Source organism: Chenopodium album, chromosome 27 (assembly GCF_948465745.1).
Source record: "Chenopodium album chromosome 27, dcCheAlbu1.1, whole genome shotgun sequence".
In the NCBI taxonomy this organism is placed as follows: domain Eukaryota; kingdom Viridiplantae; phylum Streptophyta; class Magnoliopsida; order Caryophyllales; family Amaranthaceae; genus Chenopodium; species Chenopodium album.
The window spans coordinates 34,051,883-34,193,576 of NC_137860.1; the positions used below are offsets into that span (position 1 = coordinate 34,051,883).

The 141,694-nt window shown below is 35.3% G+C and overlaps 14 protein-coding genes, 1 non-coding gene and 2 pseudogenes across 26 annotated transcripts in view; 12 read left to right on the plus strand and 5 right to left on the minus strand.

Annotated features, from left to right (window-relative positions):
• Nucleotides 1-3,031: 3,031 nt before the first annotated feature.
• On the minus strand, nucleotides 3,032-7,704 carry LOC145619149 (auxin transporter-like protein 2). The gene is made up of 8 exons (XM_081673764.1): nucleotides 7,384-7,704; nucleotides 7,113-7,298; nucleotides 6,896-7,008; nucleotides 6,532-6,715; nucleotides 5,360-5,457; nucleotides 4,216-4,423; nucleotides 3,858-4,115; nucleotides 3,032-3,626 (listed from the first exon to the last, which is right to left on the minus strand). The coding sequence occupies exons 1-8, from the start codon at nucleotides 7,552-7,554 to the stop codon at nucleotides 3,369-3,371; spliced, it is 1,476 nt and encodes a 491-aa protein (XP_081529890.1). The 5' UTR covers nucleotides 7,555-7,704; the 3' UTR covers nucleotides 3,032-3,368.
• Nucleotides 7,705-14,284: 6,580 nt separating this feature from the next.
• Nucleotides 14,285-14,356, plus strand: TRNAP-UGG (transfer RNA proline (anticodon UGG)). The gene has a single exon. It is a non-coding gene; the product is annotated as a tRNA-Pro (tRNA).
• A 1,457-nt stretch (nucleotides 14,357-15,813) lies between these two features.
• Nucleotides 15,814-20,218, plus strand: LOC145619449 (thaumatin-like protein 1b). 4 transcript variants are annotated; one of them, XM_081674140.1, is made up of 3 exons: nucleotides 15,814-16,841; nucleotides 19,656-19,732; nucleotides 19,834-20,218. In XM_081674140.1, the coding sequence occupies exons 1-3, from the start codon at nucleotides 16,066-16,068 to the stop codon at nucleotides 19,839-19,841; spliced, it is 861 nt and encodes a 286-aa protein (XP_081530266.1). In that variant the 5' UTR covers nucleotides 15,814-16,065; the 3' UTR covers nucleotides 19,842-20,218. The 4 variants fall into 4 exon arrangements, with proteins under 4 accessions (XP_081530266.1, XP_081530264.1, XP_081530263.1 ...); XM_081674139.1 differs by having other exon boundaries at nucleotides 15,817-16,841; nucleotides 19,632-19,732; XM_081674138.1 differs by having other exon boundaries at nucleotides 19,656-20,218.
• Nucleotides 20,219-30,924: 10,706 nt separating this feature from the next.
• LOC145618909 (thaumatin-like protein 1) lies at nucleotides 30,925-33,885 on the plus strand. The gene is made up of 3 exons (XM_081673516.1): nucleotides 30,925-31,209; nucleotides 31,491-32,160; nucleotides 33,126-33,885. The coding sequence occupies exons 1-3, from the start codon at nucleotides 31,140-31,142 to the stop codon at nucleotides 33,493-33,495; spliced, it is 1,110 nt and encodes a 369-aa protein (XP_081529642.1). The 5' UTR covers nucleotides 30,925-31,139; the 3' UTR covers nucleotides 33,496-33,885.
• A 5,597-nt stretch (nucleotides 33,886-39,482) lies between these two features.
• Nucleotides 39,483-40,361, plus strand: LOC145619100 (photosystem I reaction center subunit III, chloroplastic-like). Its single transcript, XM_081673701.1, has one exon. The coding sequence runs from the start codon at nucleotides 39,550-39,552 to the stop codon at nucleotides 40,249-40,251; it is 702 nt and encodes a 233-aa protein (XP_081529827.1). The 5' UTR covers nucleotides 39,483-39,549; the 3' UTR covers nucleotides 40,252-40,361.
• Nucleotides 40,362-40,433: 72 nt separating this feature from the next.
• LOC145620129 (endo-1,4-beta-xylanase 5-like) lies at nucleotides 40,434-43,311 on the minus strand. Its single transcript, XM_081674772.1, has 8 exons — nucleotides 43,263-43,311; nucleotides 43,089-43,123; nucleotides 42,769-42,913; nucleotides 42,342-42,514; nucleotides 42,128-42,226; nucleotides 41,828-41,974; nucleotides 41,097-41,735; nucleotides 40,434-40,992 (listed from the first exon to the last, which is right to left on the minus strand). The coding sequence occupies exons 1-8, from the start codon at nucleotides 43,309-43,311 to the stop codon at nucleotides 40,657-40,659; spliced, it is 1,623 nt and encodes a 540-aa protein (XP_081530898.1). The 3' UTR covers nucleotides 40,434-40,656.
• A 1,399-nt stretch (nucleotides 43,312-44,710) lies between these two features.
• Nucleotides 44,711-47,203, minus strand: LOC145620237 (endo-1,4-beta-xylanase 5-like). The gene is made up of 6 exons (XM_081674874.1): nucleotides 47,082-47,203; nucleotides 46,586-46,758; nucleotides 46,391-46,489; nucleotides 46,134-46,280; nucleotides 45,330-45,968; nucleotides 44,711-45,235 (listed from the first exon to the last, which is right to left on the minus strand). Exons 1-6 carry the CDS (start codon nucleotides 47,197-47,199, stop codon nucleotides 44,897-44,899), a joined length of 1,515 nt encoding a protein of 504 aa, XP_081531000.1. The 5' UTR covers nucleotides 47,200-47,203; the 3' UTR covers nucleotides 44,711-44,896.
• A 4,893-nt stretch (nucleotides 47,204-52,096) lies between these two features.
• LOC145620236 (protein NUCLEAR FUSION DEFECTIVE 4-like) lies at nucleotides 52,097-56,529 on the minus strand. 2 transcript variants are annotated; one of them, XR_014108187.1, is made up of 4 exons: nucleotides 56,069-56,529; nucleotides 54,645-55,480; nucleotides 52,739-53,560; nucleotides 52,097-52,599 (listed from the first exon to the last, which is right to left on the minus strand). XR_014108187.1 is itself a non-coding variant. In XM_081674873.1 (3 exons), exons 1-3 carry the CDS (start codon nucleotides 56,402-56,404, stop codon nucleotides 53,092-53,094), a joined length of 1,641 nt encoding a protein of 546 aa, XP_081530999.1. In that variant the 5' UTR covers nucleotides 56,405-56,529; the 3' UTR covers nucleotides 52,644-53,091. The 2 variants fall into 2 exon arrangements, 1 of the variants encoding a protein (XP_081530999.1); XM_081674873.1 differs by lacking the exon at nucleotides 52,097-52,599 and having other exon boundaries at nucleotides 52,644-53,560.
• Nucleotides 56,530-62,777: 6,248 nt separating this feature from the next.
• On the plus strand, nucleotides 62,778-72,973 carry LOC145619485 (peptidyl-prolyl cis-trans isomerase CYP21-1-like). 2 transcript variants are annotated; one of them, XM_081674184.1, is made up of 7 exons: nucleotides 62,778-63,081; nucleotides 63,934-64,006; nucleotides 70,814-70,861; nucleotides 71,164-71,187; nucleotides 71,299-71,481; nucleotides 71,607-71,682; nucleotides 72,399-72,972. In XM_081674184.1, exons 1-7 carry the CDS (start codon nucleotides 62,980-62,982, stop codon nucleotides 72,568-72,570), a joined length of 678 nt encoding a protein of 225 aa, XP_081530310.1. In that variant the 5' UTR covers nucleotides 62,778-62,979; the 3' UTR covers nucleotides 72,571-72,972. The 2 variants fall into 2 exon arrangements, with proteins under 2 accessions (XP_081530310.1, XP_081530311.1); XM_081674185.1 differs by lacking the exon at nucleotides 70,814-70,861 and having other exon boundaries at nucleotides 72,399-72,973.
• Nucleotides 72,974-73,185: 212 nt separating this feature from the next.
• On the minus strand, nucleotides 73,186-74,578 carry LOC145621494 (protein HIGH ARSENIC CONTENT 1, mitochondrial-like). The gene is made up of 6 exons (XM_081676225.1): nucleotides 74,525-74,578; nucleotides 74,340-74,420; nucleotides 74,177-74,250; nucleotides 73,831-73,901; nucleotides 73,504-73,557; nucleotides 73,186-73,401 (listed from the first exon to the last, which is right to left on the minus strand). Exons 1-6 carry the CDS (start codon nucleotides 74,539-74,541, stop codon nucleotides 73,297-73,299), a joined length of 402 nt encoding a protein of 133 aa, XP_081532351.1. The 5' UTR covers nucleotides 74,542-74,578; the 3' UTR covers nucleotides 73,186-73,296.
• Nucleotides 74,579-84,182: 9,604 nt separating this feature from the next.
• Nucleotides 84,183-91,626, plus strand: LOC145621191 (protein FLOWERING LOCUS T-like). Of its 2 annotated transcripts, none has more exons than XM_081675929.1 (4): nucleotides 84,183-84,637; nucleotides 87,712-87,773; nucleotides 89,904-89,944; nucleotides 91,096-91,626. In XM_081675929.1, the coding sequence occupies exons 1-4, from the start codon at nucleotides 84,500-84,502 to the stop codon at nucleotides 91,317-91,319; spliced, it is 465 nt and encodes a 154-aa protein (XP_081532055.1). In that variant the 5' UTR covers nucleotides 84,183-84,499; the 3' UTR covers nucleotides 91,320-91,626. The 2 variants fall into 2 exon arrangements, with proteins under 2 accessions (XP_081532055.1, XP_081532054.1); XM_081675928.1 differs by lacking the exon at nucleotides 84,183-84,637 and adding an exon at nucleotides 85,564-86,338.
• A 1,803-nt stretch (nucleotides 91,627-93,429) lies between these two features.
• Nucleotides 93,430-98,031, plus strand: LOC145620221 (protein VERNALIZATION 3-like). 5 transcript variants are annotated; one of them, XM_081674855.1, is made up of 7 exons: nucleotides 93,430-93,557; nucleotides 93,641-93,733; nucleotides 94,235-94,599; nucleotides 95,963-96,120; nucleotides 96,258-96,319; nucleotides 96,864-96,904; nucleotides 97,606-98,031. In XM_081674855.1, the coding sequence occupies exons 3-7, from the start codon at nucleotides 94,455-94,457 to the stop codon at nucleotides 97,824-97,826; spliced, it is 627 nt and encodes a 208-aa protein (XP_081530981.1). In that variant the 5' UTR covers nucleotides 93,430-93,557; nucleotides 93,641-93,733; nucleotides 94,235-94,454; the 3' UTR covers nucleotides 97,827-98,031. The 5 variants fall into 5 exon arrangements, with proteins under 5 accessions (XP_081530981.1, XP_081530982.1, XP_081530984.1 ...); XM_081674856.1 differs by having other exon boundaries at nucleotides 94,271-94,599; XM_081674857.1 differs by lacking the exon at nucleotides 93,430-93,557 and adding an exon at nucleotides 95,539-95,661 and having other exon boundaries at nucleotides 93,576-93,733.
• Nucleotides 98,032-98,158: 127 nt separating this feature from the next.
• On the plus strand, nucleotides 98,159-105,277 carry LOC145620220 (uncharacterized). Its single transcript, XM_081674853.1, has 3 exons — nucleotides 98,159-99,835; nucleotides 104,077-104,422; nucleotides 104,818-105,277. Exons 1-3 carry the CDS (start codon nucleotides 98,763-98,765, stop codon nucleotides 105,064-105,066), a joined length of 1,668 nt encoding a protein of 555 aa, XP_081530979.1. The 5' UTR covers nucleotides 98,159-98,762; the 3' UTR covers nucleotides 105,067-105,277.
• Nucleotides 105,278-112,861: 7,584 nt separating this feature from the next.
• On the plus strand, nucleotides 112,862-114,644 carry LOC145620222 (actin-depolymerizing factor 5-like). The gene is made up of 3 exons (XM_081674859.1): nucleotides 112,862-113,012; nucleotides 113,112-113,371; nucleotides 114,167-114,644. Exons 1-3 carry the CDS (start codon nucleotides 112,992-112,994, stop codon nucleotides 114,315-114,317), a joined length of 432 nt encoding a protein of 143 aa, XP_081530985.1. The 5' UTR covers nucleotides 112,862-112,991; the 3' UTR covers nucleotides 114,318-114,644.
• A 2,095-nt stretch (nucleotides 114,645-116,739) lies between these two features.
• LOC145620506 (acylamino-acid-releasing enzyme-like) lies at nucleotides 116,740-127,536 on the plus strand (annotated as a pseudogene). Its single transcript, XR_014108248.1, has 18 exons — nucleotides 116,740-116,871; nucleotides 118,914-119,089; nucleotides 119,214-119,523; nucleotides 119,646-119,867; nucleotides 119,965-120,183; nucleotides 120,318-120,386; nucleotides 120,633-120,771; nucleotides 122,633-122,784; nucleotides 122,869-122,950; nucleotides 123,047-123,168; nucleotides 123,261-123,339; nucleotides 124,072-124,249; nucleotides 125,110-125,170; nucleotides 125,254-125,376; nucleotides 125,691-125,888; nucleotides 126,170-126,238; nucleotides 126,642-126,718; nucleotides 126,970-127,536. The product of XR_014108248.1 is annotated as an acylamino-acid-releasing enzyme-like (transcript).
• Nucleotides 127,537-137,495: 9,959 nt separating this feature from the next.
• Nucleotides 137,496-140,183, plus strand: LOC145619292 (subtilisin-like protease SBT1.6 pseudogene; annotated as a pseudogene).
• Nucleotides 140,184-141,584: 1,401 nt separating this feature from the next.
• The window catches only part of LOC145619293 (protein EARLY-RESPONSIVE TO DEHYDRATION 7, chloroplastic-like), a 4,387-nt gene continuing 4,277 nt past the window's right edge, over nucleotides 141,585-141,694 (plus strand). The window contains exon 1 of the mRNA XM_081673960.1: nucleotides 141,585-141,694. This exon is cut by the window's right edge and continues 616 nt beyond it. Within this exon, the coding sequence (XP_081530086.1) occupies nucleotides 141,616-141,694 (79 nt within the window). The 5' untranslated portion in view covers nucleotides 141,585-141,615.

Here is a 141,694-nt window from a genome sequence, read left to right on the forward strand (position 1 = left end):
TGTATCATTATCCCCTAATAAAGCATGCTTGCATTTGTTGCAACTTGCAAGCATAAGTCATTGATGAAATTTTCACATCACCTATATAAAGAAATATGTTAAGTTTAACAAAATGTATAAAATGAGTATACATGTATTAAAGCTATTGCTACTAATCAATGATGGTTGACGTTAATTACATAGGGTTTGTTTGATGAAGACAAAAAATGATTATATTGGATAATTGGTTGTGAAACATGTCATGACTAATGAGATGATTGGTCATCAAGAAGAGCTCATGACAATTGACAAGTGTCACATCTCAAGTAACATTCAAGTTTTAATTTTATTTACAGTATTTTTTTATTTTATTTTTTGTTTATTTTATTTAGTTTATGGATAAGGGAAAGGAATTAGCTAGGTCACTACTCCTATAAAAGGCCAAGGTATCATTAAAGATGAATACTCCCGAACAACTTAGCTAGGATGCCCACTCATTTTGTAGTTTGTAATGTAGTGTTCGAATCGTTTTGCCCATAGTTTTGTATGTAGCACTGGGCCGCTGACCAACTATGGGATGCCCACTTAATTTCTAGCAGGTCCTAATTGGTTCCAACATTTCATTTTTGAATTTTGATACTTCCTCCACTCTTTTATTACTAAGTATCTTTTGATTTTTTATTTGATTTTTAATGTACATATATAACTATTACTCCGTAATAATTGATAGAAATCATAAGATGTTAGTATTAAAGAAAATACATCATAACAAATTTAATAAAACATTGATTAAAAAATATATGAAGTAATATACACAGTAAACAAAGTTTTGATTAAATCATCCTTACCCCTTATTAAAGTGACTGGACAATGTAACATTCTAATTCTAACATCAAACAATACCCAATTCATAAACTTTGTGTGACCAATTATTGTTTCGTAACAATGCTTTATAGATATAGTTTTTTATTTTTTTATTTTTTTTTTATTTTTTTTTTCAAAAAATGAAAAAACAAATTCAGAAAAATGATGCTGATTCTTCCTACAATAATAATAATTGATGCTAATAAAAAAGGAAAAAAAAAAAGTATTAAGTGAATATAATGGTTGTGGGATCAAAATGAAAGTATAGATGGGTCTAGTCCATTAATAGTGGCACGCATCAAATACAGATAAGATGCTCTTCTTACTGAGTGATTGAGCACCCTGTTCTGGAATGAAATTTGATTTCCAATTAATAGCTGATTTGTCACATCTTCTCTGTCGTCTATTCAAGAGTTCCAAGGTGTTACTACCTGATATAACTCCCCTTTTAAGTAAAAATAAATGACCTAGGTTTTCTAACCTCTTTTGTCATGTCTTCTAGGGTAATTTTACTTTTACTGGATAATTTAGTTCGGATTTAAGTTGAATTGGATTTCAATAAATAAAGTACTGTAGAATATTCTACTCTGTATTTTACAAAGTCTTGATCCAAAGTTCCAAACATTATTTGTTGTTACGGAGTATATGTCTATGATAAGTATTGTAACACTGAAAGGGGTTTATAATACTGATGCAAGGGCTAGCTTAATGTTTTACATACGTAGTAATTATAATGATCATATTAAAATTGATTATTACTAATACGAGTATAAAATATTTTTACTTTATCAAAATTGTTTGAACTTAACTATCATAGCCATTCACTTAAGGCTAAACCACTCTTGTAAATCTCCAACAAAAGCTAGAATACTGAATAGTGAATACTTCATATGGTGACCAATGTGATATTTGCCTAACCTCAAGCGGAATAGCTCTAACCCTCAAGGTGATTGTGCAGGATCATGTAATGTAACACAAGAACGTCTGTGACTTTTAGAGGGATCAGAGTTGAACAGTTCATAAAGGGTTTTACACTTGTACTATCATAGCCATTCACTTAAGGTTAAACAACTCTTGTAAATCTCCTACAAAAGCTAGAATACCCTAATGTGATATTTGCCTAACCTTAAGGGGAATAGCTCTAACCCTCAAGGTGACTGTGCAGGATCATGTAATGTAACACATGAACGTCTGTGACTCTTAGAGGGATCAGAGTTGAACAAATTAGAAAGGGTTTTACACTTTTACTAACTACTACGGAGTAATTGATTATAAGCATACAAATAACAATTTTTATTACTCATAACTTACTACTACGTCCTTTTTTTTTTTGTAAGGAGAAGGATTTTCTTAGGAGAATTAGGAAAATCCTTTATACATTGAATTTGGAATGCATTGACCCTAACCTCATGCCTAGAAATTTAATGACTAACAAACTATTCTAGACTCCTATCTAACGAGTACTTGTATACCTAGGGCCTGTTCTGATTGACTGAACTGACCTGAATTGAACTAAACTGAACTTATTGGAGCTTAACTGAACTGAATATTTTACGAGAGAAGGAAATTAAGATAAGAACTGAACTGACCTGAACTAAACTGAACTGAACTTATTAGAGCTGAACTGAACTGAAGTGAAGAGAATAGGCCCTTATACTGAATTTTGATGTTGAGTGAGAATTAATCAAGCCCCTTGGTCGTTCTACTCAAAGCCCTTTTTTTTATTTTATTTATTTTAATTTTTTACTTTGTTGACTTAAAGCCTATTAGTAAAGACCAACGCAATTAATGAAACTTTATGGGCCGGCCAGTTCGACCCAGTTATAATAACAGCATGGCTAGAACAGGAGTTAACACTTTTCGTTTTCACAATATGGGTTATGACTGTTTGACATAGCCCAATTATGGTCCAAACTAGAAGGTCATGGTCTTTACTTTATTAAGCCACAATTTTATGATGTATGATGTTGCCCTCACGAGAATTCAAACCGTGTTTACCGGCATGAATTTGCAAAATAATAAAGTACTCTAGCTCATCAATCATCTAAACATGATTTATTTTTTATTTTTTTTTGAAAAAATCTAAACATGATTTAATAAGAGTAAAAGTGGCTAGATAGATCAGAGTAATTTATTTGAGCAATTAAGATTGTAGCTAGAGCAAAGATCAGATAGCATATCCATTTATGGAGAAGCTAGTACAATATTCATTGCAAAATTACATACTCATATTTAATTTCATACAAGCGATTATCAAAATCATAACAAACATTTCTAAACTACAAATTTCCTCTTTTCTAACTCATTTCTCAAACATCTCAAGCCATACACCGTTAAACCCTAAGAACTCAAGTAGCTCATTGTTGGGCACATTTTTGAGTATTAGGCGAAGACTCGAGCCTAATGGCAAACCAAAGACATCACATCATGTATATTGCCCCTAATCACTATACCACTTTGGGTGGCCTTGAACTAACCCGTAAAGCAGGCACGTAATTGACTTGATCATGTCGTAGCAAAATCGATCAAAGACGATGAGCAAGGTGGTGGGTGTGGTTAGCCGGTGAAGGGGGAAGAGCGGTGACATTGGCAACCTTTGGTGAAGGGCATTGGTAGCACTTAGTAAACAATCCGAAGGTGTCGATTTGGTGAACAAAATTGATCATACTCGCCCATCCACCAAACCCAAACCCTACAACAAGCACCCATCCTACCACAAAAATATTAAAGGCAAATGCTCCGGTCCATCTTCCTAAAAATTTTGGCGGTTGCTCCACTGCATTCTGTATAAATCGTTGTTGCCATTCCGTTAGTACAATAATATAAATACTTACATAGTTATATAGCTAACATAAAACATTATACACTCGTAACAGTTCATTTTAATTTATATAGATCCACCATGTCATTTTCAAACGACTACTATAAAATTTCCAGTCATTAATCCTTTATAATTTGTATTAATTAGTTATATATTTACTTCGATATAATTACTTAAATGTATAGAAATATACCTCTCGAGCAGCAGCAGAACGGAAAGTGAACATGTGAGCTAGGGCAGGAATGATGTAGACGGTGAAACTAACAAGGAGTGATCCAACGGCGGAATTGATTGGTCCGAAGAAGGGGAATATGATGGCCAAGAACCATATTGGGATGACCACGGGCAACCTCGCCGCTGCTCGTTTACACATGCTCTTACAATCATGCAATCCTATTGCCTTCTCCCATACGAAGTACAAGGGTGTGCATGCAAACCCAAAGGTTATAAACTGCATTACATAATTAATATAAGAATTGTGTCAATCATCAATAAAGGGTAGATTAAACTATTCAAAGCAGTAGTATTTTAAGGAAAATGTTGATTCATGCCTGATGGATGAGCATGAGAATGACAGCCATGTCGCGGAATGGAGACCGAGGGAGGAGAGAAAATGCATTAGAGTGATCAAGAAGCATGTCTCCAAATGCCCAATAAACCGCTGATGCCGAGGGCAGGGTCAATGTCATCACATATAGAGTTGCTAGTAAATATATGGCCTTGAACTTTTGTGGCTTCCACATTGCGTGCATTACCTCCCTACATAACACCAATCGAAATTTAATCAATCAAACTAGTTCTCCGATTCTTATATACGTAGTATTACTTATTAGAATTTCATGTTCATACTATTCAAAATATAATGTTACTGTACTCCGTATATCTCTTGAATTAAATAGAACCCCACATTTAATTATGAGTTTAATAATAAATAAAATCAAACAACACTAGCCATAAACATATCAAATTGGTTAGTTGTGTCTGAAAAAAAGCAGAGAATCCAATTATATGAAATCAGAAAGAAAATCTGAGTGTAATCAGGATTCAGCAATACCATATTCTATACTCCCTATCAAGACAGAAGGTAAAAATTAAAGTGAAGCAAAGGGTGAAAACAAGGGTGAAACGTAGTTGGATCCCATATTTTTTTTTTTATTTTTTTTTTTTGAGGGAACGACCCCATATTTTTATAAGTTACTGTACAGTAAATTAAAACTATGATAAAAGTAACAGCTAATAAACTCTAAACCTGAATGAAAAAGAGCCTTTACTTTCTATATTTAAGATTGAATCTGCAGAAATAAATAATTTTCCTCAACAAAAGGTTAAAAACTTAAAAAAAAGCACTACCTTTTTCCTTAGCACGCCATACTATATTCATGTTAATTTTTTCCCTTATAATTTACCCGTACTTTTACCCTATGTTTTGAAAAATAAAATTGGACATTTTATCAATTTATATTTTTTTTTATGAAGATAAGGATTGGTCATTAAATGAAAACATACTCAGAAAATGTCTATACAAAACGGTGAAAAGTCATTTTCATTAATTATTTTTTATGTGCATGGTAACGGGTAACCCATGAAATGACAGATTTGCCCTAGAGTCAAACAATAGAAATAGATGAACCAATTGGATTTTATTTAAATTTTCAGAAAGACAAGTAAATAGGGTAGAATGAGAGTTTGTCTTACACAGTAACAGCATGTCCTCCAAACGTGTAGAGAATGTTTGTGGCCCCTGTAAAATACAACACCAACTTGGTCGGCCCTGAGTGCTTCACACCTTCCACCTAATCATATATTTAATCACATATTAATCACCCATTACCTTATAATATACGATTAGAGTTATATTACCAAGATTAATTAGCATAGTTTAGTAGTAAATATACGTTCACTGCCTACATTGGGTTGGATTTTACGCAAGATTAGAGACTAATCGCGACATATATGTGGGGGTTAAAACTAATTAATCCAAAAACGATTGCAGGTTGCGGCACGTGATGTGATCACATGGGTTTTAGCCAGTGCATGGTATCCCATGCAAGTATGTAACCAATCAACATTATATATTGTTCATATGAACTCTAGAATTAATCCTACTATAGTTTGGTTGAACCTTCATTGATTATGGATTAGAATATTATAAGAAGTTTGATTTATCATTAGATTAGAAAAATACAAGTTATTAGGACATATGGAAAGTAAAAGGCATGCATAAGCTCCATTGTAAAAAAGAAACATCAAATTTTTTTATTGGAAAAGCATCATATATATATTAGAATGGTCTAAGACTATAAGTGGCAGAAATTACTAATTACAAATTAGGCTCCTAATTAATGGGATTGCTTTTAGACAAAGCACATGATTGGTCGGGTAACATGTTGATTAGTAATGGAAACATCACATGGAAACGTTGCCTTAAGCTTTTTCTAAGGCGGCCTAGGATAAGTGTTGCTTTTGTCAAAGAATAAGAAATGCATAGTAAATTAGTAATTAACTTTACTTGTAACATAGATTATGAGTTGCAATTAGCTAGATTCCATATTGTAGACAAGGATGGGAAAGCATAATGATATATAATTATTAATCAATAAGTGGAAATAGTTATTTTACTCTACACAAAAGCAGTGTTAACATATTTCATTCCTCCATCTAAAAAGTAATAGCCGTGTAACAATTATGTACTTCGTATTTTACAACATTTAGATAGATATTGTTTCATATTCTTAGACTACAATAGTTTATAATTGAATTCAAATTCGGTTTGATTCAACTATAAAAAAGGAGATTATTTTTTATTGATAAATATAAATCCATAACAAGTTGATAACGTGACAATTAAATTCAAACGGACAGACTACCTGGCCATGAAGAATAGACGCAATGGTAAGATACCAAGCAGTGTAGGTGGTCATGATTAATCCAAGGAAGGACCAAATTCTGTAGTTGTGAAAAGAAGGAATAAAGACGGTGGTAGCACAGCACGCCCCAAAAATGTAGGTCCAAGTTCTCTTGTCCAGATTATCATTTATATAGTATATGTTGCTGCAAATATTATTCAAATCACAAGAGATTAGTAATAACTAATTACAAACCCTACTTAATTATTGCCATAAATCATGGCTCAGACAAATTTATATTCATCAATTATATAATTAAGAGAGTACTATATTCGGTAGGTAGATACCAAAGGGAGGTAAAATACAAGTTTAAAGCTTAAGATACCTTGCACAGGCAATAAGTTGAATGACAGATCCAAACAAAAGAAATGTGCAATTAAATGCCAATCCAACGTTCCTCCAATGTTTCCCTAGTAACCCATCTAGCACCTCAAACCACTACATTAACAAAATTAATTTCATTAAGATTAAGCATAGAATTTTTATAATAATTAGCCATATATTTTGTAAAAATGAATATAAGATGAACATTAACTACATACCTGAATGACATGATTTCTAAAATCAACCTTTTCTCTTTCCTTCCTAGTTCTATACTCAACATAGAGGATGCTAATAAGATAAGCAGTCCAACTGCCTAAAATCCCATAAAAAACTTGAAATAATATTCCTGATAACATCCCTAGTTGTGAAAATGAGTATGGTAGTGTCAACAACACTTGTGCAACCTGCAACAACACATATACGAAATTTCATTATAGAGGTTCAGATGTACACAACCTTATCCATGCTGAGAAAACGGACTTTAATTACCTGATTAGAGGCACAACTAAACCAAGCATCATAAGTAGAGCCACCGTGCCAAAGGAGATTAGAAAGGGCGGTTTTGAAGCTTGAAGGCTTAGCTTCATCTTTCTCCATTTCAATGTAGTTGGCTATAATCACAGTCTCCACTTCTTTCTCCTTGTCTACACCATTAGCCATGTTGATATTAATAACAAAGTGTCCCTTCAAAATGTGTATTGTTCTCTCTTTTTACTCTAACTTATTGTAAATCCCCCTTTTTGTTCTTGTAACTTGTGGTGTTGTAGAAAAAAAGATATATGTTGGGTTTTGGTTAGGATTTAGGAAGGTGAAAATAGCATGGAGTTGAGGAATTTATGCTTAGGATACAAGGTATTTATACAAGACATCCGCCTTCTAAAAAGGTGTAAAGTTTTTGTCTTTGCTAAAACATTTTTGGGCATCTTCATTTAAAAAAAAAGATAAAAGAAATTCAATATATTATATTGCATTATATGATATGATATAATTATTGTATGTATTAAATCTGTAAAGGTTTTGTTGGTTTTGACTAATACTGCGGTCTTCGAGCTTAGTTCGAAGATTGTTTACTTAATGAATAAAAATAAAATAAAATGGGATTTTTAAGAATTAATTTTGTCTCATTGCATAAAATTTAAAAACATAATCATAGGGAGTAATACCAAATTACGGATGATAATTAAGTGAGCGTGAGTGGTTTGTCCGCACGAGCGGGTCTCCCTCTTCCCGAGCCCTATGATTATGTTTCTCATTTTATTTGCTTAAATTAAACATGCATATTACTGTTATTATTATACCCTCATCTCTTATTATGTTTGATTAAGCTAACATAAATAAAAAATATGCAATGTTGAAGAAGTGTATAAGAAAATACAGTAAAATACAGTGAAGTGCTAAACTATGATTTATAGAATTATACAACAGTACATGACTCATAAATTTATTTTATCTAAACAAAAATAAATTCAGTAATTGATAATCATGTCATTTAATTATATGACGTACCATTCAAGTTGTTGGGATATTCAACAAAAAATCACACTTTGTAGCTTGTGCCTTGTATATAAGGAAGAAAATTAACTTTAACTCTAAAAATCACCAACTTCTACCACTTTTGGCGTTTTGCTATCCCTAAATATGTTTATTTTGCTTCTTCAAGCAAAAGTATACATTCAAGAGGTTTAACGATCACATAGTTTTTTATGGATGAGGAAAGCTAATTAATTTGTTCAAAACCTTTAGTGGTAGAAATCCATTGCCCATAGTAAAGCCATGAGAATATCAATATTTAATTTTAAACATATTACATTATAATTATAAAATCGCCGTAAAAAGAAAAAAAAATATAATATCACAATAATAATAGTATGTTCGTTTGAACCGAAACTTACTTTATTGATGAATTTTTATATATTGTCCGAAATCAATCGAATTTTTTGATTTCTAAGATAAAGAGTTAAAAAGTCATTACTTTGATATTCTTTAAACAAATCCAACTATGGTGTCTTAAAATAATGTTGATTATATTAAAGTATTTCCAAATTGATTAAGTTGTCTTCCCAATGTCCACATAAGACAATATGATACGTAATAATGACATCATTAGCTAAACATAAAACACAAAAATGGAGTACATATATTACTAAAACTTAATTAGGATAATGATGAAGTCCATTAATAAAGATTACAATAAGGGAACAATAAAAAGGGGGTTAGAAGAACAAGGCAATTAAACTAGGGAAGACAAAATAAAGAAAGGGTAAAATGGGAAAACATAAGGTAAGTATTATAAGGAAGAGAGTGGTAGAAAAAATACTCTCAAGTAGACCAAATGATTGCAACAAAACGAGCGTGGTCGCTTTATAAGAATAACAAAGTTGCTTTTCTCACATGCCCCTTTCTATCGGCCTTCACCCCATCCTTTCTGGACTCGGTTTGTAAACCCCACTTTGGCCTTCCCCATTAAGGCCCAATATCCTATAACATAATCATCTTCATTTTCTACCTTCAAAAGGGTATTATCTTTTTTAAAGAGTATATGATATTATTATTATTAATTTTCAAGAATCAAGCATGCTTTTTTCATTTTTTGGATTGGTATGTATATATGATGTGGGGTTGGATATGCTCAATTTTGATAATCCTTTTATAGATTAATAAAGGATGGTGATGATTTAGTTTATAGTAATTGTAATGCATCCTGTAGGTAATTTTGCGGGGATTTGTTAATGTCATTTATGGTGTGGTTATATGTTGTCAAGAAACTCATTATCACAATGTGTATGCTCTCTATGCAATTTTGCATTGTCAATGTAAAGTTAGTATTAAATAGTGATGAATATTTATGTATACAAAATAACATGAGGTTTAATTTAGAGGTTGAGAAGCGTTATTTTGGACTAATGAGATGTGATTTCGCTATTGCATTTATAGTGTTATGCATATGAATAAAGAATTATTCTGTATTAGTTATTGTATCAATGTTTGAAATGTACGTTGATGTACACGTACTTATAGAATTCATAACGGGTAAATATAGTGCATAGAAGAATTTCTGATCTCATTTCTTTGACCAAGAAGATTCTCTAGTATTGGGTTGGAGATAAACTAGTTTATGCCAGCTGAAAATTTTGTAGGAAAATGAGGAAACAATTCCCTAACAAAAATACAAAAATAAGAAATGAAACAAAAAGCATTTTCAGAGTGGATGAAATCATGGTCCCAACTCTCGACTCAGAATTCCATTCTTTCAGAGTGGAGAGAGAGCCCAACTCTGAATGCTTTTCAGCGAAGTAAAACAACTTCATTTCACCATTTTTTTTTCAAAATATTAATATGAACAGTAAAAAAATGTAAAAAAAAAAAAATAAATACTAGAAAATATGATTTTAGAAAGGTGCATTGAGGAATAAATACAGTCAGCAAAATTACAAAAAGAAATTAACATTCACTATGTATTTTGTGTGTACTAGAAATGCCCAAAAAAGTAATGGAAGAAAAACAGTAGTGAATTTGAAGGAGAAAAATTGTCCAAAAAAGTGTATACATTACTCACATTTTATATTGTTCAAAGCTTTGTTTGGTTACTTCAACTTCAACTATGGATTTCATTTGATAAAGACTTTAAAAGCATATTTGCATATTACATTTGACCATGAACATAAATTCTCATATCCAAACAAATAGGAATCTTGACATTTCTTTGACCGCAATTTTGAACTAGCTAGGTTATGTCACATTGTCAATCACATATCACATATGCTTACACTGTTACACATGTCTAATGCCTTTGAAAACAATCTATCCTCAATGTTCTTAGAATAATTTTCAATTGATAATACAGTATGTGTGAAAGATAAGTACAACAAATATTATTATTATTAGCGTGATTGTTCAAAAGTATATATGCTCTGTGAAAATTAACTGAAGATAAAGAAGTGTCACACAAATGGTAAACAAATTGTGAAACATTTAGTTTGAATTCATTATTTATTGAGCAATATACGCATTTGGATTGATTAGATGTGTGATATGCGAGAGAGAATCGAGATATTACGATACTTTGCATTGATGTTCTAACTATGATATATCTGAAATTGGTCCATTATGAACATATTGCCACATTGGTTTAACCTTGGCATGCCCTTTCAAGTGCCTAGTGGCTTGCCTATTGAATGCCCTATGAACCTAAAAGTAACTGATTGCACTATGCAATGTAATCACTTACTGAACTCTTAACGAATTTCATCACTGCTATAATATGAATAACATCAATAATTATCAACTGGTTTCATTCACTTTTTTTAAAAAATAAAATAAAATAAAATATTATAAGAGATGAGCATCACTCATTGAGCTTTTGTTGTCACTTTCTACAGATTTGGCGTTCTAATGTTTCTTTACATTCTATATACTATATTGTTTGTTATATTCTTCAAACCTTTAGTGTTGGTTTTTGTGTTGTGGTTTTGTGGATACCATATTAGGCGTTTTTTACATGCTTTAGGCATTGCTTTATAATGATTAGAAAGATGGACTTAAATGTACGTATGGAGTTTCTATGTTTGTAGCTTCTACTTCATTCCAACACAACGAGTTATCAAAATTTAATCGTGAAATCGGAAGGTGTGTAGGCTTTTTAAAAAAAAATTAGGGTTCTTAGGGTTTAGTGTTGTTTAGGCTCCGATACCATGTCAAATTAGAGAGATTAGAGAGAATAGAGAGTTGTATTTCGTATTAGCGTATACACAAGTATATATACAACCTATGAGATTAGGGCGGAACATAACACCGGCCCATTAGCTATACATAGTATATGGTCCAACCTTGTTTTTTTTTTTTTTTTTTTCTTCCTTCACAATACAACATATATTATGTGACAAGACAACAACTAATGTAAATGAACATTGACAAATGATTAATTATAAGTAATTTTGCAACATAAACGCCTAATAGTAGAGTAGTATTACTGTAGTATAATTAAAAGGGTTCACTCATTGAATAATTTGCAGTGAAACCTAAAAAGTAATTCCACTGGATACACATTTTCAAGAAAATACCCTTGATTGAAATTCACCCACTATAAAAATTTAATCATTTTACCTGCCATTTCATGAAATATCGGGCTATATAACCCTAATGTTAATTAATTTGCATATCACAGATATATTGGATGCGCATGTATGACAGGTCTGTACATTTATAATGTTAAAACTGTTATAAATTAGTCACATACTGTATGATTTTAACACATTACTTTTAGCTTAACATTCTCTGATATTTCAGACTATAATGTCTTACTTAGCAGTGCCCACTGCATGCTCAGTCCTGCCCGCTACATACAGCAGCTGATTATATTCATCAGATTATATTATGGGCTTCCACTTCGAATTGTGTGATACCCTCAATTCTCAATCGAGTAGGGAGTATGTTACAAGTGATTCTAATTATTTTAACATGGTTTCCGAGGTAAAGATATTAAACAGTAGATCCTATCGAGACAATCGATCGAGTTACTCGATGGTTTAATTTTCTTATAATGTTCTCATATGAATTATGAAGTAAAAATGCACATACACATTTAAATTATACGGAGTATATAATTTTAATTTGAATTAACAATTATGGTTTTATATTATATATGTGCCAAATGACCAAGTCAATCAAAAAATTTATCTTATAGTGTATATGGATAGAGCATTAAAATTTTATGATTGATTTTAACTTTTTATACACTATTAGCATCACTTGATTGCCTAAGTTACTTTATTTGATACGTATTTGGAGTAAATTTATGATGAGGGTATTTAACTCTGACCCACTGAATTTCCTTGGATGCACAAAAGTTTACTTAGTACATATATATGATATGATGAAATAAATCGACAAGCAATGTTTATTATGTTTTGTTGCTCTGAAAAATAAGCATGCCATGGAGGCGCCCACACCATAGTTAAGTTGCTCGCAAATCTTTGAAAAAAGCATGTTGTTGTGTATCACGCTAAAGTTGTTCATGATGAGCAACCAACACATCTATCATACATGCAAAGACATATAAAGGGTAACAACTTATAAGAGTTATAAGCCTTTGATATATAATTTGATCAATGGGCTATGATGATGGATTGAAGGTGTGCTGACTAATAGCCCACTCGGATATTTACTTAATTGAGTATTGATAAGATGTTACAATAATGCCTCACAAACTATCCATAACTCGATTATCCACTTCAAAGCTAGACTATACTCTCTTCACCTTATAGAAGTGCCGTTTTAGGTTTGGTGTGGTTTAAATCTTTCTATTTTGACATCATATCATGATATACTGTTATACGAAATATATATATATATATATATATTTTTACAGAGAAATAAATACTAAAATATATATCCATATAATAGGCCAGGTCTGATCTAAGCTTTTAAAGACCTAGCAAAATATGTCATAATAATAAGTTTTTAAAGAAAACAAAGCCTAAGTTATTGTATACTATAATTATATGCATGCCTTACTCCATGATGAATGGTCATGTTATTGATCAATTGTTATAAGCGGGTGATTGACAATCACCCCAAATGTGAAATGAGTCTCGAACATAATGACTCATCACTTTAATATGACTTGAACTCAAATAAATCGATCTGTTTGCCACTGTATAGTGTATAGTTGTATACATACTTTGTTCAAACAACCTTTTTGCACAAAGTTTTTGCTCTAAATTTAGTGTGAAACATAATTGTTCAAAAAATGATTGAGATCAAAGATAAACTTTTGCTTTAGAGCAAACAACATGAAGAAACATTTGGACTTTGGAAACATTTGACTTAAGGATGATGATGAAGTTACTAAATATGTGGGTCGTCAATTTTCCAAATCTTTATTGTTGTAATCTATTCGTTAACACTTTTTGCTTGTTCTGATCACTCGTTACTTATGCATTGATTGGTGGTCAGCTCTAATAGCGTATCTGTTTACAATTGATGGTGGCAAAATTATTATTTATAATTATTGTGAATATGGATAATTAAAAAGTCAATCTTTAAGGCTATGAAGTATGAACATACCATCATGTTTACCCTTTTTCTATTGGCTTCCATGTTTCATGTTTGTGCTCTTAATTTTAATCAATTGCTTGTCCTCAGTCCTATAATTACATGTGAACTTAACAGTTTGCAGAATTTTTAGTACACGTTTTTTAAATTAGGAAAATAAATTGTTAGTCAAGTTTATAAACAAATTTGTTAGTCAAGTTTATATTTTTAAAGACTATGAAAATTCAACTGTGATATACTTAGATATCAAAATAGGCAGAACCCAAGAAATGATAAATTCTACTCCATGATTTGAATTATTGTTAAGTACTTTGTTTCCCATTAAATATTCATCAATGGGCGTTTGGTCTAGTGGTATGATTCTTGCTTTGGGTGCAAGAGGTCCCGAGTTCGATTCTCGGAACGCCCCCTTTTTTGTTCTTTAATATTTTGGCTCCTCCCATTTAGACTTTGGAGGTGGATCTGTTATACTGATAATCTGATATGGGCCTGACTTGTTTTGTACATTCATTCAGACATCAGACCCTCTGTCACCCAGTTCTAAGACCCAAGTTATGGCCCATTTATTTTCAACCAAACAGATGCAATTGCATACTTATAGGCTTCTAGCCCAACAGCTTGTGATCAAAGTTGGTGGCAAATTTGCCTATTCTTTTGTACTTGTTGTTGTACTGCTTACAATTTGCAATTTTGCATACTTCTAGGCTTCTAGTTAACAGCTTGTATAATCAACAGTACTTAGGGCCTGTTCCCATATGTTGAAATTTAGTTCAATTCAGCTCCTAATTTCCTTCTCTTATAAAATATTTATTTCAATTCAGCTCAGTTCAGTTCAGTCAATGAGAATAGGCCCTTAAAATTGATTACATAAATTCTTTTGTTCTATAAGGAGGAGGAGGGCTAAGATTCTGAGGAACATTAGCTTTATACTCTAGAATGATGAGTCTCACTAAAATAACACCAATCATGTATAGAGAGGGGTACAAATACGAAAATGAAAAATGAATTCATCATAACTTGATTTCTCTTGCTATGAAACATGGTTTAATTAAAGATCACTATCATCTGCCCATAACTATTATAGGGAAATGATTTTGGCACATCCTTTATGAGAGAATAGTTTTGAGTTTTCTATACTCTTCTCATAAAAAAGTGCGGAATATGTGGTCAAGTCTATTACTCTTGTATATCTCTAATTCTTTATAGTTCTTGTATTGTTGTATAACTTTCCTATCCAATTGTTTTGGATTTCATTGGAATGTTGAATGAAATAACTACATTTGACTCGTGGTTGCCTCATTAACCCTCTCAATGTTATCACCATGCAACCTTCAATTTAAAATCTTGGTTGGATTTATTGTGCAATTGTTTGAGTAATTTTCGTAATATTAACATTTTACACTTATTATTGTTGAATATGTAAATTGATCATCACTTTACTCACTCTATTTTTTAAGTACTCAATTACTCACATGTCAATATATTTTCAAGTATAAATTTACAATCTCCCTCAAATCCTTGATACAACCTTTCCAATTTTTTTTAAAAAAATTGAAGAATAGCCAAAAGGAGAATAAGTTAATCAAGTTAGACAAACTTAATTTTGCTAAATTATAATGGACCACGACTTTTCAACTATAATAATCAATCATATGATTTTAAAATAATATAGTGTGAATCTTGCTTTGGGAAGAGCTTGGACTTTTGTTGACTAGTGTAGTGAGTGTGGCTACCAAATTCTACAAAATTAAAGAATTAAGTGAAAGCTACAACATTCATTAAAAAAAATTCATCTTAATGCAATTATTACTTCATTCTTGACCGTCTGATACAAGAATTTACGTGTGCTAAAGCGACTTCTAAATCAGGATCAAACTAATAAGCCCTTACATAAACCTGGTAAAGAAAAGATGATAAAAAAAAAAAAAAAAAAGGAAATTAAAGCTAAAGAAAGAAGAAACAGGTAAAAGATTCAAGAACCCAAAAGCAATTAATCAAAAGAACAAACCAGAAATAAACATTAGTCAAGTGGAAAACTAAGCTTTAATTCCTCATCATTCTTTTTTACAAAATCCCTCTTTTTGTTTTCCCGGCAAACTAACCCATTCCCCTCTTTCGATGGCTAACATCTTCGTCTTCATCTTCATCTTCTTCCTTTCTCTCTCCTCCCAAACAATTCTCGCTGCAAAATTCCGACTAGTTAACAAGTGCAGACACACAGTATGGCCGGGCTTACTTTCCGGCGCAAACTCCCCTCCTCTTCCGACCACCGGATTCTCTCTCTCCGCCGGAAAATCCCGCACTTTCCATTTCCCAAGATCCTGGTCGGGCCGACTTTGGGCCCGAACCCTCTGCTCCGGCGACCCCTCCGCCGGAAAAATGGTCTGTCTCACCGGAGACTGCGCCTCCGGTAAACTCGAATGTTCCGGCGCCGGCGCAATTCCTCCGGCAACCCTAGCTGAGTTCACTCTTAACGGCGCCGGTGGTCTTGACTTCTATGACGTCAGCCTCGTCGACGGTTACAACCTCCCTATTCTAGTTGTGCCACGTGGCGGCCGCGGAGGCGATTGTAGCCCTACCGGATGTCTCATCGATATTAACCGTGCGTGTCCTAGAGAGCTTAGTGTTGCGGCGGCGCGTGGGGATGGGAGTGTCAAAGTGAGGTCGAAGACTGCCGTCGCGTGTAAGAGCGCGTGTGAGGCGTTTGGGGACCCACGGTATTGTTGTAGTGAAGGGTATAATACGCCTGACACGTGTCCACCGTCGGTGTACTCGGTATTTTTTAAGGAGGCTTGCCCACGCGCGTATAGCTACGCGTATGATGATAAGACGAGTACTTTCACTTGCGGAAATGCTGATTATATTATCGTCTTTTGCCCGCCTCCTTACACAAGGTAATTAGGTTTTCTTTTCTTGCTTTTGCTTTTGGAATTCTTGTTGTTCCTGTGTTATTGGTTAACTTAGGTGTTAAGTTTTTTACTTTATTTGATGTTAAGTCGTCTTCAAAACTTTAACCAACTAAATAAGTTACTCCGTATTTGACTAGTTGACACTTGTGATTGGTTCGTCTAGTTGGTTTGATGTGTATTTTTAAAAAAAATTAGGGGTAATGAATTATTAAGTTGATGTGAGCTGCTTGTAATTGATTTAAAATGATGACAATAATGATTTAGGAAGGAAAAGATATTAGTGATTGAAAATGTGCTAATAATTCATTTGGTTGCTTGTGGGGTTAGTTTAGGATAGTAAGGAGTTGTGGCAGTCCACTTGGGTTTGCTTAACCGGATGTGTGAGTTGGCATATCAGTGTGGACGTTGGTACCAAGTATGAAGTGGCTTATATGTGTAGTGTATAGCGCCTTCCTACAGGGCCCTATAATGCAACCTGCCTGAAGCACATAACCTTCTCCATGAGAATCGAACCCTGTCGCTTGGACAGCAAAATAGACTTCTCGTGGGTGACAATTTAGGGCTGGTCCCAACTCCCAAGTCAAGAGGAGAGAATGTTCAAAAATGAATGTTACATATTATGATGGATGAGCTTTTTGATTCATAAACAAGATATATACTTCGTGTATAAGAATATTGATTTGGTAAACTTAAGGAGGAAATGTAATAGAGATAGACAGATAGTTGCTGAAAGGCAAAAGATTGTTATTGAATACTGTAGTTGAAAGTGAGTGGGTGCTTGCTTACACTACCAGTGTTAGTTTTTTAAGACAGAGAGCTGCATGACTTCCACTGTCAAATGAAGCCTGTACTAAACTACTAATTAAAGAACCTTGCTCAAATATTATTCTGATCATCACTTTTTGGCACTAAGCCCTTCCATTGAGGATCTCATCTCTATTAGTTTATCTCGTCTCAGATAACATATGCAAGTATTTGTCACTGCCTTCTTAAAGGCCGAACTTTTATTGAAGCTGAATTCTTAGTGCTCTGTAATTGTTCCTATTGGTTTAACCTGAGATAATTTCACCATTTTTTACTGTCTTCATAAAATTCCTACCTTAAGTGATAGTAACACTCTTATGCTTTGCATGTTATTCAAAATCTCTAGAAATATGGTGTTATTCTTTTTTATCAGGTGAGAGGGATGCAATAGACTGATAGAGTACTACTATTGCTCCTAAAAAGCTTGAAAGTAGTCCCTCCAAGATATTTTAGGGCCTAGGTATAATCTGGATGCTAAAACTAACAGCTTCTGAAAGGGATGCAGATAAACATATTTGATATCGCAGCAGAAAGAACAGAATCGAGATCACACCTAGGAGGCCTATACCAAAAATAAATAAAATCCATGCATTGTTTGCTTTTACTGAAAGTCTGAAACTATGATAAAACATTCAAACCCCTTTCTACACTTACGAATTGTAAAGATAAATGTTTTCCGACCCCTGCTATATGCATCTCCTGTTGTAACACACGAGGAGAAAGTTTAGTTGAAATTACTATTATAACAAATCAACAATCCTTCATGCATTAGAGCAAAGGAAGCTGATTTCAATTTCAAATGTATGAAAGTATTCATTGATGCTTATCTTCTAGAATTCTATGACCCCTAGAAACTGTATAACATTCATCTGAGTGATGGCAATATCTCTCCTGAGTCATAAGCCATGAAAGTACTGCTTAATATTATCTACAAAATTAATCTAATTTTTAGTAGCTGGTATGAGCAGAAACAGGATGGTAAGTAATTGGTCATTTCTTTAAGTAGGTGGAGGGCTCCTCATACTTGAAGATACCTCTGCTACAATACAATCCAGTTCTTAGGCCACCAGCTTTTCTTAGGATCTGTATACAGATTGCATGCTAATAGTCAAATAAGTGGAAATTTCCTGTCTTGGTCACAAAATTTTAATGTGTCACATTGACAGCTTGATCACTTAACCATGGAGATTTAACATGTGACAATCTTTCTGTATCTCCATTCTAATTCCGACTGTGAAAAATATCATGGGACAAAGGGAGTAATATTGAAAGATATGATAGGCTGATGTCTGTAAATTTTGTGCTCGAATTATGGCTTGTGAAAAGGCTTTAGCCTGTAGTATGTGTAGATATGGGGCTTGTCCTTTTTCTAGTGAAACCTTAAACTGTAGTACTTTTTTTTCTAATACTTGCTCCCATCTTGCATTCACTTCAAATTGTTTCCGGTCTGCATACAGTACTTGTCATCTAATTTGGATATTAGACTGCATCAATTAAATTCTAGATTTGATTTGGCGTTATACAGCTCACAGGATGAGGACGTTTACTGTGTGAAGTGCTTGATTAGCCTTTTAAATAAATGATCCACCTTTGAGACCTTAGGAACTTCACTTGCTGTTTATACAACTTAATGAATCTGGTGAAGTCTAAAGTACTTGTTGCATATCACCACTATTGTCATCCTTAAATTACCTTTGTTTGTTTGGGGAACAGATCATCTTAGCCAACTCTGGTATGATGCACATACCAATTGATCTAGATTGTTACACTGCAGTTAGGGTAGTTCATTAGTTGGCATAGCTGTGGAAATTTTTTAACTAATACAAGTATATTTTGTGATTGCATGCTAACTGTACTTCCACACCCCTCCCCCCCCCCCCCCCCCCCCCCCCAAATGAAGTATATCTGTGAAGCTCTGATGCATTTGGTAATGGCTGCTTCTCACAATAAAACTGTGACAAATTTTTGTAGCTTAAAATTGCTGGGTAAACGAAGAGTAATGGCAGGTGAACTACCATTGGTGAACAAAACAATGATGTACTTGCATTCAAGAGGCAGCAAAATATCCTCAGGTCCGACAATTCCTCTACTTATTGCTGGTACCTTGATAGTAGTTTTACGTTATGTTTTCTGAAATCTCATTTGTTTGCTAACATTGATGGGATTTTTCCAGGCCGGTAGTGAAGAGAAGTGGGTGTCGTCTTTCGACCCCATTGTTTTACCCATTTCCTTTCACCTTTTACCATCCCTCTTCAATGCCCTCCTCTCCAAATTCCTGGCTCAAACATGCTGGGAAAAGATGAACAATTAAATGTCATGTACAATCTGAAATATTGCTCAAATGAAACTGTATATATCATTTTTTCCCCCTTGCCATAAGTGGCTCATTTAAGGAGCATATTTTAGTTTTGGACAGAATGTAATTCCATGTTGTACTCAACAATGTCAGCAAAGCAAAGATATCCATTCCTCGAAGGACTTTAACTGTTGGGGTTCTTCCCTGGTTAAATGCTGTCAAAGCTTGTGTTTGTACTTAAAGTCGAATATTTGAACTGTGATTTGTGGCTAGTTATATACTTATATGTAGTATGCTTAGAACATGTCTCATTTTGTTGATTTGCTATGAGCCTGTGACTATGGCTGCCATTTATATGGACAACTAAGTACATTCCTGATATGCAACTGAAACAACCCCATGAAAATTTAATCTGTTTTTCTCGGTTTATAACCGGACTGGCCCAAATTGAGTGGGCGTGAAGCCAATGGCCCAAATGCAACCTGTAAGAGTTGTAAGTTGTAACCAAAGCTATTAGGGGTAGTTAATGGGAAATCATCAAATAATACTAGTAGATGAAGGACACAACTACATAAGGCCCCAATGTGGAAAAGAAGCAAGAATAAACTGGCCCCAAATGTAGAAAAGAAAGATAATGAGACCCTACCTTAGAGGAAAAGATGCCCTTAAAATAACATGATTTAATGCGCAAAAGGCTGGTCTTTAAGATGTAGCAAAAGCAATGCTGCAAATTCAACAAAGTCTAGCGCTTCCTCCAAGACAATTTTTTTTATTTTTAAATTTGGTTTTTATTTTTATGGTTAACATAGTATTTGAAATTGAAAACAAAAAATGGAGGAAAATGAAATTGAGATCCCTAATTTTAAATCTATTACCAATGGAGCACTTTGTATAACTACTTTGTCTGTCTTAATTTATTTGTTCTAAATTCAAATAATTTAAAGCAAGTGAGAAAAAGGTTAACTATATAAGGTATGAAGTGGAAATTTTACATTATCAATTTATGATGCTCTAATATTGTAGAAAGAAATTCATAAATAGGGGCATGATACTAACAAAAATTTAATTCATACCTTTAACTTTTATTGATACAACAAGTTGATGTATACAAATGCAACATAGACATTGCAAGAAAGTTAGATCAACTAAAATCTATACTTCGTTCATGACATCAAAATGAAAGTTATTCCTTAACTATTGCATTTCATTATTGGTTCTAGTGGTGTGTTCTGTAACCATAATGCGTGAACAAACTTAATCCAACATGTATGCATGTTCACGTGGGGAAGGAATAAGGATCTTCTAAAGTTAATTTATCTTTCCTCCTTTTTTTTTTTATGAGAGTTTAATCCATGAAAATAAAGTTAAGCCACCGTAACAATATAATGTGAATGGGTCCAATACGTTACAGGTTTTGTGTGCTTGAGTCCATCGTCAAGCATTCTGCATTCCACACATTTGGAATCCTGCATGGGACACCCTACCTTCACCATTATTATTGCTCAATCTATGCCTTTAAATTTACCATCATGCATGTTACACTATTACACAGCACTAGTTACTAATTATTAGCTTTACTTTATACAACCTTCACATAAAGGTAAAATTAAGTATGATATATAATAGAGTATATATATATGCTGAATTTTGCGGTTGTTTTAATAATCCCTTTAAACATTTGTATATATATACTTAATAAATGAATGTGATAGTAACATGTTATTTTGAATTTGTACGGGCTGAAATTACGTTTATTTGAACAATCTAGAGTCAATCGATTAAGAAAAATCTTACGTTGGTTGTATGAAATTTATGAAGGAAAGCATATACAGATATACTACTATTTTCTAGCTCAAATTAGCGAATGTGTTAGTTGTAATATAATTTAATATACTTTTCCTAAATTGGTGTTTGACATTCATCTTGCATTGCAAAAATTAGCATTGCTTTAATGTGGGAGGGAATCTGTCGATCAATGTGTTGTACACTTGTACTAACATCTTTATCTCTTTCCTTTATCTCTGGAAAAGCTGAACTTCTTTGTTGAACAAAGGTTTGGTATTAAATTTTGTTTGGTCCTCCTCCTCCTTCTTAAGTGTTGTAGAAAGATACTTAGCTACATATATACTTTACTAATTAAATCTATGATATGATTAAAATATTCTAATCTAATGAGTTTATCAAAATATTCTTGAAATTATAGTTGATTATTAATGATCTTTTAATTTCTCTTCTTCTAGATATAGATTTTGAGGAATTCTATCACATGCGAAAGCTTTTTTTACAATATATGATCATGTCATTTCCCATGCATATGTAGTTAATTAATCATATAGTATATGTTTCAGCTTTTTTTTGTAACACATTATACTCCGTAGTCAGCTTTTCTTCCGCCTTCAATTGTTTCAGTAGGAGCTGTAGACGAGAGATATGAACTAGTTCAAATAGATCACTTCAAATTTGGGAAATGAGGGGTATACAGCAGACAGAGAATCCAATGCCTGATAAAACTTATCATGGTATCACATCACATACATGGGTATTAATTAAGGGTATTTACATCACAAAGCATTATGTGCTAATGTGCTATTGCTTTCGAACAAATATACAAGTATGTATACTTCCTAATTTACTACGAGTAATTGTTTATACTTGTAGTTATGCATTAATTTTGTATGAAGTACTCGTATACATCTTGTTGAATTCCGTTTTTCTAGAATAGTAACAATTGACACTTGACAGAGTTGACACTATATTGATGAGTTGATATAATAAGCCCCAAAAATGTGAAAAAAGTCAGACAACGGTCAAATATTCACAACATTATTAGCAAAGGGCGCATACCAACGGTCTGATCCAATCTTCGGGATCTTGTCATCTACCTAGTTACTCTTCTTCACTTTTTTAAGCACTGATCAGAGTATTACAATTTCTTAAAGCATAATAATTTTATATCTCAGGTCGGCAGGTCGCACCTACTAATTAATGAATGAACTAATAATTGATAGTCAAATAATAATATACTTAATTGTTTTAATTACATATAACAATAATGTGAGTCGTTATAAGTGTCATGCTTAATATAAGATTTAAGACATAAAATAAACACGATTATACAAAAGATTGGAATTTAGAAGACTTGTTGTACTGTATTATTTGAGATCAAATTAACATGATGGCTTTAGTATTTCAAACGATCTAGAACTCAGTGCACATTTGCTAGGTTGAATTGGATATTGCTACATCTGCGTGCCCATAAATTAGCTTACGTAGATAGCTCATTATTAAAAAAAAATATAGACATGTAAAGGTGGGCACGGGCCGTGCCGGCACGCGGGCGGCACGGGCCCGGCACGACTCCGGCACGGCCCGGCACGGGCACGGCCACCGGCACGGCACGGCACGGTGGCACGCCTGTGGGCCGTGGGCCGTGCCGTGAACAAAAGTTCCAGCTCTGGCACGGGCACGGCCCGTGGCACGGCGGGCGGCACGGTGGCCGGCACGACGGCCGGCACGCTGGCACGACCCGTCGGCACGGCACGTGGCACGGCCAGGCACGGCCCGGCACGGCACGGCCCGTGCCTTTTACTAGCCGTTGGAAATATGGCCGTTTATGGCCGTTTTCCAACAGCTATAAACGGCCATATTTTCCTCCAATTTCCACCTAATTTCCCACCCAAATCCCCTATAAATACCTCATATTTTCCTCCAAAATTTTCACAATTCATCAACTCATCTCTTCTCTCTTATTCTCTAATTTTCTTACTCCCAAATTCTCAATTCTCAAATTCCTACAAATCATACAATCTTCCTCTCTTTTGTGAAAAAGAAAAAAAAAATTCCTACTCTCTTATAAATTTTACATTTTTAATATTATTAGTCTACTACCAAAAAAAAAAAAAAAAAAAAATTGTTATATTTACATTCGGGAAATTATAAATTCGAGAAATTATAAATTTGGGAAAGCATTGAAGCGTCATTGTAAGATCTAACTCAACTTTTTTTAATTTGTTATTGTTATTGTTATTGTTATTATTATTGTTATTATTATTATTATTATTATTATTATTATTATTATTATTATTATTATTATTATTATTATTATTATTATTAATTTATTATTATTATTATTATTATTATTGTATACTTGGAACTACTTAATTATATAAAAACTACTTTCTATTTTAATTGTGGGTTATTTGGATTGTTGAAATCTGTCTAAGGCGGGATTTGGGCTCTGGACAACGTCGCTCCTAACCTCTCCTACCTGGGATCTCATTGATTTAGATAATCTACTATTATTATAATTATTTTTGAAAATTTATTTTATATAAAAACTACTTACTTATTAATTCTCATTGATCTCATTGTTGTTAATTGTTACTTTGTTATTGTTAGTTGTGTTATTATCATTAATTAATCATGGCATCAAACCCGAACGTTTCCTCCTCCTCTAGAAAAGCCAAGTCAACACGTAGGGAACCACCAAACCCAAACACTTCAATGTCTATGCCCCCCCCCCTAACATGCCCTTTCCTTCTTCTAACATGCCCTTTCCAAACACTTCCACCCCTTTCTTTCATCCCCAAAACATGGGAGGGCAAGAACAAATGGATGATATGGCTCCTTGGACCCAATTTCAACAAACCCAATATCAACAATATGAATTTCCTTTTCCTCCTCCTCCTCCTCCTTCCCAAGGTAGCCAAACACAAGCTTCCGGGTCGAGTGAACCATCCACTCACATGCCCAACACCCAAAATCCTAACATATTAGAGTGGTGTACCGAAGAGGATTTTGCTCAAACCAAAAGAAAGAGTGAAGTTTGGGCACATTATCAATTAAGTAAAGATGGAAAAAAATGCAAGTGTCGGACTTGTGGTAAAATTTTCTCGGCCGATACCAAGGGAGGGACGGGACACCTTAGTAGACATACAAAAAAATGTGGTGGACCATCTAGTGATCCAACCCAGCCTAAAATTTCTCAATTCCATCCACAAGGTTTCATTTACAATTACGAGAGAGATATGGATGAACTTGGGAGAATGATTGTACATGCAGAACAACCTTTTCTTTTCGCCGAAAATGATGCCTTCAACAACTATATTAACCGAGCACTACAACCAAAACACAAAAAAATCTCCCGAAAAACCGTTCGATCTACTGCCATGAAGACTTATCTAGAGTACAAATTGAGATTAGTAAATGAATTAGCTAATCTTCCTAGTAGAGTTTCTTTAACCGCCGATGCATGGGATAGTGGGTACGGACTTCATTATTTATGTGTTACTTGTCATTGGTTAGATAATGAGTGGATGTTACAAAAACGCATCATTCATTTCAAAATGCTTGAATACCCTCATACCGGTCTTAACATTTCACATCATTTAATGGAAGCCATTGATGCATATAGTCTTAGGGATAAAATCATGTCTATGACTTTCGATAATGCAACTTCTATGACATATAGTGCGAATTTGGTCAAATCCCAATTGAACGATGTTATATTAGATGGAGATGCACTTCATGTTAGATGCATTTGTCATGTTCTTAACTTGTGTGTGAAGGATGGAACACAAGCAATTGGTCCATTTTATCACAAAATACGGAGTGCTATTTGCACTATTAATAGCTCTAACATGAGATATCAAGAATGGAAAGGTTTTTGCAGGCAACAACGGATTAAAACCATAAAAATAGCACCGGATTGTCCAACTAGGTGGAACTCCACCTATGAAATGTTGAGTCGGGCAATCGAGTACAAGGTTCATTTAACACTTTTTTATAATATGAAATATCCACAAAATGCTTTACTTGAAGATGATTGGGCTAATTGTGAAAAATATATGCAGTTTTTACAATTACTATATGGTATGACACATTGTTTTTCTTCTGTATATAATCCTTGTGCTCATTCTTTTCTTAGCAATGCATGTTTACTTGCACAACTTTTTGCGGAACACCGATCACAACATGTTTATCGTGGATATCTTCCATCCATGGAGGATAAATGGCGTAAATATTACACCGATATTCCTATGATTTATATTTTTGCTTCCATTTTAGATCCTAGACAAAAATATGATGGCACCTTTTTATTAATTGATATTTATTATAGTAACATGAATTTTGAAGATGATGTTGAAACTTTTAAGAATAAGGTGACAGATGAGTTTTTTAATTTATATAATGTTTATGAAAGTAAATATGGAACCGTGTCTCGATTTGCCCCTTCTCAAACATCCAAAAATGTAAGTAAACGGACCAAAGGTTTATTTGCACAAGCTGCTAACTTGATGTCTAAGTATTCAGGTACAGAATCATCATCATCTAGGAGAACTCAAAGCGATGTTTCGGAGTTGCAAATGTACTTAAGTTACGACTTCATGAAAGGCATGGACGATGAAGAGAAGTTTGGCCTCGACATCCTCGATTGGTGGAAATCACAAGCCGTGAAACATCCAATTTTGTCGGCAATGGCTCGTGATATTTTTGCTATCCAAGTCTCCTCCGTTGCTTCCGAAAGAGCTTTTAGTGCGTCGGGAAGAGTTCTAGACGATAGAAGAACAAGACTAAAACCCGAAACACTTGAAATGTGTGTTTGCTTCAAGGATTGGTTGGATGCCGAAACTCGTTCTCAAGATCGTACTTATGCACAAAACGACGACGATGAAGGAACGTCGACTGCTTTTAGTTCTCAATCCACTCAATTGGCGGATGAACTTGAACCTCTAGGAGACGAAGACGAAGATGAAGACGAAGGCGAAGACGAAGACGACCAATAATAATTACATGATTACATATTTACATTATACACTATTGTATTCTTTTTGTATTATCGAACTTCGTATTCCGTATAATAAATGAAGTTATTCAATATTCATACACTATTGTACGATTTTTAATTATCATTACTTATTTTGTAATTTTGTATTATTGAATTATCGTATATTCGTACCGGCTAGTCGGCTACCGTCATATAATAAAATAAGTTATTCTTCAATTTTTTGTGTTTTCGGATTATCGCACTAGTATTTTTTTTTTTATTATATGCATTTTTGTTTTTAATTCGTTTTTTTTTAACATTTATTTTTTTTTTTTAAAAAAAAAAAATAAAAAAAAAAAATTAAGGTAGGCACGGTTTGGCCCGCGGCCCGGCACGGCACGGCCCGCTAGGCACGTGGGCCGTGCCGTGCCGTGGGCTGGGGTGTGCCAATTCCAGGCACGGCACGGCACGGCACGCCGCGGAGCCGGCACGGCACGGCACGGCACGGGCACCACCCCGGCACGGCCAGGCACGGCCCGCGGCGGCACGGGCACGGCCCGTGCCCATGTTTATAGACATGGTTATGGATTTGGTATGGATTTCACTATCACTAACCTCAATTGAATGGATGGTTTCAAAAAAAAAAAAAACCTCAATTGAATGGATGTAGTTATTTACTTGGTGGATAAGTCAAAATTTTCTCTAATTTTTGATGTAGCTTGTCAGCTATATATCTTTTCTTAGTTTTCCTAACTTACCAAGAAAAGAAATATGGCTAAGTATAGTATTAGTAACTTTGGACGTAGAAGAAGTGATGGTGTTGCCCTAATTCCAAATAAAAATTGTTCTAGCTGTGCTTGTTCGTTCACGTGAAATGAAGTGAGATGACAAACAATAATACTTAAGAATTTGACAGTATTATACATGCGAAGTTGAGGTCACATGCATCAATGCATGTATATCTTGGCACCACTTAATTAAACTAGATTTTATTAATTTAATCTCATATGATATAATGATAATTATTAATGCATATATAATTGCATGAAACCCAATGACTTCCCAATATCATGAAGGGTGGAAATTTCATAATTATCAAACTTTATACACTAAAGACCAATTTGTAGTACATTATATTACGAGTAGTAGATAAAACCTATTATGGTGACCTACTCTCGAGTAATCCATAAGTTAAGAGGATTATTAGCTCATTAGCTCACTAGCTAGAGCTAGAAGGTTGAGTTATTATATGACAAATCCAAACCTACATGTCATAGACATTGATTAGCACATTATTGTTTCCTTAAATACTACTGAGTATGATTAATTACTTTGAGATTTAGAATAATGGTGCACTTAATCGGTTCGGGTTGAAATCAAAGTTATTGACAAATTAGAGAGAAGAGAGAATAGAATGTGCTTGTATTGCTTGTTTATTATTCATCAATTGGTAGAGTATTTATACAAAACCTAAGAACATAAGATAGAAAACAATCTTCCTAAAAGATATACTTAAATAATATCTTAACATATAATAAACCTAAATATATTATTCTCCTAATAAGATCAATACGGAAAATATATCACACATATTTTCCGATATTATCTCTAACACCCTCCCGCAATCGTAACGGCAGTAACACGAACGTTGCGATTGGAAATTCTTCAAATTGTTGAAGCCGAGATGCACACTCTTGTGATGTCGCCTTCAATTTTTTTTCTTCAATGATGAGAACGTTCATCTTTTCGAACTCATCTGTCATCAATCAAACAGGAACGTCATTCTTTTCGAACCTGCAAATATAATAATTTTTGGTTTTTCCAGAGCAAAACCGAGCTCCAATCAAATATTGGTTTTTCAGAGTAAACCACACTCAAATTTCTTATTGGTCTTTCAGAGTAAACTACACTCAAATCTCTTATTGGTCTTTCAAAGTAAACCACACTCAAATCTCTTATTGATTTTTCAGAGTAAAACCAAACTCATATCCAAAGAAGCAAAATTATGCTCGAATCAACTCACAAACCTCGTCTCACGGCACAAGGAGAACCAAATATATCTTGTCTCACGACACAAGCGAGCCGTTTTTTTTTTTTCATCTTTGAGAGTCAAAGACACACCAACAACTTTATTTTGATCTCAATGCTTAGAAAAGCCACGCATGATGTAATGTATACATCAAGTCATCAACTCAAATTCTGCACCAACACTAACTTGCACAGCGGAATAAACTAAAAAAAATTTGGTAATTTTTGCTAAAGGATCATCCCACCGGTGGGTTTAATTTCTAACCCACCGGTAGGGGGAAATTTTTTATGAACGGTTCCAAGATTTAACCTGCTCTTGATACCATGACAAATTAGAGAGAAGAGAGAATAGAATGTGCTTGTATTGCTTGTTTATTATTCATCAATAGGTAGAGTATTTATACAAAACCTAAGAACATAAGATAGAAAACAATCTTCCTAAAAGATATACTTAAATAATATCTTAACATATAATAAACCTAAATATATTATTCTCCTAATAAGATCAATACGGAAAATATATCACACATATTTTCCGATATTATCTCTAACAGTTATATATATGCACACCACGACCGTTTTCCTTTTGAGATAGAGAGATTTCATTAAGATCCAAATTACAACCGTGAAGAAACTAAACTTACAAAAGTGTTCTTCAAAGAAAATAAAGTTACCACTCCCTTTCTTCTCCCTAGCTCTCTTCGCAAGTTGTAGGCTGAAAAGGACCACTCCCTCTAGCCTCAAACACTAAATTAGATATGAAATTACTAAAGTTATTGGAGCATGTTATATGAAATTGTAGTTAAAGATACTTAGATAAATTTAATGTGAAGTATAAAGTAGTTAAAATAGGCTTGTAATTAATGAAGTTGTGGCGTGAAAGTTTTGCAATTATCCTGCATATGAATTAGTGATGTACTTATACAGTTATACATGTACTCACAACAATCAACTACAAAATCCACTAAAATTTGGCTTCCACCTCAATGATGTAGGAATTAACATCCTTGAACCATGTGATACTACCTCCATTTTGACTTAAACACTATTTACACATTTCTCTTTGACTGTGTTTTGTGATTTATATATAATGTAAAATATAGTAATGTGGGATCTTGTTAGAATCGTCACGATATATATTTTCTAAATATCAACTTTTTATAATTTTTTTTTTTTTGACTACAACTTTTTATAATTTTTGCTTATCGATAATTAAAGATATGAATGGTTGAATTTATGCATTAACAAACATGACTAAAGAAATGTGTCAATTAAAAAGAAGCGGATGAAGTATGAAGTATGTGATACTCAGTCACTTAAGATATATATAAGGCAAGCACACCAAAAAAAAAAAAAAAAAGTGCTACAAAAAAGGAGCAAGAGATAACTCTAATTTTGCTATGGAGTACTAACTTATAAAACATGAAGAAACAAGTTTAGATCTAGGCATTGGTCAAATTGTGAAGTTTGAGTAAATTTGCCCCCCTAAAAAGATGCATTCCAAAGTATGGATGTATGTTTTGGAGTAGAGCTGGCAAAAAGTCGTGTCGTGTCGTGTCGTGTTCGTGTCTGGTCTCGTGTCAATTTTGTGTTGCTCATAAAATCTATCAAAAACTATGTAAAATGCAATATAAATGCATAATTTGACCACTTTATCTAAACGGGTCGTGTTCGGGTTGATTTCGTGTCGTGTCGTGTCGACTTCGTGTTTTCTCTCAGTAACTTCGTGTTCGTGTCGTGCCGGTTTCGGTCGTGTTGTTGTGTCGTGTCAAAGATTGCCAGCTCTATTTTGGAGTCATGTAAATATTTTAGGTCACCAACAACAAAATTACAAGTCAAAATACAAATGGACTCTTTATGTAGAATGACTTGTAGTCAGTTAAACAAGGTGCCCATATGGGTTGGGATAGTGCATTAAGGTTAAAACTAATAAACTAATGACCCAACCCATCTGAACAGTGAGAGCAAAAAAGCCACTATACAACCCTACCTTCTTGGCATATGCAACTAAATCAAGTATTAACTACTAAATTAATTAATTAATTATACTCTACTAAGTAGCATGATTATGGGTTCGTATAAACAAACACTAATATGAAATTAGAAATCTGATTAAAAGGAATAAAGTGAGAGACAGATGAAATATTATAAGATTTTCTTAAGTGTGCCCTACTCTCTTCTTCTGACACTCCCTCTTTCTCTCTCTCTCTCTACTCGAGGTGTAATTTTGTTTGTTTTATGGGTGTTCAACACCCCATTTTTCTGCCCAATTAGCCACTTCTTCACTCCCCCCTTTCCCACTCTATTTCTTCCTCCATTTCTCTTTCTTGAACAGAGAAAAATACAGAGGAAAAACAGGGGAAAACAGAGTTATTTCAAAGATTTACACATGGATCCACTAAAATACTTCAAGTTATTCTTCATTCTTAATGTTGCTATCTCACCACTTTATCTTACAGGTACATTTTCATTTTCTCGGTTTTAGTGAACTAAAAATGTCATCTTTCTTCCATTTACATCCTAAAAATACTAACTTTACCTTATTTCACCTTCTAACTATACTTAGTTTTATTACTTCTAGTCTAATTTCCTCCAAATGACCTAAAACTGCAATAGTGTTTATTATATACTCGAGTGTACTAGGTTAGCTCAATTAAGCAAGGTACAACCGAGTGTATGACGGATTTTGCAAGGTCTCATTTATACAAGTTTAACAATTTGCAAACTTTGGATTTGACAGGTGTTTCAGGAGCAACATTCACTTTTGTCAACAGCTGTGAAAACACAGTATGGCCCGGAATCCTAGCCAATGCAGGTACCCCAAAGCTTGAATCAACTGGTTTCGAACTCCCAACTGGCACTTCCCGGTCATTCCAAGCCCCAACCGGCTGGTCCGGTCGGTTCTGGGGTCGAACTGGTTGCAATTTCGCCGACTCCGGTCTTGGCTACTGCGAAACCGGAGACTGCGGCTCCGGCGGCGTCGAGTGCGACGGCGCCGGCGCCGAACCTCCGGCAACTCTAGCCGAGTTCACCTTAGGAACCGGTAGTCAAGATTTCTATGACGTCAGCTTAGTTGACGGGTATAATTTACCCATATTGGTTGAGGTTAGTGGCGGGTCGGGTCAATGCGCGGACACCGGGTGTGTGGTTGATTTGAACCAAGTTTGTCCGACTGAGCTTAAGGCGGGAAATGGTGGCGCGTGTAAGAGCGCGTGTGAGGCGTTTAAGAGTCCCGAATATTGTTGTAGTGGCGCGTATGGTTCACCTTCCACGTGTAAGCCTACGGTTTACTCGAAGATGTTTAAGTTGGCGTGTCCGAGGTCTTATAGTTATGCTTATGATGATCCTACTAGTACTTTCACTTGCAGTGGAGCTGATTATACCATTACATTTTGCCCTTCTACTCCAAGGTATGATGCTCACTAGTCACTACCTTATCTTTGTGTAAATTGTGAATGCGTTTTTGTTACAATTATGGTGGCTATTACATTCATTACGTTTCAATATACTTGCAATAATTAGATTAGTACACCAATTCACAAGTTGTATTGTTAAATACAAGCAATCATCTAGTACTCCGTAGTCCGTAGAAGTATTAATATGAAATTAAAGAAGTTTATAAGAGTATTGCGGAGCAAATTCCAGACGAAGTATAAGTATGAATTACGAAGTACACTCTATGAAAATTTAGTCATTTAACTTAGATTAGAAATGGTGTAAAAGTCAAGTCGTTACAAATTACTTGTATTATGAAACGGAGAGTGTTACACCATATTATGAGATGACTACACTACTATATGTGCTTGTAAGGGCCTGTTCATATTTACTGAACTGAGCTGAACTGAACTGATTGGAGCTGAACTGAACTGATTGGAACTGAACTGAACTGAATTGAACTGAATTGAGCTGAAATGAATATTTTATGTGAGAGGGAAATTAAGAGCTGAACTGAACTGATTGGAACTGAACTGAACTGATTAGAGCTGAACTGAACTGAACTGAAATTAAGTAAATATGAACAGGCCCTAAGTCTAAAGTTGGCACAAAATGATGCACTCACCAATAATTGTAGGAAGTAAAATAATTAACAATAGTGTGAACCGTGTTAGATTCAAGTGTTTTGGGTTTAAGTCGTGTTGTCGTATCAAAACAAAATTATCAATGTCTTGCTGGATTCAGGTTTCTTTCCAGTAATTTGTACTGGGTTTGGGTCGGATGTGGGTCATTAATTTATACTCTACTCGTATTAGCTATTTTATGTAACAGGCTAACGGACATGAAGAAAACCCTTCCCTACAAAATTGTTTAATTTCTGACAACATTCAATCAATGCAATGTGTAATGTAATTGAATTGGTGTTTGTATTTGTCAACAGTCAAAAATCAGCTAGAGAAACAGCTCCTACTCCAGTTACTCCTACTCCAACAATGTACCCAACTCCAATGAACCCAACACCAATGACGATGACACCTCCAGTTTTTACCGGATCGGGGTCAGATCCAATGGTCTCAACCCCAACTGAACCTGCTGGAGGAGACATGGCTTACGGATCAGCTTCCGATGGTGAACCTGGAATGGTAACAGGACCCGGAACTGGAACCGGTACAACGACCTCAGCTATGCTAGCAGATGGGTCATGGTTAGCTGGCTTAGCCATGGGACACTCAACTTTATTAAAACCAACATTATTATTACCCCTTGTTTGTGCACTTTTTTCAATTATCCTCACATTTCTCTCTTTGTAGTGAAAATAACGGATGTATTCATATGTAATATCATTAGTATTATTCAGTCTAGCATTTCATCGAACAGGCAAAGCCGAAAAGGGGTGTTCTTATCCAGAATTCATCAAGAAAAAGGCTGAAGACTCACCCAAATATATCAGATCAACCCAATCAACTATGAAAAATGTATACTTAAATATTGGTATTTATTTGGGATTAGCCGATTAGGGTTTTAATATGAGTTATTAGTGTGAACTTGTACAGAAAAAGAAGGGGATTGCGGGTGTAGCAAGATTGCAGTTGTTTTGTGTCAGCAGTACTGCAATTGGATCTGTTTTAGTAGTAATGTCATGATTCATATCTTTGGATTTTGGTACCATTTCTAATGATGAAGTCATCTTAAAAATAAAGGTGTGGTAATTTTAATAAATGAATATGGAATTGAATAATGAATGAATATCTGGTTAAAGATCTTTTGAATAAATCTTGTCTTAGAATTTGAGAGGAAAAAGTTGTGCGTCATACTTCTTTTGACTAATGGTCTTGTAAAAGTTGCTATTAATCATCATTGTAACGATAATTATTGGATTAATTCGGTGTGATTAGTCTTTATTTGTGGCTTGATTTGAGGTTGTCTAACTGATGAATGGTGTTCTATAAAAGGTTTGACATAGATTATTTTATGTCCCCATTTAAGCATTGATTACAATCTGGGTTTAGCTGTTTAGGTGGATGAACATCTACATTGTCTTGAAAATGTGATGAGCATGGTATATTGGTATTGAACGACTTTTGTGTTTTGCGTTTTACCCTCAAATTCTATAGAGTGAAATATGAAGTAAGTAATTATAAATTTTTTAAAAAATTGTGCTCCAAAGCCTCCAATACAGCTATTTCATTGCTGCCGACATGGTGTGGGGGTAACAATGTTTTCTCTATGCTAACAAAATTTGCAGAATCTCTATGTTTACTTGGGTAGCGCAGTTTGACAAATTTTTATTTACTTCATATGCATCAAACTTTATGTACAACTCAGTACAAGCAAAAGTGCAATACAACTATACTGTCGCAATATCGACGCATAATATCAAACTCATTACAAGTGTGAAAATAATTTCCTTCTTAAATAATACGTACAAAACTTATAGCCAATATAAGAGGGGTGTATGAAAATGAGTAAATTGACAGTTTTAAGGCAAATTGGATTGTTCCATCCATCCAATTGGAATCTCGGAGGGTATTAGATACTATGGTAAAGATCTCGACAATTTTTATTTTCGGGCGAAAGAAGGTCAAAAAATTCCAAAATTGAAGGCTATTATCCACGCTTTTTGAGGAATTTTTGATGTTACGGGGCCTGATGGCGAAAAGTCTTGTAACCATAGGGGTACATCTTAGGATCATATGATGAAATTTGGAACCATATATGACCATGATATGTTGTCAAAAATGTCTGTGATAGGCTTCAGTTCACGAAATCAATGCAAGTTTCGAACGGGTAAATTGGCCATTTTAAAGCAAATTGGATGGTTCACGCACCCTATTGGACTTCCGGAGGGTATTAGGGACCATGGTAAACATCTCGGCAATTTTTATCTCCGGACGAAAAAAGGTCAAAAAATTTCCAAAATTAAAGGCTATTATCCACACTTTTTGAGAAATTTTTGATGTTACGGGGCCTGGTGGCGAAAATCCTTGAGACCTTAGAGGATACATCTTAGGGTTATATAATGAACTTTAGAACCATATATGACCATTATATGTTGCAAAAAATGTCCGTGGTAGGCTTCAATTCACGAAATCGGTGCAAGTTTCGAATGGGTAAATTAACCGTTTTAAGGCAAATTAGATGGTTCCACCCACCCAATTGGACTCCCGGAGAGTACTATGGACCATGGTAAACATCTCAGTAATTTTTATTTTCGGGCGAAAAAAAGTCAAAAAATTCCAAAATTGAAGGCTATTATCCACGCTTTTTGAGAAATTTTTTATGTTACAGGGCCTGGTGGCGAAAAGTCTTGAGAACCTTGGAGATACATCTTAGGGTCATGTAATGCCGTTTAGAACCATATATGACCATTATATGTTGTCATAAATGTCCGTGGTAGGCTTCAGTTCACGAAATCGGTGCAAGTTTCGAACGGATAAATTGACGGTTTAAAGGCATATTTGATTGTTCCACCCACCCAATTGGATTCACGAGGTGCATTAGGGTCCATGGAAAAGATCTCGACAATTTTTATTTCCGGGCGAAAAAATGTCAAAAAATTCAAAAATTGAAGGATAATCCACGTTTTTTGAGGAATTTTTGATGTTACAAGGCCTGGTGGCGAAAAGTCTTGAGACCCTAGGGGATACATCTTAGGGTCATATAATGAAATTTGGAACCGTATATGACCATTATATGTTGTAAAAAATGTCCGTGATAGGCTTCAATTCACGAAATCAGTGCAAAATTTGAATTAACCGTTTTAAGGCAAGTTAGATTGTTCTACCCACACAATTGGACTCCCGGAGGGTATTAAGGACTATGGTAAATATCATGGTAATTTTTATTTTCGGGCGAAAAAAAGGACAAAAAATTCTAAAATTAAAGGCTATTGTCCACGTTTTTTTAAAATTTTTTTGATGTTACGGGGCCTGGTGGCGAAAAGTCTTGAGTACCTAGGGGATACATCTTAGGGTCATATAACGAAGTTTGGAACCATATATGACCATTAATTATATGTTGTCAAAAATGTCCGTGGTAAGCTTTAGTTTACGAAATCGGTGCAAGTTTGAACGGGTAAATTAACCGTTTTAAAGCAAATTGGATTGTTCCACCCATTCAATTGGACTCACGAAGGGCATTAGGGACCATGGTAAACATCTCGGCAATTTTTATTTTACGGCGAAAAATGGTCAAAAAAATTTCAAAATTGAAGTCTATTATCCACGCTTTTTGAAGAATTTTTGATGTTACGGACCAGGTGGCGAAAAGTCTTGAGACCCCAGGGGATACATCTTAGGGTCATATAATGAAGTTTGGAACCATATATGACCATTATATGTTGTCAAAAATTTCCGTGGTAGACTTAAGTTCACGAAATCGGTGCAAGTTTCGAACGAGTAATTGACCGTTTTAAAGTAAATAGGATTGTTCCAACCACCCAATTGGACTCATGGAGGGCATTAAGGACCATGGTAAACATCTCGGAAATTTTATTTTAGGCGAAAAATGGTCAAAAAATTCCAAAATTGAAGGCTATTATTCACGATTTTTGAGAAAATTTTGATATTATGGGGCTTGGTGGCGAAAAGTTTTGAGACCCTAAGGAATACATCTTAGGGTCATATAATGAAGTTTGGAACCATGTACGACCATTATATGTTGTCAAAAATGTCCGTGGTAAGCTTCAGTTCACGAAATCGATGCAAGTTTCGAACGGGTAAATTGATCGTTTTAAGGCAAATTGGATGGTTCCACCCACCCAATTAGACTCCCGTAGGGTATTAGGGACTTTGGTTAAAATCTTGGCAGTTTTTATTTTCGGGCAAAAAATTCCAAAATTGAAGGCTATTATCCACGCTTTTTGAGGAATTTTTGATGTTACGAGGCCAAGTAGCGAAAAGTCTTGAGACCTTAGGGGATACATCTTAGGGTCATATAATGTCGTTTCTGAACCATATATGACCATTATATGTTGTCATAAATGACCGTGGTAGGCTCGAGTTCATGAAATCGGTGCAAGTTTGAAGCTGGTAAATTGACTGTTTAAAGGCATATTGGGTGGTTGAACCCAACCAAATAGACTCCCGGTGTGTATTAGGGTCTATGGTAAGCATCTCAGCAATTTTTTTTTCCGGATCAAAATAAGTAGAAAATTGTCCAAAATTGAAGGCTATAAGCCATATAATACACGATTTCGGATCAATTTTTGATATTTTTTAAAAAAATAATTGAATGTGTTGGATGATTCCTGGGGTCATATAAGGAGGTTTGAAACCATAAGACACCAATAAGATGTCCATAAAGTACTAAGAATGAGTTTTTGACTATATTTTGAAATTCATGAAATATAAGTGTAATAATGTTGATTTCTTTTCCGGACCAGAGGTAGATTGTGTGCATTGTCAGAAACTAGGAAGAATGTATACATGTATGGTTAACCCTTACTAAATCCTAAACCCTAGCCCTAACAATGTCACACCCAAAAACACCTCGATGATTAATTATGAAAAATTATATCCGCTTTTCTTATACGAGTAATATATTAAGCATTTGATTTTATTTACAATATGAAACAACTCATTATTGACTATAGATTTTTGAACATACCTTATTAAAAACAGACAAAAACATCTTATTTTAAGTAAGAGACTAAGTCCGTTTACTAAAAAGTACTACCCTCGGCCTCCCTAATCACTCAATAATCCTTGATCAATAACAGAATAGACAATAGTAAGGTCCATTGATAATTACATTTTTAATAAACTGATCTCTATATTATTTTGTCCAATATCCATAATATTAGCCATTGATCCTGCCAACGGCGTTTACCTTTAAGCCAATGGCCAACAAAACAGCAACTTTAGACCGCCAAATTCTTCTCCTACATATCTACCTCTACCTACCGCAGTTCCTCCGCTGGTGGATCCAATTAATTGTATTGATCACATTTTAATTCAGGCTCATATTAAAATATACAAGTACTCGTACGTATGAACACCAAAGTGAAAGGAAAGGATCTTGTTTGTCAAAAAAGAAATTATAGATTATATGCAAAGATTAGAAAAGAAACAAAAAGACCAAATATTTATTTGTAAAACAGTAATCATTCATTTGGGATAACTTTAAATAGTACTACTGTACTAGTTCATTAGTAATGATAGAACTTCCAATAACTGCCTGATTATTAGGCCTTTCTTGAGCACATTTACTGGACCGCATCCATATAGTTTGCTAGCTGCATCATCCTAGTGCTCCATAAAGGTGTATACTTTCCCTATATTTTGTGGTAACAAAATAAATTAAAGAGATTTGATCGTTGTGAGTGGATTGGCATCATTTTTAATCCTTATTTAGTAGGGTTACTAGTTAGCAATGATTTCATATGAACAATATTGAATACTTTGAACTCCGTAGTAAATAGTCCAACAAACTTATAATCAAGGGTGGTCCTTGATTTTAATAGTAATCTTCTATAAAGCACGGACACACTAGCTATCTAATGTGTATGTATTCGACATACAACATGATCTATAATGTGTCGTATACTCATTTAAATTTAGTAATAATGTGTTGGCTATGGTTAATGAGCTCCACTTGGGTCCTTCATTTATCTGATTCACTAATCTTCTCACATACCAATAATGTGCTTATATATGTCTTCATATCTATTTTTATGCAATTTATTTAATTTTTTTTGGTGTTTAGAGAGCTATATATAAGGGCAAGGGTGAGTCGATTCCAGGTTCTCCTGAAATTGGGAAGGAAGCACTAACCACTTTGGATTAAATAATGAACTCTAATAAGTTCATATAAGTTTAAATAAGCTAGTTCAAATTAGTAATAATCAAATTATTAGAGCGCACCCTGAATATATTGTGTATTGTAGATACGTAAATTATAGTGTACTTATTGTATATTGTAGAGAATTACTAGTAATCTTATATAAGGATCATTCTCTCAAATAGTTTGAATTGCGTATAAACAGACCCGACCCACATATTGGTAACCAAAAATCCAAAATAGAACAAGTCATTACTCATTATCAATCATGCCACCATGGCACCAATCTACAAGGTAAGCTTGTCCAAGTCACAAGCTTGTGTTATCCACATACTCCACCTCTACATTCAACCCACCAAAAATCACACCCAAACATACAATAGCTAAACAAATCTAAAAAAACAACACCCAAAATATGAACAAACCAATAGAAACCATACAACTCATCTCCCTTTGTCATTTCCTATCTTATCCTCACAAAATCTAAATCCCACCTCTCCTTTCTTCTTCTTCAATTCTTCCAATTCTCCTCCATATCACACAACACCTCCCACCCTTATTTTTTCTCTCCTCACTCTCCCACCATGTCTTTGACAATCCCCACTAACCTCTACAAACCACTCGCAACCACTAAACCTAGAAACTTCTCCACTTCTATCATACCTCGAACATCAAAGATAGTATGCAACCAACAACAAGAAAATGATCATCAACCAAACAAGCTTGACCTAACCAAGGTTGGGGCCAACGCAGCCGCAGCGTTGGCTCTATCATCAGTTCTACTTTCCTCATGGACAGTAGCACCCGATGCCGCAATGGCCGACATTGCAGGACTAACGCCATGCAAAGAATCAAAACAATTTGCAAAACGTGAGAAACAAGCCTTAAAGAAGCTGCAATCATCCTTAAAGCTTTACGCGCCTGACAGTGCACCGGCTTTGGCGATCCAGGCTACCATGGAGAAGACCAAGAGAAGGTTCGATAACTACGGAAAGTACGGATTATTGTGTGGAACAGACGGACTTCCTCATTTGATAGTGAGTGGTGATCAGAGACATTGGGGTGAGTTTATTACCCCTGGTATATTGTTCTTGTATATTGCCGGATGGATCGGGTGGGTCGGACGGAGTTATTTGATTGCAATTCGTGATGAGAAGAAGCCTACTCAAAAGGAGATTATTATTGATGTTCCTTTGGCTTCAAGACTTCTTTTTAGGGGCTTCAGTTGGCCTGTTGCTGCTTACAGAGAGTTGCTCAATGGTGACCTTATTGACAACAATGTCTAATTCTTTGTAATGTTGTTCAATTGAGATACTCTAAAGTTGTTTTCTATTTTATGCTTGTGTATGTACTATATTATTATTATATCGTAAGATACTCTAATTTGAGAACGTTATATATGTGTGGTGATTTCGTAATCAATTTGTTTCTTGATTGACTGGATGTTTAATTTGATTTGATGATGGCCTCAACCCTCGAGGCATGAGACTGTCTCATACTAGAATTTGTCATTCGCGTAATACAAAGCTTTAGTACTTTACGTTTCACAAATCAATATGAAATAGAACAAGAATATTGTAATTCAGAATTGATATTCTAAGGTAAACTTACTGTGAAGCATACTTAAATGCAACTTTTAGTTTATTGTATCTTTAAAAGCTAAAACTAAGCTTAGTAAACTAGTTGAGAAGTCACAACTGAATGTTAATATGCTTGGTTTCATCACTTTGGCTGAGTGACAAAGTGGAATTTGTGGATTTGTTTCCAAATACAACATGAACATTGTATTCTCCTAAGAAACCAGAGAAGCTATAGGAGCCATATTTATCAGTATTTCCTTGAATTTCCTCTGTTTGCCATTCCTTAAGAAGGCGGTCCACGACATCTCCAGCAGGGAGATTTTGGAAATTGTTGTCTGTCAAGCACATTCTATAGCATCCATATGGGTTTAAGGCTGTCCACAAAATCATCCCTTTAACTGATGGATGGGAAAAACCTTCTCTCAATACCACTTCTAAATATGTAGCCTGCAAAAAAAGCATAATTTCAAGTTTAAATTTACATTAATTTTCTTAAGACTTTGACCAACTAAGCTAGATGAAATCAGCATATTGTTATGTTGTGTATATACCTGTGTTTGTTTGTCAAGGGTATTGCTAATATCAATCTCAGTAAGCCAAATAGGAAGTCCGAGTGTGGCCAACTTATCTAAGGTAGCCCTAATAAGCGGCGGATTTGGAACTGTGAAATGACCCTCCAACCCAATACCATCCATTACAATTCCACCTAGTTGGAGCCCTCTCAACTTTGCAATGTAAGAATCAACACTTGAGTTCACATCATTACAAGTCTCCACAACATTGAACTCATTCATGAAAAGGGTTGCCAACGGGTCAGCCTGATGGGCTGTCTCGAAAAAGCTCAATGTTGCATTAGGCCCGAGCTTATCTTCATAGAACCCATAGTGGAGCATCTCATTGCTAACATCCCAGTGTATGAATTCTCCCTTGTACTTGTCCATCAAGCTTGCTATTCGGGAGTTTACGGCCTGCTCGAGGTCTGAGCCTGTTAGGTTTAGTACCCATGATGGGGTGTAGCTTGGGGCTTCCCAAAAGATGTTGTGGCCTCTTGCAATCAGCTTGTTGGACCTAACAAAATCTAGCAGTTTGTCTGGGATAGTGTAGTTTAGTTGCCCTGGTTTAGGTTCTGTTGCACTCCACTTTAGCTCATTCTCAAATACTACTGCATTGAATCTCTTTACAAACCATTGCTGCATTGTATTTTGCTCATTAACTTCAACCACATAAAAGAATTCGCGTAGTAAAACGATCACAAATTTGATATGCAGTACATGATATATACCTGGTAAGGCAAATTTCCTAGGATGTTTTTTGATATAGCTGAACCAAAGGGAAAGTCCTTAGAAACTTGTTGCAAGGTAATTTCTGCTTCTTGCAGCCGATTTCCATATTCATCAGACACATGGATTGTTGCAGCACGCTTTCTAAGCTGAATAAATAAGATGATATATATTACTCGTATAATCTAACAGTGTAGCTTCATATAATAGAAGACTAGAAAATTGACTATATTGATTGATCCTGTGTACTCTTTGGAGAATCAAAGAGCAAAACAGAATGGAATGGCAGAGGAAGTCCTTACAGAATTTATCTTAGTTTGCTGATCCATATTCCATTCATCATTTGTAAAAGGTTGTAGCGAAGCACTTGAGAGTTCAATCTCAACATTTCCTCCTGAATTCTATAGCAGACAACATAGTAAAATGTATGTACAAAGTTGTTAAAAACTTGTACATGTATAATATGAAAGGTAGTTGCAGAATTGAATAGAAGGATGAGAAGGAAACAAAGTATACCAGAAAATAAAGTGTTGACAGTTTAGAAGGTGAAAGTAGTGTAAAACCACCCTTCAAAAATGACCAGCATCCACTGCTAGCAATGACACTGCCTATGCAGTTGTAATTTTCATTTTCCGATGTTAAGCTTGCCCTTATAAGTGTAGAATCTGCTCCCTTTATCTTAACCCAAACTGTTTTTTATCACAAAACATGTCATGTAACTATGTAAGGTAGATACTGCTTCGAATGTTATAAGTTACTCCGTACATCTGAAAATCGTTGTTTAGCATCAACTATACAAATCATCAAATAATTCATTCCTTAAATTGCTTTGAACAATGACATTTTGCACTTGGATATTGATTGTACATTTATTTTACATAGATGATCATATTAATCATATTATAATTTACATAATTTTAGGATAGAGATATGAAAACTCAACTGGAAAAGGAGTAGATTGTGGCACCAGGAAGATCATGTAGTAAGAAAGCAGGAAAATGCTCAAATGATCCTCTCGGGACCTCTTGCAGAACATTATCTTTAAGGATTCCTCCTTTATAAAGAGCTTTCTCAGGGTTTCCTTTGCACTGCAATAACCAATAAATTGAAATCATTCATACATTAGTACAGGAAATATGTGTTACAGGGGAAACACGTCGTAACTATTGTAATCAATCAGAAAATAAGGCTACATACTTTTTGAATCATATTAGCCCACACATGTTATGAATATGATTAACAGTTCAAAATTTGGATAATTACCTCAGAATAAGCTGTGTGATCGTACACAAGACCACCTTAAGAAGAAAAAAAAAACATGATCAGTAACAAAATGCACAACCATTTAAGAAGAAATGCACAAGACCACCTTAAGAAGAAAAGAATGATAGAGTGAATTTGTGACATTAGTGAGAGCAAACCATAAGTTGGTATTACAGCAGCTCCTAGGAGGAACCAGAACAACATCAAAATTATACAGCGACATTCTTTCATGCTATATTCCTAGGCCAAAATCAGCTATTATCAGTATATGATTTGCAATGTCCCAACCCGAGAGTAACGAATGAGAGTTGGTAAGGGAAATGAAGATAAAGAGATAAGTTATGTTGCCTTATAAATTTTGAACCATATAAAGACATCTTGAATCTCCTTGCATTCTGTGAATGGAGATTTTGTCCTCTTTAAACAACTGGGATTATTAGTCCTATAATATTTTGCCATGTTCAGTTAATCAACCGGCCAAGCACAACACCCAACCAAGTATTATGAGTTTTACAACTAATAATTTATATGCCATTTTTTGGCATATACTCCCTCCGTCCCCTATTGATGGTCACTTTTGCTAAAAAATCACGGGAATTAAGGAGAAATAAAGAAAGTACATTGAAAAAGTATATTTACATTGGGTATGCAAAAAAGTAGAGAGAGAAAGTAATTAAAGTACATGGGAAAGTTAAATTTGCACAAATATTTTTGCAAATGTTAGAGAATTTTGGTAAAAAAATAATATTAATGGTACTTGAAAAAAACAAATGTGACTAACATTTTGAGTCACCAAAAATGGCAAAAGTGACCATCAATAGGGGACAGAGGGAGTAGTTGTTTATAGCTGCATTATGCTGTAACACTGTAATTTGAATTTGAATATGGGAAGGAAGTTTGTGCCAAATAATATAGTCAGAGAAAATAGCAGAAGGATTTTGTTTAGTTCCTCGATTTTGGTTTCTCTATTAGGTTGGCCATAAACAATGAAGTATTAGTATATTATTCAGGTGATATGCCGTTACTTAGGGAACATGCATTGTTTATATATAGTGAGTACAATTGTGCAAATATACTATTATCGGTTATGATATATACTCGTACTTCCTAAGTGACGCATATAACTGATATAAGCATTAAATTTCTTTTTCTAAAATGACACTTGTATTTTTATTGAAAAGCATAACAAAATCACATGTCGATAAGAGTTATTAATATTGATTGTTAAAATGCCTCAATTTTATTTGTGTGAATGTGTGACATGAGCCAGAATGTGAAACTTTTAAAGTTGCCTCTTGATTTCTCAAGAGGTGCAATGTTGCAAGGCCATTGGACCATGTTGAGTAAGAGTATCGTATAATAAAAGGTTCTGATTGAAAATAAATGTTATGGCTTGCAGCATATTTTACCTTATGTCTTAAGTTCACTTCCATCATGAACTCAGAGTGATGTACAATAGAAAATAATTGACTATGTTGATGGGTACTTGGGTGTACTGTAAGGCACATTTTGACACCGTGAGTGACTAATGATGCCGCGAGAGTTTCTCACTTACTCAGCCATTATATGAGGTTATATTTTAACAGTGCCTTTATAAGGTTTAAGTGCATCTATTTATGAGCGATTATGTCGCTTAAAAGGTAGCGCGACTTTAAAGAAGTTGTCTTACAGAGTAATTGTCTACAGGGGAATAAAAATAAATTCTTATAAGAACTAACAATTTGGAAACAATGAGTTTTGATCTAATGTAACACATAAGGTATAGCAAGTAGAATGATAATATTACATGTATACAAGTATATGCCTACTTAAAGTTGAACGTTTATATACCTAGTTTCGTGTCCTCCTGTTAGAGAGAATGAAGATTTTGTAGTTCTATTTTCATACGTTGCCATTATTGTATACTCCCCTAAAAATCCATGAAAGTTAAATGAACCAAGTTGGTCAGTGACTCCCTTCACTTCTCCAGTTTGCCATTCTTTTAACAGCTTATCGACGATTTCTCCTGCTGGGAGATTCTGTAAATTGTTGTCTGTAAGGCACATTTGGTAACATTTTCCCTCAGGATGCAGGGCTGTCCAAAGCATTAAACCTTTTACAGATTGGTGTGAGAATCCTTCTCGCAATACTTGCTCCAAGTATACACCCTGCAAAGAGAATGGAGATCGAGCTTAAAATGCATCATTTAATTAACTTCCTTAGGAATGTTTCTTAATGCAACAGATTATGCTTGGTAATTACCTGTGCTTGTTTGTCAATAGTATGAGATATATCAACTTCAGTGAGCCAAATGGGTAATCCAAGGGTGCCCAATTTATCTAGGATAGCTCTAATTAAGGGAGGATTTGGAACACTAAAGTGCCCTTCTAGGCCAATTCCATCCATTGTAACTCCTCCTGCTTTAAGCTCCCTTAACCTTCTAACATAATCATCGACAGTCGAATTACCATCATTACAAGTCTCAACCACATTGAACTCATTCATGAACAAGGTGGCCAACGGATCAGCCTGATGAGCCGTCTTGAAGAAATCTAAGGTGGCATTAGGTCCAAGCCGCTGCTCATAGAAATTAAAGTGGAGCATCTCATTGCTGACATCCCAGTGAATGAACTCTTCTCTGAATCTGTTCATCAGGCTTGTTATTCGAGAGTTTACAGCCTGTTGAAGGTCCGGCCCCTCGAGTTTTTTGACCCATGCTGGAGTGTAGTCCATATCCTCCCAGAATATGTTGTGGCCTCTTGTAGTAATCTGATTTGCTCTGACAAATTCTAGCATTTGATCAGCTAAGGTGTAGTTGGTTTTTCCTGGTTCTGGTTCTGTTGCATACCACTTTAGCTCATTTTCGAACACTGCTGCATTAAACCTCTTCAAGAACCAACTCTGCAAGAGTAAATGTACAAGTTTAAGAATAAAAAAAGATAGTCTTTGCTATCTTTAACTGAATTTTACAAAACAGAACTGATTATTATTAATTGAAGCAGATTTTCTCTAGCGCGAATTACTTTTATAAGCTGAGGAGAATAGGGCCTAAGGTACATATATAACCTGGTAAGGAAGATTTCCTATTATTGTAGCGGCAATGGCAGATCCAATAGGGAAATCATTGTAGATTTGCTGAATGGTTAATGAAGCTCCTGCTAGCCTTTCTCCATGCAAATTCGACACATGAACTGTCACAAAACGCTTGCGTTCCTTCAATTATTAAGGAAAAGTGTTGATCCAAGTTAGTTAGCTTGTTTCCAAAAATGTTAAATGACTTATCAAACTTGAGTAGGTAATTAATAAGCACACAATAAAATTACTCTGTTAATTATGGCTTGTTGGTTCAATCTCCACTGTTCTTCACTAAATGGCTGCAAGGATGCACTAGCAACTGATATATTGGTGGATTTTCCATTGTCCTGTAATACATTAATTAAAACTTTAAAAGGCACAAATTTAAGGAAGAATTCTTGTCAATTACATGATTATAGTAGAATCAAGCAACACCCAAATACCTTAAAATATAGAACTGAAGATTTTGAAGGTGAATCCAGTACAAATCCTCCCTTAAGAAAAGACCAGCATCCTTGCTTTGCTATTACAGTTCCAATACAACTAATTGTTGCATGTTCTGTTTTTAAGCTTGCTCTTATTAGAGATGAATCAACTCCCTCTATCATTACCCAAGCTGTCATAATATTATGACGGTAACAAATTCAGAAGGTAGAAGTAGAACAGAAAATTGCCATTGATTTATAAATATCATAATGACTAGAAATTTACTATCTTCATTGCAGAGTGCTTGTCCTAGTTGACTTTTTACGAAAATTGAAAAGGGTACTAGAATCAAATGATACAATACAGTACATCACATATAATATAAACTTAAGATGTATTTATGAGTCACATGACCCAAAACGTTCAATGTTTATGAAATGAGGACTTGTAACACTTGTTCATAGTTCATATATACGAACTAGAAAATGACAAAGTGGAAGGAGAGAAATTTACCAGATAAGGTGTAGAAAGCAGTGGAGAGATTGTTGATCATGAATGAAGGTATTGATGGATAGTCTTGCAGGATTCCTCCATTGTATAGTGGGTCCTCAGGATTTGCTTTGCACTCCATGCAAGGAAAAAATCATATGAAAACTATATCAAGATTAACAACATGAGCATTAACTACCTCCATCCGAAATTAACAGTCACATTACTAGTTCAAATTATGTTCGGATTGTACACTATGAACGTGACGATTAGTATAGTACAGAATCAAATATATTTATGAGTGTTTAGAGTCATAAACACTACTAGAAATATGCAATGTACCTCAGTATAAGCAGAAGAATCATAAAGAGGTCCATCTGCAAGAAAATATCAACAATGTTAAAAGCAGCTCAATGGCCAAGAAAATACAAATTTACAGAAACTCTATACTAAGTAAATAAAATATAATTACCATAACTAGTAGCCAAGAAAAATAAGCCTAGAACACATAGGAAAATCAAGGTGAAATGCATCTTCAACATCTTTTCTTTCATGTTTTATTATTCAAACTTTATTTGTAAGTAAAAATAGTGGAGCCAAAGTTTAAGGGGAGTGGGGGAGTTCACAAGAGAATAGTGGAGATTGGTTAAAAGAGTGGCAAGCTATGTGGCAATGGTGGAGCTAGGAACGGAGTTGGTGTGGTTCTCGATGAGAGGTTGTGGAGCTAGGAACGGAGTTGGTGTGGTTCTCGATGAGAGGTTGGCAAAAGAGGTGATCGAGGTCTATCGGAAGAACGATAGGTTGATAAGGCTGAAGTTGCTATGTGGCAAGGAGATTGTGAATGTTATCAGTGCTTATGCTCCCCAAGTGGGTTTAGATGCAGAAGAGAAACGACAATTTTGGGAGGACCTAGACGAGGTGGTGCAGGGTGTCCACCACTCAGAGAAGTTATATATTGGAGGGGATCTAAATGGGCACGTTGGGGCGAGCCGAGATGGCTATGAGAGTGTCCATGGAGGCTTTGGGTATGGGCAGAGGGACGCCGGTGGTGAAGCTATTATGGATTTTGCCCAATCATATGATTTAATTTTGGCTAATACTTGGTTTAAGAAGAGGGATTCACACTTGATAACTTTTCGGAATGGAGCAAATGCAACTCAAATAGACTTCCTGCTCACAAGGAGCATAGATAGACAAAGTTGCATAAACTGTAAGGTTATCCCAGGGGAGAGTGTGGTCACCCAACACCGGCTATTGGTAATGACTATTCGTCTGAAAGAGAAGGCGAAGAAAAAAGTTAGACAAGAAGAACCAAGGATAAGATGGTGGACCCTAAGGGATGCAAAAGCTAAGGTTTTTACAGAAAAGGTAATTGAAAAAGCGGATTGGGATGGAGAGGTGGATCCGGACATGACTTGGTTACGAATGAAGAACTGTTTCCTAAGAGTGGCCAAAGAGGTCTTAGGGGAAGTAAGGGGAAGAACTTCGGTACAGAGAGATACTTCGTGGTGGAATGAAGAGGTGAAAGCAGTAATTAAGCAAAAAAGGGAATGCTATCAAGCCTTAGGAAAATGTAGGAGTGATGAAACCTTTGCAGCGTATAAGGAGGCTAAGAGTAAGGCAAAGGCAGCTGTTCGCCAAGCAAAAGAAAAGGCATATCAGGAGGTTTATGAAAAGCTTGATTCCAAGGAGGGAGAAAGGATCATTTATAAGATGGCAAAGAGAAGACAAGAGGCAAGGAAGGATATTGGCATGGTGAAGTGTGTCAAAGATAAGAACCAAATGGTCCTAGTGCAAGAGGAGGGCATCAAGGACAGGTGGAAGGGGTACTTCGATGAATTATTTAATGGAAGTAATGGAGTTGTGATAGGAGATACCTCTATGAGTGATGAAGAAATCAACATGGAGTATGTGCGAAGGATTAGGAGAGTAGAGGTGGAGATTGCACTGAGGAAGATGAAACCTAAGAAGGCGGTTGGCCCTGATGGGGTACCGATAGAGGTGTGGAGGTGTTTGGGTAAGATTAGTATTGATTGGTTAACAAACCTTTTCAACAAGATATGGACGGCTACAAGGATCCCACAAGATTGGAGGAAGAGCACCTTGGTCCCGGTTTATAAAAACAAAGGAGACGCTCAAGATTGTTCTAACTATCGAGGAATTAAGCTTATGAGCCATACTATGAAGTTGTGGGAAAGGGTGATTGAACAAAGGTTGAGGGCATGCACAAGCATTTCAGATAACCAATTTGGTTTTATGCCTGGGAGATCTACTATGGAGGCAATCCATTTGATAAGACAAATGATGGAGTTTTATAGGGTAAAGAAGAAAGATCTTCATATGGTCTTTATTGATTTAGAGAAGGCATATGACAAGGTGCCAAGAGAGATACTTTGGTGGGCAATGTTGAAGAAAGGTATCCCACGAAGGTATGTAGACCTAGTTAAGGATATGTATCGGGATGTGTCAACAAATGTGAGGACATGCGGAGGGTTGACAAAAGATTTCCCTATTACAATCGGATTGCATCAAGGGTCTGCATTAAGCCCTTTTCTTTTTGCAACGGTTCTAGATGAATTAACTAGACCAATTCAAGATGAGGTTCCATGGTGTATGCTGTTCGCAGATGATATCGTTTTGGTGGATGAGACTAAGGATGGGGTTAATGTCAAGTTGGAGCAATGGAGGCAAAGGTTGGAATCTAGAGGGTTTAAGCTAAGTCGGAGTAAGACTGAATATTTGGTATGTCGTTTTGGCACTCAGAGGGGGACAAGCAATGAAGTTGTGAGTTTGGATGGAAAGGATTTGACCATGAGTGAATGTTTTAAGTACCTAGGGTCGATCATCCAGAAGAATGGTGACATTGATCAAGACGTGACCCACAGGATTAAGTCAGGGTGGCTTAAATGGAGAGCGGCCACGGGAGTGTTATGCGACCGCAGCATTCCCTTAAAGTTGAAGGGAAAATTCTACAGGACTGCCATAAGACCAGTGTTGCTCTATGGTACAGAATGTTGGGCTTCTAAGAAAGAGCATATTAAAAAGATGGAGGTTACGGAAATGCGCATGTTAAGGTGGATGTGTGGAAACACTTTAAGAGATAGAATCAGAAATGAGGTTATTCGCAAGAAAGTAGGTGTGGCGGGCATTGTAGATAAATTAAGGGAAAATCGTCTGCGTTGGTTTGGACATGTAAGACGGAGACCCGAGGGTGCACCGGTGCGAAGAGTGGAAGAGTGGGACCATGGAGGGATTAAACGAGGAAGAGGGAGACCAAAGATGACTTGGTTGGAAGGAGTGAGGAAGGATATGAAGTGCATGGATTTACGTGAGGATGAAGTTTTGGATCGTAAGGGATGGAGGAGAAAGATTTATGTTGATGACTACACGGAATAATCAAATTTGGTTCATGTTAGCCGACCCCACTTTTGGGATTAAGGCTTTGATTGATTGATTGGTTAAAAGAGTGGCAAGCTCCTTTATAATGTAAACCAAGCCCGTGTGCTTATTCACATGTGAAGATAGTGAGTAAAGTACCCCCCATGTCTAGAGGGTATGGATGGAGTACAACTTTTGTTAAATTAAGGTAAGACCATTTCACAACATTGGCTTTGTGTTAAAATGGCTAGTGAATTTTGTTAACTTTTTTTCTTCCGTTGTTTCAAAATGACAAACTGTCACATTTAAATCTTGATTTTTTTAAAAGTCAAATGTAATACTAGTAATTAAATTGAGATATACCGAGTATAAAACAAGACCTAAATTATCAATATTAAAGGAAATGATCGATTGGTTGAGTTGGATTCTTGTGACACATATGATTACGGAGTTGAATAGAGGCCTTAGAGGGGGGTTCATAAATACTTGAAAGTGGAACTCACCCAAACCTTTGTAACTTTTCCTTCCCCATGGGTTTGTTTGTCTCTAGAAAGAGTAAAAAAGTTGTTGGATCCTTTAAAGTACCAATGCAAATTGTTGTTGTATTTCCTATTTCCCTTCATCAACCAGCTTTGATAAAATTTGCTTGGTACAAACCAATGATGGAGAATCCTAATTCAATATAAATGCATCCCATTATCTTGGTTTTGTCTATTGTAAATTTTGTAAGATTTTTTTTTTAATATTTTGCCCATAATAACTCCTTACAGTTAAAAGTTGTCTCTAAATAAGAACTATGCTTTTTTCTGGTTATCAACCTAGCTATTATTATAATCAAATACTTGTATTATACAGGTAATTAATACCTGTGTTAAGCATTTGAAGAACCTTGGAATAGTGCCTATAACCTGCTAGCCAGTAGCCACTGCCTTAGAGACTGACAAAGGTTGCACCAAGTTGAGTTTAACAGTCAGATGACAATCAAAGAGCACCCATAAAAACAAAAAGAAATAAAACGAAATGGGATATACAGTATACACTGAAACACGAATTATTTTTCTAAAATAATGTTATATTGATTCTATATAGTACTAAGAGTACACAGCACACACTCTATATTACTCCGTATCATCTAATCACTTAACTTGTAGTTTTACATTTAGAATTTTATTTGTAAGATAAAAAAGTCAAAGTGGAAAGAACAAAAAGGATCAGATAGAGTACATATACTCCGTATATACATCCCTTAAAACCTTTATTGCATTGTGTAGTACTTTGTATTCATATCTAAATAGTAAAAACCAATTTCATAGCTTTAGATAGATTTTGTCAACTTTAAACATCAAAGCAATAATATAGATTGCATGCATTAATTGATTGTGTTGTTATACACTCCAAGTTATCTAATAAAAGGCCTAATAAAATATAAGTCATCCAATAATATCAATACAATATTGGATGTCACTATACAAAATAAGACAACTAGACAAGAGAGTAAAATATCTTAAAAGGTGCAAAATTAACTAGGCAATTCTCAAACAAGGTTTGGTCTTGTGAAAAAGTTTATATCCCACAACTATGAGATTCTAGGATCAAAATATCAAATCCCATTAAATGAACTTGCCCTAGCCCATCAACCCGGTTTGAGTGAACCTGAGAGAGGTTTTTGTCCGATAGAACCCTTCTCCTTAGCAACCAACCAAATAAAAAAAATAAAAGAAAAAGGCAATTGAAGATATTATGAAATTATTATAGGAGTGTAGGACTGTGGAATGTTTATGGCCTCATTAAGATACTCCGTATATGCTTATAGCAATAGGGACGGCCCATTAGAAGACAAAATTTTAAACTACGACTTTCAGACCTTCAGTGACAGGCCACAGGCCCTCATTTTCCAAATCTTTCCTGCAACGGCAAGCATGTTTTTGCATGCTGCAAAAGCAGACCACCCTATTTGTTAATTCAGATTATAAATCACCAGCTGTACGTGTATTTGCCATTAGTCCATTTGATGGTCAGTCAGACACAACGCTCACCCCCTCATACAAGTAAATTTTTACAGCTAAACAAGTGAGATTGAATTCGAATAACTTACTCCCTTGATCCGAAGTTAATAGTCACGTTGATACCCTGGGTAGCATGATCTGAAATAGAGTGTGACGACCTGTTCCCAACAAATGGAGTAAGACTTAGAAAATAGAATTTAATTATCAAAAGAACTCTTATATAATTTGCTATTATAATTGAGTACAGTGTTACAAAATAAATAAGGTTTGTACAAGTAGAGGAAGCACCAAACTTACAACATTTAATATGTAGTACAAAATAATTTTAAGTAAGGTTCAAACTCGCCAAGAATGAGAACTGCAGCTTCTAACCAGATACAAATACTCCTATCTTTTTTCTTTTTCCTTTTTTTTTTCTCTCTGAGGTTGATGGGAGAAAAGATATTTGTTACTGATCCCAACCCTCTAAATCCCCTCTTGCTAACGCAATACTCCGTATGAAGCTGTCAAAATTGTGTTTTGGGATGTAGAATGTACTAATTTTATTTGTCGACATTTAACATTGAACATCCACTTCACAGATGACAGCCCCAGAATCAGAACCACATGTTCTATTGCTGTCAGCTGCATGCAACAATTAAGAGCTCAGCTCATTTTCCTTTAACCACAGATTTCGATCTTTTGCTAGCAGCAATCGTTTTGTAAAGGACCTTGGTTCTAGAAGCCATCAACACATCCAAGGCACAACCAATTAGGCAAGCAACACCCATGACCAAGTAGCAAAGTCTATAACAGTGGGCACCATAGCACTCGTTCCCTCCACTAGGAGTAATGGTAGCCTCCGCATCATAGAGCAAACCAGCAAGAAGTCCTGAGAAAAGGAATGAGCCAAGTGGCAAGTTCAAAATAAGAATGTTGTATATGAGACCGTAGTATTTGAGGCCAAATAGTTCTGAGGCAGTTGGGACGGTGATTGCAAGACGGACACCATAACACAAACCAACTATGACTGCTCCAAAGTATAGGCTCCCGGGGACTGCCATAGCCATAATCACATATCCAACAGCTAACAAGATTTGAGAGGCTGCATTGAAAAGTGGTCTAGGAGTAGCGGCTTTCCTGCAAAGACATGATTACATTTATAAGATCAATTTTATTCATGAAATTGTACAGCTTAGTTAATTTACATCACCTCTCAGGCTAAAAACCATTATTGGACTTATAGGAACTTATATTCATTGAAAACTGAATTTGCACCGTACCCTTATTAGAGCTTATCAAAAATTGATTGAACTTGACTTCATTGAGCCATGCCAATAAAAAAGAAAAACAAAAAAAGAGTACAGTGAGAAATTTCTGTATTCTGTCCCATCGAAAGTTTCTATTGAAGATTAATGACATGGTCCAAAGAAAACGGATACATGACCAAATCTGAAACTCCATTGTCATAAATCAGCTACGGTGACTACAGAACTGCAAATTACTATTCGTATTTAAACGTGGTCCATAATGTCGAATGAGCCCACTTTGACGATGACAAAAATAAATATACTCCAACAGCTGTGTCTAAACTGGGGAAAAGTATGAAATCGAACTACGCTACCTCTACAACACAGATTAATATCACAAACAAAGGTTCTTGCATAGGTCAATTTCGATATAATAACTTAACAAGTACTCTTAGCAAACAGAGCTTTGAATTTTATAGTTTTATACTCCGTGCTACTTGATCCTCCCCGACTACAGGCATTTTAAAATATTTTCTTTTATGGTTGAACAAACCAAGATGAACTTGGCATACTAGTAGGTAACATGTCCGTAAACAAATCGAATATAGTTTGAACTTGCAAGGATATTCTTCTAGGTCAAGTCTGCTTCATTTAAAAAAGAGTTTCACTGCACCCATAGAAAATTTCCATTTCTAATAACTATCATGCATTTTGTATTACCCAATACTTAAAAACTCGGTTTAAACCAAATTGCTAGCTGTAAAACTCTTTGAATAAATTACATTTCTAAAAGAAAAGGACAGACAGCATATTCAGCAAAGATTTTACAGGACAACAGCTTCAATATTTAATTATATAAAAAACTAGCATGAAAAACGCCTGATCTTTTTTACTTTGCCCACCAGCCTACCCACAATCAAAATTATGATTAGGAACAAAAGTTAATGACAGTAAAAAAACAGGAGAATACTTACTTGATACAGTATTCAGAAACTGTTCCGGAGATGATCCTACCAAAAAATCCCATAATGCTAAGTAGAGACACAAATATTGACACATCCGTGTAGCCAAGAGAAGAACCCATTTGGCCCATATTGTTCATCACAGCCATACCAGGTCCAACTCCACACAAGAACGATACAAACAACACCCAAAAATCGACCGTCTTCAGTGCCTCAACAATAGTGTGCTCTTCACCTAGGACAGGCTGTAATTTCTTAGCCTCCCCATTTACTTCCTCGGCCACAACATCTTGAATTGGCTGTGATACAGGCACAGCATCCGGGGCTAGTAAGGGTTCTGTACTCGGATCCTCAATATCATCCTTAGCTTTTGAATCAAGCCAGATTTTGAGCGCGATATAAGCTGGTATTACCAATGGAAAAGCAAGCAATGCCACTAGAACGACAGAAAAGGTTACATCGAAAATATGCCCTTGTGAACCAACAAAATCATGAGCTAAGAGGTAAACTGCAACAGTAACAGCCACAATATTGAACATATTGAAATACTTTGATTCTTCTGATATGTCCGACTCAGTGGTCGATGGAGGGACCTCCCGGAGGAAGATCATGGCGGTTAAACAAACCGCAAGAGGAATAACCGTAAGCATCATGAGGAACTTAGCAGGACTATCAGCAAAGAGTGCACTACAAACATCAGTGAATATAGCAGTGCTTAAACCCACATAACCCTTTAGGATCCCAGAAACAGGTCCCCTATTTTTCCTGAAATTTCGGATACATGTAACTAATATGGCTGTGTTCATCCACGTTGTGCTGTTTCCTCCCATACACATAAATATACACATCTGCACCATTCCAAAAATCAATCAACTCCATAATCTTAGATCTAATTAGCCACCACACCACACAAAATTAATCTATATCAATATAAACTAAATTTGTTAATTTCCCACTAGTTAAAAACTTAATAACATCAAAAGTAACACATTCAAATTCCAAAATCAATTTACATCCACAAATTATTTTATTTTTCTTTTTGTTAATTGAGTCAAAACCCTTCCCTACAATCCAAAAAAGGCACCATGGTAGTAAAAATATCCTCATTATACCTCAATGTATATAAAAAGTTACAAAAGTATAAATTACGACATATAACTATCAAATCTCGTCTACATCATTACCCTAATACCCTTTGCAACTCTCTCCATAACAAGCTAAATACACCAAATCATTGAATCAATAAAAAAGAAAAAACTATCATGCATCACCAAAACAATATTAACAAACAAGTATTAATATTACAAAACTAACAAACAAATTAAGAAACATTTCCAAATTACATAGCATTAAAAGAAAAGACACAAAAATTACCAAAATTAACATGATCCAAAATCTATCTCAAATATAAAACAAGAAGAATAAGAAGAACATACAGCCCAATAAGGAAGGGGTGAAATGGTCTTGCTAACAACAAGCCATTGAGCGCCATAACCAACAAGACCCTCAACAGAACCAATGAGAAGAAGAAGCCAAGTAGGAAAAGTATCAGAAGCAAGCCCAGCAACAAGCCCAAAAGCTTTACCAACATCTTTAGCAACAGATAAATTGTTTAATTGAAGTTGGGTTAAATTCATCAAAGTTTTAACGGCGTCAGAGTAGTTAGAAAAAGTGTAATTGTTGCCTGAAATGGCTTGCACCCAAACGGCCGTTACGAAACCTAACCATTTTAAGGCGGTCGCCATTGATGGACGTTCAGAAGGTAACCCCATTGTTAATGGAGTTGAAGAAAACTAGGAAAAAAGTCAAGTTTTTATTTATAAAAAAGTGTATTAAAATAAAAGCTTAGATTTAAAGAGAGAGAATGAGGTGATGTACTCAAGCGGTAGTGGTAAGGTTGACGCTTTGTTATTGCAAGATTTGCAATTGGTGTCTCGTTTTATAATGTTACAGAGAGATTTGTTGGGCCCTCTTTTTTTTTTATATAAAAGTGTTTTTTTTTTTTTTTTGGAAAAGTGTGTCCAATTGATCTTGACATTGAAGGACAAGAGATCTTAAAATTTTTGGAACTTTGAGTTGTACTGTAGTACTATCTAATTTTTAGGGAGAAAATTAGAAAGTTGAATATTATTGTGGTGATATAAGAATCAAATTCAATATGGATACGGATTATGGATTTATGGAGTAATGAAGCTATGTGATAGTTAGATGGTGTAATTATTATTTCACTCTTTTGTTTTTTTTTTTATTGTAATGTAAATGTGAATAGATACAATGTATTTATAATTTAACATAGTAAGGACTACATGGAATAGTAAGATATACTTCCTTCATTCATGACTTTTTATGATCTAAAAAACATAAGAATATTTATTCCTTCAATAATTCCTTTTATGCAATGATTATAAATATTGTGATATCCCTACAGGGCAAGTTCACTTTAACAAATCGGGCGAAGAAGAGTTGGATAACTTGGTCTTATGTTAAGGAGGTTATTGGGCCACTCAGCGTGCCCAACCAAGCGAGTTCGTCCGATCTGACCTGACGAACGAGACCACATGTGTCTATTAAGTCACAATCAATTTTCGATTTCCGTTTTTTTAAATTTGTTTCATATTTTGGGAATGCTATACATATATATTTGTAGGGTTATTCTAAGTTGTCATAAAAAGAAATATGTTAGTTGTGTTAGGTCATTAGACTATATGAGCTCTTAGATAGAAAACATCTGTCGGACAATTTAAGATGAATCTTAGATAATATGAGATTAACTGTCAATAATTGTGTTTTTATTGATTGTCCTTAATCTGTTCTGCAATTTGTAATATGTTTTCCACAAGATCGATAAAAACAAATTTTCAAGCATTGCTTTGCTTTAAGAAAGGCGGATGTTTCCGTGTGGATGTAGCTAAATAACCCATTTTTGATGCTAAACCATTTAAATTTTGTGTGTGTATTTTTGTCAAGGTCCTTATAGTGTGATTGTGATGATAGAAATATGGATCTTCTCAAAATTAAAGTTTTAACCTATGTATTTTTTTTTTTTGACATTTATTCAACACGGTTTACCCTCACATAAATTACTTTTATGCATGCATGTAAATAAATATAACAATTTATATTGTCTATTTCATGAGATCATGTCCTTTTCAAATTCAAACAAGAACATTGGAAGTATAACCCTGGCAAATAAATATGACATTTGAGCTGGGCTAATTTGAAAGACAATATATATGACACGAAACAGGCACGTATATATAACACGCTATTATTGTTATTTTGCGATATAAAAATTTATCATTTGCTGATCAATTACCCACCACACTGAAATGATTTTAAATTTTGCTTGGTAAATATTGATAGTAACTACTCTACATGGATTATTAACTCTATTACAAAAAAAATTTGCATAGCAGGGATGTTGTCATGTTGCCTGCAAGCTGAATCAACCATGGGGACATAGATTTTTTTATTTTTATTTTTATTTTTATTTTTATTTTTATTTTTTCGATGGGGACATAGATTTGGACTATACTATTGTTACATCACAAAATCAGCAAGCAAGAAATACAAAAAACTTAAAAGCAATAATGAGAGCTATATTATTTAATTAATTAACTAGAACACGTTTTATATGAAGGATTGAAGGGTGGCGTGACCGCGTGATACGTGATACTTTAACACTTTTAGCAAGTTGAAGGGCATCGGCTGCGAGCCACATATTAAATCAGCTAGGAGCCAACATGATCGATCGTTCAAAGCCAAGCCGAGGCAGCTTCCTAGCTTCCCACATTGTAGCTTTCTTATAGATTGACTGAGCTAGGAGCCAACGCGATCGATCAAAGCCAAGCCGATGCAGCTTCGTAGCTTCCCACATTGTGGCTTTCTAATTTTACAACTTGATATTGTTAACCCTTTTAAGGAAGATAAAAACATGGGATTAAGATGCTTTAATTAGACGCCACTTTTAGCTGATGATGGCTTAGCTTAGCTGTTTTGTGTGACTTCACTTTAAGTCTCCATATTTTAATCATATAGTTTCCATATTCGTTTTCTCTTCGTTTCATTTCATGGTGTTTTTGTTTATCTTTTGTTAATCATAATAATTATAAAAAAGTATATCACTATCAAACTTTCTCATTTTTTGTCTTTTTGTTTATAATTATTACTTGTATAATGTACGTAGGCCGTGGTACTTACACAAGCAACTGTCATCAAATTTGTCCAAACAAAACCAAATTCAATTTCAAATTTATGTGACGGAGTAATTTATTTGGTTGATATGGAGTAATTTTTTTCGACTACTTTTTTTTTTTTAATAGGGTGTAACCTTGTGAATATGGTGTATAAGTGTATGAATTTGTGTAGCTACTTGTTTCTTCATTGACTTTTGACTACATACGTGGTATAAGATTTTCTAAAGTACAAATAGAAATAGTATACAAACTACATTTTATACAAGTATTATTTCTAAGTTATTGTGATGACGCTCTATTTTAATTGATTGGTAAGTTGAAAAAATTTGAGGATACAATAACGGCAAATGAGAACTTAATAAAGGGACCACACATGTGGTATTTTTACTTATATGGAGAAATAAAGCTACTCTCTAATGAAGATGATAATCTTACAAAAAATATAATCACAAATGCAAGATGGTGTATGAGATGATAACAAATGATGAATATATTGTCGTATAGATATGAAGTTAAAGAGAATATAATTGTAAGAGAAATTGAATGAATATACAAAGAGTGAGCTAGCTTAGTAAAAATCTCAAATATAGCAACTTTCATGTATCATTTAATTTGTCCTTACAATTCACATTATATTTTTCTCCACGCACCACATATCTTAGTCAGTTCATTTATTAAATTAGTTCTAAACTTCTATTGAACAACGAACCAACAAGGCTTGGGGTAAACAGGGTTCTAAATTTGGATCCCAATTCAACCCAAAAAAAATATCTCCAAAAAGTACTAAAAATATCATTGATAAGCCATATAGATTTTGTGGTGCTAGTGGTGCAACTTGTAAACTGTAATAGTCATTTTGAGAACTTATCAACTATCAAATACTTTCACTAACAATCAATTATCAAATCAATACAATTATTTAATAACATGCCCCACAGTTTGGTGTGTATTGTTGATTTCTTCAATGCTTTTAAAATCCCGTTGACCATTGATCAAGTAAGAAACTGTGCGAATTAATTCCACTTTGAAGGAGGGGTAGATGAGATTCGAACCTGTGACCTATGTGTCACACTGGCTCTTAATACCATGTTAGAAGACCAATTCAACCAAAAACTTAAGCTTATAGTTGAGTCCCAAAAATATGTTTTACTCTATCACCGTCTATATCTAGTTTTTTCCAACATCAATCCAAGATGTAGAATCAAATCTCGTCTATATCTAGTAACACGCTAGCCAAACATTAAGCGAATTTCAATCCATATGAAAATAACAAGAAGAAAAAGTTACTCATTTTCGTTTATACTCGTACACATGCATGTATGTAGTAAATTTCAAGTGAGTGTCAATAATGTAAGAGTATGGCCAGCAGGTGACCAATACTTTGGTCATGAGGAGAGAGAATAATATATTAGCATTATAATATTGAAAATAAACAAAAAATGGGGTTTTTAGGTGATGACTAAGGCTTCCCCATGACCAAAACTAAATTGTTGGGCAAAGCATGAGAGAGTGCCACGTGGTATTTATTAGGGTGAGATTGAAGAAAGAGAATGTATAGTGGGGTATGATAAAAGTAGGAGAGAGAAAGTTCATGACCAAACTTTCTTGAGCAACCATTGGGGTATTAAAATATGGGTGGTCATGAATTTTGGTCATTGGTAAAGTATAATAGAGAATAATAATAAATAATTTCATGACCAAAAGTTTTTGGTCATCCATTGGCCTTGCTCTAAGCTAAATTTTATCGAGGCCAATTTGGAGTAAAGACGATAAGATATTGACGGCTTAGACGAGATGGGCAGTACAAGTTTACGTCTATGATATCATTAAGCAAGCTGACTACAACTGGATGGGTGCGCCCATAAGGTAAAAGAGATTGATCAAACCATCCTTCTCAATCATTCATTCCTATTCTTTTCGATGCATTCAGACAAACACACCTACATTTTCTTGGCTGAAGTTGGCATTTTTTGACTTCATTTTTGCGTTACATTTTAATAATACAAATAAACAAGTTGATAGACTTATACAGTACGTACTCATTATCAAAATAGACGGAGCATATCTATGATCAATTTACCAAGCAAAGCTTGGTGGAGTTGGTGGGGAACTCACCTTGTGACTTTGAGGTCACGAGTTCGAGCCTCACCAAATACAAAATGATTGGGAGTAGGGGGATTTCCTTGCCTCTCCCCTCTACTCTCAAGCGATGACCTGTGAAGCTGGGCTGGCTAAACTTGTGAGAGGTGTCAACTTAGTAGAGTCATTTTTCTTACCTTTAAAATTAAAAAAAAAAAAAAAAAAAAATCTGTGATCAATTCATCATGTAATGTATGTGCAATAGTTAAACCACTAAAGAATTGAAGGAAGCCGACGCGGAGTCTGATAAGCTTTTGTGAAAGATGTGATAACTGATAAGATACCCAAATATGTTGCTATCATGTTGGTGATAACGTACGGAGCTTGATAAGTACACTAATGATTTATCTTCTTAATTACTCCTTATTAGTGTGGAGTATGTATTAACCTTTTATTTGGATAAGATTATCTCATATCCTGTTCACCTTTTTCAATACTCCAAACCTCTATTTAAAAAAACTAGTTTAGATCGTATGGAGTATATTATTGTTTTATGCATGAGTTTTATTGCTAAATAGTTTTAATTTCGCAATAAAAAAATTACTTACATGAAAATTAAATTACATGTTACGTATTTGGAAACTACAAATTAATACAAATCTTATAGAATCTCATTTGATATTTTTTTTTCATTATAAATTAGCTTGTTAAAGGTTAGACAATCAGATGTGTTAAGAAAAATAAAGTAAGTTTAGATCGTAAAAATAAATTCATAATATCTCATTAGATAAGTAAATATAAGGTGAATTAAACATGCAATTACCTTTTTACCTTTTTATGAGTTGATTTATTTGTAAGTATGTGGGGTTGTTTTTAATTGTCTTTTTATGATTGTATACTTGTAAAAGTTAATGTGCCTACCTTCCGTGCATCTTACCTACTCGCATGCTACCTCCCAATCTCCCATGCATCTTACCTACTAATCCGTAGTAAATACAGTATGAGCATAATTACTCTATTTGTTGAACTAATTAAATGGAGATATCTATGATGATGATTTTGTCACCCAACACACAATTTTGCTCTTTTGAAAAGATTTATACTAGCAAAAACTCACTCATGAAACACGTAGCTCTTAAATGCATCAATTTCCTAAATCGGCCATTTTATATACTTGTATAAGAGAGACAAAGAGAATAAAAAAAATGAACTGCATGTCATAGGAGAGAGATAAAGAGAGTTTATTAACTTAAAAGGAAAGTGATGCAACTAATTTGAAAATTTTATATTAGAAAAGTGATACAACTAATTTGAAACTTATTAAAAAGGTGATGCAATAAAAAGAAGCAGAGGAAATATGCCAATTAAACCAATAGGATAAAGAGGGAGTAATAAATAACTTAGAAATCGTTTGGTTGGATCATTTGGAATGGAGTTGAAATCCATTCCATCTAGTTTTATGTGTGGTTGAGCTTTTTAACCGTAAAATCTCATACACTAGGGGTTCTAAACTTCTAACTATACTCCATACGTATAGAATCCTATACCCACCTTTCCCCAAAAGACATTCTATTAATAAAGTACAATATATAATTCATTCCAATAATAAAACCAAATAAATTTAGACTAGTATGAGTTTTTGAATCTGTACAGAATGAGATTTCATATCAATCTAGTATTCCAATTTAATGAAACAAACACCCCTTTAATGGGTTGAGGGAAAGGGCGAAGGGCAAGAAGTTGCACAAGGAAAGGAAAGAGAGAGTGTCCAATTGCAATTTTTTTTGGCCAACTTACATTAGGCCCGGCCCAAAGTGTCCAAAACCCACTCCTAAAAAAAAAAAAAAAAACTCGTCAGTATTTTCCCAGAAAAAAACAGCGGAGAGAGAAAATTCATGAATCAGTATTTCACACTCTCTGACACTCTACCAATTCCTTCGTCAGGAGAGAGAAAGAGAGTGAGTGATTGAATTTGTTATTTGTAATTGTATCTGTGAATTTGTGATGAACTGTTGAGCATTAATTCCCCAGAAAAAAGAAGAGGATTTAAATAGAGAGAATTTTATACAGTGATGATGCGAAGAGAGATCTTTGCATTTGCTCAACGTCGATGGCTTTACATTCTCATCGTTGCTGCTTTTCTCCTCATCTTCACCATTTCCTTCAATTTCCAGGTTTTTTTTTTTTTTTTCTCTCTCCTATTATTTCCACTCATTTCCGATTTGTTTTTTCTTTGATTATCTGCTGTTTTTAGGTCTTCAATTTGTTATGTATGACTCTGATACTGTTAATTTCATGTTTCAATGTAGAATCTGTGTTATTAGTTTCATTGGCGTTTCGCAATGTAAGTCTGTTAGGTTGTTTTTTTTTTTTTTTATTTTTTTTATTTTATTTTTATTTTTATTTTTTTTTATTTATTTTTTTTATTGATTGGTATGCTCGAGGAACTGTTAATTGTTGTGGAAATTGGGGCTACAATTGGAAATATGGGTAACATTTGGGAGATCCTAAATTCATGCTCACGAAATTTAATCTAAAGATAGTGATTTAGTCTTGTATTATCAAATGAGGAGTCTATGAAATGTAATCGTGTTCAAGTGGGAGAATTGAGCTTGAAATATGGGGAACGAAGGGTTTTTTGTGAGATGAGATGTTTGGGCAATGTAAATGTTTGCATATTTGAGTCAGTTAGACCTTTTGGAAAAGAAATCGGATTTAACGATGGCGATGTTACCTTAATATTGCTGCTGATACCTGACAGTGCTCAACATTGTAACCTTTCTCTGATTAACTGGATTAAGCAGGATTAGATCTTTGTTATATGCTGTTGTGTTATGCTAGAAAATAAGAGGCTTAGTGTCTTCTCGCAATTTGGTTTGCTATAAGCTTATATGGCGTGATTAATATGTGTTTTTTCCCCCTTCGATAAATAATATGTGTCCGAAAGTGTGGGTTATTATCTTAGAGGCTGGATGTTACTTTGTTGTTTTCAGTGAGAAAAATGTCCCTGACCTTTTCTTGTGCAGGGCATAGTTGAGGAGGATCTTGAAATTACTCACAGAGTGTTTTTGGATGTTGACATGGATGATCAACGATTAGGTATGTACTCCGTAATGCATATCTATACTACTGCTACCATGTGAACTTGACCTAGATGATACATTTTTCACTTATTTTTCAGTGTTGCTTAGTTTTGGAGAAGGGGGGGGGGGGTTACTAGACTGAAATTGGTGAGTTTCATTAATATATCCTTATTTCATTTTAGAGAAGGAGATATCTATTTGAGATGACATTGCCTTGTTTTCTGAGTGCATCTTAGGCTTTTGAGAGCTTTATGAATTCAAGGGAATTCTGCAACAAAAAAATATAACAAGGCAGAGATTTGTGCAAAGAAGTTAGAACTTTCTATCAAGATTGTCTGAATTGCTTCTTCTTCAGGGATCATCCAATGTAGGTTTCTTTGGCTGTAGGTCATGGTTAGTGGGTAGTTGGTCAAGTAGTAAGATAGTACTTTCTTTATTTCAAATGTGCAACATAATCCTTAGAATGGGCAAGGGAGTGCACCAGTGTTTGATCATTTAAGGAACTGTTCATAATTATTGGGAAACTTTTGATGTCTCTGATGCTTCTTCACTAGATATACTTGGCATAAAGTGAATAGAAGTCACTTCTGTGAGGCTGAACTTGGTAGTTGGTACATTATCCCTCTTCATGAAGAGTAGTTATTATGTTCAAAGAACAGTGTTTCACTGCTTTGCTACTCAGATAAACTGTACCAAAGATTCTAAGGATGTTTTAGGGTTTCTGCTCCATTTCTATTTTTTCTGCAGCTTGGTTCTTAAACAGGCCCATTGCTGTACTTTGTCAAATGGCACTTTTGAGGGAGTTATGAGTCTTTGCAGCTGTTGATGCATGCTTTTTGATGCAATATATTAACATATTTGTAAACTCTTGTTTCCTATTACTTAAATGTATATATGTGATTATGTCAGTCAAGGTTTCAGTCGAATTTGGCTGCCATTCCTATATTGTCATGTCATTTATTATCATTCATTGCCTTGATACCTAGATAGCTAGATAGGTGGAGTGACATATGGGTGGACTTTCTGGGTATTATTGAAACATTGCACACTGATATAATATCTGAATTTGTTCATTGGGATGTTTCACAGCCAATTTGACTGTTGGAGTGGCTATTATTATGCTATGCCTTTGTTTATGTCAGGGACTCGGTTTCGCACACTATAATTTGTAATTAATTAGCAATAATTTGGAGGTAAGCTTGAGTACTTTGATTAATTAATTAAACTAAAGGATTACAAGATAACAATAGCTTTAGGCTATTAGTCTCAAGCAGCTTTAGGCTACAACTCTCATGAGGTTTCTCTTACAATTTTCTGGATAAGTGGCTACTACTACAGCAATTACAATTTATACTCAAGCTCAAACATAACCTAAAGGCTAAGAATGGTTGACCTCCAAGCTTAGGGAACAACAAACTTTTTGCCATTGTTACTAAACTAGTGAAGCTTCTTTTTCAAACTTGTCTTCTTTCCTGAAATGGCTTCCTTGTCAAAAGCTACTGCTCCTCTTGTTCCACCAATTCAATTTCAGCTTCTGTCCTCTCCCCTTGGTTACCGTTGGTGTTGACTTGCCCATGAGCATGACCCGAATTTCCCTTTTGACCCTTTTTGGCCCTTCGATGATAGACCTTAATGGGCTGGCCCAATTTTGGATCCATCACAATACCGCCCGCCTCGAGATTCACCTTGTCCTCAAGGTGGAAAGCCGGAAAACGCTCCGCCACGGTGGCTGCATCCTCTCACGTGGCTTCGAAGTGAGGAAGCCCTTGCCATTTGATTAACACTTCTGGTTTAGCCTACTGCCCTGCTGCTCTGACTTCCAAAACCGCCTCTGGCTCCACCACCAACTCCATCTCTGCTGTGAGTTGTGGAGGTATGGTCGGATTCACCGGAGTATCCCTAATCGCGCGCTTGAGTTGCGAGATATGAAACACCGGATGGATTTTGCAAGTAGGAGGCAGAGCTAAGCGATATGCTACTTTCCCGATTCTCTCCTCAACCTGAAACGGACCATAATAGCACGCTCCCAACTTCTCATGAGGACGGTTGGCCAGCGATCTTTGCCGGTACGGCTGCAATTTCAGGAACACCTCATCTTCGACCCCGAATTCTTCATCTCGCCTCTTTTTGTCAACATAAGCCTTCATCAATTGCTGTGCTTTGAACAAATTAACCCGCAATTCATCCAACATCTCGTCCCTTTCCTTTAACGACTCCTCTAATTGATCCACCGGTGTCTGACCGTTCCCCAATCGCCACAGCTTGGGCGGATCCCGCCCATACACCACCTTAAATGGAGTGAGCTTGGTGGAGGTATGGGGGGATGTATTATAGGCGTATTCCGCCCAATGGAGCCAATACGCCCATTTCTTGGGCTCATCGGAGCTGAAACAGCGCAAGTAAGACTCCAATCCTTTGTTCACGATTTCAGTTTGGCCGTCCGATTGTGGGTGGTACGCCGTACTTCGCTTGAGATGAGTACCCTGCAATCGGAAAAGTTCCCGCCAGAAAATACTCATGAAGACCCGATCCCTATCGGAGACGATAGTTGAGGGAAACCCGTGCAACCTTACCACTTCTCGAACAAAATAATCAGCGACCTTGAGCGCACTGTACGGGTGTCGCAAGCCAATGAAATGGCTATATTTTGATAGCCGATCAACCACCACCAGCACCGAATTAATTCCCTTGGAAAGAGGCAGCCCCTCCACAAAATCCATCGATATATCCTCCCAAACGGCTTCCGGAATCGGTAAGGGTTGCAACAACCCAAAAGGGCTCCGTTGAACCGCCTTACTTCGTTGACAAACGGTGCACTTCCGAACATACTCACCCACCGCCCTTCGCATTCCTACCCAAAACCACCCGGCGGCGAGGCGGAGGTAGGTTTTAACCTCCCCGTCGTGGCCACCGGAAGCCGTGTCATGGTACTCGTGGAGTAACAGGGGTATGAACTTGGAAGCCTTGGGTAGCACCAACCTTCCCTTAAACAAAACTCTCTGCCCATCTAAATGGAAACCTATTGGGCTCTCCTCTCCTTTTTGCAGGCCCGTTCTGATTTGGGCCAACCACACATCTTGCTCAATTTCACACTCTAGTTCCTTCCAATCCACTACTTGAGAGTGGATCATAACACTCAGCTGAATTTTCCCTTGATCTCTTCGTGACAAAGCATCGGCAACTCGGTTTGATGCTCCCGGCCGATATTGCACCTCAAAGTCAAACCCCACTAGCTTTCTCATCCATTTTTGATACTCCCCACCCACTTCCCTTTGTTGTGTGATGAACCGGAGGCTTTGTTGATCGGTTCTCACCACAAAGTGTCTTCCAAGGAGGTAGTGTTTCCACCTTACAATGGCCAAGCATATAGCCATAAGTTCCTTCTCATAAATGGATTTCTCTCTAGCCCTTACTCCCAACAACTTGCTAAAGTTTGCTATAGGCCTTCCATCTTGCACCATTACCGCCCCAACTCCAAAACCCGAAGCATCGGTCTCTACTACAAAACTCTTAGTGAAATCCGGCATTGCTAGGACGGGAGCTCTAACCATAGCTTCCTTAAGACTCTCAAAAGCACGTGTGGCCTCCAAGGACCACCCAAAGCAATCCTTCCTTAATTGGGAAGTTAATGGTGCCGCAATTTGGGCATAATTTGCCACAAACTTGCGGTAATACCCGGTTAAGCCTAAGAACCCCCTTAATTCTCTCAAATTTTTTGGAATTTCCCACTTCATAATGGCCTCCACTTTCTCACCATCCATGGCTACTCCATGGGCCGAAATTATGTGACCAAGATAGGCCACCTCCTTTTGCCCAAACTCACACTTTTTAATGTTGGCATAAAGGCTATTCTCGGCTAACTTCTCTAGCACCATTCTCACGTGCCCTACATGTTCCTCCTCACTCCTACTATATATCAAGATATCATCAAAAAACACCAACACAAACTTCCTCAAGAATGGCCTAAACACATCGTTCATCAACGGAGCATTAGTCAACTCGAAAGGCATTACTAGGAATTCGTAATGGCCCTCATGGGTTATAAAAGCCGTCTTATGAGCATCTTCGGGTCTCACCCGAATTTGATGGTACCCGGACTTCAAGTCCAACTTGGAGAAAATCACCGCCCCATGTAGCTCGTCAAGGAGCTCATCAATCACCGGAATCGGATATTTATCCGGCACCGTCTCTTTGTTCAATGCTCTATAATCGACACAAAATCGCCAAGATCCATCCTTCTTCTTTACAAGCAAAACCGGGCTACTAAAAGGGCTAGTAGAAGGCCGAATAATACCGGCGTCCATCATCTCCTTGATGAGCTTTTCAATCTCATCCTTTTGTGCTTGTGGATACCGGTAAGGTCTTGCACTCACCGGGTTACTCCCTCCCTTGAGAGTGATGGCGTGTTCATGGTTGCGGTGGGGTGGCAATCCGGGGGGCATGTTGAACACCTCCCTAAACTCCTCGATGACCCCTCCTGAAAATCGTGGCACCTCACTCTTCTCTTGCGCCACTACTCCCTCTTCCAACCGATTAATCTCCACCAAAACCCCTCCCTTGTTCTTGCATAAGTTTCGGATCATTGCCTTAAGAGATACCCGAGTTTTCTCCAAGGTGGGATCTCCTAAGATTGTAATCGGCACCCCTCCCATTTTAAAGCTCATCACATGTGTTTTCCAATTGGTCGTAACCGCTCCTAACTTCTCTAACCATTGTACTCCAAGTATGACATCCACATTTCCCAACCCCAAAGGCAAGAAGTCCTCTACTATCACCACTCCTCCGCTCAAACTCAACTCCACTCCTCTACACACACCTTGGTCTCACCGTTTCCCAAGGACACTTCGAACTCACTCCCTTTCTCTAACATCATACCCATCTCCTCCACCACTCGAAGTGACAAAAAATTGTGAGTTACCCCCGGGTCTATCATGACTAACACTTCTCTCCCTTGAATCAACCCTCCTAGTTTCATGGTTTTTGGATTAGTTAAACCCACCACGGAGCATAGTGAATCTTGCACCGCCTCCTCCTCTTCTTCGCACCCTTCCTCATCGATTTCCTCCGGTCCTTCGGCCACCATTAACACACTAAGCCCCTTTCGGTTACACCGGTGCCCAACCCCCCAACGTTCATCACACCGGAAGCATAATCCCTTCGCTCGTCGATATTGCAATTCAGCTTCGGTGAGGCGTCGTGGCTCGTTGACAGACTTGGTGGAATAGCTTGCACTGGGTTTATTCATGTTAATAGAACCTTGAGACTCACCTCCCTTGGCCCAGCTCCTATTTGGGCTTGGATTGGTGGGTAGCCCATAGGTGGAGATGAGGCCTCCACCCGTTTTACTGCCGGATCCCCCAAACCCGGATCCGCTCGAACTGGGTCCACTCCGCCAAGATCCGACACCCATTTTTCCCTTGCTAACCCGATCACGTTCCTCTATTTTTCCAGCCAAATCCATGGCCCGATCCAAGGTTGTTGGGCCCAACAACCGGATCTCGACCCGAATATTCTCTTTCAGCCCGTTTATGAAATGGCCCTTCATGATCTCTTCTGGTATATCATCAAGGGGAAAAGCCGTTTCGATGAACTTCCTCTTGTACTCTTCCACCGAGCCCGTCTGAGTGACAGCCAACCACTGCTCCTGCAGCGTGCCGGAGTTGGGTGGCCGGAATTCTTTCAGTAACCGACACCGGAGATCTGTCCAGTGAGCAAATGGCCGGCGACGATTCTCCCAATGATACCACTGCAACGCCGGTCCATCCATCCAATGACATATGGGTGGATTTTCTGGGTATTATTGAAACATTGCACACTGATATAATATCTGAATTTGTTCATTTGATCATTGGGATGTTTCACAGCCAATTTGACTGTTGGAGTGGCTATTATTATGCTATGCCTTTGTTTATGTCAGGGACTCGGTTTCGCACACTATAATTTGTAATTAATTAGCAATAATTTGGAGGTAAGCTTGAGTACTTTGATTAATTAATTAAACTAAAGGATTACAAGATAACAATAGCTTTAGGCTATTAGTCTCAAGCAGCTTTAGGCTACAACTCTCATGAGGTTTCTCTTACAATTTTCTGGATAAGTGGCTACTACTACAGCAATTACAATTTATACTCAAGCTCAAACATAACCTAAAGGCTAAGAATGGTTGACCTCCAAGCTTAGGGAACAACAAACTTTTTGCCATTGTTACTAAACTAGTGAAGCTTCTTTTTCAAACTTGTCTTCTTTCCTGAAATGGCTTCCTTGTCAAAAGCTACTGCTCCTCTTGTTCCACCAATTCAATTTCAGCTTCTGTCCTCTCCCCTTGGTTACCGTTGGTGTTGACTTGCCCATGAGCATGACCCGAATTTCCCTTTTGACCCTTTTTGGCCCTTCGATGATAGACCTTAATGGGCTGGCCCAATTTTGGATCCATCACAGTTTACTTCCTTACTTGAGTTTGGTACATAACAAGATCCAGATTGACCATGTGTCAAAACAATCTCTTGCTCCTATCTAGGGACCATTCTTATGCATCCACTGTGTTTTCTCCTATTCAGTAATGTCCTAAACTGTGCTAAACTTTCTTTTCACCCGAGCCACATTTGTATTAGTGTAATGTCTCGGTTCAACTCTTAAAATTTGTTTATAGTGCACTCCTAACAGTTACATATATTCTTTCCAAGTCAACTGCTATCTGGTGACTCCTGGTGAACTCAAGGTTTTACTTTGGATATGTGATACTTGCAGATGTCTTTTTATTAAAATAATTACATAAGATTTGTATTTTTGGTCTCTCAAGCTTATTAACTCACAATTTTGACAGGTAGAATTGTGATTGGATTATTTGGTACCGTTGTTCCAAAAACATCTGGTAGGTAATTTTTTTTTCATGGTTTTCTACTCTTTTTGTATTGGTTTTCTTCACAAGTTCAGGCGGGCAGTTGCTTTTGCATTAGTGAATATAATGGTTTTATTAGTTGGGATGGATGTGGCAATTTTTTTGTGCAATATATGACTCAACTTACTTCTATCTCCAATCTCCACGTGACTACACTTACTGCATTCATTACCAGTTTTCACCATATTGCTTTTTTCATTGAAAATGAATCCTTTCACGAGTTTCACCATTCTATGCGTCGAATCTAACTCTATGTTTTTGGGTTTTATTTCCAGAAAATTTCAGAGCTCTTTGCACTGGTACATATCTACTCACCTCTGAGAATTTGAACTTATTTCTTCTTAAACTATTAGTTTCAAATTATGGTCCATTTCTCCTTTTGGGGTATAATATCGTGCTTCTGATTGCAGGAGAGAAGGGGATGGGCACAAGTGGTAAACCTCTACATTATAAGAAAACACCTTTTCATCGTATAATTCCTGGGTTTATGATTCAAGGTGGTGATATTGTTCATGGTGATGGCAAGGGTGGAGAATCAATTTATGGCAGTACCTTCCCTGATGAAAATTTTAAACTTAAACATTGGCATGCAGGTCTTGATCTAACTGATTTATTGTACTATTAAATTACCTTTGCACTCTTATTTCCAAACTTTTGGGACCTCTGATACTTGTTACCAACTGATCTTTTCTCTGTTATTACCTTTTTTATTTAATAGGAATTGTGTCTATGGTGAATACTGGACCTAATTCCAATGGCTCACAATTCTTTATTACCACAGTGAAGGCAAGCTGGTATGTCACTTCTACTCCCCTACTTGCTGAAAAATATACCCCTGGTCCCAACAATAAAAAATAAGCTATAATAACTGAAAAGGAGTATCAAATTTTCAGATCAGATTATCTAGTAAAATCAAGGACACATAACCATACTATCACTAATTTTAAATTGAAATGATCTAATAGAGTTTGAAGTCATTTTTTCTTGTATCATCTTATTTATATTAGGAATATGTGAGTTGTTTGTAGTTATTTTTCTTCTATCTCTGTTTGTTTTTGTGTAATTGCAACAAGGTAGCAAACTATCTGCTAGAGGGCTGTTAAGGAAATATGAAAATTCGTTTTGGAGATCTATCATTTTAGGTGATAGGCTTAGGAGGAGGATCTTCTAATTTATACCCCTTGCTAAAAAAATATATACAAATTTGTGGCAAGTGAACTTCTCAATCAACAGTCTATTAGAACAAAATTTGTAAAAGGAGGACTTCCTCTTTCCAATTTACGTTCTGTGGGAACTTGGAGATTTACTCATTTTATTAGGAAAGCTGGTTTAAATAGGGAACTTGGAGGTGAAACACCAAAAGCCTTCTTTATCTCTTTCACGCTTCTCTAAGAGTTTCGTATGAAGAGTCTTGGGATACAAGAGCTATGTTTGTGAGTCTGAGTCGAATCTTCCATACTTTCTGAAAATTTTATTATTTATGCAATTATGCCTATTTCAAAATGCTTAGGTTGGATGGCGAGCATGTTGTCTTTGGGAAAGTTTTACAAGGCATGGATACTGTATACGCCATCGAAGGAGGAGCTGGAACTTATAGTGGAAAACCTAGGAAGAAAGTGGTCATAGCTGACTCCGGAGAGATACCCAAGAACAAATGGGATGAGGAAATGTCTAAACTTTAAGAATTTGCTTATTTCCAGTAGAAGGTTCAGTTAAAAGTTGGCTAAGCATAATATTTTAGTAGTTCACACATGTCACGGCAGGGGAAGAAAGCTGAAATCTAGGTTGGCTTTACATGTCTGCGTCTGATCCCGGAAGAGTCTCTTGATCATTAGGCAAATTCTAGTTCTATTTATGTTAGTTTGTAGAACCCTGTAATATAGGTTTGTAAATGATGTTAAATTCATTTATCAAAATTGCAAAAATGAATGAATGAGTCATGATGTAAAAAATCTAAGTCAACACTCGTGCCTCAATATTTTGCTGTCTTACCATGTAAGTATTAAAATGATTGAAGGTTACCTGTATTGTTTTGTAGCTACAATTACTTTTTATTTGGGTTTATGACTTTTATAACAGGAATATGTCTGAAAACAGCATCATTATCAAACAAGTAGTAGTCTTATCTATCCATCTCCCCATTCGATAGCTTGAGCACCTATGATTGTGACCGCGGAAAATACACAGTTTAGAGTGGAAATATGACGTAAAATCAAACCACAATTGACTATGGATGTAAACAGCAGAATGCAAGATGCTTGTTCATACAAAAACAATTGTTAAAACTTACTTCGTACATGGTAATTGAGTACAGGGGATCTTACATCAAGATTAAGTTAATACAGAAATGATTAATAAATTGAAATGCGGTACACAGCAGAGTCATTAGTAAAACTTGCAAGCTAATTTCAAGGACGGTACTTGCAAGCTAATTTCCCTGCTTTATCACCGGCAAATCCGGCCTCTACCCAGGCTGAGTATCCCCCTTCAATGTTGGCAACATACTCAAATCCCTATTACACATAATTATTATTTAAATTAAATTAGTATTTTCTAGCTAACAAACCAATATATTACTTGGGGTAAACTTTTTATGCCAAGAATAATTTACGTACTTCATGCTGCAGATCAATTGTTGCTTTCTTGCCTCTACCACCACTGTTGCAAGCCTGAGCCGAAACCGTGATCATCATTAACAAACTATTTTACTCCGTATATCTTAAATCATAATTCAAGAAAAAGATTAATATTGATCTGTTATACTCAATACGTATTAGTAAAACTATGACATTCTAAATCACTGAGCTGTATGGTCCAAAAATTGACTGTACTTTTTGTCACAAAATTCCCAATGTTATGGAGTGAGTAATTCGTATCTTTCAGTGAATAGTAGGCCTAGTTGCAAAAGTTAAATGTACTTGTGATTGAATTGAATGTCTTACCGCAACCAAGTGATCATCCTTCTTGCAAAATTCTAGAACTTGTGAAATGAAATCAGGATTCTTCACTCTTCCTGTCTTACAAAATACATCATGTTGCATACATCAATCTATCTTTAGCTAAATACTTCTAGAACTTGTGAAATGAAATCAGGATTCTATATCGTAATTTGTCATGTCTACATTACCATTGTGAACAAGTTGTAGACATGACAAATTACGTAATACGTGGTATATGATAGCTAGATGACGTTGAGTCATAAGGTCGGGTTAGTGATTGCTAGCTCTATTTACTAAATAGCAATATGTAGATGCATGAATGCCTGATGGGTGTGTTGTGTATACATACCTTCTTCAGTAATGAACATGTAAGGGATGTTAAGGGCACCTTCAACATGTCCTTTTTCAAATTCCTCCTTTGTCCTACAAATCATGATACAAGGATTACAAGCCTTTTGTTATCCTAAACCCGCAAAAATTCAAGATTAGAACTCCTAATTTTGTTATCATACCTTACATCTAGATACCGATATCCGGTACTAAGGAGACCTTTGGCTGTGTAAACATCAACACTCTTAGCTTCTTCTGAAGGCCTGCAATATGCAAACTGAATTAAGGTCTCAACCTAAGGGTGAAAACAATACAAAAAGAAGAAGAATGTATTAATAATTTAGAACGAAAAAGGTGCAAATCTCACCCTTTGGAAGTATCCATTGATCAAGAGGTGTTCTAACTTAAAATTCTTAATATTTTGTTTGGTTTTAGTAAATTGACGTTCCTAACTAGCTTTTATATATACAATTATACATACATAGAGTTTAGAGAGAGAAGAATATTAAAATTATATTATATTTTAAATATAGAATCACTTAAATTAAATTGAAAAAGATTTAAGACAGTGATATAACATGCATCCGAGTTTATTTGCTCCAAATTTAGCTTAGCAAAAGAAACTTCAAGGAACATGTCAGAAACAAAAATTTAATGAAGAAACTTTTAAAAAAACGTATCTAAATTAAACCTATAGTGCTTCATTACTTTGGTTCTAGAACTTGTTCATAGTCAACATGATGATTTAATTGGACATTAATACACTATTTTTTAGCTATTATTTTGCCGACTAATGTGAATAAACTAGACGTATGTTATATCACTGTCTAATGCTACTGGCTGATTTTCAGCATGAAACGTTTTTTTTATTTTTTATCACATGGGTATTGGCTAATTTACACGTTCATACATGAAGTTTCGAAACCTATAAGTAACTTAAAATGTACTCAATTTCTAAGAAGCTAGGTATCCCCTCGTGCATACCAAGGTACAAAGAAAGGGGAATGACCTGAAAACCAATACTCCCTCCGTGTTTTTTTAAGTGTTACATTTTGACCGACACATAGTTTTAGGCAATTTAATTGACTGAAATAAAATAAGAGGTAAGTGAAGTAGTTGAAGTATTAAAAAATTGTAAAAGAAAGATAGTGGGTTAATAGTTTATTGAAAAGTAATGAATGTGAGAAAAAAGATATAATAATGATAAAAAAAAAGTAGTAATGAGTTTGGGTGAGGACCATGAGAAGATAGAGATATAATATTTTAATGCAAATTTTTACCAAAAAAGGAAGTGTAACACTTATTAAAACACGGCCGGATTTGATGAGTGTTAACACTTAAAAAAAAAATAGAGGGAGTATCAAAATTGACATATTATTAATGATAAGATATATATTACTCTGTAGTAGAGAGGACTAATTGGTAGGTTTGGAGATGACCCGAATTGTTGCATGTACAACATTTGGTAAGTATGTAAATATCAAAATATGTAATAAATTGAATAATTGTTGTGATCATTTATATGCACATTTTTTTGCAGTATATGTGTGCTTAAATAAATTAGTTTGACCATTTGTTTTTTTTAAAAGGCACATAATTAACAAATGTTAACAGGTAAAATTTTGTACATAAAAGAAAATTAAAAAAAAAAATACTTATATTATTGATTATAGTTGTTTGTCATCAATTGTAAAACTTAATTATAAAGTATGACCCAACTTGAACAAAACAACACGATGAAACACTTGATTTTTACAACTTAATCAAAATAGAGCCTTAAACCTTAAATGTTTGATCCACCGTTAACTAAATCTACATACCAAGCTAGCTAGCTATATGTTTATGCCTTCTCTTTTAATAAGCTCCCTTGGCTTCTTGCAGAGTTTTTTCGATTAAAATTAGCTTAGAAATTGTGTACTTCCCTTTCTAATAAGTTTGATAAATGAGAGAGCTATACAACGTAACCCCCTTGTTTTTAACTGTCGTTTTAGAGGATGATGAGAGGAATAAGAATATATATGTATAAGTGAATAAGTGATCTGATCTTAAATTCTTAATCCTTCTTTTGCCCTAAAAGTTACCTTATTCTTGTAGCCCTCTTTGATACAAGTGCTCTTTTTGTCACGATTATACTTGCTTTGATCAATTGATCTCCATGCAATGTATGAGAACACGGATTATTTAAAAAAAATAAAATACAATGATGATATAATTAAGTATTTAAAATGATGTAATTAATAAGGGCTATAATTTTATATTTTATTTATTTATTTATTTATTGATATATCTCATTAGGAATTTTATATTTTATTTATTTATTTATTTATTTATTTATATATCTCATTAGGTGTATATGTCATATATAACTCATAGAAACTAATTTATTAGATGATACGAAGTATAATCTAATGAATTCCCTAGTTGTACGTACATTACTTTTTTAATATAGGAATTTATTACGCAAGATAATAACTTGAGTGTTACACATAGGAATAGGAATATAGGATGCCGACCTTAAGGAAAAAGGGGTTAGAATGTGAGTTTTAACTTCAGCTTTGCAAACACCAACTTTTGTTACACTCATCTTATCATTTTGTAATCTAGTCATTTTGTTGCTTCATTGTATCTAGGTTACTTTTTGATGAGTTTATTCTATGACACTCCCTAAACCGAATAAAGCATTCGAAGAAGGATTTTTGCAAATACTAGTGTCACAATACTCCCCAAGTAATTATTAGTTGGAAGTATAAGGTCGGAGTTGATGACATTTCAAGAAATTTGACTATATCTGTAACAAAATTTGAAAGTAGTATTACCTAATACATTACCCAATCTAAAAGGGTATTAGTGTATTACTCATATAGTTATATTACAAAATTAATTATATCTTAAGATTATAGGAAATAAATGAATGATTGTAAAAATAATACTTCCTTCAAATTTTAATAGTTGCAACACACATTTTTTCACGGTACTTAAGAAAGGTGGGGTTTACATGATATAATAAACTTTAAAATAGTATGAATGGTTGTTATGGGTGTAATTTAATGAGTCATGTGCTTTAAATAAAGGGATAGTATAGTTGTTCCCTATAATAACTTTTCATTTATAGTATGTTGCAAGTATTGTAACATTTCTATTTTAAGAAAGTGTTGTAAATATTAAAATATGGATGAAGTACAACTTAAGACATACAACATAGGAATACTCATGTTGTAGAGAGAGAGTCTTATATCGATATTAGTGTTGCCCGAGTGTCAATTTAGATAGATGTCGGTAAAATTGAATCTTAGAAAGTGAAAACTTGAAAGTTACCTACGAATCTAGTTGGCAAAAGAAGGATGATGCAGGTAGATATTTCACCTCAAAATTTTTTTGTTTGAAGATATTTGCCATGCCAATTTCCAAAAAAATAAAATAAAAAGGAAAAACAAAATCCTAAATGTCAAATGAAGCGTGTAAACGCGTTGATCCGGGGGTATAAAAGGTCCAACTCGCTGTAACCAGAGGAATTGAAAAATTCGCTCTCGGTTACCGGACTGAAGCCGTAAAACCTAGCTATCCCCTTTCCTTTAATGCCTTTTGTCCCATTTTGTTATACGATTCGTTCGTAGCCACTAATTTATCTTTGTTCTCTAGAGAAAAAAAAAAATCAATATTAAATTTTGGCCACAAAGAAGAAAAGCACCCAAAAATTAGAAGAAGAAAAATAAAGAGTACAACGAGAAATTGGAGCCTCAAGTTTTCATTCTTCTTCTTGGCTTAAATTGCTCCACTTGTCAATTTCCTACTCAACTAGTAATGTGAGGCCTATAATTCGAGAACAAAATCCAACATCTTTGTCCCATTTCTTACGAAGTCTTACGTACGAGTAACAATTTTGTCGTTTTTTATTAGTGAAAATTATACTAGCACGAACTTTAAAAATAACCTAGAAGGTATTGAAGTTATGTAAATACTAGTATTAAGTCTAGTAACTCAAATTTTGTTCTTTCAAATTCTCAAATTAATCTTGAAGGTGACAAGTTTAAAACGTAGTGAATCACGTATTGAAAGTTTGACTAATCTTGATAGTAATGAAATAAAAAAAAACAAAGAATAAATAGATAGCATGGTATTTTATGGTTTAAGAACACACTTTAAAGGATTAGATGCTATTATAGTATTGCTATCATATATTCTTTATACATATATTCCTTTACTCTATTTTATCTAGGAAATTCAGTGAAAAAGTATAGGAAAAATATGCACTGAAACGACAAATAAGAACCAATAACTTTAAAGAAAAAAGAATCATTAATGATTAGGGATATTATTTGCCGACTTAGAGTTTTTTTTTTTATATTTTTTATCTGACCTTGTGTATGTGGTCCTTTCAAATCAAATAACAGGATATCTATTTCCAATTAAAAAAAAAAAAAGGATATTACTCTAGCTCTCACATACTTCCATTAGCCACCCACTCACCAAACTTGCAAATAAGAAGAGATTGTTTGTACTCTATAACATAAAGGTATGAAATTAAGGCCATACTTGATGATGAAGACAATTCTAGTGAAAGGTTAAGATTTTGTTCTAATGTTTACTTTTAATTTGGCGATGGTAAATCATTCAATATATATACAAAAAAAAACTTATAATTACTTCACTTTATTAACATGTTATGTATATACATAATTAGGGGTGTCAAAAACTTACCCGACCCGAAAGGTTTACTTGAAACCGAATTGTTTTCGAACTGGTAGGACCCGAATATTTTTTATCCGAATCCGATCTAGAGTCGACTCGACGTTATCTCGAAACCGACTCCACCTGATAATTTATGATCCAAACCCAATTTGGAATCGACTCATATTTAAACTGAAACCAATAAGACCCGATAATATAAGGTTTGAATTCGATCTAGCCCGAAATGAAATCTACCTGAAACCATTTAGACCCGAATAAATACCACTTTTTACCCGACCTTTAATCATCCGATTTGAAACTTCCCATGACCCAATTAAAATCGACCCGAAATCACTCATAATTCAATTAAACCCAACTTGTTTCTAAACATAACTTTTTGTTCTATCTTGAAATCAAATTCTTTACCACTGGTACATTCGTGGTAGAGAATGTTTGATGGCTCAACCTTGGAATCATATCCTTACATTTGAGTTACGTTGTTTGATGAAGTTTTTCTAGAGTCAACATTCAAGTTGTGAATTGTAGAATTTGTAGAGAGAACAAAGAAGAGAGTCATAGAAAGGAATGATAATTGATACTCCGTATGAATGAGATACCACAAAAGTAAAGCAAAGCAATAAGAATATGTTTGAATCGAGTCAACATTATAGGAACGGCACATTGATCGATATAATTGTGAATTAATCCATGATTTTAGTACTCTAAAGTCAAAAAATCCCATATTATCATTATATACCTAAATAATGTAGCTAATTAGATAAGTGGATACAACAATATCATTTATTCGAGTACCACAATTCACATGGAAGCAATCCAATTGCAAAGTTGACTCGTATATGATCCGGGGTGATTATTGTATACAATGTGCTCGATCTTAACATGTCATATTAATGAAGTAATTCAGCAAAGAGTGTTGTACTACCTTCGTTTCATATTATTTGCAACAATTTAATATAAAGTAATAAGTTAACCCATTATTTTTGTATCGAAGCAATCACATTCAAATTTTAACCGGAATTGAATTGATTTGAACCAAGATCTAATCGGATTGGAAATGACCCGATCCAAAGTCAAATAAATTCACTTTGACCCAAATAAACCCAATAAAATCCGGATCCCACTTCATCTTAACATGATATGACTCGATTTGAATTTGACTCGACCCAATTCGATTTGTATCCGACCATACTTGAACTCAACTTTAACCCGAATCTGATGAAGCTCAACCCGATTTGATTTGGTTTGTAAGATTAAAATGACCCATCATTACCCGACCCAAACATCCCGACCCGTCGTGGGTCAACCTAAACTCCATCTGGGTACCCGATTTGACACCTCTATACATAATGTATAAAGCGCATAAAACAATAAAACATCTAAAACTTAACCATCTATTCTAGATTGACGAGAACTTGGTACGAGTAATATACTCATATGCTAATGAGAAGAAGTAAAAGATCATGTAGTTATATTTTTATTTAGGGCGAAGCCAGGAATTGAAATATGGGGGGGGGGGGGGGCGAGATTTATTAAGTAACAAAATATTGTATTTTCCGACGGTATTTAATTTGTGATATTATAAATTAGATTTGACTATATTTTATTAAGCAACATAAAGTATTTCATCAAAATAATCAACATTACAACCTATGAAGTCTTGCCTTATTGGTTCAAGCGAAGGATTTGTGTACGATATAAGAGTATAGGCTTGATTTCCTCCTATGTCCTCCCATTTATATTTTGTATTACTCTTGTGGTTCATTTGCACAAAAATCAATAAAATAAATATTTTTTTTTGGTGAGGAATCAATAAAATATATATGAGAATAAAAAATAATTTTTGTAAAAAAAAAGTTATGCAATTTACTAATTTAGTAAATTAGAATACAGAAAAGATAATAAAAGAAAATTTGAAATCAAAATAATTGATAAACAAATAAAACGTAAGATTGAAGAGTAAGAAATATAGAGTAAAAATAATAGTACTAGTCTTTTCAAGTGGGGAAAAAAAATTTCCTTAAAAAAAGTGAGAAAAAAGGGATTGCTGTTAAAAAGGAAAAAAAAAAAAGAATAATTTTTTTAAAAAAAACATAAAAGTGACACCCATAAGGATCGAACACCAGACCAACATGTGATATAGCTTACATATTCCACTCTAACCACTAAGCTATACACTAGAAAATTACATATAAGTCCACCTTTATTGTATATATCTATGGGAGCCAGCCTTCAAAATATAAAGGCCACCAATTGGGCCACGGGGGGCCGGGCCTCCACCAGCCCCCCCATGGCTCCGCCCTTGGCTGTATTGTGTATAGGTTAATAACATGACAATTATGACATAAATCTAGTTTTGAACCCAAACTAGCTATTGATCTGAACGATGCCTTGTTAGAAACTTAGAATAATGTTACTGTTCAACAATATTTATAAGTGAATATAAACATAAAAATAACTTTAAGATTAATGGTGCTAGGTTTTATTCCTTTACTTTACACAATAAATATGTACATATTTTGTATAATTGTTTTTTTTCAGAGAATTTTGTATAATTGTTTGACTGTTCTTGAATCTCGAAAATTAGCATCCAAGAAACTAACAACCATTAGTGTGTGAATGTCTTACAATTTACAAATTAAATTGTAGATTATTGTCTAATTACTTATTAGGAGTTAAATATGCTATATATGAGAAAAATAAACAAATAGGTTACATATGCATATGAAGAGTTTTAGGGTGAAACACAGAGAGAGTGTCCACATTTGAATTAAAGGATAATATTTAAATGAAGTTTTTTTGCTAAAAAAAGTAAAGTGCGACATTTATTAAAACACAACCGCATTTAATAAGTGTAATTCGAGTAATTATTAAAACATGGAGAGAGTATCCAAATTTGAATTAACGGATACTACATTTTGGGGCTTAATTCATTTCAACTTATGGAAATGGATTGCACAACAATTCCAATTCGATAAAGGACTTAATATAATAGGCATATATGGTTTTGCTCTTTTTTTTTTCGACAATAGTAAATCATAGTAATAAAATCAAAGTCGAAACCAGGGTGCTTGCGCATCTTGGTGTCATATGAACATGTAGTTACCTTTAATTATTCAATTAGTTTAGGTCTTGTCACGCAATATAATATGTTATTTTACAAAAAATAAAAAAAAAAACCCTAAAAAATGTATAATAAATATACACACTTTTTTGATGTGAATTCTAATCAATAAATAAACAACTATTTTTATTAGGGAAAATATATGATTACTTTCTTGAAGTAAATTAAACTACGTCACAATTCCCTCAAAAAAAAAAAAAAAAAAAACTACGTCACAAATTAGGTTAATATTTTCTATTTATATTCATAATTCATATATGTTTGTATGGAAAGACATATCAAATGTTTTTTATTAAAGCAATTATCTTTATTATTAACGTAATTTTTATATAAGATTTTTATAATATAGTTGAATTTTTTCTCTACAAAAAATACTAAGGACACACTAGGAAATGACACGTGTTGTGTCTTTTAATATGCAATTATTATTGATGTATACATATCACGTGTGGCCTAAGTGCCTAATGAAATATGAAGAAAATCATGTATATAACCTGGTTAAAACTCTTGTTAACGTTGTGTCTTACAAACTCCATCAAATTTGTTAATATAAATGGCATGGATAAGACATCGCATAATTATGTTTAGTTAAATTTGTATAGAACTGGAAATTCACCAATAGTTGTATGGAAATTTTGCGAACAACTACCTATTAAATGACGCGTTTTGGAAACAACTACCATTTAAATTTTTTTTTTGAAACAACTACCACATAAACGAAAAAAGTTTGAGTAGCACTACCTTGAGCACTATTCCGGCGAGAATCTCCGACTTTGGGGCCCACCACTTACAATTTCCCTCCTAAAATCCCACTTGAATCAAACTTGCAGCCACGCCTACCACTCAGAGCATCATAAAATTTGCAGGCAACAAACCTCCTCCCAGGATTAGTGCTTGTCCAAGAAGTCTCAATTTTTGGGGGAATTCCGCAATAGCATTTTGAAGGAAATGGTCGAGGTGATTGATATGATGAATGAGACATGGTTGGAAGCAATTAATTGCTGCAAATACAACAATAGAATTTTAATAATGAACCCTAAAATAGACAATACAAAAGAATTTCCCTAAATGTCACAATTTTTAAAAGCCCCAATTTCACTTATTCAAAACCAAGAACCCTAATTACAACATTCACTGTAGAAATTGAGTAATTAAAATGGGAAATTAGATATACATTACCTTGATTTGAGTTCGCCAACCAATTTCCCTTGTTTTGCCGCTCTTAATTTGAAGAGATTCAAGAAATTAGGGTTTTAATATGTGGAGAGGGAAAAACGAAGTTTAGTAGTTATAGACAGAGGAGAGAGAAAGATTTTAGGAGGGAAATTGTAAAGTGGTGGGCCCCACAGTCGGAGATTCTCGCCGGAATAGTGCTCAAGGTAGTGCTACTCAAACTTTTTTAGTTTTTGTGGTAGTTGTTTCAAAAAAAAAATTTAAATGGTAGTTGTTTCCAAAACGCGTCATTTAATAGGTAGTTGTTCGCAAAATTTCCTAGTTGTATATTCTGATAGATTAGGGAATAGGAATAAAGTTTTTCACTAATTCTTTTTGATTGGTTGTTTGGTTCTAGTGAAATTTGTATTATCAACTTTTTTTTTTTTTTTTCCTTTTAACCTTTTCTTTTCTTGGTGTTCATGCTAATGAAATTTATGCTTTCTGATATGGCTTGAGGCCATCAAATTAAGTATAAATGACAGGGATAAGACATCACATAGTTATGTTTAGTTGAATTTGTATAGAACTGGAAGCTCACCAATACTTTTATTATTCTGATAGATTAGGAAAAATGAATAAAGTTTGTCACTAATACGTTTTGATTGGTCCTAGAGATTCTAACATTATGCTTAAAATGAGTGAATGCAAATTTGATGAAATACTTGCAAAAATTAGCCATACTTTTCAATATCAAAGTCAGCTGTACTCAGTATTTTGTAGTGAAGCTAAGGTGTACTCGTAAAAAAAAACCTAAACGAGATTTAACAATAACAATTTCAATAAATTGATGTAAATTAAATGGCCCCCTAGCTCAAAGAAAACCAATAGAGTGAAGTAACTAAATAGAAAAATAATGTAAATACAACTAGCTTCTCAAAAACGTCAAAATAAAGCTTCTCTGATACACGGACAAGAAGTAAATAAACTAATAAAGTTAATGACGATCCACAACTTGGATCGAAAATACAATCCACTTGGTTTACACATTAATCAACAATAATCTAGTCAATTGGTTACACTTAGCTCTATTGTAGCTAATCTAAGTGGACTCTCAAAGCAAATTTCACTACTTTTCAACATACAATAACACGAAGTTCTAACGGCCTTTATAGATTGGCCTACAAATCCACTTTAGGAAATCCACACACATCATTAACCTCCCATAGCATGACACGACACCTAGTATACTAGGAAAGTTAGTTGAGGGATTTTGTTCAACTTTATTTCCTAATTCACTAAACAATCATGCCCAGAAACTAGAATGAACTAAACAAAAATGTGCTGTATGTACCTGCCTTAGCAACAAGCCTCATTCACATGCACCTGCTTCGCTTCAAGATCCACCCACTCGGACCGTGCCCGCCTAAGCTAAGCCCACTCGATCGGGTGGTTCGGCTCAGCTTCGCTCTTGCTCCAACAAGGGATATTACAAAGCTAATACGTAATTCTCATCAGGTGTAGACTTTTTTTTTTTTTGGGCTATGAATCTATGATGTTCTCATTTATGCTTATTTTATTTTGGAAAACATGTATTCATCTATGCTAGTCATTAACTATTATTGTTCGAGCATAATGATTTAATTTTAACTTTATAGTACACATGTTTTTACCCGCCATTAATTAACGATGATGATTAATTGATAAATTAGTATGAAAGTAAGTTTGGTAGGAGTCCTAAATTAATACCCAACATTGTTGTCCATTTTTCAAACTCATGATTGGATTTAATTAATCACTTTCCACTACCCAAATAAAAATATGAGAATTCTCAAAATTGAGAAACACTCTTTTTCTTCCTCTAATTTCTCAAAATTATAAACTCTCTCAAGTTGAGCTTCTTTGGAGGTTATTTAGTACGGCACACAAGCCGCACATAATATATCCGATATATGCAATCGTCTTATCGTTGACAATTGTAGTGCAACGTGATGCATTAATCAACTACTTCGTACTTTACATCCTCGGATCAAGATAGATTGAGTCGGTATTTTGAAATCGATGCTGGTTATTGGCTGTTTTACTTGGGTTTGACCAACTATTTGTTTTGGCAAAACTTGTTTGACTAAATTATTTACTTCTTGTTGTTATTTTTATTGTTACTATTACTATTATTATGGTTGTTATCTCACATTATTTTTTTATCATTTAAGTCCGTTGTTAAACACTATCTAATATTGTACAGGTGTAAAAATCATATAAAATGACACATCTGCCCATATTCGAGTAAACAATTTAAGTTGGAAAAGATGTAAAATTTGGCATAAGAATTTATCTTTATAAACTTTATATAGTTTGATTATAAGGATAAGGTTGCATAAATTATTGTAAGGTAACATTTATTTAGAAAAATAGATTAAAACAAAATTTATTTTTGACTAGAGGGGGCCATATATGTTATTTTAGTACCACCAATCAAGGACACGGTAACCTAGTTTTCCCTTATGAGTGACCACCAAATACAAAATAACCGTTCTATAGGAAATCTTTGAAGTAAAAGATATAGAGAAGATCAAAATTACGTTTATATTTTTAATTGAGGAGATAAAAAAAAAACAAACCTTAGTAAAGTTAAGCTTTTCTATTAAAACCTATGTATGTTTACTTAGGTTTCTGAACCGACTTAAATTCTTCTAAGAAGAATCTAACACAATACAGCTGGTCCATCACTTTACAATTTATGGAAAGTAAGTGGACCTTAGTATTTGATAGACGGTAAGTTATGCTGAAAACTAACAAGACAAAGTCGACTAATTGATGATGGAGCATCCCAACATGAAAGCTAGTTAGCTAGGCTAAGGTAAGATAAAAAAAACAGTATATAAGTGTTCACTTGGATGACTTATATTGTGCAAGTTCACATATATAGTTTCTCTACATATATTCTAGCTTTTTATATAAGTTAAAGTGAGGAAAGATATAAGTATATAATTAATATAAATAATGCCTAGAACAGCTTCAACAAGTGCACCAAGAGATCCACTAGAAATAGGTCGCGTTATTGGAGATGTTTTAGATCCTTTCAATAGGTCTGTAACTCTCCGAGTCAGCTATAACAATCGTATTGTTACTACTGGAGGTGAGTTTAGGCCCTCTCAAGTTGAGACTCAGCCTAGGGTCGAGGTTGGAGGTGATGACCTTAGGACTTTCTACACCTTGGTAAGTCCATGTGACCCCTTAATATTAGGGCTGGCAAATGGATCAGGTCGGGTCGGGTTCGTGTTCGGGTCAGCTGATTTCGGGTCAGCTACCCCTCAACCCGAACCTGATCCATTTAAGTTTTCGGGTTGAGAACCCCAACCTGAACCTGATATTTTCGGGTTCGGGTCAACCCGAAAGTAACCTGAATTGACCTGATTTTTTTATTTGGGTTTAAATCAGGTCATTTTGACCTGAAAATGATCTGATATTAGCCGGGTTCGGGTCAACCCGAATTTAACTTGATTTTTAAATTAAGTTATTTAGCAATTCTAATTAAAGATTAGATACAAAAATATAGTACACTAAATAAATTACAAACCAGAATTAATGTTTTTAATTTTTTTATAAGACTTTATACAAAGTAGTTCTCAAATAATGTACAATGATGGAGACTTGAAGCAAGTTGAAGCAGGGGCTACGTATGTTTGTGGCGGTGAGGATCAAAATCTGCCAAAATCAATAAAAGCAAACATCAATAATAAAGGACTCAATCCCTACAATACAATAATATAACAAACACAAACAACAAATAACAAAAAATACAATATCATATAAATTATGGTTTGAATAACAATTAAAACAGCAAACAACATCAAAATTAGGCTTTGAATAGCAAAGAAAACAACAACAACAAACATGTAAGAATATTCAAACAAAAAAAAAAAAATCGTATAAAAGCAAACTTCAAAATAGCAAGTACTATACCTTAAAAGTTGAAGTGGTAAATCTTTAAACACTTAAATTATGAAGGAGAGGAAGATCTAAGGATTATAAAAACCGAGAATTGTTGATTTAGATCTGAGGTTTGAAGAGATGAGAGTTGAAGAGAGAGAAAGAGAGAGAGAGAGAGAGGAGCCTAAACGGCTGATTGTGTGTGAGGAGGAGGCATTTAGGGTTTTTGTCTTTTAGATACTAGTTACATATATTATTGGGCTTGGGCTGAATTTAATCAGTTTTGATTTTTTTATATATTTTTTTTAACCTTAAAATATTCGGGTTATCAGGTCGGGTTCGGGTTGACCTGACCTGATTTTGACCTGAAATTTATTTCGGGTTAAGTGGGTCGTTTTCGGGTTGAGATTTTCAACCTTAACCTAACCCATTTAATTTCGGGTTCGGGTTCGTGTTGACCCATTTAAGTTTTCGGGTCGAAAAACTCAACCCTAACCCACTTTTTTCGGGTCGGGTTCGGGTCGGGTTTTCGGGTCGGGTCAGTTTTTGCCAGCCCTACTTAATATGTATAAACATCCATTGCATTATATTAATTGTACGTCGTTCTTTCTTTGATCAATCTTAGCTTCATTTCTGAATTTGGTCATATCTATATATAGGTAATGGTGGATCCTGATGCTCCTAGCCCAAGTAACCCACATCTTAGGGAGTACTTGCACTGGTAAGTACACCGACCTGTCCTTAGGGGTGAGCATGGGACGGGTACCCGTACCGTTAGTACTAACGGTTCGGGTACCCGATAACCAAAATCACTAAAAGTGATACCCATAACCGGAACCGATAAGTTCGGGTACCCGGAATTTCGGATCGGTTATCGGGTACCCAATCAGATATCCAATAATTATGATTAAACTTAATTATGTAGTTATTATGATATAATTTACAACTAATTAACAACAATACCATATGATCTTGACCAAATTATTAATAATATTACTAATCATTGATATTATAAAGTGATTATGAAGTAAAGTAAAAGTTTAGATTTATATTAATAGATTTAAGTAGGGAAAAAAAGCAAAAAAAATGCTTATCGGATCGGATCGGATAACCGTTAATTTTATAATGATACCCATAACCATACCCGATAACAAATTATCGAAACGGGTACCCGAACCGTTATGGTTATCGGATCGGGTACCCTAATTTTCGGAACGGTTACGGATCGGTTTTTCGGGTTTTCGGTTTTTCGGGTACTTTTGCTCAGCCCTACCTGTCCTATGATATGACAAACATATTCTATTTCAAATTTTACTATCATTTTCTCAGTGCCGTCTTCGACATTTTAGGGGCCCAGAGCGAAATCTTAAAAGAGGCCCCTAAATTATGAGAATGTATTTCATAAATTTTTATATTATATAAAGGTCACCAAAATTATTAATTATAGTAAGTCCTACATGCATTTTCTTAAAGCAAATTCATCAATCAAACCCCCACAAGCTATATTTCCAATAGCTCATTTTTTAATTTAATAAGAAAATGTCAAGATTTAAACCCAATAAAAGAAATTAATAAAGAAGAGAAATTAAGTAATTAAAGCTAACATAATACGAATTAGAATTTAGGCAATTAAAGCAAACAAATAAACTAAAAGAGACCTTTCAAAAAAAAAAAAAAAACTAAAAGAGAAAGTAGAAAAGAAAAAAGGAAAATGAAAGCTCACATAAAAGAAAAAATAAAAATCTAAAAATACAAAACAAAAAGAAAATTAAGCAAATACACCAAACCCCTGCCTTCATCATTTCCTCCATTTGAACCCCTAAAACATCACTTAAGCTAACTAAATTTATCTTTTGATTCATCTTTAGATTAAAAAGAAGCAATTACACTTGTCATTAGTACTACATTACATAAATTTATCAAAGAACAGGTTTTAAAAAAAAAAAAAAAAAAAAAAAAAGATATTTAAAAAATATATACTAGTATATGTGGGCCCCACAAAAGGGGGGCCCTGAGCGATCGCTCAATGAGCTCCCCCTAGTAGCCGGCCCTGCATTTTCTTTCATTTTATACAATATATACTAAATTTTATTGTGATGTGAGGTAATTAAACTTCTGAAATCTCTTTCATTATTAAGCTCTTTAAAGTTAAAACCCTAGTCATGCATGCTCACTTCTGAACTCACTCATGACATAAGGGAATATATATGTTGCCAATTACAACCATGCATATATAATAGGAGCATATAAATTATTCGAGTCCACTGCGTTGTGACAATAAATATGGTAATAGTCATGTCAAGTCCCAAGATATAGCCAATTGATCACGAGTTCGAGCCTTCATGGAGGTGTGTGGGACGAGCATGAGATATGCAAATGAATTCTTTCTATTGATTAATGTCCAAATGTTCTCCATGGTTTCTAGAGAAAAAAGTCAGAGGAAAACAAATGATTAATTCGATTCTAACGAAACCTCTACATCTAATTATCTCCTTCAAGAACTCATGATCAATTAAGCTTTGATTTCACCTTGTATGCAAGTTTCAAATAAATGCTTTGATTAAGAAGATTTTTTATTAAAATTGCACAGGACCTCCATAATATTGAGTCGACCCTTTTGTATAATTTTAGGATGGATTCAAGTTTTATATATATCCCGGCAAAAAAAAATGTTTTTTTTTTTCTCTATATATATGGTCTCAAAATTGTAAATTCAATTCATTCGATCATAGTTTTTTAAAAATTCTGGTTTGGCACATGTATATAATTGGCGGCATGCAATTGAATTGCATGCCGCCAATAATTAGTACTAAAATGGTTACTAACTGGTTGAATTTTGTTTCTATATAAGGCTGGTGACTGATATTCCTGGGACCACTGGTGCAACCTTTGGTGAGTTTTAATTTCGATCCTTAATCATCAACAATTACTTCAAACGCAAATTCAATAGTGTGGATTTCTTATGCTATCTTGCATTGCAAGCATTATATATATATATGGTGCACCTAAGAGTATCATCATATGTATGTGCGAGGACCCTGGTGTTGGTGCATGAAATAATTTGCGTGTTTGTTGCACCCTGTCTAGTGAACCCATCCATGTATGTAGGCCATGAATATGATGCTTAGCTTATCATACGTATGCCATCGTATGCATTGATCTAATATGATCAAACTACCTAAGGCCATAGCTTGAGATGATAATAAAAAATAGAAGGATAATACAGTGTTAGAGCTAATATGTGCATGCAGCTATTAAAGAGATTGAGGACTGAGAATTGAAAGTGAGAAATATCATTAATTGGACATTTAGCTGTATTGTTTAAGCCGGCCCCTCTTATGGGATTAAGGCTCTGATTGATTGATTTAGTTGTACTTTTTATGCATTCTAATTTCTACTACTATATGTTTTAGTCCATAAATATGAAAGATTATCATGTTACAAGTAGTTGTGTTTTTGCCTTATTAGGTTATTTCTTCTGCTTGTGTAAAAATGAGGGATTTTGTATGTATAGTTTTTTTTGGCACAAGATCAATGATTCAGGTTGACTATTATAACAAAAGGAACGAGTAGCTCCAATCCCTCTCTTTTGTTTCTTTTGTACCAATAATGAGTTGATCATATGGGTATCCGTATCCATTGATGGTCCTAGCTAGCCATTATCGATCACTCGCGCACTCCTCTTGTCATATTATGAAGTAGGGGTATATGATTATAAGCTAGTATTGCGTACGGTAAGTGCTAAAGGATGAAAGATTTTTTTTGGCATATTAATAAGAGATGACCTTCATGCTAGACAAAAGTGCGCACTTGTCTACATGAGTGATAAGTAATACTTCGAGACGAAGTATTACTAGAATATCTTAGTAATGCATGTAACCAACAAGATGTGTGGTGCACGTGGTTGGTTAGCTAGGCACTAGCTAGGGTTCATCACATTTCACAAGTGCAATTACATATAGGCTCTCAATTATTTATTTTGTCATTGCATTGGATGATGAATACTCTCACTCAAGGTTTTATTTCCACCATTCTTTGTTTAGGTCAAGAGGTGGTTTGTTATGAGAGCCCAAGGCCATCCCAGGGAATACATCGATTCGTGTTCGTGTTGTTTCAACAACTCGGAAGGCAAACTGTTTATGCTCCGGGGTGGCGCCCGAATTTCATCACAAGAGACTTTGCTGAACTCTACAACCTTGGGTTACCAGTTGCTGCTGTCTATTTCAACTGTCAAAGGGAAGGAGGTTGTGGTGGAAGGAGGCTGTAAAAACCACATTATATTGACCTCTCTAATGCTTCTCCTGCAACTTACTCCTTGATTTTGCACCGCTGAAGTCATTTTAAGAGTTTTAGCACACCTTTAATTTTAATTAAATTATGATCTAATCTACATTTATATGAATAATACAATGATCGGTCTATAATATTATGTTCCTCCGATTTAATCACATATTTGCCTAATTTTATATTTTGTGATGAATTTTTTCAGGATTCTATTTTTTTTAGTTGTATTTGTTACATTTGTTTACTTCTAGGTGTGTTTGATAATAATGCATACTATTATTATGAACTTGTATCACAAAGATGGGGTATCACTAACAAGAGTATTATTCAATTTATTTTACTTCTTCAACAATTAATTGTACTCGATGGAATGCTTAATTGTATGTTAACATTTACTTTGACCGATCAATAATAGCTTTTTAAACCAGGAACTTAACACTTATAATTAAATACTAGAAAGAAATAAGATGGTGGTGAGGCAATTAAAATACTTGGCATAATATGAACAAAGTTGCTAAGTGTTCTGCTAATCGAACATAAAATTTCAGTGCACTCATATACTGGTTTGAGTTATCACGTCAATAATGGTAAGTTACTACTACATTCCCAATCATATAGTTTCCCTTAATAGATTTATTCCACATACTCAATACATAGCTCCTATGTCGTATTCTTTTGTCCTCTCAATTATTTTTGTAGGGGCCGGGTTTCCTACATTTTATGCTTCGTAGGTGGTAGACTGATAGACCCCAATTAATTTTGCAGGTTTTTTTTTTTTAGTTTTGGTGGATTATTGTTTTTTAGGTTTCAAATAAGTCCTCTCAAATAGGGGTGTTCACAGTGCGTTTTGGATCCTAAATTGCAAAAGTGCGGTTTGTAATTTTTTCAAACACACCAAACCGCACTTTTAAAAAAAATGCATCAAATTGCCCGCAAAATGCGATTTGGTACGGTGCGGTTTAACCATATTTTATTAAAATTATAATTTTTCTTTTTAAAACAAAACTTTTATTTTATTTTTAATTATTAGTTTATAATTCAAATATTAAACTCTTTTTTTAAACCATTAATAAACTAATAGTAAAATGCGGTTTGCGGTGCGGTTTGGTCTAAATATTTTTGCGGTTTGGTCATTTTAAAAAAAACCACACTGTAATTTTCAAACCGCAAACCGTATTCAGTACAACCCTACTCTCAATTAGGCCCTGTTCTCTTCACCTTAAAAAAATAATATTAAGTAAAAATAATTTCAGTTCAGTAAAAATAAGTTCAGTTCAGTAAAATTAATTTCAGTTCAGTAAAAATAATTTCACTTCAGTAAAAAAAAGTTCAGTTCAGTAAAATTCAGTTTTCTTAAAGAAGAATTATAATTGAAAATCAGTAAAAATAATTTCAGTTCAGTAAAAATAATTTAAGTTTAGTAAAAATAATTTCAGTTCAGTAAAATTAAGTTCAGTTCATTAAAAATAAGTTCAGTTCAGTAAAAATAATTTCAGTTCAGCAAAATTAAGGTGAATCAAACAGGGCCTTAGTCTATACCATAAGGTTAAAGATTTGGAAATATATAGAGTACTTTTATTCCCTCTATTTCCACTTATACCAATTGTATTGGGGCCTTGGGGGTCTCCACTGAGAAATATGTTTTGACATCGTCTGTATTTAAGGCTAGCATAAGGAGAGCCTGTTCTGTACACCTGGGTTTTTTTCTCCTATCTTCATCATAATTGTACTAACTTTTTTCCTAATCGTTGTTAACATATACTTCAATTCTATCTTTTACAACTAATTGAAGAGTGAGGAGATGAAGGGATGGTTAGTTCCTCCATCTCCCCTATGTGATGGTGGTTCGACCCCTCACAGGCTCACAACTAATTTACAACTAATTTACTTACGAAGTACTTCGTTTCATAATACTAGTAGTATCATTTTGACTATACATGCACATAAACGATTTAATTTTAGGTATCGTTTTTTGTTATTTTGTTTTTTTAACAATTACTTAGGTATCTTGAATAGATATGTTGTGATTAATCAAGCAATACTTTTTTTTTTTTTTGGTTGAAAATTAATTAAGCAACAAACTCACTTAACTTATCAACTAATTGTCAAAGCTATTACAAGTATAAGAACGATGTAAAGAGTCAATATCTCTTTCTGGAGATGAAGGGAATCCGCCAATAACTAATAATTTGGCGACAAGTGTAACATCACTCCAATCAAGGTACTAAACCCAAACCCCCATTTCATCTCTCACTATTTTCCATTCACTTTCTTCTTCTTCACTCCATTTCTTCTGTTTTCCAGCCTCTTAACAATGGATTCCAGTGAAGAACTCAGCCAAAGCTTCGATCTTTTGGAAACCCCATCTTCCGAACAAATTGTCACTAGTTCGTTGAGGTGATTTCCTGTACTTCTTTAATATTTGAATCTGATCTCATAGTTTATGTACTTCTCTTTTGTATGATGATGCTTATTGAAATCCAAACATAGAAAATCTTAAAAGTTGATTTTTTTTTTTTTTTTGATAATCTTTTGTCTTGATGTATGCTATATGCTAATTTAGGCGAATTATTGTAGAAATATGTTGCGTTTGTTAAGAAATACAGCATTTATCTAGAGTATTTCCGTAGATTTTAACTTTAAATTCAAATTGACACAAGCGTATATTTATTTATTACATGTACTCCGTAATAATTAGAGTTTTTTTTTTTTTTTTTTTTTTTTTTTTTTTTTTTTTTTGTTGTTGTTGTTGAAACTATTCACTAATTCCACCTTGATTGACTTTTATGATTAATATTTATATAAAACATTATCATGTGAGATCTTATTAGACATGTCTCAATGTAAATTTTCATAATATTCTTGACCTAATTTTTATTTATTACATGTAATAATTAGAGATATGGTGTTTCTGTCTTGATCTGATCTCCCAAGAATTCGGACCTGAGATCCTGATACTCCTATCGACAAGCTGAGATTCTGAGAACCTACACAATGAGAAGAAGTTAGCTAACCCGGGGTGATCTGGGGATAACCACTCCGATGATAAAGTCAGAATGTGTTTAAGAAGAAAGAAAGATAAGTATGAGAGAGAAAGTAGAGAGAGAGAGAGAAATTAATGCCCTCATTAATGAGGTCTTACCTACTATTTATAATGATTTCCCTTGACAGGTGGCTCTCAACCATGCAAAGCTTCTTGAGCCAAGTGTCAAGTTTCTGTTGCCACGTGCCGAATTCCGACAGGCCGATATGTCTACTTTCTGGTACATATCAGCGTGTTTTTACAATTACTCTAGGTTTGATCACGTGTTTCTTCAGGATATCGGCCTTGCCTACATATCATCCCATACATATGGATAGTTGAAATTGTATGTTGACAGAGGTGAAAATAAAAAGTGTCAACTACTTGTAAAAAAATAGTGAACACTTCGTATGTTTTTGGATTAGTAGTATACTTTCAGAATAACATTTTTATTTTTTTAATAATTTTTAAATTTAGATAATGGTAATTAGAAATTAATGGCCAAAGTCGTGTAGAATGTATATTTTGTCAAAGTCGTGTAGAATGTATATTTCGTCAAACTGTAACACTTAACATAAAAAAATTGAGGGAATGTTGAACTGGTTGGAGAAATATTTATATTGTTACTCCATTTCATTTACTTAGTGTGGATGTTGTTTGATTTGCATCACTTTCTTTTGGATAAACAGGCCGGAGGCCACAATCCGGTGATTTATTTTAATCATAAGAACCCTAAAGAAAAGAACAGGAATATGCAAATCTGTGGGCAGGATAACAAATTTGCAGACTAAGAAGTAATTTTGTAGTTTGATGGTAGCCAAGTAATATTTCTTGTGATGATTGTATTTTGATTGTTTTTAAAATTTTTATTACTTTGTGGATTTTGATTGACATGGGTCCTAGCCTCCTAGGTGATCCAAGAAGTACTTAGTCTCGCCTGTTGGGTTTAACTGAATTAGATTCCCTTCAAGATCACATGCCTGCCTCTAGCTTCGATGTTGGCTAACTTTGAAGTTTGTTGTAGGAGTAGCATATAGATGCTAATGAAGAGGATCCTGACATGTTATCTACCATCAGTATGCTTAAGCTTCAATTTTACAACCCAAAGTTTACTCTCAATATGGTTTGAGAAAGATTCTTCAGACTAAATCAAAGTTTCTGTATATTTGTTAATTTGCAGCCTTCTGCATTCATGACTGTGGTCTGTGGATATCACTTTGATTGACTCAGCTGTAAATCTTGTTGAACAAATTGTATCAACACTCGATGTGTGTCATCTTGGACTGCATGTGGTCTAGGATTGGTTAAGTTCTTTTTCACCTTGAATTTTCTACCTCTTCTTTATAGTTGTTTGAAGATTGTTAATTAGTCTTTTGCCAGTACAATGCCTCACTGCCTCTTTGGGATTTGCTCTCGTAAGAGTACCTGTACCTCACGCCACCCTTATACAGTATGTGAAGAGAGAGACAGCTGATAGTATAAATATGTTATATGTACCTTTTTGCTGGCTGACAAGTATTTCAACATACCTTTATATTTAGAATGTCTTTCAATGAAGTGATTAACTATGTGTTCTAACATGTGGGCTATTTGTAAATTGGTAGTCATTAGCGATGTTGTGGATCCCATTGATAGTCCTGTGACTCTCAACATACGCTATAACAATGAAATTGTTACTGCTGGAGGCGAATTCAAGCCCTCTCAAGTTGCTAGCCAACCTAGGGTCGAGGTTGGAGGTCGTCTTGGGACTTTCTACACCTTGGTAAGTCGGCCTCTTAATATTCTTAACATCTCGTGCATGAAATAAGCTTGTAGACTGGTAGTGTGTTTTGCTAACATCTTTAATTGATCTGTATATTTCTTTCCCACCAAAATCTGAATTTGATTTTCTCTGTATAGGTAATAGTGGATCCTGATGCTCCAAGCCCAAGTAACCCAACGCTCAAGGAGTACATGCACTGGTAAGTAGACCTATGCCAATATTAGTTCCCTCTTTTTCTGCTTCACTGACTTACGGATTACAAAACCAGTGCAATAGTGTATGAGATATGATAGACTTTCCATAGCATATTTGTCTTATTCATCATGTTGGACATGCTATCTCAGGTTGGGAGGCTATGGTGAAAAGCCATGGAAATAATAACAAAATATGTTATCCGTGATTGATTATGATAATTCATTAATCCTTTATCCGCACAACAAGCTACATAGATACTGAATGAAGTTCATCTTACCATGTCAGATCAGCCTATTAATTTAAGTTTGGGACTCCAAATATATATGCTTATGAAGTTTCCTCATATATTTTGTATTCAATTATGAGTTTATTGATAATCTTATTTTACGTGTGAATATATGACCTTAAAATTCATAAAAAAAGCCAATTCTTGATCTTTAAAAACTCCTGCTTTTGCATATACTATGTATTATTGATTGGTTGCATTTGCAGATCACCAATCATTTATTAGCTGCTTGCTAACAGTTTGAATTTTGTTTGAATAAAAGGCTGGTGACTGATATTCCCGGGACCTCTGAAGCATCCTTTGGTGAGTTTCTTTAACAATTAGTTCAACCCTCCAGTTTTGCCCCTCCCCCATCTAAATTTGTTCTAACTACTATTGGATGAAATTCTGAACAATTTTATTAATTCATGTTTCTCACTTCATCATGCTGTCTTTCGTTGCAAGCATTAAATATGGTGCACCTAAGAGTACTGCTGATGGTATTCCCAAACTGGCTACCACTTGCACTAACTTCATGACGCCGTGTGTGCCTTCAATGCAGCAGGCCAGCGTGAGCATGGTTTCTGGTGCATGAAATAATTTGTGTTTTTGCTGCTGAAAATCATCTTATTAGGCCAAGATGCTTAATTACATTAGATAGAGTTGTCTTTGCAATCTAATCTTCCTATATGTTTGAGACCACAACTATGAAAATATGGCCGAAAATGGAAATAGTTGTTTTTTTGCTTGTTGAGCTAAACAGCCTAAGCACTGTAAGCAGTCCCCTTTGAGAATTGAGACTGCACCACATGCACCAAAATTGTGTGACATTCAATAATCCATATAGTTCAAGAGTAGCACAATAGGGGTTCATACACTGCATGCAACCAACAAGATGTGGTGTACACAACACAGTAGGGGTTCATCACATAGTTCCATGAGTCCCCCTACATCTATGCTCTCACTTATTGCATTGAATAATCAATAGTCACTCCGTTTTTTATTTTTTTGATTTCTTTGTTTAGGCAAAGAGACTATTCCATATGAGAGCCCACAACCATCAACGGGGATACATCGAATGGTATTTGTGTTGTTTCAACAACAGGGACCGCAAACTGTTTATCCTCCTGGGTGGCGTCAGAATTTCAATGTAAGAGACTTTGCTGAAGTCTACAATCTTACGCCAGTTGCTGCTGTCTATTTCAATTGTCAAAGGGAAGGAAATTTGGGTGGAAGCAGGTTGTAAGATCCACAATATATTGAGCTCTCAATGCTTCTCCTGCAACTCCTTCGCCTTTATAATTAAGTACTTCATCCATCCCATAATAAGGTGTTTGTATTTCTTTCTAGGTGTCCGAAAGTGTTTAGTAAACATATAAAGTCTTATGTGGGAGACTATTATTGTGCCTAAATGTTGTTTTTATATATATAGCCCTAATATTAAATAATTACTCCTTGTTCCCAAATATTACTACTTGAATGAAAATTAATATATTAGTGTCATAACTTCATAAAAAAATGGAAGATAGGGATAACACAAAGTCTTATATGTGTAATGAGGGTTACTTCGCTGGTGTAATGGGGGTTACTTTGTCATTGTTATAGAGTTACCCGATCAGTGTTATAAGGGTTACTCAGTCAGTATTACAAGGGTTACTTAATTAATGTAATAAGGATTACTTTAAGTGGCCACATGGAGTGGCCGCCCGCATACAAAACGGACCGGAGGGATAATTATAATCGTACGAGCCAAAGCTAATGGATGAATATTGTAAAAAGTAAAATTGTGTACATCAGTATAAATCAATTAGTACATATCATTAAAATTTACAAAACGAAGGAAATTTTATTTTAAACCACCTACCCCGTACTAAACAAGCCGTGATAGACTGATAGTATTCAACTATTCAATCATTTGAGAACACAATCAGTCTAACGGGGTTGTTTAGTTGTCGTCTTCCACATTTTTACATCTGAGTAATCTTAGCAGTAATAGATCATCGTTGTCATCCTCAAACAACCACGATATACACTCTTCTTTCTTTCTTTATTGTCTCAGCTTCATCAATTTAGTCAAACCCCCCCGAAATGTTCTCCCCTTCTCATCTCTCATCATTTTCCACCAACTTTTCTTCTTCTTCTTCTTCTTCAACCTAATCTCCCCTTTTTTCAGTCTCCAACAATGGCTTCCAGTGAAGAACCCAGCAAAAGCTCCAATCTTTATGACACCCCATCTTCCCCAACTCAACCCCTTCTCTCAAAACCCTACCTTTCATCTCCAATTGAAGAATATCACCCTCAACAACAACAAGCTTCACCTCAATCTGATTCCGATCGTACCCAATTCCTCCAAATCGCCTACAATTATGGTCCCAGAACTTTTAAAGACTTATCTTTCCTCATCCTCTTTCTTCTCTTCGCACTTTGCACTTTTGGGTTTGGTATTTTCTCAATTGTCCATCATAATTCTAATTTTTCTTCACTCTCTTCCTTCTCCTATGACCCCACTTCATCTTCTTGTGTCAAAACCCCCATTTCTAATCATGGGTCTTTCCCCAATTTTGATGGGTTTTCTAATTTAAGGTATTCTAATAGTAGTAGTTTTGTAAGAGGGTTGATTTGGGTACTTGTGATTACATTTGTTTTGAGTTTGCCAGTTGTATGGGGTGTGTTGTTGTTGCTTAAGCATTACACTAAGCAGCTTGTTTATGTTTCACTTCCTTTCTTTATTGTGATTCCTATTGGTGTAAATGTGTACTGGTTTGTTGCTTGCACTATTAGCTCCTCGTGTAGTGATGCATTGCCTCTTGCATATAGGATACTGGTGTTGTTGTTTGTCTTTTTGGTGATTGGGGTTATTGTGTGGATTTTCGTGATCAATTGGCATCGAATTGAGTTGACTATTAACATAATTGGTATTGCATCTGATGCACTTTCGAGGAATTTGGGATTGTTTGGTGTTGTTCCATGTTTGAAACTTGGGTTGCTAGCTTATTATGTGCCAATTGTTGTGTTCTTGGTGTTCGCGAGGTATAATGGGAAGATTGTGCCTCGCGGATCCAAGGGAGACTATCATTGTGCTTGGAAGCAGGATAGTTGGGTGGGAGCTTATTATGCATTGGCTATATTGACTATGTTGTGGTCGGCGACTGTGATGTTGGAAACTAAGGCTTATGTGGTTAGTGGAACTATTGCTCAGTGGTATTTCTCCAAAGATGATTCAACCCCAAAACGAAAGATCAGAAGTTCGTTGAGGTACTTTCCCTGCACTCCTTAATTTTTTTTGATATAAACTCATAATTTATGTAGCTCTTTATGTATGATGCTTAGTCAACTCCAAACATAGGAAGTCTTCAATCCTTGTTTTCATGATCATTTATCAAATGTATATTCAAAACTCAACTGTCGATTATAGTATGTGTTTGGCTTTGCTAATGATCACCTGTTTGGCTGGAGATAAAGTGTTGCCAGTTGGAATAAGATTACATCATTCAAATAAATCATCTTTAAGTGATGCACAAGAAGTATTCTTTAATTTTATGAAGTATATTGCAGTTTCTAGACTTCCTACATCTAGATAATATTGTTGAGAATCATGGAGACTAAGTAGTGATGGGGTTTGATAATTGCTGTGCATACTTCTAGTTCAAGGTTGTAGACTTGTAGTTTGATATCTCTTTCTTTGTAGATTTTCCATGGCTCTGGTGATCCAAGAAGCACTTGCCTGTTGGTTTTACTGGAATTAGACATCCTATTAGAGCATGTTTGGTAAGGGTAGTGTTTTGGCTTGAAACAGATTCAATAAACCATTATCGTTACCGTGTGTTTGGTTAAAGAGGTTTGGGTAATAATTACCATTACCTTTCCAACTATTTGTTACCTCTCTAAAACCTAAAGTATCGATTACCATTACCCTACTCAAACAAGAAGAAATGTAATTAAGTTTAAGTGATTTCTTTCTGTGTTTAAACCAAACAACTGAAAAGGTTTGAGTATAATGATTCCTACCCCCCCCCCCCCCAAAAAAAAAAATTTGTTTCTTTTCCATTTTGTTTCCAATGTTCGTACCAATTCTCCCTTAGGGTCTCAGTGTACTTTGTCATGTTATTCCTTAGTCTGAAAACGAAGCTCTGGGTATTTACTAGCAAAATTATCTTGTCGTTCTCAAGGAGTCTGCATGAAGAGCCTTTTCTTTGTGTCCACAACACTTCTGGATTGTTTTGGCAACTGTAATTTCATAGCTAAAACAAATTGAACTATATATTCTATGGGTCAGTAAATAAAAAGTCTGACCAGTTCTTTCATAAATTTTAATTGGAAAGGTGTCAGCTCAATCATGTTTGAGGTCTTAGTACTAATAAGGCAAAAGTGGTTTTGGAGGTTTGCAAATGAATGTTAGCTATTCTGCTAGGATGTCATCGAGTTCGTATAATGTAAGGAGGTCTTGGGTAGTGGTCTGATGGAGCCTCTCTTCCTCTCATGGTGTAGGCAAATTAATTTCCATTGTATCTTATGAAGGTAGGGTGTTTTCAAGTCCTCGATTGTTAATAACAGTTCAAGGTTTTTGGTGTAGTATTACCCTAGTGTGAGGTTTCAGCCTAGATCTATTATTCCTTAAGGAGGCTGCAGTTGAAGTGGTGTTAGTGTTGGATGTTAAAAGCAAGCATTCAATTATTTCTTTTCCAAGACTTCCTAATTTCCTAATGGTTAGAATTCTTAAAAAGATAACTAGTCTTAAGCTTTTCAAGAAGTTTTATAAAAAGTTGTTCTTAAGCAAAATGACGTTATGTTTTGGCGACATGATAAGAGGGATCTGTTTCTTTTCAAGAATTTTGTAACTTTCCTGAGAGAAATTATGGACCCTCTCTGCATATGATTCATGGAAGATGAAAGCTTCTCTTGAAGGCAGAAGCATTTTTCCATGGGCAGCTGTTAAGAGAAGATCAGAGGTGTTCTTCAGAGAAGGAACTTTATTCTTTCTGGATATCATAATTTTTGTCAGGAGGAGGATGAATATTTATAATCTCTTTCTCTTGCATCCTTGGGTTCTTTCTTTGAAGAACACATTCTTAGCCTTATTTTTGATAAGTTGGTTGTAAGCTTGTAAACTCACTCTGCCAAAAATCTTCATTTTTCTTGGAAAAAGTGATGAATGAAGGCTGTAAAACTGAAGTGTGGAGGATAGTTCCATAGACATTTGTTGCTGCTCTTACCTCTAGGAAAGATAGGTACAAACAGATTAAGTGTTTAGTCGTGAGTAGCTTGAGGGTGTGATAGCTTGAAGGCATGATATTTTTATTTTTTTATTATAATAAAAAAATCCATAGACATCTGTTTTGTTTATGGTTATGCCTTATGATCTTTTTTTAATGTCTTTATTACTTATCAAATGTGTGTATTTACATAATTAACTTGAAGGACTACACATCTAATGAAAGTGATTGTGTTGCTAAGAAAAGCTGGATTTCTTTTCTCATCAATTTAGTGAAGAAAAGGAACTTGTCTACTCCTGTAATGGAGTAAAAAAGAAATTTAAAAAACCCTGTCCTGTCATGTCCAGCTGACTGTTTCTTTAAATGTTTAGGTACATTGATAAAAATAAAAAGATTCTTCTTTCCTATACGGTCTCACAATAAGTTATTTGCTTATTTACCATTTTTAGTCCAAGAGAACATCAGTTGGTCTCCCCTATATAGCTCTGTTACTTGTAATATCATTTATTAGGGCGCTTTATTACTTATCTATGTTTCTGTATTCAGGATATTTACTTGGATTTGAAAGAGCGAAGCTTGGAATTGGTGTAAAAGTTAGCATACAATTTGAATAATTGACTGCTTCTATGTTATTATTAATTAGTTAATTGTTTTAGATTTTGCTACCTGACTACAATACATGGGTAGTGCCAAATTAGCTGACCCTATCACACCGGAGCTTGGTGCTACCGAATAAAACCTTTAATTAAGTAGTTGGTGTTGAGGCTACCCCGTTCTACCAAGTGGGTTTGCTTTTGACTTGCGATGATCAAGCTTGTTGGGGAAATTATAAGGATTCCTTTGTGATGATTGGGACTTAAAGTTGTAGGGAGGGTCCTAGGAATCCAATTAAGTTTTTATGTGGGCAACAGTGATGGTCATTGTTGATGTTGGTAGTGCTATCAATTATGCGTGTAGTGCCATACACTCACTTGGTGGACATTGACCAACACATGGACAATTGTAGGCTTCTCTTGATTTTGGTCCATATAGTATATTCCCTTAAATCTTGCAGGTGTCTCACACTTGTGTGTGTTGATCTGAGAAATGGGCTATACAATCAATCTGGGTCTGTTATGGAGAATGCATGTGAAATTAGACGGCTTTCCTTTTTGTGTTCCCCAAACTTTATGTTATTCTTTGGAGCAAATTTCGTTGCATATATGGCCTTTGGTCGTCAGGCAATGGAATTGTAGGTCACCCTCAATCTAGCCTTAAAATGGAATTTAGCTTTTACTTATTTTATTTATTTTTTCCTGGCTTGCTTGGCTTGTGGACCCAGACTGGCTTATGAGGTATTCTGGAAGACTTTCCTCTAGAATTTGCTGAAATTCTCTAGTTTGCAAAGCAATTGTGTAGACTCCTCTCTTATAGGTTTGTTTGAAAAAATAATATTGGTCTAGTTTAAACTGCGTTCCCTATGAGGCTATGACAAAGAGCCCTAGGAGGAATTATCCTTTTTTTTCCTGGGATCTTATAAGGGTATCATGGGTGTATTCTTCAAACGTGGTCCATAAGCTTATTATTAGGCTGAGCCTTCTTGGTTCAGTGTCATCTATGGACTATGGTTTAGATGATCAACATGGAAGGATTTGAGCTTTGACTCATGGAAATGTTCCTGGAGTTGGCATGTGTTTCAGAAATGAAACTGCTCGCAGAAACATCTGTAAAATATATTGGGTAAAAGAGTTTTGATTAAGATAAAAAGAAGTATTTTGGAACACTTAAAGCAATTATTTCTTGGCCTCATAATAAAAAGGAAAAAAAGGTGAAAATAATTTGGTTTCTCATGTGTATCTCATGAACAGAACCTTTTTACTTGCTAAAGTGGGTGAAAAATATTCTTATATTAGTAGGATATGTGTCTCTTTGTTTGTACTTACGTAAGTTGTTTATGAACCTAACAAATTTATAGATGTTAATATTATGGGTAACTTACTTCCCGTTTACTTCCAACTTCTCGACTTTACAGAGTGAACAAATATGGAATACATAAGCTGATCTAGTTGAGACTAGCTATAGAGTTCATATAGGAAATGAAAATATAAAGCTTCTGTTGCAGCTGCCATTGAACCCAGCATTAATCTTCAAAAGCAAATGCAATTACATCATTGCATCTGAATAATGTGTTAGTGTGTGTAGCAGATATTATATAAGGTTTTTTTTTATTATTTTTTTTATTTTTATTTTTATTTATTTTTTTATTTTTTTATTTTTTATCTGACCTCTATTTTACATTTACAGAAATGCATTTGGCCCTTCCGCTGGAACTATATGCTTCTCTGGCTTAATAATGTTTATTGTCCGCTTGGTGCGTGCTGCTGTTGATAGTGCAAGACAAGAAGAGGCTACTGGAATTGTGAATGTTGTCCTTCGGTGCTGCGTCAAAGTTTTCATGGCAGCTGTAGATTTTCTTAACAAATTCACCATCAACTTCGCTGCTATTACAGGTGAAGCTTATTGTACATCTGCAAGGATGACATATGAACTTTTGAAACGTAATCTTCTATCAGCTGTTTTTGTGGAGACAATTTCTACACGTTTACTGGGTGGGATAATCTTCGTCCTTTCAGCAGTATATGCTGTTGTGGTAAGTAGTTTACTTCATTTAGTCTGCTCTGTTGCTTTTTAAAATTTCATTTACAGGAGCGTGTAACTTTTTGCTATTATGATTTTTGTTATTTTTAGAAACTTTATATTAGTTTCTGGCATAATAAGCATAGAATGAAAAGCTGAACAGTAACAATTACCTTAACCTGTATTATAAAATTTCAGACCTAAATCCAACTATAACAGGCATTTAGTAGTGCCAAAATCATTTTGGAGTGTTTTTCAGGAATCAGCTTGTATGAGAAATCCCCCATACGATAACTAGTTTTTTTTTTTTTTAATAATCATGGTAAATGAAGTATTGCTATCATCCTTGGGTTCCTCATTTACTTAAGCTTTGTCCAATGAAAGCTGAATGTGTGAATGTTTTCTTAGGTCTGTGCTATTCTAAATGGTGTAACAAGTCTTGGAGTGTATTCATACTATGTCTCCCTCCTGGCTTGGTTACTGCTCATAGTGGTGCTCGGTTTCTTTGTGCACCTGCTCGATGATGTGATTGACACAATATATGTATGCTATGCCATTGACCGAGACAGAGCAGAGGTTAATAAGCCTGAAGTCCATAATGTTTATGTTCAGCTTCCGATAAGCAGGAGTATCCGAACACCACCACTCAACGTGTAAATTATCATTCTCCAATTTCTTTTTGTCTTTTTGTTTTGGTGTGGTTTGATTTCATTTCTGTATTCTGTAATTCTAATTTGTTATCCACTTTGTAACACTTGGTGGGTTGTGCATATCCTCTGTTCATTTGTAGAATTCGAGTTTTCTAACAATAAATTGAATAATTGAAGAGGTAATCTTCAAAGAAGTATGAGAAGAGTGAATTAGTTGTGCTTCCTTGGCAACTTTGCAGCTTTGCTACATTTTATTGGCTTTCCTAATGTTATCCATTTCAATTGTGAGATTCAATACTTCCATATTTTGACACTACACCTATTGATGGTTATCTCTTAATTGAATATGGTTGTTTGGTCATTTTTTCCATGTTAGTCTTCCGCTAAAAAGTACGTTACAAATGGTGGAGGATCTATAAAATAATTATTCTTCATTCATGTTGTGAAAATCGCAATACTTTTGTCAAAAAAAAAATAAAAACAATAATATGACATCATTATAGTCAAGTCAAATCATTTCAATACACTTATAAATATATGACATTATTATAAATATATGACATCACTATAGTCAAGTTACATCACATCACATTATTACACTTATATTTCATAAATTTCAAAATAAAGTCAAAAACTCATTCTTGGTACTTTATGTACATTTATATCGGTGTCTTATGGTTTCAAACCTCCTTATATGATCCCAGGAGTCATCCAACATATTCAGATCATTTTATGAAAAAAAATATCAAAAATTGATGTGAAATCATGTATTATAGGCTTATAGCCTTCAATTTTGCATAATTTTTCACTTATTTTGACCCGAAAATAAAAATTGACGAGATGCTTACCATAAACCCTATTACACCCCGGGAGTTTATTTGGGTGGGTGCAACCATCCAATATGCCTATAAACAGCCAATTTACCCGTTCCAAACTTGCACCAATTTCATGAATTGAAGCCTACCACGGACATTTTTGACAATATAAAATGGTCATATATGGTTCCAAACGGCATTATATGACCCTAAGATGTATCTCATAGGGTCTTAAGACTTCGCCACCGGGCCCCGTAACCTCAAATATTCCTCCAAAACGCATGGATAATAGCCTTCATTTTAGAATTTTTTGACCTTTTTCGTCCGGAAAAAAAAAAAAAAAATTGCCTACATGTTTACCATGGTCCCTAAAACCCTCCGGGAGTCCTGTTGGGTAGGTGGAACCATTCAATTTGCCTTAAAACGGTCAATTTACCCGTTCGAAACTTGCACCGATTTCGTGAACTGAAGCCTACCACGGACATTTTTGACGACATATAATGGTTATATATGGTTCCAAACTTCATTATATGACCCTAAGATGTATCCCCTATGGTCCCAAGACTTTTCGCCACCAAGCTCCGTAACATCAAACATTGCTCAAAAAGAGTGGATAATAGCCTTCAATTTTGGAATTTTTTTGACCTTTTTTTAACCCGGAAATAAAAATTGCCGAGATGTTTACCATGGTCCCAAATACCCTCCGGTAGTCCGATTGGGTAAGCAGAACAATCTAATTTTCCTTAAAACGGTCAATTTACCCGTTCGAAACTTGCACCGATTTCGTGAACTAAAGCCGACTACGGACATTTTTGACAACATATAATGATCATAAATAGTTCGAACTTCATTATATGACCATAAGATGTATCCCCTAGGTTCTCAAGACTTTTCTTCACCAGACCCCGTATCCTCAAAAATTTCTCAAAAAGCGTGGATAATAAGCCTTCAATTTTGGAATTTTTTGACCTTTTTTCGTTCGAAAATAAAAATTACCGAGATGTATACCATGGTCCGTAATACCCGCCGGAGTCCAATTGGGTGGGTGGAACCATCTAATTTGCCTTAAAACGGTCAATTTACCCGTTCGAAACTCACTGATTTCGTGAACTAAAGCTTACCACAGACATTTTTGACAACATATAATGGTCATATGTAGTTCCAAATGACATTATATGACCCTAAGATGTATTCCCCAGGGTCTCAAGACTTTTCACCACCAGACCCCGTAAAATAATAAATTCCTTAAAAAACGTGGATAATAGCCTTCAATTTTGGAATTTTTTGACATTTTTCGCCCGAAAATAAAAATTACCGAGATGTATACCATGGTCTGTTATACCCACCGGGAGTCCAATTGGGTGGGTGGAACCATCTAATTTGCCTTCAAACGGTCAATTTACCCGTTCGAAACTTGCACCGATTTCGTGAACTAAAACCTACCATAGACATTTTTGACAACATATAATGGTCATATATTGTTTCAAACGGCATTATATGACCCTAAGATGTATCCCCTAGAGTCTCAAGACTTTTCGCCACTATGCCACATAACCTAAAAAAACGTGGATAACTTTCAATTTTGGAACTTTTTTTGTCCTTTTTTTTCGTCTGAAAATAAAATTGCCGAGATGTTTACCATAGTCCCTAATAACCTCTGGGAGTCCAATTAGGTGGGTGGAACCATCCAATTTCTCTTAAAACGGTCAATTTACCCGTTTGAAACTTGCATCGATTTCGTGAACTAAAGTCTACCACGAACATTTATGATAACATATGATGGTGATATATGGTTTCAAATGCCATTATATGACCCTAAGATGTATCTCCTAGGGTCTCTAGTATTTTCGCCACCGGGTCCCGTAACCTCAAAAATTCCTCACAAAGCGTGGATTCCATTTTGGAATTTTTTGACCTTTTTTTCGTCCGGAAATAAAAAATGCCGAGATGTTTACCATAGTCCTTAATACCCTCCGGGAGTCCAATTAGATGGGTGGAACCATCCAATTTGCCTTAAACCAGTCAATTTACCCGTTCGAATCTTGCACCGATAACGTGAACTGAAGCCTACCGCGGACATTTATGACAACATATAATGGTCATATATGGTTCCAAACAGCATTATATGACCCTAAGATGTATCTCCTAGGGGCTCAAGACTTTTCGCCACTAGGCCCCGTAACCTCAAAAATCTCTCAAAAAGCATGGATAAAGCCTTCAATTTTGGAAATTTTTCACCTTTTTTCTCCCGGAAATAAAAATTGTCAAGATGTTAACCATAGTCCCTAATATCCTCCGGGAGTCCAATTTGGTAGGTGGAACCATCTAGTTTGCCTTAAAACGATCAATTTACCCGTTCTAAACTTGCACCGATTTCGTGAACTGAAGCCTACCATGTACATTTATGACAACATATAATGGTCATATATGGTTCCAAACGACATTATATGACCCTAAGATGGATCTCCTAGGGTCTCAAGACTTTTCGCCATCAGGTCCCATAACCTCAAAATTTCCTCAAAAGCCGTGGATAATACCCTTAATTTTGGAATTTTTTGACCTTTTTCGTCTGGAATAAAAAATTGCCGAGATGTTTACCATGGTCTCTAATACCCTCTGGAAGTCCAATTGGATGGGTGGAACCATCCAATTTGCTTTAAATCGGTCAATTTACCCGTTCAAACTTGCACCGATTTCGTGAATTGAAGCCTACCACGGACATTTTTCACTACATATTGTGGTCATATATGGTTCCAAACTTCATTATATGACCATAAAATGTATCACCTATGGTCTCAAGACTTTTCGCCACTGGCCCGTAACATCAAAAATTCTTTAAAAAGCGTGGATAAGCTTTCTATTTTGAAAATTTTTGACCTTTTTTCGTCCGGAAATAAATTTTTTGCCAAGATGTTCAACATGGTCCCTTATATCCTCCGGGAGTCCAATTGGGTGGGTGAAACAATCCAATTTGCCTTAAATTGGTCAGTTTACTCTTTTTCGCACACGCTTCTTGTATTGGCTATAAGCTTTGTATTATTTAACAAGGAAATTATTTTCACACTTGTAATGAGTTTGATATTATGCGTCGATACTTGCGACAGTATAGTTGTATTGCACTACTGCTTGTACAGAGTTGTACAAAAAGTTTGATGCATACGAAGTAAAAAAAAAAAATATAGGAAATATTGTAAATAATAATTTCAACTTTGTCCCATTTTCTATTAATAATCCCAACTTTAGATTATTCTGGAATAATCCCAACTTTAGGGGTTGTCTACTTTCTTCAATCCCAAACCGGTCAATAAAAGTCAATAATCTGCTATTACAAGTAAAATAAATATAAAAATTGTAACACTTTGATTTGTACAGTTGTACTCCGTATAAGTATAATAGTATCAGGATAGAAAGTAAATTTTCATTTCGAAGAAGACATTCTAACCTTATATGCAAGAATAGGGTACTCCACTAAAACAAAAGAGAGTAATAACTCAATGATCTCCATTATTGGTATATAATCCTATCAAATAATTCACAATCGGTCAAATGAGGAAGAAAAAGGGCGAGTAATAGTCCAACTATTGAGTTACACCCATAAGATTCGAAGAAGCTAAAGATGTTTGATGTTTCCTCTATCACCATTCCTTCCAAATGCATAATGCCATGGACTGGTTTCAAATCATGATCTACTCACAAACATTTGCATATGTTTGGTAAGTACCTTATGAAAATGAAAGATTATATTATAAGCCTACTAAACACGATTTCTTTCGCTACATCCACTAGAAACATGCTGCAAACTAATGGTGAAATTCATGGGCCAGCTTCGCTTCATTCAATGTAGCCATCCATCCATCCATCATCACCAATTCACCATTCACACCCTCGAGTTTAGAACTTATCCTTTTTACTAGGGTACTTCTACAGTTCTACGTTGTTTTATAAGTTTATATATAAAAAAAAACACCGTATTTGTATAATTGAACATCTACATGATTATTGAGAATGAACAAAGATCAATCAATCTTGACACATGTATTAAGTGTACACACTAACACACACGCGCTCATACACAGATATATAGCTCGGATTCTCTCTATACCTACTCATACTACACCCTAATAATTCGTTAGAAGTAAGTAGCTCTTTAATTTAAGTCAATGATTCTGATAATGGAAAAAAGATTAGTAGGTTAGCCCGGCCAATAATTAAAATAGGATTCTCTTAATAATAATAAGATCTTAATAATAATAAGATATAATATTAGCATTGTAGCTAGATCGAGTTGATGGTCTGATGGGCGAAGACGTGACATCCAATATGCATGAGGGCCTTGTCGTCCCATCACATACACATAAACATACATCCACATCCTTCCATAAAACTATATGCAAAGCATAACATATACTTAGAATTTAGTGCTTGTGACTTTGCAAAATTTCCATTCATACATGATTCTCCATCATTCTATGTCTTCTCGTTTCCTCTTCCGCGTTTATTAATTATATTACACTGATTAGCGGTTAGTAGTAGAAGTAAAGTCGTCTTCATTCCATTATTGTCATTAAAAATATATGTAATGTTTTGGATAAAGTTGCCATCCAGGGCCATTACAGGCCATACAGCTACTTGCCCCAACCCAACTTATTTTTTTTTTTTTTTTTTTTTTTTTATTTTCTTGACATTCTTATTGAAATAATCGAAATTTGGGGATGTGTTATCGATCTTATTGAACCCAACAAATCTGTAATTGCATGCAAACCTTCCTGCCCCCAAAAAATGTACTGTTTGCCAAAATAGTATATCTTGTGCAAGTGATCTAGTCCATCTACAAACAGCCAAATTGATCTATATACCTTTTTCCAAAAATGCTCCATAAATGGTTAAATAGCACTATCTTCATTTCTATTGGGCCATCCTAATTGACAAATTTAATGAACCATTAATATAATAATACCAAGTATAACTTGGGAGTAGTTTAGCAAACTATCAAAGGACTAAACTTATCAATAGTTTAAACTAACGTATGGTATGGTTCGAACTCAATGAACTTGTGACCTTCTTGTTACATTGACTCTTGAAACTATATCAAAGAGGCAACTCTCGTTAGAGCTCAAGGATTGATTAGATCAGATACTCTTATCATGAACACTAAATGTCAACATACTTCGTACAATCTACTATTCACAATTTATAATATACATGGAGAGCACAAAGTGTATGCTATATTGCTCTCAAGAGTACAGTGTAAAAAGGAGTATGAACTAATTGAACTTATTATAAACGTGAATTGAACTTGGTTAGCCTATGTTAGCCAATAACATTTTTTTTTAACAACTTATCTTGATTGAACTTATTTTCTTGAATATATGTACTTTTTGTTTACATAAAATTAAAGAAAACAAACATAAAATTAAAGAAAACAAGGCAGTCTGGTAGACTAATACAATGCGTATTATTGTTACTAACTTACTTTGTATGAGATCGATGTAACCTCTAATTGTTATACAAAGTATAAAATCATACTAAACATAAAAAAATTATCAAAGTATCCCAGTAAACATGGAGATTTGGCTTCCATTACTGCAACAATATGTCCACATTGGGCTGCACAACATATTGGTAAAAACATTTGGGGAGTAACTGGCCAAGTTGTTAGACAAAAAAATGATGACCAATATGCACTGTTACCAAATTTCCTTCACTTTCACGTAAAGCGGTTCGGCTGATAGAAGAAGAATGTTGTTGTGCGATCCAAGATTTATCCATTGTATATATCCTCTTGTCTACAAGCACCCTTCTATCAACATTTTAATACTAGGAATGACGGCCAAGCTAATACGGAGAATGCCCTAGAAATAGGTAGAAATATCCGACTTCAATGACATCTGTTATTTAGAAATACATAATTTTATCACACGGGTATGTTTGAAAGAATTTTTTTGAAATTGGATGACTTTGCGTACTCTGTATATATATAAAGGGAGTTATGATGACGTGTAATGAGTTGAAAATGGATTAAAGATATATACAATCTAAATTTGAATGTGAAAGAAATGTGATTATGTTACATTACCCAATCTTTCCTTATTTGTCTCACTATTCTTTGAAATATTTCATCAAATTTGTACTCGTATTCGTAAATTTGGATTGATAGAAGTATGTATATTTATCTTTGCTTATGGGTTCTCTCTTTAAGATTATGCATCTATAAGATAATTATTCAAATCAAATTAGCCTTTGTCAAGTCTAAACGTGGACTACGTAGTAAAAGTTTGGGTGGATGCTCAGCCAATGAGGTAGTAATGTAGGTTGTTCACGAATCATGCACCCCCATTGCCTGAATTTGATGCAATCACGGTTCACAATTCACATTTCTCACGCCCAATAAACCTTTGATTTATTACTACGAGTATTACATTATTTACATACTAGCACTCAGCATAACTATATACGAAGTATGTGATTCGATCGGTTAGCTTAGCACACCATCCAACAATCCCTTTTCTTTCATTACAATTAATTTTCTAAAAAATCCTAAATTAAATTACATATATTGCATTAAGGTGTATTTTGTTCACCTTAGAACTATAAGTTTTTAGGTTTAATTAGGGTTGATTAGGTCCAATCAAATATACACATAATATGAAAGTCAAGGCTAATCAAGTCTAATTCGATCTAATGCACTAAATTAAGTTCAAATAAGAACACATCCTTAATTACACAAAAACAATATCAATTTACTACAAAGTAAGAGTACCTTCTTTTCTTAATAGATGTATCTAACAACACGTGAACCTTGTTTTTTTGTTTAATTGACACGAGCTCAACACACCACAATTTTTCTTAGCCTGTTTTAGACACAACTCTCTAGAGCACGTAGTTTTGCTCCGCCCTATCCATGACCAACTCTAATCTCTTTATAAATAGAGACTATAGAGTGAGAAGTGTAATAATCAGCAAGTTGAGTGGCAAATCAGAAAACCTTATTCTATATAAAGTCCAACCCATTGCCACATCACTACCATCCAACTCACAACCAAAACACTTCTTCATTTCAGACTCAAACTCGAGAGAGCAGCAGAACAACTGAACAAAGCAACCCATCAACAACAACATGGCTATGGCATTTAAGATGGTAATACAATTTTCTCATCTTAATTATTTTGCTAATTCTAATTACTCTATTTTTACAAATTTCTAACATAAATTTAAATGCTAAAATTAAAATTAACAGGCAACAATGGGGATGAGAGTAACAGAGGAATGTAAGAACTCGTTCATGGAGATGAAGTGGAAGAAGGTACACCGCTACATCGTCTTTAAGATCGATGAAAAGTCTGGCGGATTCACCGTCGATAAGGTCGGCGCCGCCGGTGAAGGTTACGACGATCTCGCCGCCTCTCTTCCTGATGACGATTGCCGTTACGCCGTCTTTGATTTTGATTTTGTCACCGTCGATAACTGCCGCAAGAGCAAGATCTTCTTCATCGCTTGGTATTTACGCCACTCCCTCTCTTTTCTTTTTCTTTTTAATTCTTCTTAATTTTAATATCATAATTATAAATTTGCTGTAAAATAATTCATTAATAAAACGTCATACAACAATTTTATTCATTAAATTGTAGGGTAGTTAATGGGTGTCAAGTAGGATGGATTTTTTTTTTTTTTTTTTTTTTTTTTTTTTGAAGAAAGTAGGATGGATTTGATTCAAGTGAATTAAAATACTCTAATGAAAAGGGATAGTTTTGAAACTTTTGATTGCTTTATTGTATGCATTTATTTTGTTCATGAACAATTGAACACGTTAATTAAACCGTTCTTTTATGGTGTACATTTTTATTTAAAGGACGGTTTGTTTAACATGTGTCTATAACTCTACAAGCATATGCTAAGATGCTTTATAGAATAAAAAGAATGTGTGTTCATGAACCCATGTTTCTATGTAGTATAGATTCATTGATCACTTTCAGTTTTGACATATAACATTTATGAGGTTTATTAAAAGAATATATATATTTTTCGAGAGTAATAAAAATGGACAGAATTAAACTTATCTGATTATCATATTATTTTCAAACCAATTTCAATATCTACCATTTCTATTTATCAAATAAAATTAAAAATAAACCCATTACCGACAGTACCGAAAGTTAGCTCAAAAGCTTATATTATCATGATCAAGCACTTTGTGAAAACTACATTGCACTTTTTACCTTCCTCAACATTCTGTTTGTTTGTATACAAAATGACATAAATGGTCCTTAATGTTGTAATTAATTACGATTTCAGGGCACCATCAGCATCAAGAATTAGGGCAAAAATGTTGTATGCAACATCAAAGGAAGGAATAAGGAGAGCATTAGATGGAATTCATTACGAAGTCCAAGCAACCGAACCTAGTGAGATGGGGTTCGACATCATCAAGGATCGCGCTCATTAACTCTAATGTTAATCTTAACTGCCCCTCGAGAACTCGAGTTAATCCGAAGATGTTCTAATTTATGTGTCTTTCATTTGATAACCTTAGATTTAGATCAAAGGTAGTATAATTGGAGGAGCTTTAATTAATGTGTCTGCTAAGCTAGTTTTTGTTGCTCCCCTCCTTTGATCTTTTCTTGTTGTCTCTCTTTTTTGTTTTTTGTGGTACTTGAAATGATGCTAATCTTGTTGTATCTTGTATGTTAATCTTCTAATTTGGTAAATTAAAATAATTGAGGTGGGCACTTGTACTAATTAATCAAGTAATAAAATAGTAGTTTTAGCCATCTTTATTTGTTGTTGCACCATCCCACCTTGGATTTTATCCACCATTTTTGCTTTATTGTAACACAAATGATTCTTTTCTCTTTATAACTTTTTTATGATCAAAACGATTGTGATGTTTCACCCCAATTGGTAGAGCACATTAAAATAAAATTTATTGATTAAAAGAAAAAACATGAAGCCGTATAAGAAATTTGACCTTATTCTACCCAAGTTGAGGCACACTTCATTCAATTATCAATTTATCACCTACTAAGTCTAGAATCTAAATGGATGAGGTAGGGTCATTATATGTTATAATTGTAATTAGATGATAGGACCTATATAGATTATGATGAACTTGAATTGATATCAATTTGTGCTATTAGTAGATCTAGTGATGGTTCAATGCTAGGCTTTTTTTAGATGAATGTTCATGAGAAATTGAATTGATGTATGTGGCAAAAACATGTCGATATATTTAGAAAATCTAATATGTTGATTTTGTTGCACAAACATTTTAATGCAATTTAATACTTAGAATTAGAAATCAAAATCATTGCATGAGAAAGTTAATATAAACTTCTAAATCGCATTTGCATCAAATAACATTAGTATGATGTGCATGCTAATTCTACTTCTAGCCGGCTAGCCTAATCTTATTAATTAGGATCACTTCAACGTTCAAATAGCAATTGCGAATGGTTTAACCTAGCAAAAATCTCTATCCCTTTCAAGTTATAATTGTTGAGTTGTCCTATGCTCCAAGAGAATAACTTAAAAAAATTGTACACTCCAATTCCTTATCTTTCTAATACTATTCTAGCACGCATGATTGAGAAGTTTTATTTTATTCCCTTCTTATTGAATTTTTGGCAGCTTATTGAGTGTAGTTCAGATATCTCATTGAGTATTAATTGTGTGGTATTGAAAAGTATGTCATTTAAATACTTCGTATAACATACAAAGTATTGACTTTGTTCATACAAGAATTATACATCTAATTATAATTAGTTGAGACATCAAATAACATGTACACCTAATTAATAATTCTATCTTCACACTTTAAGATTTGTTGCTTGCTGATAATACGCTTCCTAGATTTTATTATTTTGGCAAAAAGGCCATCAAAATGGCTAGCATATGTCTAGATCTGAAGACAGTGACACCAACTTATTACTGATTAATAATTGTATTGATTAGCCTAATACGTTTGTCTAGTTAGAAAATGGGTGGCAATAATGGAGATTAGTCAATAATTATTAGACTACAATTAGTGATACAGAGTACTAAACAATTAGTGAATTTGATGGGTAGCTAAATCCTCGCTCGGTCTACGCATTTCTACAAGATTATTTCTAGCACTCTTTCCTAATTAATGAGCTGAAACTATTACTTCGTATTGTACTAGATTTTATCATAGAAAAATTGGCTCTCATTCATTATTTTGTTTAATATCTTACCTATTAATACATCCTGAAAATTTAAAGTCGCTTACATTTTGATTGTCTAACAGTCTAATTCAAAGTAGTACGAAAGTAGAACACTTTGATAGTGAGAAGTTGAGAACATGAACTTTCAACGGTATAATTATGTACATACTTACTTTTTTATGAAAACTTCCAATAAATTGAGCCATAATTAATAATATGGACAATAGTGGCCTTATTTATCTTCCAATCGTGAGATCTATGTAAACACAAATTAGCCGCTGAAGCTCATACAAACTCCTACCGATCAAACGCGACATGTATAAATTAAATTGAACACATGAGATTGATTTATAAATTGATTGCTAATCCAATCCCTTAACTCTAGATTAAAGCCCAACCCAATCTTGGACTACTAAATTGGGTCATACGCATTAGCTCATCACTACCTTTGTGGACCTTGTTGGTTTTTTTCCACCTTAATATCGACCCTGCGACTCATAAAAAGATCTTATATTTTATTTTTAGGAAAAATAGGAAATTTTCTAATTATATCACCGAAAAACTGAGATCAAATTTCGTCTACATTTAGATTGTAGGGTTTCTCTACGGCCCGATCATTTTAGTTGTAAGTTGTAACATACAAGTAGGGAGGTGCAGCACAAATAGAATCTTGTGATATGGGAAGCATCGACTGACAGGGTATATCGCTTCCGCATCCTCAATCAAAAGTGGGTGCTTCAATTTGAAATTGGGTTCCCTATTTCCACCCTTTTCCCTTTCTCATTCCCAGTCTTCGATCACTCTTCCTCGTTCTTTTTTGTAAGTACTTCTTTTGCTTTCTTTTTCCCCTTGTTCACTGTACACTGTTGACCCTACTTCACTTAACTACTGATTAATGTTTTGACTTTTTTTTTTTTTTTTTGGAAGTTCAATTGTGCGCCTTTATATGAATATTATCTGTGCTTTGCTAACTGTTTTGACAATCAAAGTGTCCAACTTTCTGATTTTTGATTATTTTGTGTTGGATTATATATGCCCACAAATTCGGCTTCTTTTAAGTTTTAACTCTTGTGTTGGTTAAATTGGACAATTGTTTCATTTTTCTTAGCAATTCTTTCAATTGACTTTGAATGATTAGAATGAGTGGATGTTGCTGATTAAAGAGGTGATCTTGGGTGGAAATAATTGTTATAGAAATGAAAATTGGAACTTTGATTACTAATGTATTTTTATGATTGAAAAGTTAGATTATTTCCAACTGAAAATTGACAACTTTCTGTCATAGTTATACTAGTAGTTTCTCTTAATTGGTTTATTCAAAGGGTGCAACATGAAGTGTAACAATGATAATTAGCTTGTACATTGGGAATTTCCCTAGCCAAGATTGCTTTAGTATTAAAGTATTTGATTTGGGACGAAAGAACAAGACGATTATAAAATACTGGGGTAGTGTCATAGTCAAATGCGGGGGCTAGTACCCCCGCCGCCGATGTAGCCACAACCTCGCATCAGCCACATGGCAAAGCTATGTCTCGTCCCGAGTACAATCTTCCTCCCGTTGTATTAGGCTTGCCTAGCAATCCGCCGGTCCGCCGCCGCAAAGGCGGGGCACTCTAAGAAGGTCCTAGTAACCTCAACCACACCATCGATGGGACCATGGGCACGAAAGTGGCCCATGGGACCATTATTGTGTTTCTGTCATTTGGGTGTTCACTAGAATTCTAAGGCTAATACCATATAAAGCTCTATAGGGGACAGGTGCTCACTCATGAGTTGGTGGCCAACCTTGGGTGGCTTCATGGCCATGGGCCATGGGCGTAGTCTTGGACATAGGATTGCCTATGGGGGCTATAGCATGATGGGATTTGGCTAAAGGGTTGGATTGAGCTACGGCTCGGTTCGGATCGGTGCACCATGGCTGGAACACGATGATTAGGAAGTGCGAAACTCCGGGAGTCCAAGCATAACCTAGTGCGTGTGTGGTTGACGTTTGATGTAAACCCTATTTATAGGGATCACGAGTTGGGTAGTTACTCGACGGTTACTTGGATGGCTTAGTGGGGAACGTGGGTGACGGTTACCTCACTTAGTGGGATCATGGGAATCGGTTACCACGAAGTGATAACCGCTCGTCAATTGAGATGCATGACAATGACGTGGCATTCATCCCTTGAATTTCGGAGGGATAAGTAGTGGGGGGGAGTGGGCGGTTATGGTAACCACCCACGAAGCCCACTACCCCTTTTGACGTGGCAAGCATGCATGCAGGACACCTGTACAAGCGACGGTTACTTGATAGGGGGTAGTTATCTTTTAGTGGGAAGTTAACAAAGTAGTGGGAAGTTATTCCTATTTGGCCGAGATGTGGCCAGCCCTTGAGTAGTATAAATAGAGGACTTGCCCATTCGCTGGGCATCCACGGAATTCGGGCTCTTTGCCTTGTATTGTACTCTCGTTCTCAAAGTAATAAAAGTAATCTAGTGTTTGCCTTGTTGCCTTGTTGCTTTGTTTTATAGTAGTGGGCTGGTCTAGACTTGGTCTAGACGCCATCACGGGAACCTCCTCGATCTCTAACTTAGAAAAAAAAGTTAGTCCTCAAATTTTCCCGTGACAGGTAGCAACTAGCAAGCAAACAGCCCTTGGTATTCAACATTTCAACCTCATTATGGAATAAATAAAGGCCTACTGATGCTGTTGATTGTTTTCTTGCACATTTGCACAAGATGTGAACTTGTAAAGATACCCTCCCTCAATTGTACATTTTTTACATTTTGTACCTTCAAATTTTCCAATATTTGAAAAATGTTTGAGGTGTATTTTGTTGCCTGTCTTACGATTTTATCGTTTATAATCAATTGTAGCAAAAGGTTGTCAATCGTCTCAGCAATGGATGTTTCTGGAGCTGAACCTTCAAAGGAGTTGCCATTGGGCTTGGACTCAACCATGGTTGAAAAAAAAGATTCTCTGTCAAAATTGCTTTTACAATTTAGTAGCATTCCTAGCATTAATAAAGCCTGGGTGTTCAAATCAAATACAGGTACAACTTCAATTTTCATTATTTGGTCTTAACAGGACAATTGCTGATTTATTAATCATTTTAGAACATACTTCTATCTTTAGTATAGTTGTTCACTTGTTCTTAATCTCATAAACTTGTGCAGGCAAGGATTCCAAAGCAATGTTTTCTATTAACCAGTCAAATCTGTTGGCAAATAAGTCGAGAAAGTCTTTAATATCTGCTTCTATAAGAAAAGATGGAAACAAGCCCATCAATTTCGAATGGTCCCCCTTCCCGTTGGAGCTGTCAGGGGTAGCATTAATGGTGCCTTCACCATCAGGTTCAAAGCTTCTTATGGTTCGAAACCCTGAGAATGACTCTCCCACCAAACTTGAAATATGGGGCCCTTCAGCCTTGGAGAAGGAGTTTCATATTCCCCAATCTACTCATGGTTCAGTCTACTCTGATGGATGGTAATGGTTGATCCTCACATTATTACCTCTAAGTTCATTACACATAGATTATGACATTTACTACAATTTCGGTCTTGATATATTCTTTTTTTTTTTTTTTTTCCCTATTGTTTGTCTAACAGGTTTGAAGGTGTTTCCTGGAATTCTGATGAAAAACTTATTGCATATGTTGCTGAGGAGCCTTCCCCTCCTAAACCAATCTTCAATACATTTGGTTACAAGAGTGAAAGTTCCAGTGATAAGGATTGTAACAGCTGGAAAGCCCTCGGGGATTGGGAAGAAGGATGGGGGGAAACATATGTGAATAAAAGGAGGCCTACACTCTTTGTCATCAATGTTGACAGGTTCTGCATCACCTTCTGAATTAGATGGGGGAAAAAGTGTGCATTTTTTATCATGATGTGGTATATCTAAAATGTTGGTTATTTAAATGTTGTGTAGCGGTGAGGTACGTGCCGTTGAAGGGATAAAAAATTCATTGAGCGTTGGCCAAGCTGTATGGGCTCCATCATCAAAAGTCTCACAACAAAAATTGATCTTTGTTGGGTGGTCTTCAGATTCAAGAAAACTTGGCATGAAGTACTGCTATAATAGGCCATGTGCTTTGTATGCTGCCTGCAGTCCATTCAATGAGTTAGCAGGTGATTATGCTGATCATAGGTGGGTTGCCTTCTATCTTCTCAGTAACCTGCCCCCTATTTCTTACACCTGACTATCCTTCCATACTCATTACATAAGTTGAGCTGGTATATGTATCTGCACTTGATTTGACGTAGTTTGTTCATGTCTCACAGATGCAACAAAGACTCGGGGGTGGTGATATTGACTCAGGGAATTAATAGTGCATTCTCTCCTATGTTCAGGTATGATTTGTGTATCAAAAGCTCAATGGAATGCTTTGTGTGAGAAAATTCAAGAATTTAATGATCAAGACTTTGACATATGTTCTGGCTTTTGTAATTTATAAGGGTAAGGGTAAGGGTAAGGGTAAGGGCAATTGTGGTTTTAATTTGAATGTCAAGCAAGCCTCTTGCAGAACCAAATTTTGCTGACTACCCATAATCTTGAGACTTTTGTGTGATGAATTTTTTTTCTTCTTATCTTATCAGTCCTGATGGCAAATTCCTTATCTTCTTGTCTGCCAAAGCTTCTATTGACTCAGGAGCACATTCAGCTACAAATTCACTACATCGTATAGATTGGCCCACTGATGGAAATCTAAATTTATCCTCCAAAGTTGTTGATGTGGTGAGGCTTACTATAATGCATTATTAAATTTCATATGAGATGGTCATCAAATAAATTTATTCTTAGAATTGTTTCATATGAACTGCTTTCCATTTTTCTCTTTTGTGTTTTTTCCATTCAAGTGATGTGAAAGAATCTCATGGTGAGTGTCATGACTCTTTGATATGAACTTGGGGTTCTAAGTTGATGATTGGAAACATCTCCTTGTATTCTTTGTTACTAATGCAATATAATTTCGAAATAGCCACATAATTGAACCAAATTGATTCTCGGGACTTTATAGGTCCATTATTTGGCTTGTTATGGTTCAAAATCAACTTATATAACCTCAGGGGGTACCCCACATGTTCACTTCAATTTTGGGAAAATTTTCCGAAATTGGTCTAAAAGCGTGGATTATAGCCTTTAATTTTGGACAATTTTCAACTTTTTTAGACTCGGAAAGCAAATTGGTAAGGGTGCTACCAATGGATCCCACAACTCTTTGAGAGGTCATTTGGGTGGTTAGAATCGTTCATTTTGCTTTTAAATTGTCAATTCAGCTGTTTGCATAAACCTCTCCCTTCATTAACCCAAGGCCACCACAGGTCTTTATGGGACTAACTATTGGTCATATATGGTTCCGATTTTCCAAACAACATTATATGACCCTGAGATGCATCTCCTACCATCTCTTGAGCTTTTGGCATTAGGTCCCGAAAGCTGCTCAATGTGTGTCTTAATTTGGCGTGCAGAGAACATTTTTGGACCTTCCAAGATTATGCTTCGAGGTGTTTCCTAGGTTCCCAAAGAGCCCCAGTAGACCTGGTTGGTTCCTAGTTACATCTCATTTATGCCTTGACCCAACCTTCGCTATCATGTCTTAAGATGCCTTGTCTTACCTAGGAGTTTTACCTTTCTGGGGGGGGGGGGGATATGACTATAAAGGTCCTTCAATTTCACTAAAAATCAAGAAATTCCATATTGTTTGAGACCGAATCACATCTATCAAAAATAACAAAGTGATGATGCCCAAATTATAAGGATTAGTCATATATATCCCAAAACTTATGTCAAAAGTATAATGTTCTAAATGAAACAACAAAACCCTTCCTTAAACCACCATAATAAAAGTAATTAAGAAACAAATACTTATTAATAAACATAACTTGCAAAATAATGAAGTATCAATAGTAGTGTGTGTTTGATTAGTCAACAAATAAGTAAAACTTATAAAAACTATGACTCAAAATCCTAAAAATGATGAAATTTGCATGCAACAAAAGCATTGTATGTGCTGATGTGCATGCTTCATAAAATAATAATTTTGGAACTTAAGAAACAAAATGGTATAAAAAGGCTCAAGGCGCATATAATAAGCAATAAAAAAAATTTCTGAAAAAATTCTTGGTGCGCCTAAGGCTACGCCTTAGTGCACCTCAGGCTGCTCCTTAGTGCGCCTCTGTGTGCCTCATTGAAGTCGCCTCGCCTAGACCATAAAAGTCTTGAAATTACAGTCTACTAGCCCACTGTTAGGATTAAGTAATTATCTGGGTCCAATTATATGTACAATTGTACATGGTACCATACTATTATAGGGTATACAACTATATACTTCGTACTATATATGGTGGATTGGTAGTGTTAGTTACAATGGTATGTTATGGACTGCTGATATAATATTCCATTAGAGCATAAGAATATCATCAGCCTGATATAATTCTAAGATCACAATGTATTTACGATGTTCTTCTATTTACAACGAAATGGTATACAAAGTCAACAAATTCCAATATATAATTAATCTTTAAATTAGAAAATAAAATGTTGAGCTTGTTCCTCTTATCTGAGTGTGTTTTCATGCTTTGTTCTCACATTGTAGGTTCCGGTTGTGATGTGTCCTGGGGACGGTTGCTTCCCTGGGCTATATTGCTCCAGCTTCCTGACAAACCCATGGCTCTCTGATGGGCGTACTGTCATTTTGTCTTCCATATGGGAAAGTACCCAAGTTATACTTTCTGTGGATATACTGAGGTAGCAAAAGGTTTCATGTGTCAAGTCTCACTGCTAATTCTTTTCTACTGATTGATTACCTAATATATAATTTTCATTTTACAGTGGCAATGTATTGCGCTTAACACCCCATGATTCTACATCTTCATGGAATCTTCTCTCCTTGATGAAGATAATATCATTGCTAGTATGTCCATTAGTCTTTCTTCAACTTTTCTTTCTCTTTTTTCCGTTGTGTGAATGCACTTTTTTTCCCAATTCTTAGCTTTGAGAGTAATTTCAGTTTGTAGCAGCCCAGTAGAGGTTCCAGAAATCAAATATGGTTCACTTCTTAAAGAATCTTCAACAAGTGCTTCATGGAGTTGGCAAGATGTGTCTGGCTTTGCTTTCAGATACTCTAAGGAGGTTCATTATTTATTTTGATGCATTCAATTCTGCACTTGCATGACTGGGAAGTGCGTACAGCACTATTAATGAGTATTTAAATGTGATTGCAGGTCGAATCCTTGTTGTCTTCCCTTCAGTTCAGCATTATGAAGGTTCCTGTGAGGGACGAATCAGGGAACTCTTCTGAAGGTAGCTTCTAAATGTCTTGTTAAAATGAATACATGCCCTTGCTTCTTCAATAAAAAGCTTCGATATGCAAGTACAGAACTCCTTTTATCTTTAGCTGAAATAATATCCTGCCCCCCCCCCCCCCCCCCCCCCCCTTCTAGTTTAAGAAACTGCATGAACTATCAAATACCTTAATGAAATGACTAATTAAAGCTGAAGCTGCATAGTAGTGCTGAGCTGTTAAAAGTTTGCTCTGTTCCTTATGGGAGACTTTGTTGCTAACTTATTATTGATTAAATATTAATTGTACTTATTCTCCAAAATTGTTGGACTCATTCATTCAGTAGTCAATTTTCCTTTGTTGTTTGACCAAGCTACTACCCTCAAACAGCCCAATCATAAATCTATTAGGTTTATGGTGCTTGATCATTAAACTTGATAGTTGATAATCTAGTGGTTATTCCTTGATACTATGATAGAACTATGGGAGTGATTTGCTTTGGATGACATTTCCAGTTTCTGATCAACTTATTCAAATGCTAGGCACTTAGGAAGTGCCAAGTTCTGTAGTTGCCCCTAGTTCGCTTTTCAAAGTGAAACAGACAAGTAATTGATACTGCTATGATTTGTTGGGATTGTAACTTATCTTTTGCTTAGTTTTCTTTCTCGTTTTATGCATTTTTTTACATCTTGATTTGGTCATGGCTCTTGTTATTTAGCCCAATAATTTAAATTCTGGTTCTGTTTTTGCAGGTGCATCCAAACCTATTGATGCCATATTTGTGTCTGCCAAAAGAGAGAAAAGTGACTCCTGTAACCCATCGATTGTAGTTCTTCATGGGGGGCCACACTCTGTCTCAACAACAGGCTTCTCTAAGTCTTTGGCATTTCTCTCTTCAATTGGTTATAACTTACTAATTGTGAATTATAGGTAAGGCATGAGTACAATCATCTAAGTATGAACAATCATCTAAGTATTTATATAATTGAGCTACAGCAGTTACCATATTATAGTTTATGCAATAGATGATAGTGCGATGCTTGCATCATCGAGTTTTGTGGTAGAGGTAGAAAGTTATAGAATGCTAGTCTTTGCTTTGTCTGGAGATATCTGTTAATAGATTAACTTCTACGAATTGTAATTAAGCACAAATAACAGAATTTAGGCTGAAAGCTTGATGTATTTAATTGAACGAGAATCGAATTACAAAGGGATAACCATAACTTGAGGTTATGAATCTCACAGTAGCTTTAGGCTACAAATCTCTAAGGTGTTTTCTCTCTAATTTCTGGATACCTTTACTAATGGCTTGGCTACATTACTTATACTCAAGCTTTAGGAATACATGTGACTAACTTAGCTAAGAATGGAAAAACCATTAAAAGACATTGTTGAAGTGGCTGACTTGCTTTCCTTTTTGATTAGCTTTGTCTTGTTGCTCATTGTTCTTTCCCACCTTTGGCCCTTGCTTCCCCTGTTTTGTGCGCCTGGAATACACCAAAAGTGGTGGCTGAGTTGGTCCCGTAGTTCCGTTGACCTCATTGACTCGTTCCATTACAATATCCTTAGATGGAATGGAGAAGCCTGAATACCATCCTTGGAAACCTAATAATATATGAGTTTGAAAGTACTGTTTGTAATGTAAAACATCTCTATGGCACTTCGACAAACTCTTGGGCTCCGTAGACATTAGATTTTGCAAAATTTTAGTTTATACTTATATTTAATGGTTCCACTGACTCTGAAGTGCTGACTTTTGATTTTTGTACTTTCTTGGTGATGTATAACAGAGGCTCGTTAGGATTTGGAGAAGAAGCACTACAGTCTCTTCCCGGGAAAATAGGATGTCAGGTGCTGGCAACTATCCAGTTTGTGTTTATCATATTTGAGTTGTAAGTAATGTGTTTGGCCTTATTATTCCGGGTTTGATCCAGGATGTTGGTGATGTGCTCACAGCAATAGACTACGCTATTGATTTGAAATTAGTGGACCCCTCTAAAATCACTGTGTTGGGTGGTTCTCATGGCGGCTTTCTGACCACCCATCTCATTGGACAGGTACTGGTCACCCCCACAACCAAACCCCCCCCCCCCCCCACCCCACCCACCCACCCCCCTCCCTCCCCACTATTTCCCTACTTAGATTTTTTTTTTAAGAGCCTCTCTATTTGCAAGGGTGAAGCTTATGAACCCACTTCTAAATTATCATGACCTGTGCAGGCAGGATGTTCTGAGAGGCACTGGGATGATGCCCTGAATTGTTTCTCTATGAAATCAATAGGCATTAGCATTTTTTGTCCCCTGGCTTTCCTTGTGACTGAATACAGATTTGTGACATTGTGCTGTCTTGTGTGTGGTGTTACCTGTTGCAGGCTCCTGAAAAGTTTGCTGCTGCAGCAGCCAGGAATCCTGTATGTAACCTTGCTTCAATGGTCAGTACTAGTGATATCCCCGACTGGTGTTTTGTGGAGTCATATGGGACAGAGGGAATAGTGCACTTTACTAGTGCACCCACAAAGGAACATTTAAGTGTCCTTTATGACAAGTCTCCCATTGCGCATGTCAACAAGGTAAATGATCTTTTAATAAGCATTGCTAACATGGTGACTGTAAAAGGACAAGTCCTTTCATGAAGTGCATTGCATGTACTCCATATGATGTATCAATTACATTTCAATAGTAAAATGATCAATCTATAGCTTTGCATGTACTGGTAATCTATTCCCACTGTTTCGTAAAACTGCAATATATGTTGGAGTGAAAATTGCAAATTATGAATAAATGCTTTTACATATCAATTCTGTACATTTTTTTGCACCTCAACTGAATTGATGTATGAACTATCTTGCAGGTCAAAACGCCCACTATATTCCTTATAGGTGCTAAGGATCTCCGAGTTCCATCCAGCAATGGATTGCAGGTAACATGCTTTGTTCACTGCCTTAATTATTCTTTAGCACCTATATTTATGCAATTATTCTTATGAGGTGTGGCTATGTTAGAATCAGAATGCTCATGGTTTTACGTATTATGGGTGTTTATTGAAGGAATTGTCTGTTAATATGATCGAGCATCAGTTGCAACATAACTTGGCAATTTGGCATTAACTTTTGGCATAAGATTAGTCCAGGAAGAGAATCTGCTCCTGTAAATTGCACAAATTTCTGAGTTCTGGCAATTTGTCCCAAACTATATTTTAAGACATTTAAACTGTGCTTGATTTGTTTTCTGTTTTTGCTCTGGGATGCTCTTCAATCGTGCCCTCGCTCAAGTCTAATGTTAAACATTAAAAGAATGACATGTTGCTTTTTGTACAAGCACAGTATGCACAGGCCTTGAAGGAAAGAGGAGTTGAAGTCAAGATATTTGTGTTTCCGGAAGATATTCACGCAATTGACAAGTAAGCAACCTGTCATATATCTTGTATACAAAGGGTGTAAATTAATAAATGTCTTCTCTAATCACATGTAAGTCCACCCTTTATGCAGTACTTTGTATGTGATTTGGGATGACAAAATAGGGGTGACATTTATGAAATGTTGGGCGATTGTCTGACTGAGCCCGAAACAAGTTTGTGTTAAGTTTATGTACTTCTAAAGGTCCATGCTTTTTGTCAATAGTAACTCCTGACCCTCCTTGTCTTCATTGCAGACCGCAATCTGACTTTGAAAGCTTCCTAAATATTGGAGTTTGGTTCAAGAAATACTGTAAATAGACAGGCTCCCGGCACTCATGGAGGGGTATTGAATCGATTGCTTGAAGAAACTGAAAGAGCTTCGCCCTCCTATCATTTCATTTGCGTAACATTCATTCATGAGAAGCTGATAATGCTCTCAATAATCGGATTTCCAGTCTGATGTTACCATGAATCATACATCGACATTTTTGTCATTCTGTGCTGTATAATTCTCAGCAATAGCGTGCTATTATCACTTTATCAGTACAACACTGCAGCTCCAGCAATGACATTCAAAAAAAGTCGTCAAGCATCTGAACTGAATTAGATTATGGCAACGCCAAATTAAACTGTAATTATGTAGAACAAACTGCAATCGGATCATCTTCCCTGACATTAGTCTACGACTTTCATGTAAATTCATATAATAAGTGGTAATAACTGTTGTGGAAGATATCAAAAACTTATTATCAATATGGCGAATATGTGTGGTTAATTATATATAAAATAATAGTTGCATTCATTAAACTTGTATAACAAAATACATTATCAATATGTTCGTTGATCACTTGAGCTTGGCAGATGAAAATTCATAAACTATGACACTCGGAAAATTATCAATAAAAGAAAATGGCTTTACACAAAAGTTCTTGCATGATTAGTTATCTTTGTCAAGATTTTAGTTAAATAAACGGCTAAATGGGAGCACTCTGACAACAAACTAGGGATTTAATTAGCAAACAACCTACTGCCTACGTCTCTTTATGGTATCGCCCATATTGCACATGAGAACATGCCCACGTTACTGCAATAAACTAACGGCTACTTTGACATATTTTCATTGACTAATAGAAAGCCAATTAAGCCCTTAGATTGCCTTTTCTACTTTCCGATGTTACCATATCTAATATGAAGTACGGAGTATATGAAATGAAAAGTTCGTGGTGACTTAAGGGTCGTAACATAAGACATTCACATCCATGTATAAGATAAATATTGTAATAAATGTAAAAACACTTAATGTTATGTTCATTTTTCCTCTTTTGATTCCAAATTATTTTGAGCGTTTTTTTTTTATTGAGTAAGTATATATAGTACAAGTATGTAATAAAGAAATTTTTTACGTCTCACACATAATACACATTTGTTGCACTTAATGTGATATAGAAGTAGCATTTTAAATCAATTAATGTCACATTTGATGACCATTGAAGGCAATGGCATTGAATTATTAGATGATATAGACTTGAAAGTGTTAAAATCATCGAAAAAGACAATGCTTCTTTTTCCCTGTAATTAAGGAATGTTACTATTATGACGCTAAATTCCATATCTACCTAGTGCTATGATCATTGATTGCTTTGGTGTGTGATGAGCTTCTTTAATTTCTTCGTGGGGTTGGACCCTTGAAGGGCTACGTCGCACTCTCACTTTCACACTCACACACACCTTGATCATTAAGAAAAAAAAGCTAGCTGAGTCATGCCAAATCCTACTTATCTTCATAGACATCATTTAATAATGTCAAATTAATTCACAAAGTTCTAATCTTCTCATTCATCAGTAAATTGATATTTATAAGAATACAATCCTTGGGGAATAATTTACCTAACTAAGATAATATTCCCAAGATCTCAAGATATCCTAAGATATAATATGATATAATTATATACCTAAAATATATTATCTCCTAATAAGATATATTCTATCTTAACATCCCCCCTCAAGATGGAGCATAAAGATCCCGAATGCCCATCTTGCTAAGTAGTGTCTCAAACTGAGCCTTACCCAAGGCCTTGGTAAAAATGTCTGCAAGTTGTTCCTTTGTAGGAACATAAGATGGCGAAATCAAACCATCTGTAATTGCATCTCTCACTAAATGCATATCAACCTCAATATGTTTCGTTCTTTCATGGAATACCGGGTTTTGTGCAATGTACAAAGCCGACTGACTATCACAAAATAATTTCATACCCTGCGAATGTTGCACACCCAAGTCTCGTAGGACTTGTTTCAACCACTTCAATTCACATGTCACGGCCGCCATTGACCTATACTCCGCCTCCGAAGATGATGTAGAAACCGTAGGTTGCTTCTTAGTTTTCCAGGACACCGGGGAAAAACCAAGTAGCACAAACCAACCTGTCAATGACCGCCTAGTAAGAGGACAACTCGCCCAATCAGAGTCACACCACCCCTCTAACCTCAGTGCACTGTCGGATCGAAGAAGAATTCCCTGTCCCGGATTTTTCTTTAAGTAGCGCACCACACGGAGTGCCGCATCCCAATGTTCTTCCTTCGGAGTCTGCATAAACTGAGACAATATATGAACGGAATATACCAAATCCGGTCTAGTCACCGATAAGTAAATTAAACGTCCAACAAGACGTCTATATTTCTCCACATCCTCCAACACTCTGCCTTCCGCAAGAGCTAGTTTATGATTTTGTTCCATGGGAAAATCGGCAGGCTTAGCACCTAACAATCCAGTCTCAGAAATGATATCAAGAGCATATTTTCGTTGACAAATGTAGAACCTTTGATTGCTTCTAGCAACCTCAAGTCCTAAGAAATATTTCAAAGCTCCCAAGTCCTTCATCTTAAAACAGTTTCCCAAGTATGCCTTGAACTGTGACAAGGCAACTTTATCGTTCCGTGCAACAATTAAATCATCAACATAGATCAAAACATTCAACTGTAATTTTCCTTTGGTCAATGTGAACAAAGAATAATCAGAATAGTTTTGTTTAAATCCATATTTCTTTAATGCTGTCGTCAATTTGGCAAACCAACATCTAGGAGCTTGCCTGAGGCCATATAGTGATTTCTTCATCCTGCAGACATATTCAGAATTATTTTTGTTAAAACCAGGGGGTATTTTCATGTATATTTCTTCCTGTAAGTCACCATGCAAAAATGCATTATGCACATCCATCTGGTGTACTTCCCAGTTTTTCACAGCTGCTACTGCCAGAAAAGTTCGAACTGTCGCCATTTTAGCTACTGGTGCAAATGTCTCATTATAATCAAGACCTTCAACTTGGTGGTTACCCAAGATGACTAATCTTGCCTTTAATCTCAGAAGTTTACCATGCTCATCACGTTTCTCCGTATACACCCATTTGCTACCAAGAGCTTTCTTGCCAGGCGGAAGCTTCTCAAGAACCCATGTACCTTGCTCTTCTAGAGCCTTGATCTCTGCAGCCATTGCTTCTCTCCACCCTGGATGCTTCATAGCCTCTTTAAAATTCTTAGGCTCATTACCTGCTGTTAAAGCTGCAATGTACTTTTTATGCTTTTCTGAAAAACGTGAGCAATCAACAAAATATGTGAGGGGATAAGGAGTACCTGAGGAGGATGATATAGGTGAAGCCTTGCTAGATGGACTGTTGTTCCGTATTATGTGTGTCACGAAGTCACGAAATTTAGTTGACGGAGTTTTTATCCGTTTTCCTTTTCCCAAATCCTCAACGGTTCCCCCCTGCTCACGGAACCCCTGTTCACGCACCACAACAGCTCCCTCATCCTCACACACCTGCTGCGTGTGCTCGGCTTGCTGCTGCCTGCCTGCGTCTGCTGCTGTTGGCTTCCCGGCGAGCTGATCACACGCTGCTGGGTTGCTGGCAGTCCTGTCCGCAGGAGGGCTGCGGTCTGCCACATCATGCCGCAACCCAGCTGCGTCCCTCGCTGCCTCCCTTGAACACACCTCATGCCCTCCAACAAGCCACTCATCATCACTGAAACACTCATCAGATAAAGGCACTTGACACTCCCTAGGTGAAGTTGTATATTTGGGTTCAATGTAGGGAAAAATATTCTCAAAAAATCGTACATCACGGGATACAAATATTTCATTAGTTTCTAAATCAAGCACTCGCCATCCCTTCTTTCCAAATGGGTATCCCAAAAACACACATTTTCGACTCCGACTAGCGAATTTGTCTCCTTTACTTCGTTGATTATGAGCATAGCATAGGCAACCCAAAACACGAAGATAATCATATGATGGAGGTTTGTTAAACAAGATTTCAAATGGGGTTTTATTTTCAAGTAGAGGTGTCGGGGTTCTATTTATTAAATGACAAGCTGATAAAATACATTCACCCCAAAATTCTAACGGCAAATTCCCTTGAAATCTCAATGCCCGTGCCACATTTAATATATGTTGATGTTTCCTCTCAACTCTCCCATTTTGTTGGGGGGTTCCCACACACGATGTCTCAAATAATATGCCATTTGTGAAAAAATAATCACGCAAAGAATTAAATTCCGTTCCATTATCACTTCTAACAATTTTTATCACTTGACCAAATTGACGTTTAATCATAGCAATAAAATTCAAGAACATCCTTTCAACCTCAGTTTTATTTTTCAATAAATAAATCCACACTCCTCTAGAAAAATCATCAACTATTGTTAAAAAATAATGTGCACCACAAGTAGAGGGCGTTTTATATGAACCCCTCAAACCTATATGAACAAGTTCAAATATACGACTTGCCTCATTCTCACTAATGGGAAAACTACATCTAGATTGTTTAGCACGAGGACAAACATCACATGTCTTATTATTATGACTCCTAGAATAACTACTCACAGTTGGAAGCATCTTCAACACTGTGTCCGAAGGGTGACCCATCCGTTGATGCCACAAATCAAATGTAGACTCGCCATCCACTGCTAAAACCTTCACTTGAGGAACACCACGGAAAAGGTACAGTCCATCTACGCGTTCACCCGCACCAATCACCTTCCTCGTCAGTAGGTCCTGTATAACACATATTTTGTTAGTAAATTGCATCGTACAATTAGACTCATCACTCAATTGAGTTACAGATATTAAATTGCAAGTTAATTGAGGAACAAAAAGAACATTGTCAAGTCGCATCCCCCCGGCAAAATCACCGTTCCCAATTGATCCGCGTTAGCTGACTTCCCATCAGGTAAACCAACGGGACAATTTTGAACTCTCTTCACATCTACTAGCATTGAAAAATCACATGTGACATGATTTGACGCCCCCGTATCTATAATCCACGGAATCATATTATCCTTACCATGCAATTGTCTAGATTTTGGATTTTAAATATCCAAAATTTGTTGAATTTGGGTAGCATTCACACCCACCAAACCTGATGCATCTTCCGGAGAAATTGATGATTGTTGTCCATTAGACGACCCACTAGCCACCTTGTTTGCACGCACAGAGTTTTGTTGAGATGTACCAGACAATGCTGAGCCATTGCTGCCACCATTACGCGATCCTCGGCCATCGCTGCCACGTCCTCCACCTCGGCCACGACCCCTGCCGCCACGACCTCTCTCACCCCACCAATCTGGGTAGCCAACAAGTTGAAAACAACCAGCCTTATCATGACCTTGACGATTGCAATGATCACAAAACAAGTGACTTGTATCAACATACTTCGATTTTGCCTTTGCATCTAACTTGAATGCCATGGCAGATTCCTTGGTGTTTGTGGCCAAACCTCCTGCTCGAAGCCTCTCAATCATTACTACATTTTGGTATGCAACATCAACCGTCGGGAGAGGTAATTGGGCAAGAAGTTGTGCTCTAATCGAAGCATAATGATCTTCTAACCCAATTAAAAATTAATGAAGGTAATCCTCCTCCCTAATCTCCTCCACCTGAGCAAGTATATTGCACGTACACTTCCCACACGAACACTTCGGGACTCGAATAAACGTGAGTAGCTCGTTCCACACCTTCGACAGCCTGCCAAAGTAATCAGTTACTAACTCCTGCGAGGCTTGTTTGCACTCACCCAAGGCATTCTTCAATTGGCACACACGCGTACCACTTACAACGCAAAACCGATTCTTTAAATTCGTCCACAAAACACTAGCATCATCATAGTCACCAATCGTGGGACGAAGCTTCGCATCAATCGTGTTAGTAATCCAGGATACCAACATGGACTGCACCGCAATCCAATCTGCCAATTTCGTGTCTTCCGTAGGTTGTTTGATTGTGCCATCCACGAATCCAAACTTGCGTTTAGCTATCAAGGATCGTCTGATTGCTTGTGCCCACTCATCATAATTCTCACCACGCAATTGAATGGCGTGATTACATTACCTGGGTTATCACTCGACCCAAGGTAATATGTTAAGTCAACTTGTGTTTTCTCACCCATCACTCACGTTTAGAGAAGGTAAAAAAAAAAAATTATTAGGTTTTGAAACCTAGCTGTGATACCATGTCAAATTAATTCACAAAGTTCTAATCTTCTCATTCATCAGTAAATTGATATTTATAAGAATACAATCCTTGGGGAATAATTTACCTAACTAAGATAATATTCCCAAGATCTCAAGATATCCTAAGATATAATATGATATAATTATATACCTAAAATATATTATCTCCTAATAAGATATATTCTATCTTAACAAATAAGTATAGAGGCTCCAATATCATGTCAATAATAGAGAGAATAGTTTTCTGTGTATTGTATTATGATACTCACGGTATATATATACAAACCTAGTAATAGAGATTAGGGCTTATTCATTGACCCGTTAGCTATACACATTATATGGCTCAACAATTGTGCTACTAAGATTGAGTTATTAGAGAAAGCGATGTGTTACGTGTACCTTAAATGTTGATGACCTTTCTCCGTGGATGGTGAAAATAAGAAGACTATTTTTCCCAACATTGGAGAGAGTATTATTGTAGAGCATAAATATATAATTTGAGAAACAATTACGAGTATAAAAGTATTCTCACTTATAAATAAATCAAATTAGTGATACTCATTATTAAGTATGCATGTTTTATTACCGTTCAATAATTCAGTTATAAATAAATTCTTTCTTATTTAGTTGACACACTTTTGTTATAAAACTGTTCTACCCATTATCCACAATTATTGGTTAAAAAACATTGTCAAACAAAATCAATTAAAGTTAGATTTAAATCCTAAGGTATTTTGAGGATGACAACAAGAGTATAGTAGATAACTCACGAGCTTAAAACTATTTGTAAGATGTAAAATAACTATTATGGAAACTATTAGCCAAATAATCTTTGACTGTTTCTAAACTTACAATAGAATTTAATTCAGATATTTTATTTTTCTATGAATGCAACTTTGTACTCCAATCAAATAATCAAAGTTGGAAGGTGTGTGGGGCCGCCGGAAAAAACTGAATGCGTTAATGATTTATCCAAAGTAAGCTTTCAAAAAAAAAAAAAAAAAAAAAAAGAAAAAAGTAAGCATATTAGTAATAGTACTACAAATGAACACATGTCTGCCACTACTTGCGCGCGCACCTCTCTACTCTAACCACCGTCCGATAATCTGCTCTCCTTATTTGCCCAGGATTTTTCCTGTTTAACTTTCCATTGATTTTTACACTATCTTGCCTTGATTGCAGCCGTTTATCAAGCTAATTTTATTCTTGTTTTATTCCCTTTTTTTTTTTTTTTTTTTTTCCTTTTTCAATATCACTAGTGATTATTCCATATTGTTACAATCTTTTTATTGCTCCGGCCTTTGGAGTTCAATTTAGTTAGCACGAGTTATAGATCAATGTAGACGACCTCTTAAGAGAGTAAAACATGAAATAAAAGGGTTAACAGTTAAGATCAATAACAAAAGTCGCTGAATGAATATGTGTGATAAAACTACTACCTCCGGTCCAAATTACTCGCAACTTTGGAATATTTTATATCTCACAAATAATACCCCAAAGTTGCGAGTAATTTGGACCAGAGGTAGTATACGAGTACTCATACATAGGTGGAACATAGGGGGACCGTCAAGAGCCTTAGCACCCCTTAATTTTCAATTTTATTGCTATTGATAGATTTAAGGTAAAAATAGTTTAAATATACTTGAAAATTGGTTGCTTTTACTTGGTATTCCAAAGAACTAAGGGTTTGTTCTAACTTACTGAACTGATTGGAGCTAAATTAAATTGAACTGAGTATTTTATGAGAGGAGAAAATTAGAAACTGAACTGAACTAAGCTGAAGAGAACATGCCCTTACAATGAAAATTTTGGTCCCGGCCCTCAAATAACTTTCTAATTTTGGTGTGTACACATATACTTTGTTGTTAAGTTGAAGTAAATAATAATAGCACCGTAATGAACTAATGATGATGAGTTTGTATAGCAAAAACAAGTTGGGTGTAGTAGGGGGCAGTTAGCTAGGAAGTAAGAAATTCATGTTGTGATGCATGGATGAAGTATGAAACTCCCATTGCCGTAATTTCAGTATGAACATTAAGTTGTGCGTCACGTTACTCATGCAGTGCAAGCTGGAGGAGTTCATCATCCGCCTGTAAAGATTAACTTAATTTGTGATTTACATGAACATGCAATTTTAACCATCAAGTCAGATGAAAGAAGCTCATCTGTAAATGTTGAAAATTTAGGTAGCTCGATCATACTGTTATATCAACTAATTAAAATTTAAAATACGATACTATTTCGTATATAATCGATATTCTTTAAATGGTTGAATCATGTCAAATATGATCTCATTCTCATATAAGCACAAATAATTTATTTCACTTTTTTAGGCCTCTAAAATTTCATGAACTACCCTGCATATACATAAACAAAGTCGCATATGTATGACAACCTTCTCCGAATCTGTTTTTATTACTAACAAAATACTTCTATATCTTTTTTTTATAATAGTTAGACATTTGAAATATTCTATTTCTAAGGAATGTAAAGTTTTGTTCTTATCTTTGTTATCCATTTATATACTAATAAGTTAATAACAACAATTAAAAATTCAACAACTAACCAACTCAATGTTTTAGATAATTTAGTTCCTGTCACGTACAATTACCTATTAGAATATTAAGGCATATCAGATGAACATGTTCATCATTTCTATAAGGCCGTACTATGAACTAAAATTAGTACTCTGTTTTTTATTAAATCAGCTTGTTCAAATGCTAAACTGTGTATGTATGATTGTATATAAGTCGTCAATGGTATTGATAAATTGCTAATTTGCTACTTGCATTGTAATATGTTGACTTACTAAAAAGATATAGTAAGCTTAGGTTTAATTTGTAATAATTAGTGTCAATGCAATGATGCTACTTAGTGGGTGTAGGATGAAAAGTAGATGCTGATTATAGATGTTTGAATTATGAAAAGGTGATACGAGAAATGAATGGATTATGGATGATTAGGAATCTTAAGATGAAAAGAAGATGCTCATTTCATTTCTTTGTTATTTTTATTTTTTTAGTTAGAATATAATCACTCGTATGAACCTTAACAATGTAATTCATAAATTCATCAAATGCATGGCTCGTCATAATATAACTAATATTTTAAAGTAAAATCAAACCTCGATTAGTTTCAAACTTAAAACTTACATTAATGTGCTTTAATTGTATTATGCAAATAACAAATGGGACAAGCATAATGTAACGAAAATGATATAATATTAAATTTAACCATGATGTGATAAGGAAGCAAAATAATCTTGACATTAGAAAAGATTGTCTAGCTAGCTAGCTATATAATCCTACTAAAAGCTGTATTTTAAAAATAAATTGATCTATTGTACCATGAAAAAAGTGTTGAAAACCCATGCAAACCAACGGTTAGGATTAACATTCTTGTGCTTAAAACTCATGCCACGTAATAAAAGCATGAACCCCTTCCCCATTAACAAAAGGCTAGTACTACAAACATTATTTGTTTGCCCCAACCCTTAGTGGGGCATATTTTAATGACAAATGCTACGTATTAATCACCCATAAAACTTGTCATTATATTTGTCAAGCATTGGTGCTATCAGATTAATTAAAGGATAACTGTGATGAGAAATTGAGAATGACACAGTGAATTTCTAATTTTGTCTTATTATGTATACACTCCAACAAAGTAATATCATTAATTAAGTGATACTCCATATTATATTAATGGATGGGATTATGGATATATCATAAGTATATTTCCTTTATTTGTAAATCCTATATTTGTATGCTTTTCATTCATGCCCTTAATATATCATGAATGGTTTAATTTACAATACGGAGTACTATCTTATTAAATCTTTATATATATATATAAAGAAAGTAAAACAATTAAACTAATTACATCAAATGTTTAAACCTACGTTCTAAAATTACATGGAATGGCTTAATTTTATTTTAAATAAGGGCTAACGGTTTAATCGTTTTGTTGTTAGCAAGACATTGACCATTTTGCACAACAATATGAACATATTTAGCCAAAAAAATCCCAAAATATCACCTAACCAAGACTCATCGATTGAAAAAGTGGAATTACAAAAAATCTTAAACTATGATGCTTTAACGACTTTAACACATAAAATTTCCCCCTGAAATCGACAATATCATTCCCGAAACACCTTAAACTAATTAATCTCCAAAAATTTAGCCCACCTTTACTTAATTACTAATTAATTAACTCAATATAAGACAATTATCTCTGACAATATAATCTCCACTTAACACTCCATTTCATATTCCACTTCACTTCACTCCCCCCCACTCACTCTCTCTCTCCCCTCCAATGGCGAAACTGAATAACCTCCTCCCACCATTCCTTCTTCTCCTCCTTACTCTCACCTCTGCTCAACCCGACCTGGAAACCCGAAAAACTTACATTATTCGGGTCGACAGAATCGCTAAACCCACCGTCTTCACCTCCCAGTACCACTGGTACACTTCTGAATTCACTTCCTCGGAATCTGAAATTCTCCATACATACGACACCGTTTTCCACGGCTTCTCCGCCGTGTTAACCGCTTCACAAGCTGAAACCCTCAACAACCACCCTTCAATCCTCGCTGTCCTCGAAGACCGCCGCCGGGAACTCCACACAACGCGGTCCCCACAATTCCTCGGACTAAGAATCCAACGTGGACTATGGTCGGAATCCGATTACGGCTCTGACGTCATCATCGGAGTCCTCGACACCGGGATATGGCCGGAGAGACCTTCCTTCTCCGACCAGAACCTCGGCCCTATTCCCAAACGATGGAAAGGAACCTGCGAAGTTGGTGAGAAATTCGGCAAAAATAACTGTAACCGTAAGATCATCGGTGCACGATACTTCTCCAAAGGACACTCCGCCTTCCCCGGGATTAGCGTCGGGAACACTTCGTCGGCGGTGGAGTTCAAGTCTCCGAGAGACGCCGACGGTCATGGGACCCACACAGCATCAACAGCAGCAGGAAGGTACTCGTTTAACGCGAGCATGAACGGTTACGCTTCTGGGGTTGCTAAAGGTGTTGCTCCTAAAGCAAGGTTAGCAGTTTACAAGGTTTGTTGGAAAAATTCTGGTTGTTTTGATTCTGATATTCTGGCTGCTTTTGATGCTGCTGTTAATGATGGTGTTGATGTTATCTCTATTTCTATCGGAGGAGGAGATGGTATTTCTTCTCCGTATTATCTCGACCCGATTGCAATCGGGTCATACGGTGCCGTTTCAAGAGGGGTGTTTGTGTCTTCCTCTGCTGGGAATGACGGGCCGAATACTATGTCGGTGACGAATTTAGCACCGTGGATAACCACCGTTGGTGCGGGGACAATTGATCGGAATTTTCCGGCGGAGATTGTTTTAGGAAACGGGAAAAGAATCTCCGGCGTATCTCTTTACTCAGGTTTACCTTTAAAAAAAGGGTTATACCCGATTGTTTACCCGGGTAAAACGGGTACTCTCTCGGTTTCTTTGTGTATGGAGAATTCTCTAAATCCAAAAGAGGTGAAGGGTAAAATTGTAATTTGTGATAGAGGGAGTAACCCCAGAGTTGCGAAAGGGGTGGTTGTTCAGAAAGCTGGTGGTGTTGGTATGATTCTCGCTAACGGAGCATCTAACGGTGAGGGATTAGTAGGTGACGCGCATTTAATCCCAGCCGTTGGTGTTGGATCCGACGAAGGAGATTTAATCAAAGCTTACGCTGCAACACGATCACCAAAAGCAACAATCAACTTCAAAGGAACCGTCGTCGGAATTAAACCGGCGCCGGTGGTGGCGTCATTTTCCGGCAGAGGTCCAAACGGGTTAAACCCGGAGATATTAAAACCCGATTTGATTGCTCCCGGGGTTAACATTCTCGCGGGCTGGACCGATGCCGTGGGTCCCACCGGGTTAGACGTGGATACCCGGAGAACGGAGTTCAATATTTTGTCCGGCACTTCAATGGCGTGTCCCCATGTAAGTGGGGCTGCGGCATTGTTGAAATCGGCGCACCCTGATTGGTCGCCGGCGATGATAAAATCTGCAATCATGACAACAGCTAGTCTTACTAACAATCAGCTGAAGCTAATGACTGATGAGGCAATCCCTGGGAAAGCGTCTAATGCTTATGATTATGGGTCCGGGCATTTGAATTTGGAGCAAGCTTTGGATCCGGGTCTTGTTTATGATATTACTAATGATGATTATGTTAATTTCTTGTGTGCAATTGGGTACGGGCCGAAGACGATTCAAGTGATTACTAGGAATCCTGCTAATTGTAATATGAAGAGGAAAGCGTCACCGGAGAATTTGAATTATCCGTCGATTGCGGTGTTGTTTCCGGGGTCCGGGGTTACGAGCAAGACGTTTGTAAGGACGGTGACTAATGTAGGGGATGATGTGAACGCGGTTTATAAGATGAAAGTGGAGGTTCCGGCGAAGGGGGTGGCAGTTTCGGTGAAGCCAGATACATTGGTGTTTAATGACAAGGTGAAGAGGATTACTTTTATCGTGAAGGTTACGGTGGATAGTAAGAATTTGAATTTGGGAGATACGGGTGCGGGTTTCGGTTGGATATCTTGGGTGGATGGAAAGCATGTGGTTCGGAGCCCCATTGTAGTGACCCAAGTAAACCCATTGTAATCCTGTGGAGGTGGAAATTGATGTATAATAGGGAAAGAATGAATGGTATGGTATGTTTGGTTCACTTTGATGCCAATGATCAAAAGATGGGTTTAGCATTAGTAACTTTTGATGGATTTTTTTAAAAAAATTAAATGAGTTGATTTGCTTTTGCTTTTGGGAATGGGTTCTGTCTTGATGATGATGATGTTGTAATTATAAAAAGGCAATGTTGTTTGTATAAAGACAGAAAAAAGAGAAAGTAGAAGTGATGAGTAGTATTGTAGTACTGTCCAGTATAAAAGTATAAACAGATGTTGCAAAATTGAAGTCATCTTTTACATGACATTATTGATACTGCTGTGTCTTCTTGGCAATGTGGCTATTACTATATTTCACATGAATGTTGTTAGTGTCCTCTTTCTGTTAACCAACTTAAGTATCTGTAGATACTTGTATGTGAGAGTGGAGACTCGTATCGTTATGCATTTTAGACTTCATTTTGCCAAATTAATTTCCCACTTGAATGGCCCATTCAACCATTGATACTTGATAGCATCCAATTTGATTAGGAGTGAATTTAGGGTCTGTTCACTTTAACTTAATTTCAGTACAGTTCAGTTCAGTTATGTTCAGCTCAGCTTTTAATTTCCTTCTCTCATAAAATATTCAGTTCAGTGTAGCTTCAATCACAGTTCAATTCAGCTCCAATCAATTCAGTTCAGCTCAGTTTAGTAAATGTGAACAGACCCTTAGAAAAGCAACACTTATGTCCTATATGAGGGGTATGAAAAATTAACTTGAATACAACTTGAATTGAGGAAAACTGGAAGGGTAATAGGTTTTCATAGAATGGTCCTTCTATGATTTATGAAAATTTGACAAATATGTTGCCTTGTTGGTCTATTTTAAATTATGATAAATGGTGTTGCTAAAATAGACTACAAAAAATCTCATCACTAACGACACATAATAAATTAATAAGTCATTATTTTCAAGGAAACAACATATAGGTTACACTAAAAATATTAAAGCTATCAACTCAAAAAAGCTCCATTTCTAAGGGAGCTTTGGTAACAATCTTAAATTCTTAATAAAACTAGAAAATTCAAGCCAACTGATAAAATTAATTAGTCATTTTCATTTGTACATTGTACCACTAATGAGTAATGAGTCTAATGACCCCATGTAATACTGGCACAATCCATTCAAAATCTATTATCATTTGCAACAATTTCTCCAATTCACCCTCCCATTTGGAAAAAAAAAAAAATTCAAATCACACCACTAATAATATGATATATTCATTATATTCAAGTGAATTTACAATAATAAAAATAATATATAAACCTCTTTTTTTTTTCTAGGCTCAATAGTGTATTTGATTTCAACCTTAATGTCTTCTATGAAAAACTTGCAAAAGTGGCCTCCTTTATTCATGTTTAACGGACCACTATAATGGGCTTTTTCACACCTTATACTTGTACATAACTAAAACTCCAAATTCTTTGATTACTTAACCCAATCAACAAGCTAACTAACGTGTCGCGTAAAAAGCGCGGGAACCAAACTTTATCCTTTAAGAGACTTATTTACTTCGTTGTATCAACAAAACACGTGCCACTCCTCTACAACACCACGTGACCTTCCTCCACTACCTTTGCCACTAATCTCACCTCTTCACCCCCTCATAAAACCCTCACTAAACCCTACACCAAGATCACCGTCTTCAATCCATTTTTCCAACCAAATTCTCTGTCCTTTGACCAAACATTGACTCTTGAAAAATGGGCAAATCCGCCATTGACGCAGCAGAGGAGCTCCTGATCAAAATCCCAGCCACCATAGTCCACCTAATCGACAACC

What these genes read in the sequence shown, in the direction of transcription:
- LOC145619485 (XM_081674184.1), top strand. Translation starts at nt 62,980, where the DNA reads ATGATGCGAAGAGAGATCTTTGCATTTGCTCAACGTCGATGGCTTTAC. An exon ending in ACTTAAACATTGGCATGCAG is followed by an intron (nt 71,482 to 71,606) that starts GTCTTGATCTAA and finishes TTTATTTAATAG; the next exon opens with GAATTGTGTCTATGGTGAAT. An exon ending in ACCACAGTGAAGGCAAGCTG is followed by an intron (nt 71,683 to 72,398) that starts GTATGTCACTTC and finishes CAAAATGCTTAG; the next exon opens with GTTGGATGGCGAGCATGTTG.
- LOC145618909 (XM_081673516.1), top strand. Translation starts at nt 31,140, where the DNA reads ATGGATCCACTAAAATACTTCAAGTTATTCTTCATTCTTAATGTTGCT. An exon ending in CTCACCACTTTATCTTACAG is followed by an intron (nt 31,210 to 31,490) that starts GTACATTTTCAT and finishes TGGATTTGACAG; the next exon opens with GTGTTTCAGGAGCAACATTC. An exon ending in TTTTGCCCTTCTACTCCAAG is followed by an intron (nt 32,161 to 33,125) that starts GTATGATGCTCA and finishes ATTTGTCAACAG; the next exon opens with TCAAAAATCAGCTAGAGAAA.
- LOC145619449 (XM_081674137.1), top strand. Translation starts at nt 16,066, where the DNA reads ATGGCTAACATCTTCGTCTTCATCTTCATCTTCTTCCTTTCTCTCTCC. An exon ending in TGCCCGCCTCCTTACACAAG is followed by an intron (nt 16,842 to 19,631) that starts GTAATTAGGTTT and finishes AAATTTTTGTAG; the next exon opens with CTTAAAATTGCTGGGTAAAC.
- LOC145621191 (XM_081675928.1), top strand. Translation starts at nt 86,123, where the DNA reads ATGCCTAGAACAGCTTCAACAAGTGCACCAAGAGATCCACTAGAAATA. An exon ending in TTAGGACTTTCTACACCTTG is followed by an intron (nt 86,339 to 87,711) that starts GTAAGTCCATGT and finishes ATCTATATATAG; the next exon opens with GTAATGGTGGATCCTGATGC. An exon ending in CTTAGGGAGTACTTGCACTG is followed by an intron (nt 87,774 to 89,903) that starts GTAAGTACACCG and finishes TTTCTATATAAG; the next exon opens with GCTGGTGACTGATATTCCTG.
- LOC145619100 (XM_081673701.1), top strand. Translation starts at nt 39,550, where the DNA reads ATGTCTTTGACAATCCCCACTAACCTCTACAAACCACTCGCAACCACT.
- LOC145620129 (XM_081674772.1), bottom strand. Translation starts at nt 43,311, where the DNA reads ATGTCGCTGTATAATTTTGATGTTGTTCTGGTTCCTCCTAGGAGCTGC. An exon ending in CACAATCTACTCCTTTTCCA is followed by an intron (nt 42,515 to 42,768) that starts GTTGAGTTTTCA and finishes GATAAAAAACAG; the next exon opens with TTTGGGTTAAGATAAAGGGA. An exon ending in TGTCAACACTTTATTTTCTG is followed by an intron (nt 42,227 to 42,341) that starts GTATACTTTGTT and finishes TGTCTGCTATAG; the next exon opens with AATTCAGGAGGAAATGTTGA.
- LOC145620237 (XM_081674874.1), bottom strand. Translation starts at nt 47,199, where the DNA reads ATGGAGTGCAAAGCAAATCCTGAGGACCCACTATACAATGGAGGAATC. An exon ending in TGCTTTCTACACCTTATCTG is followed by an intron (nt 46,759 to 47,081) that starts GTAAATTTCTCT and finishes ATATTATGACAG; the next exon opens with CTTGGGTAATGATAGAGGGA. An exon ending in TAGGAAATCTTCCTTACCAG is followed by an intron (nt 45,969 to 46,133) that starts GTTATATATGTA and finishes TTACTCTTGCAG; the next exon opens with AGTTGGTTCTTGAAGAGGTT.
- LOC145621494 (XM_081676225.1), bottom strand. An exon ending in CATGTTCATTACTGAAGAAG is followed by an intron (nt 73,902 to 74,176) that starts GTATGTATACAC and finishes TTTGTAAGACAG; the next exon opens with GAAGAGTGAAGAATCCTGAT. An exon ending in AGGATGATCACTTGGTTGCG is followed by an intron (nt 73,558 to 73,830) that starts GTAAGACATTCA and finishes GTTTCGGCTCAG; the next exon opens with GCTTGCAACAGTGGTGGTAG.
- LOC145620222 (XM_081674859.1), top strand. Translation starts at nt 112,992, where the DNA reads ATGGCTATGGCATTTAAGATG. An exon ending in TGGCTATGGCATTTAAGATG is followed by an intron (nt 113,013 to 113,111) that starts GTAATACAATTT and finishes TAAAATTAACAG; the next exon opens with GCAACAATGGGGATGAGAGT. An exon ending in AAGATCTTCTTCATCGCTTG is followed by an intron (nt 113,372 to 114,166) that starts GTATTTACGCCA and finishes TTACGATTTCAG; the next exon opens with GGCACCATCAGCATCAAGAA.
- LOC145619149 (XM_081673764.1), bottom strand. Translation starts at nt 7,554, where the DNA reads ATGGCTAATGGTGTAGACAAGGAGAAAGAAGTGGAGACTGTGATTATA. An exon ending in TTAGAAATCATGTCATTCAG is followed by an intron (nt 7,009 to 7,112) that starts GTATGTAGTTAA and finishes TTGTTAATGTAG; the next exon opens with TGGTTTGAGGTGCTAGATGG. An exon ending in GTTCTGCTGCTGCTCGAGAG is followed by an intron (nt 3,627 to 3,857) that starts GTATATTTCTAT and finishes CGATTTATACAG; the next exon opens with AATGCAGTGGAGCAACCGCC.
- LOC145620221 (XM_081674855.1), top strand. Translation starts at nt 94,455, where the DNA reads ATGCCCTCATTAATGAGGTCTTACCTACTATTTATAATGATTTCCCTT. An exon ending in GCCGATATGTCTACTTTCTG is followed by an intron (nt 94,600 to 95,962) that starts GTACATATCAGC and finishes GTAAATTGGTAG; the next exon opens with TCATTAGCGATGTTGTGGAT. An exon ending in TTGGGACTTTCTACACCTTG is followed by an intron (nt 96,121 to 96,257) that starts GTAAGTCGGCCT and finishes TTCTCTGTATAG; the next exon opens with GTAATAGTGGATCCTGATGC.
- LOC145620236 (XM_081674873.1), bottom strand. Translation starts at nt 56,404, where the DNA reads ATGGGGTTACCTTCTGAACGTCCATCAATGGCGACCGCCTTAAAATGG. An exon ending in CACCCCTTCCTTATTGGGCT is followed by an intron (nt 55,481 to 56,068) that starts GTATGTTCTTCT and finishes GGAATGGTGCAG; the next exon opens with ATGTGTATATTTATGTGTAT. An exon ending in GTTTCTGAATACTGTATCAA is followed by an intron (nt 53,561 to 54,644) that starts GTAAGTATTCTC and finishes ATGTCTTTGCAG; the next exon opens with GAAAGCCGCTACTCCTAGAC.
- LOC145620220 (XM_081674853.1), top strand. Translation starts at nt 98,763, where the DNA reads ATGGCTTCCAGTGAAGAACCCAGCAAAAGCTCCAATCTTTATGACACC. An exon ending in AAGATCAGAAGTTCGTTGAG is followed by an intron (nt 99,836 to 104,076) that starts GTACTTTCCCTG and finishes TTACATTTACAG; the next exon opens with AAATGCATTTGGCCCTTCCG. An exon ending in CAGCAGTATATGCTGTTGTG is followed by an intron (nt 104,423 to 104,817) that starts GTAAGTAGTTTA and finishes ATGTTTTCTTAG; the next exon opens with GTCTGTGCTATTCTAAATGG.